The sequence below is a fragment of the Molothrus ater genome, chromosome 1 (genome assembly GCF_012460135.2).
Source record: "Molothrus ater isolate BHLD 08-10-18 breed brown headed cowbird chromosome 1, BPBGC_Mater_1.1, whole genome shotgun sequence".
Taxonomy (NCBI): domain Eukaryota; kingdom Metazoa; phylum Chordata; class Aves; order Passeriformes; family Icteridae; genus Molothrus; species Molothrus ater.
This window is the reverse complement of record NC_050478.2, coordinates 113,506,509-113,628,404: the sequence shown is the minus strand read 5'-3', so window position 1 is coordinate 113,628,404 and position 121,896 is coordinate 113,506,509. Positions and strand designations below refer to the sequence as shown.

Sequence of the window (121,896 nt, the reverse complement as noted above, 5' to 3'; positions counted from 1 at the left end):
TAATTATATTCCTATTTTTATAACCATTTTATTACTATTAAACTTTTAAAATTCTAAAAACCAGTGATTGGCGTTTTTCACACTCTGGAAAAGCAGAGCCATTTCTGCAAACAGCATAGGTGGGCACCTGTGGGCACATGCTTCATCCCAGTCAGGGATTAGATGCCCTGTATAAAACCGTACCCATATACACATGTGGGTCAGGGTGAAATAGAGATTTTTGGAGTTCACTTGAATTAGCAATATCAATTAAGCATTTAAAGTTTAGCTTGTAGAACTATGTGTTAAATTTTTACCTTTTTACTTAAGAAACCTCTGCCATGGTACAAAGGGCATAGGAAAATGCAAATTTCTGAAGCTTCTTGCATAGAGAATAATACCAGGGAAGACCAAGGGATGCAAAGAGCCCAAATAAAGGGACTCCTCCATCTCCAAGCTAATCAAGGCTGATTAGTACTCAGATAAGCACCAAGAGACCAAAGCGCATGCGCAAAGGAGAGAAGTTCAAAAGTTCAGTCATGAGGAAGACCAGAATCTTCAGCCTCAGAGACCACCAGAGACCCCCGTGCGACCACCACAGCAAACAACGCATGCCCAGAAGGGCGTGGATCTGACTACCATGCGAGGCGAGGACAGTTGGGGCCAGGGGTTGAATATGCATGGAAAAGTTGTAGTTGTAGTTTTTGTGTTTCTAATGTCTAAATGTATTGCGTACGGAATACTTTTGTGAATAAAGGTGTGGGTCACACTGAGGCTCGGGGCACAAGCTATCTCGCTTGTGCCGGGCGCTGACATACATACCCACTTCATAACTATATCCGGTTGTGGAGTTTATTTATTCTGCGTATCGCTTCAAGGCAATCCCAGACACAAATACAGACTGGGCAGAGAAAGGATTGAGAGCAGATTCTCTGAAGAGAAGGACTTGGGGGTGCTGGTTTGCATGAAGTTTAACATGACCCGGCAATGTGCCCTCACAGCCCAGAATGCCAGCCCTGTCCCGGGCTGCATCCATGGCAGGGGCGTTGGATTCAGATGATCTAGAAGGTCCCTTCTAAACCAGCCCATCCTATGGCTCCATGACATGTATAGGTACGTACAAACCTACATGTATATTTTTATGTGCTTTAAATACGCGTATATAGCCACAACACTGACTGCGCGCAGCCGCGGGCGGGGCGGTATGTCCCTCGCAGGCCGCCGTCGCGCTCACGTGAGTGGCGTCACATGACGGCGGCAGCGGCGGGGCCGGCGGGTGCGCGCTCTGCCCGGGCTGCCCAGGGCCGCCCGCGGCCTCTGCTCTTCTTCCTCCCTTCATTCCCTCCCCGCTTCCTTCCCTCCGGCCCCGCACGGCCTCTGCCGCCGGCACCCCCCTGCGGTGAGTGGGAGCTGCCCCGGGCCCTGGCGCGGTGGGTGCCGGCGGTTTCGGGCCGTGCCGCCTCACGGGCTCTGGCGGGCCCGGGGGCTGCGGAGGGCTCAGCAGGGCTCCGCGGCTGCCGCCAGGGTTCGGGTTCTGCCGGGCCCCTCGGTGAGCCGTGCCGGGAACGGCAGGACCGTGCCTGCTCTGTCGCAGGCGCTGCTTCTGCTGCTAAACTGCAGCTCCGAAGCCGCTGGTACCGACCCTGCCCGCGGGTAGTGTTTGAGTGGCTCTGGGTGGGTCAGAGGGCCTGGAAACCTTCCATGGTCACTGAAGGACAGAGCGGTGCCGCCTGTGTGCGTGTCTGCTCACTGAAGTGGTTTCAAAGGGAGGGCATTTGTTCTTTTCTGTTTGCCCAGGATAGTTCCTAATTTTTTTTGGTTTCTTTTGTTAGAACTGTATTCTCATTCAGTCATAAAGGCAGGCTGTGCTTGCGAGGGTTAGGCCTGAATGTGCCAGTTTGCTCTTGCTTGTTCTGTAAGGGAGGCCAGAACAGTCCAGAAACGGGCTGTGTGGAGAGGCTGGGTACAGTTCAGGCTGTAAGGAATTCCAGCTCCAGCTGAATCTGGAGTCTCTGCCAACACACTTCTTGTTTTGGCATCAAAGTCAGGTGGAGATTTAAACCATAAAGGAAGGGGGAAGAAGTGGTGAAGGTCACTATCTGTGGTAATGTACTATATCCTGATAAAGAGCTTCTGTTCACATTTATTTTTCAGTTTGCTTTCTGTACACTATTGATCTTGATTTTCTTGTTAAGTCTGTGTAGCATGGTTTTAATTTATATACTTGTGGGTTTTTTTCCTCCCTGAACTTGTAGTTTGTATGTTTCTAATGTCTAAATGCTTTTAGACCTGAAGTTAATCAGTCCTAAACTGTAGGGGTGGGAGGATATGCAATGAATTTTTACCCTGGAAAGAAGATTTGGAAAGAAGACAGGCTCTCTTTTCTGTAGAGCTACTTGGATGATGCAGAAGAGCCACCTTAATTCAAGTAACTTAATTTCATTGTTCAAGGATTCACAAGACTGGGAGTTATTTAGTAATGGTCTGTGTCTTTTATTTTAGTGAACTTATGATTGAGTGTGTAGGTTTGGCTTATTTTTGTTTCCAATAAGCCATGTTTTAAGTACTTTATAAAACTTGGATTTTTTCAGAAGCTAACTAGTACAGTGTTAAGGAATGGGGCACCTGGAAACAGATTTTTCTTTTCATTTCTTTAAAATATTGGACAAATACTCTGCTGTTTAATGAGAGGTCTCGAATCTGGTTTGCATTTCTAGGTACATTTTAATTATCAGTCAAGATGGATATCCGAGGTGCTGTAGATGCTGCTGTCCCAACAAACATCATTGCTGCCAAAGCTGCTGAAGTTCGGGCAAACAAAGTAAACTGGCAGTCATATCTCCAGTAAGTAAAACATTTCCACATTCTTTTCTCCTTTTAAGTGTTAGACTTTTGAGATTTTAGGCTCCAGTGGAGCATTATGTTGCAGTGAAGAATGTTCTGTCTGCATGGAAGTAGTTGGAAAAAGTCTACATTAAATGGAAGTGGCTGTGGAAAATTTTCTTATGATTTATTACCAGAAGGGGAACTCTACTTGTATCAGCTGATTGTTGTAATAGCAAATGGTATAGGTTTGCACAAATGTTTGGTAAAACGGTTTCTTTTCCTGATAATTCAAACACCAGTCTCAATTTCAGCCTTATTGGGTGACTGCTGAATTAAGAAGTGTTTACAGTAATAATTGTCTTAAGTGTAACTATGGTATGTCTATTGCTCAAGTGCTTTTTGTGGGAATACAAATTGTACTAGCAAAACTGGAGTGGTAGTCCAGGAAAATAAGCTGTATCTTAAGTAAAGGAACATTAATTCTGGAGGACAACTTAAGCAGGTAAATCGGGGAGTAGGCTGAAACAAATGCTTCAGTCTGGGGAGAGCTGTGCTGCTGTTCCAGGCAAGCTCAGTGTGTCCTTTTGCATGGATGTGATGGCACCAGGAGAAGCAAGAAGAGTATTTTCCTGAGAGGATGTAGAGACAAGCTGAGGAAAAGTTTTATGGGTGAAGTAGGAAATAGGGAGAAGAAACACACTTTCACTAGTCCTCTGTACTCTGAAGTGAAATGAAACGTTCTTGCAGCCTGTTCCTTGTGACAGGAGAATGAGAAATATTGACAAAGTGTAAATTACTGTTTATAATAGCAAATTACTTTATAATTAATTGCTTTGTAACTAAAGTGGAAGAAATCTTCATAATTGTAGAGCTACATACCATACTGATGATGCTTTCTGATTATCAACATTATACCACTTTAAAAAATAGGTTTTTTTTCAGATTGCTGTGGTACATATAAGCATGTCATATTTGCAATAACCTTGCAAAACTGTACTCATGTAAGCTGAGAAATGCTAACCCAGTGGAATCTTATTAATGACTATCTGCTTTGCCCTGTCCTGTGTATTTCAGACTTGCTTATTCCATTCATTTAATTGTATTATTCTTTTCTATGTGATTGTATATCTGCATGATAAATCTGCATAAAGGAACTGATCTTCTGAGAACTTTTTTTTTTGCTAGGCTATTCTTAAGATGGATCAGTTCCTGGTTGAGTTTGGTACTCTGTGGCTTTGCAGGCAAAAGAGAAAGGTTGGGGTGGTAACCTGGCAGTGGCAGCTCCCAAGCACTTCTCAAACAATTTAAGTGGCTTTTGCTGTTACTGTGTGCCCTTTTGTCTGTCTGATAGGAAGTGTGTCCCAAGGACATCTGGACAGCTGTTCCTGTGCTGTCCTAGTGGCAGTGAACAGCTGGTTTGCAGTTGCTTAGGATGAAAGTGGGAGTACAGTTGTTCACTGTTCATGGAAATGAATGAGATTCTTTCACTGCTTCTCTGGTGTTTCTATAGGGCTGGTGAGAAAAATTGGTTACTTTTGTGGGTATAGGAGATGGTTCTATTTGACAAGGAGTTGAATTTGTGTAGTATTATTTGTTTGGCTATGTGATCTGCTGTTAGTAATTTTAATTTATTCTTGGAATTCTCTTTCTCTGGTGCAGTGTGTGAAACAGGGAGTTTAGTTTGTTAATCTGGCAGCAAATTTTTATATAACTTCTTTTGACCAGAGGGCAGGGTTCCTTTTTGGATTTTACCTGTAGAATTTGACTTGGTTTTGTTCTGGAATCTATGAAGGAAGAATAAACTAGTTATTTCCTCTCTTGGAATTAGCTAGGTTTTGGAGGCTATTGTAGTGCATCTGGCTATGGTTTGTGATCCTGTGAGAGGATGAGTGAGACTTTTTGATGCTTGGTGTCCTTTATGTGTCAATAACAGTGTGTCCTCTTTATTATTGCTCTGAAATAAATGTAATTTTTGTGTCTTGTATCTACTGAGAAACAAAGCCTGGCTGTCTGAATAAGTTGGCTTCAAGGATTGACTTAAATGGTGCCAGAGGGATTGTGGAGCTTCTTGAAGATAACTTCTTCTTTGGCTGAGGAGTTTCCTTATAATGAGTTATTGAAAAACATCTGCAGAACTTTTGGTGCTTCCAAAGGAAATAAACTCATACCTTGATTTGGACATGTCCTGTTTTACAACGGACAAGTTTGGATGTGATAGTGTCTTTGAGGCTGAGCTTTAAGGGATTTCTTGGAAAGTCAGTCAGTGCAGTTATATTGATTCATTTCTGGAATGAAGTACATTATTAAATGAGTAGAAAGTACTTTCTTTGATACAGCTGTTAGAGGCAGGTCAGAGTGGTTTGTTTTAGTCTGGTTCATGGAGAAGGAAAATGGGGTGCTTGAGAACTGACAGTTCTCTTTCTTTTGGGCTCCTTGTTCTGATTGTCTGTGCATTTACTGTGGTAAACTTGCATATAAATAAATATGAAGGAATTACTTCAACTCATCAGATGTTTTTAAATTAAAGGAAATATTTTTGTTTTCCCTAAGTTAACACATCAACTCAGATGTGACATGATTTTTGCTTCTTAAACATGATCTATGCTTCTTAAACTAGAGGCAGTAGTTATGTAGTTGTAGAAACTGTAGTTAGTACTTAGATAGTTGAAGTCAAAGAATTTCACAAGAAATTCTGATGAAGTGTCTTTTTCTCCTCTGCCTGTGGCAGTTGTATGTGTATAAAGGTGCTTTGAAGATTGCATCACTTGCAACAGCATTGGGCTCAGGGTCACACAGAAGGGCATTCTGAAGTTCTTTTTTCCTCTCTCTGTTCTTCAGTGCAAAAGTAAAATGGCTTACTTGTAGCTGGTCAGACTTCAGGAGCCTGACTTTTCTTGTAGAGTCAGTTCAAGCTAAAGATTAACTCACACAGTGTTTATTCCATCTCTGAAGGTTGTAACAGTAAACTAAATATCAAACTACACTAACACACAACTGCTGACTTCTGATGTTTTTTCTGTATACTGTTAGATATGATAATTGTCTGTATTGCCAGCTTGCATGTGTGTTCACGGCTCCTTACAAAATGAGGCTGTGGAAAAAGAAATTTATTTTCTGGTGCTAAAATATATCCTTTCTTTATGTTGGATTCCAGCTGGGGTCTGTGTCTGAGGGAGAAGAAAGTAACAAAACTTGTAGCAGTGGAAGGTGATGTGTAGGTCTGCCTGTGGAAGCTTTAGTTCAGTGGGGACTTTGCTGCCTTTGGATCTTGAGGCTGGTTGCAGTTCAGAGGTGTGGGTGCCCTCCTCGAGTTAAAAAGACATTTGCTGTTTTGCTCTGTGTGGTTGCTTTCAGCATTTGCCTCAGGGTGTCAGAATGCCAGGGGAGGGTGTGTTGGCTTGCTTGAAGCAGGTTTGGGTTTGCTTTCTTAAGGTAGTAAATGAGTTCTGTGGAAAATTGAACATGTTTCAGAGTTCAGCTTTCACCTTACTGCACTGTAGGTTTTCTAGATACACTGCATTTGACAATACTTTATATTGAATCAGATGAGATACTTGATGGCTAATTTGTACATGGTTTCCTGTGTGTTTTCAAATATTTCACGCGCATGTTTGTGAATTCTGATGCTAAAATATCTGTTCTATTTTCCTGGGGGTGGAAGAACCTTCTAAAGCAGGTTGAATATATCAGATTTTAAAAGTCAGTCTTGTCTTAGAGGAAATATAGAAGTTTCCTAATTTGTAGTATATGGAGGATTTTCTTCTGTTTTGTTTTGTGGTTTGTTTTTTTTTTTTTTTCCCTCAAATCTGGTTGAGTCTTGTAGAGTACATTCAGTCTGTTTTACTGTTTTAATTTTGTAGTGCTAAAACTGTTGAGCAATTGGATACATTTAGTGTCTCTAGGTACATGCAAAGTACTGTAGATACCTGGATAAAAGAAATTATGCCTTGATATGGTAGGTTCATATGAGCTTCATATTTGCTGCATATGTAGTCAATTTTTTTTAATATAAAAAACCCAAAAGAAAGTAAAAACCAAACAAAAATACCGTAACCTTCAGGGTGTCTTTTGCTAAATCATCCAAGCAAAAAAAAAAAAAAAAAAAAAAAAGGAACAAGAGTTGATGGAGGAAATGCACAATGAAGAAGGAATCACAAGATTCTGAGTCATATTGAGTGACCAGGTGGATTTAAAAATGGTGGTTTTGCAAATACATGCTTTCTGAATCCTTGAGTTTCAGTTTTGTCTCCTCTAGCAAGTGCTCTCAAAGGCAGCTCTTGGTATCCCAGGAACAGAGCCTTGAAAGGTGCTTACAGGGCTCCTGTCCTAAACCTGATATTCTCAGATAGGAGGAAAAAAAAAGGGGAAATTGACATGTTGAGATAAAGAGACTTTAATGGAACAGAAAAAGAAGAGGAAAAAAATAAGAAAAAAATAATAAAGGGTTCATACCAGATCTGCAACACAGAACTGTACCAGCTACTGGGAAGAATATTAACTATTCCAGCTGAAACCAGGACACAGCTGAAGCTCAAAGTGACTACCATCTTGGCAAAAGACTATAGACACATCCTGGAAAATAACAAGTTAAATGGCTGCTAGGAAGAGGGATGGAGGGAGGCTTTGGTTGCTTGTTTGTTAAAAGGTGCTGTGAAATTTCTGTTGCTTTGAAGAGGGGGTGAGGAAAATGTGTAATAGCATCATGGGACTCAGTATCAGCTGTCTGAGTCTGAAGCTGTTCTGCACTTTCTCATGATTTATGGTTGGTTTTTCTTAAACATCCCCCCCCACCGCCACACTGTTTAAGGTTTACTGTCTAATCAGTCATTTCAGTTTTTAAATGAGATGAATGGGAAGAGATGCATTTGAAATTACTAAAGCTATTAATCAGATGTATGAGTTCGTTGATAAAATATTAACAGCTTGTTTAAAAAGCTGTCAGATCCCTTGTAATGTTTGTATGGGTTGGAAGATGTATTTTTGAATGGTGCTAACAAAGCGATAAAGAATAAACTTTAATGTCTTTTTTTTCCTTTAACAGCAATATCAATCCCCACATCTTTTTTCTTTTTTTTCCTGTAGCCTAATGTAGGATAAAAGCAAAAGCTTGAAAGCTTTTTTCCTTTGCAGCTGGCAGACCTCTTCTAATAGTTTGACTGTAAAGAAGTATCTCTCTTCATGGGCTGAGGCTTTCTCCAACATTAAAGCTGAAAATTAAGGGTTCGTCTTAGGTCATCTTTGAAGTGTTTTGTAAATGGCAATATTCTTATAAACAAGCAGCTTATCTGGTTACTTTTGTATCAGTATGATCCATGACTCCCTGGCTCGGTCAGCATTATTTGGAACAAAAGAGGCTTCTAGTTATGGGTCTTTAAATTCAGTATTTGTGGCAGATGAATTGTCCACCTCTTTCCATAACTATTTAAATCCACCCTTAATAGGCAAGAAAGAACATAGGTCAGTCTAAAAGGCATGGTAGCAGCATGGTCATCATTGGCCAATCACATATGATTCATCTATAATTATTCAAGTTTTTGCAGAAGTTGGGTGAGGGCTACCCTACCACTGTCTTTAGGAATCTTCCTTTTAGTAAATCTTGGTTGTCTTTCCTCAGTGCATATGAGGATATCTGTAACAAAGCAGCTGGAACATAGGAGTAGCACACATGGCACTGGACTACTTATGTTCTTTGCTGGATAGTAAATAAATAAAAGATGGCTCTGTGATGAGGCCATACTCAAGACAGACTCATTTAAGTAAGAGGAAAGAAAAAAACTCATTATAGGTCTTACTTTTCTATTTCAAAAATCCAGGTGAGCCACTTGGGTAAAAAAAAAAGTGAACACTTCCTGCAAAGTTTGCAATGTAATCTCTAGTCATGGAACATCTGAAAACTAACCTTGAATATGGAAAAGATGGGTGAAGAGTCCATGCTACGTAGCTTTGCCAAGTGGAAGAGGTGTTTCATTCAGTGGAAATATTAAAAGGAGATGAGTCTTGGAAATAACTGAAGCAGGAGTGTCTAATGCTTTCATCCCCTGTGACTGTGCATGATTTTCTTCTTTCCTGAAGCCCTCTTGGTATTGCCTAGTAAAGGTAGTCACCTATTAAAATCTTGGATATTTTTAGGACTACTTGATTTAAAATTACTTTTCTTACCTGAAGAGTACCTGATTGTACTGTTTTGACAAGTTTTTTTATTTCTTGTGATGTGAAGTTTTGTATTGTAAAAAACCCCAGTAGTGTTCTGCAAGTCTGTCTGACTCTTCAGCTGAGTCTACAGCTTTCTGAAATAGCACTGATGATGGCAGTAACCACTTGAATATTAAGTTGAAGAGAAGATAAGTAGACATCTGTTATCTTAGAGGTGTCCACAACAGTTCACTATATCAAGCCCCCTTGCTATGTGTTTAGATGAACTTGCATGCATATCAGTTTTTAAACTCAAGATGGGATTAATGAAAGCTAAAAATAAATTAGGAACCATGATCTCTGTTCTCCTTACAGTTTTCTTCAGTGCTTACAGCAAACTTAAAGTGACAATTAATTTTGTTTTTCAGCACTTATTTCTTGGTTGGATTAGTCTGTTACTCATGTTATGTATTATCATTTTGGCATAATGTGCTAGCTGTGTGTAATTCAGTTCTTATAACTGACATTGCATTCAGCCCCTGGAAGTTTAAAAATTATTTGGAGAATGCTGTTCAGAGGCGATGCATGGGGAAGACTTTTGAGAGATTATTCCACCATAAGTTTTAAATTTTTTTACATGAGACCCTTTGCAGGAAGGAGCCTGTTACATTGTTGTGGGATATAGCATTGGTAAAGTGATATGGTTGATACTGTATCTCCTCTACCCTGCCCTCACAAGACCCTGCCCGAAATGCTGCATCCAGCTCTGGGGTCCTCAGCACAGCTAAGACTTGGACCTGTTGGAGCAGCGCCACCAAGATGGTCAGAGGGCTGGAGCACATCTCCTGCAGAAGCAGGCTGAGAGTTGGAGTAGTTTAGCCTGGAGAAGAGAAGGCTTTGGGGAGACCTTCCAGTACCTCAACAGTGCTTATGAAAAGGAGGGAGAGAGACTTTTTGTACAGGCATACAGTGGGCAAACAATGGGCAATGGTTTTAAACTGAAACAGGGAAGGGTTAGATTAGATGTTAAGAAGGAATTCTTAACTGTCAGGTTGGTGAGGCAGTGGAACAGGTTGCCCAGAGAGTTGTGGCTGCTTTATCCTTGGAAGTGTTCAAGGCCAGGTTGGACTGGACTCTTCGAGGTTGCTTCCAAACCAAACCATTTTATGATTCTGAGGTAGCTCAAGATGAAGGAAACAAAGTTTGTGTGGTGGGTTGACATTGACAGGTTACTAGGTGTCCATCAGGACAGGACACACTCCATCAAAAGAACAGGGGGAAAAAACCTAGCAAAAAGCTCGGGTTGAGGTGTGAGGACAGGGAGATCACTGACCACTTACTGTCGTGGGCAAAACAGGCTCTACTTGGTGAAATTAAATTCATTTATTGCTGATTAAATGGAGTAGGTTAATGAAAAATAGGAAAAAATCTAAGAACCACCTCCTACCCTCTCCCTTCTTCTCAGGCTCAACTTGGCTTCAGCTTCTCTGCCTCCTTGCTTTGAGTAGTGTAGGGGAGTGGGGTATGGAGGCTGTGGCCATTTTATAACACTCAATTCCTGCTGCTCCTTCCTTCTTACACTCTTCCCCTGCTGCATCCTGAGGTGTCCTATTCATGGGTTATGGTCATTCACAAACTCATCCAGCATGGATCCTTTCTGCAGATTCCAGTCTTCCAGGCATGTACTGCTCCAGGCCCTTGAGGTCACAGGTCCTGCAAGAAACCTGCATGAACTGCAGTTTCCTGTAAGGCACCTCTGCCTGCTCCAGCATGGAGCTGGAGGTGGGTCTCTGTTCCCCCTAGGACCTCCATGGGCTGCAGGTGGATCTCTGTTCCCCCTAGGACCTCCATGGGCTGCAGGTGGATCTCTGCTCCCCTAGGACCTCCATGGGCTGCAGATGGATCTCTGCTCCCCTAGGACCTCCATGGGCTGCAAGGGCACAGCTGCTTCACCATGGTCTTCACCACAGGCTGCAGGGGAATCTGTGCTCTGGCATGTGCATCACCTCCTCTCCCTCCTTTGTGCACTGATCTGGCAGTCAGCAGAGTTGTTTCTTTCACATGTCCTCAGTCCTGTCTCAGCTGCTGTTGCACAGCAGTTTTTACTCCTTAAATATGTTATCACAGAGGTGCTACTGTCATTACTGAGTGGCTCAGGTTGGGTCAGTGGTGGGTCTGTCCTGGAGCTGGCTGGAACTGGCTCTGTCTGACACTGGGTCCACTTCTGGTATCTTCTCATAGGAGCCATCCAAGCAGTCCCCTACTAACACAGTCTTGCCATGTGAACCCAGTACAGTTATTTTCAACTTACTGTTCGTGTTACTTACAGTTTAATGTTTTGTTTTTCAGAGGTCAGATGATTTCAGGTGAAGACTGTGAATTTATTCAGCGATTTGAACAGAAAAGAAATCCAGAAGAAAAACAGGAGTTGTTGCAATCAGAAGGCAATCAAGTAACTTTATTTTAATGAAGTCTCTTTTGGGGAGGAAGGAAATATTCAAATCTACTCTTATTTTATTGTTGTTAACTGTATGCATACAGTTAAGATGTTCCAGAATAAATATAAAGCTTGCTATTGTGATTCTTTAAGTTTTCCTTAGATATGGGTTGGATGTTATTTCGTTATTTTTAAAACCTACTAAATAATTGTTAAATATCATCTGCCTTTGACTCTGTTGTGGACTAACTAGCTCAAGTCTTCCCTCATCCTGGTTTACTTAATCATGCACACTTGTACTTGAGTCACTTCTTTTTTTTGAGATTTTTTTCTTTATAGTTTATTGATGACAGCTGCTACCAGTAAGATTGCTGCTTAGTTAGTTAAGCAATTATAATTAGTTAGAGCATGAAGTCCATTGACTGCTAAGGTGGATTCACTTGGATATGGGTGTCTCATGTCGTTTTAGGCATCATAAGATATGAGACCTTTGCATTGGACAGAGCTGATTCAGGACTGAATTGGCCCTTTGCCCATATGGAGACCAGGCAGGATGCCCAAAGACACTTAATTAATATTTGAATCAGTAGTATCTCAGCCTGAGGTTCTAGCACAGAATGTCAGACATCAAGAGGATTGGGAGAGGCAGAGAGGAAGGTGAAGTGTAGATGCTTTCAAAACACAAACATTTATGGCCATTTTTTCTACTTTAATTTTAGGCCATTTGTTTTGGTTTTGTATTTCTCTTCTCTCCAAATTGTGGTGTGTTACTGTTATCTAGTGGATCATAGTTTGCATAGTAACAAAAACATGTGGTGTACTTTATATGTTACTACATAATTACAATGTAGCAGTTTATTCAATTTTCTTTGTGGTTTAGCTGAATTTGGTGAAGGGGAGGAGGAAGTGTAAGAAGTAATGTTGTAACTATTTCAGCCTATTGCTGAAATTGTAACATTCTTCAAAGATGAACAAAGATTTTTCTACATACTTACTTTTCTTACTATATAGTAAGCGAATAGGGGAGTTACGTGTCTTCCTCCCTCCATTCAAACTGCTGAAACTTTTTTTGTGCTCTTAGTTGCTGTTCTGTCAGTTTACTTGATCTCACTACCATTAAAAGAAGGGTGCTGGGGGAGGCTTTTCTAATCTGACTTGCAACCAAGTATGTTGGTGACTTTCACTAGCAAGTACTTATTTAATTTGGAAGCCATAAAACAATTTGTAAAGGGTAGCAACCAATGTGACAGGGAATTTTCTTTGTGAGATAATGTCAAATGTATTAATCTCTTACTGCAATTGAATAAGATGTTGGGATGCTCAATGCTTATGTAAGACTTAACTGTGAATTAATAAGATCCTGTTTTATATTATCAAAAGGAACAAAGACAATTGCTAATAATAATTTTAATGTCTCTTTTATTTTTCTAGTGTGCTAAAACATTTATAAACTTGATGACTCATATCTCCAAGGAACAGACTGTTCAGTACATTCTGACTATGGTTGATGATATGCTGCAAGTAGGTCAATAATCTGTATTATTTTTAAGTCTTTAAATGCATGCTTGAATGTTTCCTTAGTGTAATTAATGTATTTTCAGGTGTTTGTCATACTGTGTTAAAAATACTCTGCTAAATTTTCAGATCCTCTCTTCAGAGATTAAATGTTAGACCTAAAGTTATAAGGCTAACTTAGCTTGTAATATGTTCAAATTCTAGAAATAAAACAAACTTTTATGCTTGTCTGTTGGTTCCCAACTATGTTTAATTCAAAACTTGGTTGTTAAGGCTAGTGTTGCATAGTGGTTTCATTTCATGTGATCTTAATTTGTGGAATTTTTTCTAAATACTTTTTACATTCGATATATCAGCTTATGTTGTGTTAGAATTGTCAGTGTTAGATTAATGGTAGATTTGGTGATCTTAAGGGTCTTTCCCAACCTAAACAATGCCGAAGTTCTGTGACTTGTGACCTCAGCCCTTTCCTGTGGTACAGGGAGGATATGAAGTTGTTAAAGCTTTTCCTTTGAAGGTGTTAATTTGGCTACCCTCAGCAAGAAGGTTTAGTTTCTGCAGCATAAGATTTCCAACATAATTTAGGTTGCTTGGGACGTGTTCTGAAATTCTGGGTGGTTTACTTACAAATGAGGAACTTTTAATTCAGTGTGACATACAGCTCTTTGTAGCTGTGGACAACAGTGCCTTATATGAGCACGCTATTAAACTTGGTCTGAGACTGTTGAGCTGATTGGGATAACTCAAGAAGAGGCTTTACCCAATCAGATAATCCTGCTTTTATGTTTCCTTGCTCTGAAGTTGGCTAAGAGAAGGCATTTGGAGTGATGTAACAAGATGAGTTGAGTTATGTGAGGTTTTTTTCCTAGTATTCACATATACCATCTGTGTTTGATAGTTTCTCTTCTCCTGTTTTATGATATATTTGATCCCAGGTTTCAGTGACATGTGTTTAGTGCTGTTGGTTTAGAGTATTGCCCTAGGAGGTGAACTACATGAGTTCTAGTTCCTGCTGTGACTATTCCGTGTTACAACAGACAAGTTGAAAAGTGTGAACCTCTCCACAGTTTGTATAACACAGGGACCATGATGTTCTTTCATGTGCCTGTCTGCACAATAGAGCCCTAAGTGAGTGCCCTGACATCTGGGCTAATAGGATAATAGCTAGTGGTGGTGGTAGCAATTTACTTATCTGTAGCTTGGTCACTTTTTCTCATGAAGTTTTACATTTTTTCAAGTGTGACACAAACGTTGAGAAGAAGAGAAGACCTCTGCGTCTCAGAGAGAAGCACAGAGATTCTGTGTCCTCAGTATCATTCTTTGATTAGGACACTGGGTTGGGAATACCTTGTTTTGGTTTACCTATTGGATGACAAACTTTGGCTCAGGGTGTGAGAACTCTGCTTATTATGGCTACTTTTGTGAGGAATGGGTCTTGCTTTCTGTGCATCAGTGGCCAGAGAAGTCATCATTTCACTTGCCCTTTTCCAGAACTTGTGAGTGTTCGTAGATCTTGTTTTGCTAATGTGCTTTGGCATTAACAGATGGCCTGCAGCTACAGTAGATGATAGCTGATGCTATCTCCTCTGCTGTGGAATTAATACCCCACAGGTAATGCTTTCACTGGCCCACTTTTGAACAGATGAAATAGTTCTAGGTAGTCACAGAAAGCAGTTTTGAGTAATCTCTCTTTTGCTGTATTGTTTCTGTCATAGGTGGTTAGATGTATGTGTTTTCTTGACTTTATGATATGGCTGCATTTTGGGCCTTACCCTGTCCCAGAAGCAGCATGGATGGAATTCTTAATGTTAAATGTAATGGCTTTAAATTATTCAGCCCTTATAGTGATAAAGCAGAATAGAGATACTGGTGCACACTATGTATTTGCTTTTGTTTGGAATTGAATGCCTTTTTCACCTCAGAAATTCTGCTTCAGTATCTGAAAGGCTGTACTGACTTTTGCGATGCTGTGTGTGATTGCATTATTCAGGGATGCTGGCATAGAAGGCTTGTGTGAAGGCATCCACATGGCATTATCTCAGAGTTTCCTAACTTGTGACAACTCCACTCTGCAAGGCTGAAACAGGACTTCTGTTTTGTTTTGATCATGTTCAGGGGTTGGAACATACAGCCAGTGGTGCCTTATGGCACATTTTCAAGGTGTAGGATTCTTGTCAGAAAGCAGCATATTGGCCAATAATGGTGTGACTGTGAGTTTAGGGCAGGGTCTCTGCAGACTGCTTGGACACAGGAACCCACAGTATCATAGAATCATAGAATGGTTTGGGTTAGAAGGGTACCTTGAAGATATCTGATTCCAGCCCCATTGCTGTGGTTATGGACACCTTCAGCTAGACCAGATTGCTCAAAACCCCATCCAACCTGTTCTTGAAGACCTCCACGGATGCTCACTTGCCAGTTGAACAACTGGCAACCTGTTCCAGTGCCTCACAATCTTTCCCTAATACCTAAACCTACTCCCAGTTTGAAGCATTCCCCCTTGTCCTGTCAGTACATGCTCATGTAAATACTCTTGCCCCATTTTTCTTGTGGTGGATATGAAGTCTCTAGTCTTTGCCTGACTCAACTTAATTCAGTATATTCAAAGATTTTAAGCAAGAAATTGTTCAAGGACATGGCCTTGACTCCCAGTAAAATTTGCCTTGAGAAAGTATGTTTGCTGCAGTTTCATGAGGTGAGCAAATAATATTTGAAGCTGCTTTTGACAGCTGAACTTTTAAAAACTATCGCAGGTAGCAGAATTCAGCTTTTGTCCGATAATAACTGACTGTGGTGCTTCTATTATCTTTCTGTGCTTTGCTTGTGAAGTGGTAAAAATTACGTTAACTGTGTTTTGAGCTCACCAAAAGCTTACTTGGATGTCTAGGATTGTTCCAGCAGTTCTACTTACTGATTTGATGACCTTTCTAAGAAAGATTTATTTTGAACACTGGCAAACATGAAATTAGTGTTGTGTTTACCATATAAGATTATCACCCTTCTGCTTACTTCAGAAGGTGGAAAGTGTTAGCATATTGCCATCCTTGAGGAAACATTTCTTACTCTCTTTATCTGATAAATTCTTGAAACAATTTCTTTGGATTAGTGACCTAATCACACTACACAGTCTGTTACTTATGAAATCTTTAAGAACCTACACTCTAGTTGGTGCAGGTAGCAGTATCACCCGAACTTCATTATGCTTCTTCAGAAATGACAGCTGCTAAATTATTCAATTGTTGATGTGAGAGCTTCAGAATTCTCTTTTCATCAGTGTAGTCAGTAGCTTCCTTGGAAGGTGCAACACTACATATTTCAGGGCTGCGGGGAGTTTTCCACTCCTTCCCTTCTGTCTTGATCCTGCACCTTAATAGCAAACCAGACAAGTCTTCTGACTGACAACATATTGAAATTATTTCAGCATTTCTGCTTCCAGACTTGTCTGTCTCCTCCTTAGTTATGTTGTAAACTGAACTCATTGATCTGGTAAGTTTTGATCTTTCTTAGCTAGACTGTTTAACACATTCAGATGCTAACAGTGATTTATTTGATCGAGCTGCCATTTCTCATTAAGCGAGCCCTCACAGAGTAAAAACTCTTCACCAAAGGCTCTGTGTCCCTGAGATCTTATTTTTGTTTATTTCATGGTTTGTACAACAAATTTTGAGAACATTTCTGGGTGCATTTTTATGTGTAGAGAGTGGATTATAACTGGCAGATAACTGGTGCCATCTGAGCTTCCCCAGCCAGTGATCAGGGCAGCAATTTGCAGCCTGTGTGGTGCAATACTGCTGTGGTTCAACCCCAGCTGGCAGCTGAGCACCACACAGCCACTCACTCACTCCTGCAGCAGGGCGATGGGGAAGAGAATCAGAAGAGTAAAAGTGAGAAAACTTGTGTTTTCAGGTAAGGAGTGTTACTTTTAAGGAAGGGTTGGTTGCAGCTCTAAGGCTTAGTAAGATGCCACTGTTTGAATCATGGATACATTCAAGTCGTCTTGTGCTTAATGGATCATATCCCAACAAGGAGGCTTGCCTAGCTGGTTCTTCATCCCTAGATTTTATAACAGGGTGCAGAATTGATGGAGAAAAGCTTTTCTAGCTAAGGGAGTTTGAAAATTAAAATGTCTGCACAGTGGAGACTGAGATACTGTCCTTTTGTGAGTTTCTCATTTGCCTTCCTTCATGGTAGTTGTGTTCTTAGTGGAAGTAGTTTGACTTCAGTGAGGAAACATCTCTTCAGAAGGAAAGCTTCCAATCCACCAGGACACCTGGCTGGAATGCATATGGAAATGCTGGAGGAAAAGCAAGAATTCAAATGTGAGATTTTTTTTTGGGACTGTCTGTCTTTATTCTAGGCTATTAAAAAACAGCAGAGCTTTTCTTTCTCCTTCATGATTGTATGGCCTGTTCTCTGGCCTGCTGTAAAGAGAACTGTAATAGCTGCTTTGCATAGTGATTATTAGGGGAAATACTTAAAGAGGCTGTGCCCAGGCTCAGGTAGTTGTGGTCTCTGTGGCTCAGGGTAGGAGCCCTGGAGAACAGAATTCTGGTGGCAGTGTCCTCTTATAGATATGCAGGTTGCCTGAGATAAGTGCTGAATCAGCTGCAGCCTGATCTAGGAGAGAAGAGCTCATTTCCCAGTGAGAGGAATGGAAAGGCTCATTTTTACCCCTAAGGTTCCACTTGTAGAAGTTGAACAAAAGGCTCTTGTGTGGAAGTAGCAGTACATTGAAAACTTTGTTTGGACTTTAATCAAGCATAATTGGTTAGATGAAGAGTAGTGTCATTCTTAAAAAATGACAGGATTTATCTTGTTTCTCATTTGCCTTACTCCACTTGCATGTTCAGAAGAATATGTGGTTTGCTCAAGCAGGTGTTGCAGTACTGGGATACAACTAAGGCTTCAAGGTTTGTTTCTTCCACCCCAAATCTCCAATCTGACTATTAAAATGCTGAAATGAGCGGTATCCACAAGAAATTTTTCAGTCTAACTGAAAAATTTCTGTGGGGTCTTACAAGCCAGGATACACTCTGATAATCTATGCTAACATACCAAGGAGCAAATAGCTGTTTTATGTCAAATGCTTTTACAAATCTGTCATCTTTTCCTTTCTCAATTTTTACAGGAAAATCATCAGCGTGTTTGCATCTTCTTTGATTATGCAAAACGTGGTAAAAACACTGCATGGTCCTATTTTCTGCCAATGTTGAATCGACAAGATCTCTTCACTGTGCATATGGTAAGTTTTAAATGAACCTGTCTCTGAAGATGGTAGAGAAAAATGCTGGTTCTCTTTTTCTTCAGGAGATTTTGGAATTTGAAACTAAGCTTCTGCCTGGACTGCAAAGTTTTCTTCTTGCAGTCTAGATGAGTCATTCTTAATATAACTTCACCTAACCACATTTTAAAAAGCAAAGTTACATTGTTAATTTGAATTGTTTTATTTCTGGGAGATTAGGGCAGGTTTTAAAAATTCAGAAAAGCAGGGACTTTAGAACAATAAGTACAGTAAAACATGCCTGAAATTCTTTTATCACAGCTGCCATACAATGCTGTACAAATATTAGAATTTAAATTCTCATCTTGTGCAAAGGAAATATCTTTACCTCAATGAACCTTATTTTGTCATATGCTCAGTTTATCAACTGCCTCACTGGAAGTGTAGAGTGAGAAACAGAGAAGTGCTTGATGTTGTTCAAGTGCTGCTCAGCAGCAGCTAAAACATTGACACATTACCAGCACTGTTTTGGACACCAGTCTAAACTACAGCATCATATGGACTACTATGAAGAGAATTAAGTCCATCCCAACCAAACCCACAGCCATGTGCAGTGTATTGTTTCTGCTATGCTTTGACTACTACTACTGTTTGCTGCTTCTGTATATGGAGTAGCTTTTCTGGAATTTAAATATTCTTCTGTTGTCAGTGGTGAGAACTGGATATTTCATCTCAGCAGATTTTTTTTTTTCTTGTAGGCCAAAAATACATTTTTATTACTGTAAATTCCTAGTGGAGACCAGTTTCCAACAGTTAAACTTACATTATGGCTTGAGGAAGAGAAGACTGCAACAACTATGAATTTTTATACACTGCATATGTTTGTGCTGGAATGATATGGTAGAGTCAAATCAGAGACAAACTAGAAACTCACTAACTGGTCTGCATTAGGCTGTGGGGGCAGAACTGGTGCAAGGATTCTAGGACACTGAGCAAGCCATGCTGTTTGCCTTGGGGTGTGGCCAGTGCAACTGTGTTTGGGGCTGTACTGCCACTTGAACAGTGAGCTGGCTTGTTCTCAAGAAAAATGTCAGGCTTGATTTGTTTATTTATTTAATCAGGTTGACTGCATGGATGTGAATCCGTTTTCTTGATGTAGCTGAGGGAGGAGGTGGCTGGGGTTCTTTATTGGCCAATGCAGTTTTTTGTGATTTTTTTGGTGTTAGTGCTACTGAAGACCCATCCTGCAAAACTGCAGTTTGAGCTGTCAGACAATGCTGACTGCCCAAATAGGCAGGTAAAGCATAATTTTTAGACCCTTGCAGTGCAAACTATTTAGTCTCCCTGGAATGGTGTTTTTTAACATATGGTATAGAAATTTTGATGGTCAGCATTTCTCTACTCAGATTTGTGTTATTCAGATATTGTATTCTTTAGGTACTGCAAAAATGTACAAATAACTTGACAAGACACAGAGAATCTTATGTGAAGAGAATCCACTGAAAGTGGACACGATTTAAGTTTCCTGCCTTATTATACCTTTTAGTACAGTGCATTTTTTTTTAAAGCATGTGAATGTTTTTAAACACAAATTTTAGGATTGTGTGATTTTTGTTGGGTTTATTTTATTTTTCTCCTTACTATGCACTCTGGAAGATTTTTGATGGCACATCATTACATCTGATGAGACAGATAAAAATACTCATCCTCTGTGTAGGCTCAGATTCTGCTAAACATAAATGGTCTCTCATTCAGGGGCCAGGTAGCAGTTTTAACTCAGAAAAAATGTTGACTAGAGAGCTAATATCTTGTGTTTTAAAGCTGGAGGGATTTTTAGGGTGACTTACTTGCATTAAGAAGGGGATCTGACACATTTTAATGTAGCAATTATTGTTCCAGACTCGCACTTGTAATCCCTCTACAATCAGTGGAGGTGGTGCTGCACATGTGAATGCAGTACGGTGGAAAGGTGGCTGGAATAGTGTCCTCACTGCATCATGGAACTGTCTGCATGCAAATGAGCCCCTGCTTCAGTAATTTCTTGGTTACACTGTCTCTTTAGATGTAAGCTGGCTTAAATGCTTTTGCAAATTAGCTGCAGGCTGCGGTGTAGATTTACTTCAAATATAATTTGTAAAGTCTGATGTAGAAATATACTCTTAAGTATTCTTAAAGCCATAGGCATAATGAAAATTCTTAACCTGACCACATTTTTACTCCCCAACTTCTTTCTTAAATTGTACCTTCCATTTTACTTTTCTGCTCTTTTTTTTCTGGGCATGAAACGTCTCCCTTCTTGAAGATGACTTCCTTCAGTTTAAGTACAAAAAAACTTCAATACCATGTTACCATTTGTACTGGCATATGCCATAGTTGCTTAAATCAAACCTGCATGTGTTAGGCCACCCAGTGTCTTGCTTTTGATTGATTTCTGACTCTAGTAGTGTCCTACAGCAGTAGCCCATTGACAGCTTCCCTCCATCTCCTTCTGAGTTCTTTACTGGTGCCTTGTGAACTTCAACAGCTGCAGGTAAATGATAACAGGCACAAAGAGTCCCCTACATAGAAAACAGGTAGATTTCTGTAAGGGGCTAACTTGTATCTAAAACTGGTTTCTGAAGTTTACATAACTTCTCACTGAATTCTGAAATTGCTGTCTTTGAATAATTGGTTTATTGCATTATTTTTCAGGCAGCAAGAATTATTGCCAAACTGGCTGCTTGGGGGAGGGAGCTTATGGAAGGCAGTGACTTGAATTACTATTTCAACTGGATTAAAACTCAGCTTAGTTCACAGGTAAAAAGCTGCTTTTGTTTAAACTTTATAGTAACTTTGGAAACTTTCTAAATAATATGAATGTATAAATGTGCAAACAAGAGGTATATTTTTGGTTTTGTTTTTTTTAAATGATATTTTACTTTGTCATTTTTAAAACTAAGTGTTCTTTATTCAAGCACTTACTTTTTAACTTAGTATTTTAAGTGTTTTACTCCAGTCCTTGAAATGTAAACTAATAATAAATATTTTGGCCTTTTCTGTTGGTTACCACTGTCTTTTTTCTTCTGTACACTGAGAAAATATGAGATGAGAGTTTGTTGTCTTGCCTCTACTATTTTGGTTATCAGAGTTTTTTGCTGGGAAGAAAAGTAACATGGCAGCAGAAATTGAATATCAAAACCAGTTTACTGTAGTACAAAGCCTTTACTTCTAGTCCTGTATCTTGAAACTGAATAAATTCCAAGTTACTTGGACAGTATTTTTATAGTATTGGCTCCATTTGAACCATAAACTTCAGGCTTTCCTTCAAAGATGAATCATTCTCCTTTGCATTAATTTCTGTACATTTTTCCTTCAAGACACAGTGATTTGTCACTCATTCCTCTTAGTGCTGTAGTAGAAGGGGATTCTGGAGAGCCAAGAAATATTCAGTAGATTTATTAATGGTATATTTTTCATAAATATTAATTCCTTTTTAATAAGCCCAGTTTAGAAACCTGGGCTTATTAAAAAGGAATTTTATTTATTCCCTCTGGAGGGAGAATCTTAAAGTTGGAATTTCCTTCAGAAAGATGCAAGAGTACAATTAGCAAATTCTAAGATAAATAAATGTCTTGAATACATCCACACTTAAATAATTAAAAATGTTGATGTACCAGATCAGTTCCAAGCACATTCTTCTAGACATGAGGTGTGTGAGGGAAATAAATACAATATATTACAGTAATATATTGAGCAGGAAAAGTATCTAATAGATTCTAAATTTTTTTTAATGCCTAGAAAGATTGGAGAACTGAAAGAAACTTGGTAACAGCTGTTCCTTAAGGGTGAAGAGTGTCTGATTTTAAACTTTGATTTTAAACTCTGATTTTAAACTTTTTTTTTTCCTAGAAACTACGTGGTACAGGGGGTTCTGTGGATTCAGGAGCAGTCTCCACAAGTGATGTGAGTATATCTTTGAAATCTGTCAATCTACTATTTTGGGCAGATGATGTTCACTCCTCGGATTAAGGTGCAGATCTCTTCTGGTGCCAGTGATAAGAAGTACTTGGAATCAGAACTGTACAGCAGAGTGCCAGGTGATGGCGCCAAAAAACAAAAGTATTTTTAAGCACTTCATTTCACATAGAATATTGGCATGGAAGTGTATATTTTACAAGTTAGTCTGTCTTGTTAAATCTGTTGATGTATCTAGGATTTTCTTTATTAAAACTTGAAAAAAATATGTAAAATTAATTTAATATTCAAACAGTTTTAAGTCCCTGACTTGGTAATCTTAGAGGTCTTTTCCAGCCCAAATGATTCTGTGATTCAGTACTGTCTGTTTACCACTGTTGGACTTGTAGAAGAAACCTGAAACTGAGAAGCTTTTGGCTGTTGTGCTGTGCAGAACTCAGAAAAGGGCACATCAGATATTAAAGCTGATATTGCCCATAAACCACTGTAGCATGAAATTGCAGGAGTGCTTTCAAAGCTGTAAGCTTTTCATATCTGAATAGCTTGAATTCAGAGGAAAACAGATTGTCCTTTTTGCATCAACATTTTTTAAATACTGAATTTCATGTAGCTGTAAAAGCTGCTGAGCTTTTACAGAGATGAACTGTGGCAGTATAACAAATGCAAGTGATCATCCTGACTGGATTTTCTGTGGTGCTGTGGCATGATGAGGCAGTTTATCGTACTTCTCAAATGTGGAGTAGAATTCAGTTTGGTCTTTGTTTTGCAGCCTGAAAGTGGTCACAGTTTCTCAGAAGATTTAACTTGGGATTTGTTGTTCTTCAAAGTATAGTCATGGCTTTAAAGTGTTAGCTTCCTGTAGAGGAGAAACCTCCTCTACACGTGGAGGTCTTTAAAGGAGGTTTTTTTCTACTTTAAGCCCATCTGGGGTTTGAAGTAGAAAATATGCCAGACTGTTGTTCATGACTATGGGTAGGGCATAAAACAATGGCCTGAGCATATAAGTTGAAGTATTTCAGTATTTCATGTGCAGATCTGTGTTCCATAGTGTTAGGTTTCGTTAGACTGACAGCCCTCTGTCACACAGCCATAAAAGAATATATAGTTCTGCAGCACACAGCAGCACTTACTGTGAAGCCATGAGCTCTTCTGATGTGCTCAGAAATCATTATTCATTGCACTGTGGCACTGCATGGATGTACTGTGCTATGGCAGGGACCCAGAGCAGCAGAGTGCAAATATGTTTTAGATAATTAAAGTGGGTAAGTATTGTCTTAACTTCGTTAGTGTTCGGATTTCAGATCTAGCTTATGCAGGATTTTCAAGCAGATCCTGGCTAATTTCAGAGTAAATTAGAGATGCAGTTGTAGCATTTTATACAGGAAATGAGAACTGGAATCTTATTACGAAATTTCAATTATAATGGTGTTGGAAGACAATGCTTTTATGACAGACTCTTTTTAAAGAAAACTCCAAATTCAATGGGTTGGTGATCCAGATAAATTAATGCATTATTTGGAGTGGGAGAGCTGTCTGTGTGTTTGTAGCTGTTTTATTTTCATGGAGTGTGAAAATGAACACTTTCACAGGGAAATTGATCTTCTAGATGATTTGAGCCCAGATGCACTGACTTAGCTTTTACATAAAGCACTTAAATCTCTCATGAGAGACGCAGAATGAGTTACTCTTTATTTTCAATTCTGTTTATTGCCTCCTTTCTTTTCATATGGGATTGCCTAACTTCTTTACTTCATTAAATGTTTGAAAGGTTTGAATTTGTATTATGTGAGTGAGCTAGTGTGAGAATTTCAAGGAAAAGGCTTATAGGGAGGAAAAAAGCAAACAAGATTTTATCAGCGGCATATCTGATTAATGTATGATTAGAATTAGTGAAGGTAATGCTGACAATTGAGTAAGAAGAGAGAAAAACATGCTCTGGCAACTTTATTCAAACAGAAGACAGCTTTCATTCATAGATACTGAAGTAAGGCATGTTCAAATATTCTGATAATGTAAAGTGGTATTGCTTGCATAACACTTCTTTAATATTCAGAACTCTCTCCTTTTATGCCAGTAAAGCCTAATTAAGGAAACTGTACTTCAACTCTTACTACCTGACTCTTCTGATAAGAAGTGCTGTTCTTTTCACCCAGAGTTCCCAGTATGTACAATGTGTTGCTGGATGTCTGCAGCTGATGCTCAGGGTCAATGAATACCGCTTTGCATGGGTAGAAGCAGATGGAGTAAATTGGTGAGCACCTATTTCAATTTATATGGATATACATGCACTTAGTAGTGTTTTCCCCAGTGATCTTTCAGTGGAATAGAACTCTCTTGTAATAGGCAGCTGTTCTGTTTGCCTACAAAAGAGATTTGTTTTCAGACATTAATAGACTCAAATAAACAAATAGAACTTGCACTGTTGAGGCATTGGTGCAACTTCCCTGTTCAAGAAGAACTGCTTAAGTATGTATCTGAACAGGAATATAACCATTTGTCTTCAGCTGAAGATGTTCTGTTTATTTTTTTGTAGAACAAGGACTAACAAAATGAGTTTCTGCTGATCATCCTAGTCTTAGAGTTTGGAATTGTTCTGTCTGAAAATATTAGTGAAAGGAGAAACATTTTCTAGAGCTAAGAGTATTTTTTTCCACATATGGCTTCAAGTAGGTCACTCTTTTATCCAATTCTCCTAATAAATAGCTTTGCATTAGGCTAGGATTTCAGCACTAATCTTATTTAAAAATTGCTTGCCTATAAATAATTTTTCTGCCATCTGTGCCTCTACTGGGGATGGTTGATACATAATTTCCACTTAATGAAAAATATCCCTTTACACTGAAATGGAGAAAAGTCAAAATTCTTAGTGAAGTAAAATTTCAGGTGATGTTCCTGTGTGTCAAGGTGACACTGCTGAAATCAAGGAAGCTTTTTAATCAAGTATTAAAGCATTACAATAAGCCTGTGTTTCACCATGTTTGAACTGGTCTTAAACTTGATAAGAATGATTTTGAATGTCGATTCTTTTTTAAATTTTAAATTGAGTTATCTATTTCAAAATTGACCTGTAAATTGCTTATTAAATTTTCAAAACTCCAGCTGAGCAAACCTGCTGCATGATGTCTTCCTGAAGATCTTGTGGTGCTATTATTTTTCTAACAGTACTTTGTATATTTGTATCTATGAGACACTTTCTGAGAACTTGCTGTTAAATAATGAATACTTCAGCTCATTTCAGACACTCCTGTGGACAAGTGCAATTAAGGAACGAGGTTCAATTTGTGTAGATTTTGTTCAATTTATTTCTTCTTAAGTCTGAAGGAGTAGTTGAGATTTCTCTGTTTCTTCCAGAATGTCAAATAATGCTTTAAACATACCAGTAGAAAACCTGTCTTCATTAACCAGAAGATGGATACAGTACCACATCAGTTCAAATGTAAAAAGCTGCTTTATGGCTTTAAGGCTAATGTGAAAAAAAACATCTCTTTAAAAGATGGCTTTCTGAACAAGCTGCTTATACAATGATAAATAGTGATGCAGGTTACTGTGAAATGTGTGTTGTATGCTCATCCTCAGCAGCTCTTTCCAATAAGTTTGTGTTACCATTTCTTTTAACATTTCAGAGTGGAGCAATGCAAGCTATGTAGTCATTATTTAAAAACTAAATGTGCACTATGTCAATTTTTTAGCATCATGGGTGTCTTGAGCAACAAATGCGGTTTTCAGCTGCAGTATCAGATGATTTTCTGTGTGTGGCTGCTGGCATTTAGCCCTCAAATGTGTGAATATCTTCGTCGGTACAATATTGTCCCCGTGCTTTCGGACATTCTTCAGGAATCTGTCAAAGAGAAAGTAACCAGGATCATCCTCGCAGCATTTCGGGTGAGTACCTGTTGACTGCAGTCATGCTGTGCTTCTCCTGCAGATTCCTAGGTCTCAAATGTTGCTGATGAACAGTTATTTCTGCTGGACCATATCAATAAGCTGATTGAAAGCTTAACTCTCTGGTTATTTTTTTTTTTCCTCTTTTTTTTTTCTTTTTGTTAACTTGAACATTTGCTACAGGTAATACATAGGTTATTACTAGTAATAGATATCTGCTTGTCAATGCCTTCTTATAATAAGCTTGACAAAAAAGACCAATGTTAACACAGGCACTAGTGATTTCTCCTTTTTACTTCAAGGTTTTTTCCTATTGGAACTACTATAAAACCCTGGAGTTATTAATAGCTGATAAATTTTATCTTATGAAGCTTTAATTAACAAAGTATTATTTTGAATGCATATGTTTGTTCTCCCACTGAGAACTTATTTTTATTTACTAGTCCAAAAATCTTTTCTTGGTGGCTCTGTAAAGGCAGATGAGAATACCCATGTAAGAGTGATTAGTTGAATTACTGTGTCTTCATTACCTGAAAATTCCTGTTCCTATATGAGATAATTAGGAAGAATTGAGTTCCTAGGCTTGATGTTTTTACTATGAGAGTACCATTTTAGGTTCATGGTTGCTACTAGTTTTATGTGCATGTTTGCTAAGTGTCTTGTGAGTAATACAGGAAAGCTTTTTTTTAACAACTTTGTAATGCTGTTTTCAAGCAGCACTTGGTATTCCTGAGTAGGAAATGCAGGTCTTGGAAGCTGTTTGTTTTGCTGGATGTTCCAATAGTAAGTGTTGCAAGCACATTAGTATGGGGAGAGGGAAATTGTTGATTACTGATTTGCTGATTAGCAATGATAAGCTGTGTGAAGGTGCTTACTCTGTCTCTCTATCTGGAAACATCTGCCACTGAAATATTTCTGGATAAAGCAGAGCATAAGAATTTGCTGTTTGTCTTGTTGAAGGAGAACAGTGGTATGAAATTTTCAGTTGGAGCTATTCTTACTATATATTCTTACTATTCTTAATCTCTAGATCTTGTAGTGTTCTTAAAGATCTTAATGTTAGGATTAAGCAGGGACATATAGCAAGACAAATTGGAAAAAAAATTTAAAAGAGAAAAAGAAGCTGAGAAGCTCAGCAGTTAATATCCAGTTTCTTCCTATTCTAAGGTCATAAAAAATAGGAGAAATAATTGCTAGTTCTTAGATCTACTGTGTTTTGCAAGAGGAGACAAAAATGAAGCTAAAGTTTTTTTTAAATTAAGGCTAAGAAAGAATAAGCTGTTTCTGTTACAGGCTTGGGGGAGTGTAACTTAGCTGTTTCCTTTCTCCAACATTAAGGACTTGTGTTGGCGTGAAGATGAGTTGTTAACTGGCAGCCAGGAACATAATAGATTAGAAATTAGACATCAGAGTTGTGAGTTCTGAAACAAAATTAATATAGGTAGCAGAGGAAAAGTAGTCCTTGTCCTGTATGAGATGCCACAGTTTCTGGGGGGGGGAATTGAATAAATGACTAGGCTTGATGATTCCCTAATCTATCTATGCATTATGGAAAGTGCTCCATGAGTCTTGGCAACTTGGATGTACTCTCTACTTCTTCTCCTAAGTTGACATATTTCACCTTTTTATCAAGTTTAGTGCCTGAAGTATATAACTGCAAATGTAGTATTTTTTTCTATAAAGCAACAAGTATTGGGCACTACTCTCTCTTTGAATGTACTGTTTTCTCTACCTATTATTTTATCCCCTCATTTTTCATACTTTTATCCCCTTTTACATCTGTTTCGTAGAGCTAGTCTTATTCCTAAGATTTTGGATTTTATTACTGAATGGTTTACTGATCCATTCTATATAGTCATATATTTGTGTTTTTACTTTGTTAACATATCCTTTCAAATTCACTATGAAAAGCTTGAGCATCTCACTATGGTATAGATAGGTAATAATATTTGGAATAGCTTCCACATCTGTTTGCCATTATCTTAACTAGGAGTTCTTTGGAACCTTTATCCACCTGCTCCTTGAACCTGTTGAATTGTCTTATTTAAGGTTCATTATTTTTTCATTTGCTCTCATTAGCAGTTTTAACTCTAGCATTACTTTCTGTGAATTACCTTTTATTTCACTCACTGAAGTAGAAACTGGGGCGCCTTTTTTTTGCACATTAAAGCTAATTATATATGGCCATTAAAAGCAGTAATATGACTTATATTTAGTTTTCAAGTTTTAAAATTGATTTGCAGTATTCTGCTTCAGTAACTAATAGGATGTCTGATATAAAATAACCTTAAGTGTAATAGTTCTGTCACAAGAGTGATGCAGTCAAATTCCTTCTATATAGTTTCACTGTTTATTTCTGGCAAATGTTAAATCCTATTTATATGAACATGTGTTCTGTTTATTAAGGACTTTGTCTTTTGTATGAAATTCATGTTTTTAGCTTTATCAAAAAGTGCAGGTGGCCAGCTGCAATTGAAAAATATAATTGAAAGCTGATAAAATTGAGTAGAAATGTAATGACTAAATGATATTGGAACTTGACTACTGCATTCTGTGCTTATACTTCCAATCTTACCAACAAGCTGCTGTTTAAATAAAAATGTCTAGTTGGAGTATTCCCAAACTTGAAAAGAGCTGATCTAATCCAGATGGTAACTTTGATTTGGAAAGAAGACTTCAGGTTATTTTTTTAAAGGCTCTCTGCCTTATGCTATTGCTGCACAGAAAGCTAAAATGGTAATCCAAGATAAAAGTGGCTGTTTATGGTGTTCTGGTATTTGAGATATAAGCCTGCCCTTTTTCTTTGAATAGTATTTGTAGTCACCTCAGTTTCATGTGGAAAATATTCAAAACAGGTGAACTAGTACTTTCTATTGTTGAAAAAAGAGATGCTTTCAGGAAGTGGTCAATTTTGCCACTTAGTAACGAAAAAAGTTCCAGTAAGAGTATTTCTTTAAAATACTTTGTTTCAAAGTAGTCTTTTCTTAAACAAAATAAATACATCTTTACTTCCCTAGAATTTGTTAGAGAAATCTACGGAGAGAGAAACTCGCCAAGAATATGCTCTTGCCATGATTCAATGTAAGGTTTTAAAGCAGCTAGAGAATTTGGATCAGCAGAAATATGATGATGAAGACATCAGTGAAGATATCAAATTTCTACTGGACAAGCTTGGTGAGAGCGTGCAGGACCTTAGGTATGCTTTGCAGTGTGCACTTCAAAAAAAGCAGTTATGTGAATGTTGGTAGAACCTTTTTCTTTTGTAAGGCTAAAATATCTACAGAATTATAATATGTAAATGCTATTTAGTAAGATAGAGCATACAGAGATGTGCTGGTTGCTAGTTTCCTATTGTATGTCAGCATTTAGAGGTTGAATAGAAAATAAATAGAAAGGTCTTCACTTATAAATGTGATCTTTGCAACTGAGAAATTGCTAAAGGACTCAAAAGTGATCTTAAAGGATTTCCAGTCAAAACTGAAGTCTACCTGATTAGAATAATTTCTACTGTCCAGATTAACTCGAGTTTTTGCTAGTGTTTACCTAGTTCTTGGTCTTGTGCCTAAATTGAAGTGCATGTTGTAGGTAGTGTCCAAGGTTTAAGTGGATGGAAGGTAGACTGAAATCTTTGACTGGGGAAGTTAAAACATAAAAACCCAGAAAAACAGAGAATTAAATTCCAAAATGTTACATTTGCGTGGTTGGGTTTTTAATTTTTTTTTTTTTAATTTGTTTTCTGGGAATAGTTTTGGGGTGGATAGAGGGTTGTGTTTGAAAACAATTTTTTCTTATTGCCTCTCATGCATTTTCTTATTTACCAAAAAAAAAAAACTTGCAGGGAGCAATTCTCATACTCTGCAGAGCACTGACTTCCAAATGTGTCATAGCAATTTGAGCTCCAGCTTCGTTAGGGATAGGCTTGGGCATATGGTTCAAAGTGTTTGTAGAAGTTTGGCCAATATCTCATTTAGGTCTTGTGTTACAGCTCCTTTGATGAATACAGCTCTGAGCTCAAGTCAGGAAGACTGGAGTGGAGTCCTGTGCACAAATCTGAGAAGTTTTGGCGGGAGAATGCTGTAAGACTAAATGAGAAGAATTATGAACTACTCAAGTAAGTTTTCAAGTCTTGAATAATGTGATCCTTTAGTATTTTCTGTGTTTAAATGAACCAGAATCTAATAAAGGTTTACATTTTAGCACAAAGTCAAGAATGAAAGCAAGCCAAAACATTCTGCTTATTTTAGAATGTATAGTTTACTGTGTTCAAAACCAGAACTGTTTATTTGCTTTACTGGTAAAAATGTATTTATGATAGAGGGAATATCTTTAGTTAACTTGCATGTAGGTTTGATTTGATTAAAAAAGTGTTTTTGCTGTATCTTAATCTTAGATTTGTGTTGTGTGGTGATGTTGATCTGAGTAATGAACTTCTGTCTTGGATATTTTGGAATTGAAAGTTGTGCTACTGTTCCATGAGAAATTTGACTCAGTGCATTATGTTGCAATGTGTCTGTTTTGTGTTGGGACTGTGTTTGGAGTATATAGATTGTTAGATGAAGTGAACCTGAACCATATTTATTTGCAGTTGAGGAATGGCTGTCTGGCATATGAAACTGTGTCCTGAAATGATGCCTGGCTCTTGTCATTAACTGATAATGCATGGTGTTCTTCCAGTTCAGGGCTTGCTAATAAGTGCCAGATCTAACAGAAATCAGGAGGTCAAATGGAGCATGTGAGATATTAAAAGACATGGCAAGAGCAAGGTGATCCTGAGCTTTACGTGCATTTCAGCTGGCCTGACACCTTAGAAAAATTCCGATAAATTCTTCCCTGTGTGCATATTGTTGAATATGTAGGATTATAGACTTAAAAATTTTAGATGCTGACAACTGTGGCATGAAGTTGATGTTGAGGCTTAGTATTTCCTGTAGTGATTACAATGTTTTGCTGTATTTATTTCTCCTGATTCTGGGACTTCCTTGCACTTTTGCTGCTGCAAAGACAGTGATCTTCAGTAGTTCCTGACACACCTCCAACTGTCAGAAAATCCCCCAAAAACTCAACACCAAGCCAGACAAACCAATCCTCAAAAAAACACCCTCCGCCACAACATAATGGGGAGATTCTTGCACCTCAGAACTTCATTTTTTGCCTTGGAAGGCATTTGACAAACAAGCCTTATTTGCTTTGAGCCATATAATTTTATTTTTCCATATCTGCCTGCTTATTAGTTTTCTAAATCTAATACTCTCACACTACTGTTAAACATAATTGTTTTCGTACCTTCTGCATTATTACCTGCCTTGATGTTGGGCTTATATTTTGTTCAACATCATTATATGGCTCTTTGGTGTCTTCTGCTTAGTCTCATGGTTCAAGTTTCTGCTTCCTCTTCTTGTCAAAAGTAGTTCTTTTCATTTGAGAAGTGGTTTTCCTGTCACTTTCTGGCCTCTAGGGAGGCAGTGGCTGTGGTAATTTAATTTTACCTGCATGTTCCTTTTTTAAATTCCAGTTGAATTTTTAACCTACCGATTTCAGCTTGTTTCTAACTTTGTCTGATTAGAACACATTTGTCATCTCACTAAGCATAGAATACTCTAATTTTCCAGTGATCTCTATGTTTAACCTTTTCAGCTGTGTCTAACCTTCATAATCTGTGTTATTTTCCTCCCTTCTCATTGCTGTCTAGAGAGCGGTGTTACTTGTAGCTGTTTTTCACTAAAGGTGGTTTAACTACTTAATTAAAAAACTCAGACAGTGTTAAGAGTCCAGAAGCTGTTTTATGCTTCTTACAGCTTGGTGTTTCTATGCATGCTATGAAAATAATGTGGCACTGGAGTAATTTGCAAGGAGCATAGCTCTCATCTCAGTCTTTGAGTTAGGAAAGAACTGCTTTCTAATGGAGCTTATTTAGAATTCAGAACTGTTGGTCTTGGAGCCAAAGTAAAAAAAAAAAGGAGAGATTTTGTAATCCTTGGTTATAGGTATTTGTGTATGTAGTTCACTAAACTGATTCTAGTGAATACTTAAAATAATTTTGTTAATTAGGGCAGGTTCCCTGTTTTGTTAAGTACAACTGCATTGTTTGGAAAAAGTTCTAGCTTTACTGTTTGGGTGACTTGTAAAACATTTTTATGCTTATGGGCTTTTTTTTTAAGTTATCACTGATTAAAAACCCATCAACAAATAAGAAAACCAAAACAAAAAAATAAAAACCAACTGAAAATGTGGGACTTCATTGTTTCACATTCTTTCCTAGGATCCTGACAAAACTTCTGGAAGTTTCTGATGATCCACAGGTGCTGGCTGTAGCTGCTCATGACGTGGGAGAATATGTACGCCACTATCCCCGTGGGAAACGGTAGGAAAATGCCAGTATGTTGTTGTCTTAGAAGGTAGCTGGAGTGTGTACTGTGCCTGTGGCCTTTTCTGCTTATTTATATTAAAATATGCTGCAAAGGGATTGCAGGTTATGCTTAAGTTTTATTTATTGGGAAGATAAGGAAACACAAACTAGATCAGATGAGAAACTGCAGACTGGATCTCTGACTTAACAGATTTCAATGTCTCTTAACTGTAAAGGGAACCAATGATTAAAGTATTGAATACAATGTTTAGACTAAAGGAGAAGCCAGGTACCAGAAGAAATTGGAGGAACTATCAAGAGTTTAATGAACATATAATTTTTCCTCTCTATGACTAATTGGACTGTAATTACTGGACTTGGGGTAGACATGGACTATTCCAGCTAAAGACTGTTTTGTGACTTAAGACTACAAAGAAATTTTTTTCCACGAATAATTGCTGGTGTAATTTCAGTGATGCACAGATTCAGTTTTCACTCTTACATTTAAGCATGTTTTAGCTAGACAAATATTCATTTTTGTGAAAGCTTTCATGTTCATTATAAACTCAAATTCCTGTTGAAATACACATGGACATTGCCATATTTTCCTGCTTTAAAAACCTATGAGGAAAGATGTTTACTGAGTAATTGCACTTCTAAGGTAGAGACCATTGAAGCAGAAAGAAGCCTTTGGTTTTTGCAGGAAACTGGCTCATCACTTACACAGAGGCACATGTGACTTAAGTTTTGTAGCAAAGAAGCAGTCTGTTCCTGGTTTTTGCACAGGATTTAATGGATGTCGTGGTTTAACCCCAGCTGGCAACTCAGGGTCCATATAGGCAGTTGTTCTCTCTACAGCAGGATGGGGGAAGAGAAACAAAAGTAAAAGTGAGAAAAATAGTGGGTTGAGATATAGACAATTTAATAGGTAAAGCAAAATAGAGAATTAATTCACTGCTTCCCATGAGCAGGCAGGTGTTCAGCCATCTCAGGGAAGGCAGGTCTTCATTATGAATAATGGGTACTTGGAAAGACAAACACCATCACTTTGAATGGTTCCCCTCTTCCTCCTCCTCCTCCCAGTTTTGTGTGCTAACATGTTGCCATATGGTATGGAATAACCCTTTAGGCAGCTGGGGTCAGCTTCCATGGCTTTGTCCTGTCCCAAGTCCTTTTGCAGCTCCAGCCCCTCTGCTGGTGGGGTGAAGAGCAGAGAAGGCCTGGGTGCAGTGCAAATGCTGCTCGGCAATAATGAAATCAGCACTGCTTTTAGTACAAAGAGGAAAATCAACTACTGCAGCTAAAACCAGGTCAATAGATAAGATGAGAACAGCCTTCTAGCCTTGTTGGGAATTTCATGAACTCTTCTTGTGCAGACTGCTGTCTTGACAGTAGTAGAATCATGGACAGCAGACTGAAACTTCAGGCCATATGTATGCTAGGAAGATGTACTGATTCCAGCCCCTGTAGTCTTGTAAGAACTGACATGGTATTTGAAGGAGAGGCAAGATATCTTCAGTAAGGTGGAAACTAATAGTGCTGCAAGTGGCAAAGCTGGAGGACTGGCTAATGCTGGTTGTTCCTGCTTTGACCTGCTCTTTGTATGACATTATTTTATTACATATTTGCCATAATCTTGAAATAGTTAGCATGCATTTACCTGAATGTGTGGGCTAGTATGGCCATGTGGTTGCTGGTGCAAAGCTATGAAATCAGAGTGGATAAACAGGACCTGTATCCTTCTGTCTGTGGTTGGGAAAATATAGCTGTTAGGACTGCAGCTCCACTTAGCTCCCAGGCTGTTAAGCCTATTCAGCAATGTGCCAGCCTTCAAAAGAAGTGGTCATCAGCAAATAAAAAGTGTCCTAGATACTGTTCTAACCCACATTCTTATCTCAAATTCTAATACTTTAGCTGCTTTCTGTCTACAGACTTGGCTTATTTAACTTTCTGTTCCATTGAACAAACTTTTAAAGAATTTCATTTGTAATCCAGTGTATTCTTACCAAATACGACTTCAGCAATTTTGGAACTAACTAAAAGCTTAAAATGTCTATGGACTGTGTGTCCATTCCAGCATAATAATCTATTTCTTATGTTTTTTTGGTACACAGTTGTGTACTGCTCCCACATGTGATTGGTATTTTAATCTGTCATTGCATGACTCACTCCAAGAACAGATACAGTTCCTTGGTTTAGAAGAGTAGAAGAATTCAGGTGTCCTAAATACTTCTGTTTCTGTTAAGTGTTTATTGTGAACCCTAACTGGATCATCCTTTAGCCTTTGAAGATTGCAGAGATGAATTGGATACTAAAACTACTTAACTTCACCTGCTAGGCACAGTGGAGACCTAGAGCTACAGTTCTGGCTAATCTTTCCCTTTGTCTGACAAAAGAAATGTTTGTTAACAAGATCCTGTGTTTTTTTTTTATGGCTGTTCTCCAATGCCTAAATAATTTTAAGTTGCTTTTAAAATTACACTTTGTGGACGAAATTGTTGAGACAGTATCACTGTGGGCTTCTCCTGAGGCTCACAAAGATGCATTTTCTGAGAGTGTAACATCAGAAATAAAGTTTAGCACTCTTGGTTCCTGACATTAAAAATGCAGACTGCCAGCACAGCTTCCATGTGGCCTACAGGTTATTGTTATGTACAATCAACACTTAGAATTTCTTAAATGCTATGAATGTGGGCTTTGTGTTTTACATGTTTAAGAGATGGACACCTAGAGCCATTCTCTTTCTTAGCTCAGGATTCAGAAAAAAACTTGCATTCCCTTTTTCACCCTGGCTTAAAGATAAGTAGTGTGGATTTTATATTTGTTTTCTGCTATAACAGTCTAAATTGCATTCATTTGTCTTTATCTGCTATGTCTTCTTTCTCCCTCTAAATGGGTCATGTTAAAACCTGAATCTTCAGCATCCAGAGACTTTTTTTGAAATGACACTGTTTTGGCTTAGTGCAGTGATGTTATGGGGAGCAGTCACTGCAGAAGATGTGCACATATAACTGTAACACTGGGCTCTATTACTTCTGTAAAATAAGCAGCAGTTGAGGAGAGGGGAAACTAAATGTAGTGTTTTGGACACGTTTGGAACTTGAACGAACATGATTCACTGTGAACCTTCTTCACTGTTTAGACCTTTGGGTTAAACTCATGGCTGGGAAGTGATCTGTACCTGTAGGCAGCATTATGCAAGAATGATAATGCTGTTCTTCAACTCCTCATGTTCTCAGCCATAATTTCAGTGATGTATTGTCATCTGAAAGAGCCTATTACCATTTGTGATTATAGGCTTTTAACCTTTCATTTTGGTTCTTGCATTCTTCTATCATAAGGAAGCTTTTGAGTTTAATGCCTTTTTCACATCCTTTGACTTCCTGAACATCCAGTGGCTTAAGTCAGTCCTTTAATAAAGAAAAAAATTATTATTTATGTTTCGTACTCTTGCCTTTGTGTGCAGTGGTTTTATATTTAACATATTAAAAAGGTGAGGCTGCATAAGGCAGGCATAAAGGTTTTTTTTAATCTGTTACATTACTAATAACTTCTTGAATTCTTGGCAAGGATTTTCCAGCTTGAAACAATTGCACTTGTCTGAATCCATTCCTGCTTTATGGAAAAGATGTTTGAATATTATTGGGAAATAATATTCCCTGTGGTCTTAAGGATAGTTTTGACTGAATTAGAAAATGAAACTGAAAATTCTCTTTTTCATCTCCAGGCTATGTCTTCATACCTGTTCTTTAGTTTGCAAAAACGCATTTTGTTGTGCAGCTGTATTATCTGGCCATGAAAAGAGCAGTATTACATGCAGATAGTAGTATGTATTAATCTGGCCATGAAAAGAGCAGTAGTACATGCAGATAGCTAATGTAAGTTTTAAATGGCAGGACAAAATCAGGTTAAGCCTCTAAAGCAAATGATAGTGTCTTCACAGGATAGCATGTTTAACTACTAAGTGAGAGAACCACTGTAAAAAACCATATGAAAGTCAGTGAGTAAATCAGCTTATATATTCCTTGCAAATTCTCTCCAAATTTACTGTTATGACAGACTGAAATGCTGCATGTAAAGTTATCTGGATGGTGATACCTTTTCAGGTTTTAAGTGTGTTGCCTTCCACCAGTTTTATTTAGTAATAATATATTCATGGCATGCAATACAAGGTTTCATCAGTATTTCATAGGGGATTTGGTATAACTGTTAAAAGGCTGACTGTGGTGGTGAAGTTTGTAGTGAAAGATGCAGCTGAAGCATATCCTTTTTTCTGGGTACGGTACCTTAAGAGCCAGTTCTGCATCTTGTGCAGGAGTAGCTGTGGCTCTAGTACAGTTTGAATCTCAAAAAGCTCTATATGTATGAGGTGGGTGATTTAATAGGTCTTGGTGTGATTACAAGCATTCTTCTGTATTAGTGCCAGAAGAGATTGAGGTTTTATTCTTGCAAAAAATTGAGTGACCTGGTTGCCATCCATTTATGGGGTGGAGGGGACTACCTCTCCTACCTAATAATTCATAATGCTGTACCCTGCAAACCCTTTTCCAGAGCTGTGTAAAGTAAATAACCCTTTCTGAAAAGGGTTCTTTTCTTGATTATTTATTTCAAAGTAGCAACCAGGAGTCCAGTATAAACATTCTCTGTTGTGAATTCTTAAAAAATCTTAAAAAAAAAAAAAATCAGTAGTATTACAGAAGGTAATATGTACTTGTAACACATCAGGTGAGATGTGTATCTTGGCAAATAAATAATTTTAATGAAATAAATATTATATAATTTAAACTTAACCTCTTAATGCCTTGGATGAGAAGTGGTTGGATAGGATAGCTACCCAGAATTGAAAGTAATGTCAAAAAACTTGCTCCTCTCCTGTTTTTCAGCGTGATTGAACAGCTTGGTGGTAAGCAGCTGGTCATGAACCACATGCATCATGAAGACCAGCAAGTTCGTTATAATGCACTGCTGGCTGTGCAGAAGCTGATGGTTCACAACTGGTATGTGAAGATTATTTAACATACTAATAACCATGAGAAATCTTTGTTGTGGAGACAGGATTCAGAACAGTAGATTTCTTTTAGGGGAAAAATAACATTTTTATGTGTTAATAATACAGCAGTTTTTAAACAGCAGATTAATATGATGCTTATAGTAAGAACTTCGTTTATCTGTGTATTTTGGAGGTAGTTCATTTGAGTAGCTTCCTTACATGGTTGAATGTCACACAAGTAATTCACTTGAGCAATGTGTTTTAGCCTAGGTTGGGTATTAGGAAAAGGTTCTTCATCCAGAGGGTGATTGGGCAGTGGGACAGGCTCCCAAGGGAAGTGGTCACAGCACCAGAGTGTTTGGACAATGCTCTCAGACACGTGGTGTGAGTCTTGGGCTGGCCCTGTGCAGGGCCAGGAGCTGGATTTGATGGTTCTTGCGGTTCCTTTACAAGTCAGGATATTCTGTAATGATTCTATGAATTTATTTGAGCTGTGTGTGGAGTAGCATAAGTTTATGGACTGATTGAGTGTCCTCTAATAACCCTGAAGTCTCGGCAAGTTCTGCTGCAGAGCTTGCTGGTGTGTGATGCTGCCTTTCCAACAGCACACAGGGCCTTTATAGGGAAGCATTGAAGGGCTGAAGCTCTGAAAAACAGTGTTCATGAAGCAGCTTTGTATAAGTTGCCAAACTAATTAGGTATGCTAAGCATAAAGCATGGAGAGTTAAAAATACTAATTAGGAGTTTTTAATCTGGTTATTAACTATGAGTGCACCAGAGCTCATGTTTTCAGTCTGGCATTGCCTTAAAGCTAGATAAAATACAGGAATACATCTGAATATATTGGAACATAAGTGTTGAGATACAAAAAACTAATTTAATTTTGGACTTAAACAACCTTTTAGTTCTGAAAAGCTTAGTGCTTGTACATGTCTATAACATCTGTCAATTTTCTCACCTATTACAGAATTTGAACTTTTTGAAAGGCTGAGTAGGGATGATGCTAGCAGTGTGAAAGTGGTAGGGGAACATGGACTCCTCAGCACCTTCTGATAGGCTAAGTCACCTCCTCCTTGCTGTGACAGGCTGGCTAAGTTGACAAAAAACTCCCGTTGTCTCTCTCTGCAGTGTATCATAGGTGAAACAAAGCTAATTTTCTCCCTTTCCTTCTGAAGAATATAGGTTTTAAAGTTTTGACTCTCGTGCATGTTATATTCATTTTATCCTACTCCCTCTCTTAGATGCTGTGGGAACCCTCTATAAAAGAGAAACATGTGTTTAAATACCCTACTATGAAAATTACTGCTATACTCTCCACCTGTAATGAGTACTTTGATAAATCACATGAAATTTTTGAGTGCAGAGATAGAGTCTAAACACATGGTCATGTTCAATTTAATTTTTGGTTATTATTGTCTATTATACTCTACCCTGCTTCTCAGTTTAATACATTTCTTTTCTCACTATGCTGTTCTGATACATTTGAAACATTCTGAGTATTACAAACCAGCTACTTCTAAATAGAAATTACAGTGTGGAAAGTTTAGTTACTGATACTCTCTTCTGCAGTAGGGATGGGCTTTATTTCATGTGTGTTCTGATGTCTTGAAAATCTGGTAGGAAGACCTTTGGTCTTTCTCCAGCACAAACCTCACTGGTAGGAAAAGTTTTCCTGAATGCCAAGCCTGGCTTTTTCTCACTTTCAGTGAGAGACGACTACTTGTAAAAACATCTCATCTGGTCTTCTAGATTTGTTTTGGTTTTTTCATGGTATGAACATTTCTGTGCCTGCTTTTCACAGTTTGTGAACCTTTAGACTTGAAACTGAGGGGGAGATGGCAAAAGTACCTAGTTTCAGATCTTCAGAGGTGTCAGTAAAAAGAATCTGTGTAAGTTAGTGCCACTTCCAGATTTACATTGTCATCTCTGTAGGGAATGTTTTCTTGTTTAATTCATAGTGGAACAAGCTTCTGGGGCCCACTGTCCTTGGCTCTTATTTGCCAAATTAGTGTTCCCCCTGGCATGGACTTACAGCTTAAGTGAAGGAAATGACACACTGTATGTGGGAAGCTGGATCTGTCTTTGTGTAGATCTGGCTTTTGATGAGTGTTGGGAGCTCTTCTGTTTCATTGCTGTCTCGTCTCACCACACAAGCTGAGTCCCCTGACTGCCACACACTGAGATTTAAGTGCCTGCTTACTAAGCTTTGCATTGTCATAAGATACGTTATTCAGCAACTTCAAGGTTTTATTTCCCTTGCTCTTCAGACCTGGGGAAACAATAAACATTTTTCCTCTTGCTTCCACTTATTCTGGAATTACAGTTATTTCACTCAAAGCAATTGTGTTTTTTTCCTTGAGTTTAACTGGTACAGAACAATTTGGCATTACTATCTGTGACACTTGTGACAGAGGTAGTCAGGCTTTTCCCGAAGGTTAAGTGAGAGAAAGATTAGAAAATAAAGCTTTGCTCTGCCACAATAAGGCTTGATGCAAGTGCTGTGCCTGGAGCTAAGAAAGGAAAACTTGTGGTACTTGAATTGAGGGAATGCCATGGGGCAGCTGAAGTAGCATTCTGCCTAAAACACAGCTGTATCATTTGACTGTTAGCTTAACTTAGAGACAGTTAACTCCTAAGTAATTTGAGTAGTTCATTACAGGCTTTCCCTTAGGGGTTTTTAAGTCAGGGATTAATGGGGGGAAATCAGACTGTCAAGCATTCTCTTAAATGGTGAAGCTAGATTGGAAAAAGCAGTAACTGCTGTCAGCTTTTCACATGAGATAAGTTCAAGTGAAATATTCCAGTTACATTTGCATGTTAAATGGTCATGCACTTGATGAAGCAAGGAGCAAAATTATCTTTATCATCACTTACTGCCTGTACATGGGAATTAATCCTGAGTTTCAATCTGACTTGAATTGTGTTAGTCATGGCACCCCATGCTGATATAGGAACCTGTGTAGTGGGTTGATCCTGGGTGCATGCACCCACCAAAGCTGCTGTTATTGCTCTCCTCCATGGCTGAACAGAGGATAGAAAATACAACAAAGGATTCCCAGCTGAGATAAGGACTGGGAGATATCACTCACCAAATACTGTCACATGCAAAACAGGCTCAAATTAGAGATAATTAGTTGAATTTGTTACTAACAATACCAGAGCAAGATAGTGAGAAGTAAATATGACCTGAAAAGCACCTTCTCTCCACCCCTCCCTCCTTCCAAGCTCTACCTCCTCCCCTAGGGCTACAGGTAGATAGAATGGGGATAATGGCCAGTTTGTCACACGTTGTTTTCTCCCACTGGCTAGGGAGAGGGATACTTTCCCTGCTCCATAATGGGGTCCCTGCCATGGGAGATAGTTCTCCATGAATTTCCCCAACACGAGTCCATCCCATGGGCAACAGCCCTCCCCAAACTATTGCAGCATGGGTCACTCTTCTGCAGGGTGCAGTCCTTCAAGGACACACTGCTCCAGCGTGTGTCCCTCCACAGGGTCACAAGTCCTGCCAGGAAACCTGCTCCAGTATGGGCTTCTCTCTCCAAGGATCTGCAGATCCCTGTCAGGACCCTGCTCCAGCACAGCCTTCCCTCAGACATTCACCTGCTTGGCCGTGGGGCTCCTGACCTCCTCCTTGATACTGACATGAAGAGATGAGTATGTTGGCAGGTGCTAAACAGTGGGAGTTAGGATGTGTCACTTGAGCATGATCAATTATGGTATGGAAGTGGAATTTGTAAAGGGCATACTGAATGAAGCAACAAATTGGGCAAGCTTTGGATACACAACAAGTTCATACATGGTTTTCTAAATGCATAGCCCAGACAAAATTACTTGCTCTCCATCTTTTAAAATGAGGAATTCTGCAGGGAGATAGTAAAAAATCTAAACTGCCTAGGATTTGCAATATGCTATATTTAGAAACTGTTACTCTACAGATAGTTTCTGTACAATGCCTGCATTTGGGAGTGAGAAGCGCAGGGTGTAGTGATTGTTAACTGGCAGCCACAAAGTTTGCACCCACCCTCACCCCTTATTTTTTCCCCATCCCAACACTGAGGTGTAGAATGCTTAATAGAGTAGTAGGCTTAAATCTAGGAAACAATACCTACAGGATAATGACTTCCACTATATTTATTTCTCCTGGTTCTTAGCCTTCATTATCGCTACAATTCCCTTTCAGTAGTTAACAGAAGTTAACTAAATGAAAAGCTTGAGAAGATAGTGTCTCTGATAAAAATAAATCTTTTTAAGAGAGCAGTTCCTAGCTAGAATGAGACAAGTTAAACAAAAATCCAGTTAATTGCAGGCGCACTTGATATTTAGTGGAGTGTTCCATCTTTTTATTTGCACATAAATGTGTATTCTTATAAAACTTCATTCCATGTAGGTGTAGAGGCTGTGTTTATTTATTGGGCATATGCTCTCTGGGATTCACGCTGTGCTCATGTTTTCTGTCATGAGATCTCTACTCTTGGCAGAAACACTTTTTAATATTTATAGACCTCATGTTAGCGTGGAAGATATCAGACATTCTGCTCAGTTTGCATTTTCTCTTTTCAAAGAAATTGCTTGTTTTCATGAACTATGCTGAAAAACATGTCACCAAAGAAGTAACTTTTTGATAATTTACTTCTGATTAGTGTTCTTTAAAAATTTGATTTCCTGATAGAAAAATCCAGTGAAAAACTACGGATGTTGGTCATTCTTACATAAAAAGCTCTTAAGTGTTGTAAGCAAAAAAATTCTTTGTGGTAACTAAACCTTCTGTTTAAATATAAAACTGTTTCCAAACCACATTGCAAGGTTTAGTCAAATGGGTTTTGTAAATTCACAGAATGGCTCTTTGTTTTAGCTCATAGCATATCTTATAAGTGAAAAACGGCTGGCACTTTTTCCCTAATAGAAAGATACATATTGAATTGGATTTCACAGTTTATTTTCTTTTAAAATCAAATACTTAAGTAATAGCTTTGTTATAAGACCTCATTGGTCTGCTGTCTCTTCATAGTTTGTATGTGAAGTTGTGAACTGGAAGTCTATAATAACACGTTCTAAGATTGGACAAAACCAGGGAAACTGCTGAGAGGAAAGGAGGTTCTTGTAGTGTCTCAGTTTGAAGATTCACATTAATGCTGCATTTCATGTTGGAAGGAGGGCTTTAAACCATGCTATGAGTAGTATTTTCAGTAATCATGATAATCTGTAGATTGTCTATTAATATTACTGCATTCAACTGAAGAAAGGGCTCCATTTGGAAACACAAAGCCCCTTTCATGTAATGTTCATAATCCTTCTGTACAACCATTCAAGCTGTTTAGTTTTTATGTGCACATCAGAATGTTAAGCATCTCTTTACTGTGAATAATTAAACAGAAACAATGTCCTAGATTTTGTTTATCTCAACAGTTGGCTTTTGTTCTATTTGTTTGTATGAAGTGGAATCTGTTAAACTAAGTATTGAGAATTGCAGAGATGTTTGCAGTATCTTTTCTTTCTTGAGATCCACAGCCACATTTATAGGTCAAGGAGATACAGGGTGAAAATGACCATGGTTCCACTGAAAAAGATAATTTATAAAAATCTTCAGTTTGGTTTGTTGGAGGACCAAGCTGTTTGGTCAAAGTGGCTTTGATTCTGTTGTGTAGATTTGGTTTTTTTGTTTTTGTTGTTGGTTTGTGATGACTTAGCTTCAAAACCACTCATAGTAGGCATTGGTATAATAAACACATAAATTAGATCCTTTAATACCATTTTTAAATTGGACTATTTCATATTGCATAAATCCACTGAGTCAAAGAAAAAAATTGTGTTCAGTAAACAAATGACAGAAGACAACAGCAGTTCTCCAGTGGTAGCACTCTAACTTTGGCAGTCTTCCCAGCCCAGCTCTCTAGGAAGATGTCTCTGTTTGTTACTTTACTACTTTTATAATTGTTCTCTTCCTGTTTACTTTTGTGAAGAAAATGATACTGAGGAACATGTAAAGTGTATATATATATCTTTTCTGTATATAGTATAGAAGAAAAAAAAAAACATATAAAAATGTGCAGCATTATAACTTTGGATCCAGCAGTAAGACAGGTTAATATTACATATCAGGAACCAAATATTAACATCACTTCAGGTTTGATTTGAGCCTAGCTTCTTTATTTTATTTCCTGGCTTCTGTAACTGTGGCTCTGTGGGGAGACAAATGCAGCTGGTGGTGGCCCCTGTGGGTCTCCACTCGCCTTTTTCCCAGCCACCACCAGTGTTAATGTGACACTGCAGTAACCATGTTCAAGGGAGCTTATTTGTGGAAAGCAATTCACTGCAACTCACCTGGGAGTTAAATGAACAAAAGGTGCTGTCTCACTAGAATACCCTGAGTGCCTCGTGAGAAACAGGCCTACACAGCTGGAATGGGTTACAGGGTCGGTGTTCCAGCTCTGTCTCACATTGGATTAGGTGGAGACTAGACAGTTGCAACCTTGTGGTGGTGTTGCCACTTTATGTGTACTGCTCAGAGGTTCCAGGGGTGGTTACTCTGTGGAGTGTAACACTAACAAGACAATGTTTCCATGAGTTAGTTTAGCCTGCTTAGAATTGGGAATATATCAATTATGTGATTCAAATACCTACTTGTAAAGCCACAATAAATTAGTAAAACTGGTCCATCTCTTTCTAGTCTAATAACTTCTTTCCAGGTTACTAGACCTCTAGCAGAAATGCAACATAGGGCTGGCAAAACTGATCAATTTGTTCAAACTATTCTATCTGCTGCCTCTCCTGTGAACTTGTTTGTTTAACTATTTGTCATATTTTTATGATTTGTCTGTAAGCAGTGTATGTTGGCAATGTCTTTCGAGTGTATTGAGTCAAGTGGCAGACTTTTTGAAGGATTTCTTTAGAACTAGCTTTTCAATTTCATTTTCGAAAGTATGGGACTCTAGGTTTATGTTTAGATAGAGAAAAATAAAATCAATATTTTTATAATTTGGTTTTTGTCAAAGAAAGGCATTCTGTCTCTTGGGAATCTCAGTCTGCTAAGCCAAGCTAGAGATTGCAGATATTCAAGGCTATCAAATATTTTTAATAATCAGGATGCAAGAGTTAAATGTAAGACAAGAGAAAATATGAAAATTGGATCCTTCCTTTACTCTGTGCTTCATCCACTTTTATTCCTTTGCCCATTAATTTTCAGTGTCCTTTAAAGGACAGGTAAATCTGACTGCACTGGAATTTGGAGAATAACACTGAAAGTAGTACTACTTAAACTTCAAGGCTTGTTTCTTTTAACACATGGCTCCTAGGGATCTGTTGTGTGTGTCTTATCGTACCCTTCTATCACAGATTGTTTGTTGTTTGACAATGATCTTTTAGTATATGGTATATTTAGTATAAAATTTGTAGGTGGTGTCTTGTGCTAGTTTGCAATCTCCTTATTCCATATTCACTGAGTTTACATGTTGGATCAGTTCTGTGTGCCTTTTCCTAAATAAACTTGAAGTGTTTGTTTCAATTATGACATTTAAGTATGTCTCTGCTTCAAGGTGTCTCATGAGCAACAAAAACTGATTAAATTAAAGGAAGAAACAAATTAGAATAAGAATTTGAGATAAAATGAATTCTTGTATTCACCTGTAAGCTTCCTTTTCTTCATGGAAAAAGCACTTTGGGAACAGCAGAAAATGTGTGTCTAAAAAGAGGCCTCAAAAAGGGGGAATTACTACTGTGGAAGGAATCTCACTTGGTTGTTCTAGTAAGAATAAAAAGATTAATTTGCAAATAGAAATTACTTTTGCTTCACTGTCAGACTTTTGGATGACCAGGGAAGTGAAAGTGTGTGGTGTTTCAAGTCTTGTTGGTCTGAGCTTTAATTGAGAAATGGAAGATTTTATAGCTAGTCTCAAAAGTGTACTGTAGTCTTGAGTACTACAGTTGCATGTTTGAAGCTTTTCTGCAGTGCAGAGGTAATATTTTTTGTTCTTTTAAATTTATACTGAATCAGTTGTTTCATGTTTGAATGCTGTTTTGTGCAAATGCAAACTTGTTTGCACTAGCTTCATCTGCTTTTAATAAGGATGGTTTTATGGTGAAGGAAATAAGAAGATGGCTAAACCTGACCTTTTTATAAAGGCCTTTCTGTGAGGAAAATGGTTTAAAATATCTTGTAGTGGTCCAATTCTTGGGCTTATAGCTTGCAATTAAAAAAAAAAAGTAAGTCTAATACCTACCTCATTACTTCCTGTTGTAGCATGCATCGCAAATCTCAGACGCTATTTTGGTAACTTTATTAACTGATTTGTTATCTTATGACAAGATCCATCCTTCCATCATACCTGCTCTTATAGTGCAATGTGTTGAATACTTGCATTCTTACAGGTGACTTTAATTTTGAGAGGTAAATAGTAAAGAGAAAAACTGGGATTTTAAAATAAAGTTTAACTAAGCATCAGTGCAGAATAAAGTCTTAGAGCCTTAATTCGTAATAGCATGGGGATGGACATTTATGTCCAACTTATGAGTGAAGTTTGGAGCTTACAGTGCTTCTTAACCTCCTAACAGGATGAAACACCAGTATTTATAAAATATATTTGAATCTTCTTATTCTTTTAATATGTGTTTTAGCAGAGGGAGAACAGGGTCCTACTTAACATTTTGGAGCAGGTCCAGAGGAGACCTATGAAGATGATTTAGAGGCATGGAAAACCTGTGCTGTGAGCAGAAGATCTGTGTTGGGGTTGTTAAGCCTGGACAAGAGGAATCTCTGGGAGATGTTAGAGCACCTGTACCGTACCTAAAGGAGGCCTACAGGAAGGCTGGAGAGGGCCTTCCCACAAGGCTAAGGGATGATAGCTGTGAAATAAAACAGGGCTGAGTTAGATTAGATATCAGAAAGAATTATTTCCTGTGAGGGTGGTGAGACACTGGAAGAGGTTTCCCAGAGAATCTGTGGATGCCCCATCCTGTGGAGTATTCAAGGCCAGGTTGGAGGGGGCTTTCAGCAGCGTGGTGTAGTGGAAGGTGTCCCTGCCCATGGCAGAGGGCTTGGAATCAGATGATCTTTAAGGTCCCTTCCAACCCAAATCATTCTATGATTCCATGTTCATCTAATCTAGGCCATGCAATAGCTTGTCCTGGGTTAACCAGTGACCCTCAAATGGGAGTGATAATTTTCTGTTTGGTTAAGTGATCCTTCTAACAGCTTGTAATGCAAGGTTTTTGCATTCAGGCCTTGGTGGTGGCTAAAGAGGTGATGGTGTAGGAACACTATGGGATTTTCACTTGGGTATGCAGCATGACAATGTAGAGATGTAACTGCAGGTACTCATTCTGTATGGGGAAATGGGTCAATTTTCCTTGACCCTGCACTTAGAACTTACACCTGCAAAAGGTTTTGTAGGGAACATACTGTTCTACTTACTGTAGAAGTTGAATATGTCTGTGAAGGCACTAAGTACCTACAAAATATGCTACTGCTCTGCTGCCTTGGAGATTTTTGCTGACTGCACTGCACTCTAGTGGGGTTTTTAGAAAGCCTTGGCCATGCATCTGAAGCAGTGTAAACTTTGCAATAGTTGTAGTGTTATGGATTATTAGCTTGATTGATTTTCCTACTTGGAAGTAATAGTGTGGGATTTTCACATTCAATATGGTTCATCTGTGCTTTAAGAACAAATAATGTTGTGGGCTTGTAATATGATGAGCAGAGCCATGTATGCAACAAGTGTCAGTTAGTTTCAAGGCTGGATGTCAGAGAAGAAATACTAGAATCAGTACATGCATATAGGCATGAAACAAATGAAAACAAAACAAAAAAAAAGACAACCAGAAACATAGAGGGAGCATAAAGAGGGATGGTGAGTGTGGAAGCTCTTCCATAGTTGTTCTCTGTGTTTTTGGATGACTGTCAAATTTTGTTTTGCTGGTACAGTCCTGCAAAACCACAAGAGAGCAGCTTATTTCCTTTGCCAGCAGGAGCCTCTACTTTGAGGGTGATAACCTGCCTGTTATGAGCAGGAGTTGTATCTATTAAGTGGAGCCCAAGCATTAAAATACTGTGATTTTACAGCAACACTGATGGAGCTGTAAATGAAGGCACTAAACCCTAACATGGTTCAGCATACAAATTATGTGTTATTTTCTTTGCTAGAGGTGTTTGAAGTTAATGTTTTATAGGAGCTTTTGCTTTTCTGGATGCTTAATGTTAAAACTGAGAAAAGTGGTGTTGGGTGGTGCAGTTGGAGTGCTGAACTTCATTGTGCAATAGGAATTGCAATGCATAAGGGATAACTGTTCAACAGGACACTAAGCTGAAAACTAGTTTTTGAAATGTGCAAAAACCCTGATCTTTGAAATTTATTTTTTTAATTAAGCAAAAGCACATACTCTTGAGTTATGTAGGGATTTTTTGAGACTTCTTTCTGAACACCATCCTTCTGAGATGCTTCTAGTGCTTAACCTGTGTAGGTTGAAATATCTGTGTAGTGAGAAAGCACAGTACTAAGTGTATGATCAGCAGTAGAAAAAGAACGCCTACATTTCATGAGTCCTGAAGCCTCTCTTTCACTTGATACAGTGGTACAATTATTGTGTTTTCTGTGACAAGCAGCAGCCCAGGTACTATTATTAAAGACCGCTTACAGCTTTTTTGTGGTTCTTTTTTGCAAAGTGTTGATCTGCTTTCACAAGAGAGAAAGTGAAGGACTGTAACATTCAGAAGAACTGTGCAGTATTTTTCCATGGGATTTAGACACTGTTGCTCAGGGCAAGTGCCAGTAATCTGAGAGATGTTCCAGTGTTGAGAGGAGAGATAGAAAGTAAGTGGCTTAGTGCACTTCAAAGTGCAGGTGAGGAAAGCACTTTAAAGAAGATGTTGCTGCACAGTGGGCCTGGATTGATTATCTTTTATTTTTCTCAACTTGAATATGTAGTTATTGAGACAGTGTCTATTTGCTTGCCTGTTGTATTGCCAGTATGTCCTTTGTGTTACACGTGCTCCTGCAGCTGGGTTGTGGAAAGGGATACTTTCAAATGTTTTCCCATAGCTTCTAAAATATGTATTTAACAAGCAGAATTTATCTGCTTCATGAGTGTTCTGTGTCAGTTGTCAGGGCTTCTAAATATTCCCTTTGGGCTCTTTCTTTTTCTAGACAGCTTTGTTATGTTTGATTTGTACTTTATTTTCATAGGGCAGATGATGGATACTTGGGTGTGCTCATTGTTGCTCCAGTTGACATCATTTAAGGGATTAATTCTGAACTTAAAGCTCTTTCTTCTTTATACACTTAGTAATTCCCACGACTGTTGCACTCCCCACTCTCCAGAACATTTCTCAATCTAATTTTTTGTTGTATTTCAGGGAATACCTTGGGAAGCAGTTGCAGTCAGAACAACCTCAGACGGCCACCGCACGGAGCTAAACACTTCCATCAGTTCATGCAGTTTGTGCTTACAACTTCAGTGTGTTTCTCTTTAAATGAATACAAAGGAAATCCTGAAATCACATGCTCTTTGTCTGCTACGGGTGCATAAACATTCCAACTTCCCTCTAGTGTTGTTGGCTTACTAAAAATTTGTTTGTTCAACTAGTTCTGCTGATTATGCCTATTAGCTTCTTGTTCTATTCTGAATGTATATGAAGAAATGTGGCTAATATATTGCATTTGTTTTATGTATTTATTCTCATAATAAAGACTATTATTAAAGGATATCCATTCCATAATGGATATTATAATTAGCCTAGAAAAATTGTTCTCTTCTTTTAGTGGCTTATCAGTGTTGTCACTTTCCAAGAAAAGTAAGTTGTCCCCTTATGTCTCAGACAAATTAGTAAGTCTTTGACTTAGTGTTTCATAGAAAGTGCAATAGCCTAAGAAATATTGATTATTAATACTAAAATATATTCCAAGTCTCAAAATAGTGTTGAAATTGTATATAAAAGCAAAGGTATGGGTGGGGCTTTTTTGGGGGGGTGGGGTAGTTCTCTTGTTAGAAACTACATTAAAAAATCTGGAAATGAGAAGAGGAAAAGAAATGAGCACTCCTCCATCAGTGAAAACACATCCTCAAGATTGTTAGTCCAGCTGTATAACACCAGTGGTTAAGGCTGTAGATCATAGATCAAGTTGAGGGTGTGGGTTTTTTTTTTTTTTTTTTTTTTTTTTTTTTAATGTGCACTACTAGCTGCTGAAATTGTAATTTCATGGAGTTTTTGGTTATTGAAAATACTTGTAAATGTTAGGGTTCTGCTTTCATTCCAAAATCCATTGTATTTCTTTTATATTAAGCCAGATAATTTGGCTATCAATATTTTCTGTGTTCTGTGTTCAGTATAAAATATGTAATCAATAAATTTAAGCTGATCTTGGCTTGGCATATGAGAACAGTTTTGTTGCATAGATAGAAGCCTGGCTCCAGGCACTTGTAATACCAAACAGTTAATATTCTTGTGATTCATTATTAGAATTAAAAAAAAAAAAGGTGAACATAATTCTTAACCTTGTCAGTAGTCATTTGAAGTGCAAGTCTCTGAGGAAGCTTAGAGTACTTTGTCATCAAGTGAAAAGACTAATTGGGAAAACTTTTCCTTATCCAGCCTGGATTTTCATCATATGTAATTAAATTTGACCACTGTTGCAATGGAGAGAGAAGAGAGTTAGGGACTACAGGTTGATGATTTCTTTGTCTGCTTTAATTAAAATTGGATTGTGTAGCTAAATGACTGTTGCTTACTTTTGCATATAGAAGGCAAAGGCCTGGATATTGTAGTCAGTATCACAAGAGTAGAAAGAACTAACCCTCACTCCAACTAAAGTCAGTTTATGTGAGTAGATCTTAACTCAGCACTGCACATTCCCACAGTGCTGGGGGATACAGGTGGTGTGGGAAGCAGCTGGGAGAACAGGGGTGCACCTACACTGCCATTCTTACCTTGGGTAAGTTGAACACTCTTGAAATGAATCTCTGAGTCCTCCCTGCATTTCACACTTCAATTTACACTGTGTGGTGGTGTCAGCCCATGAAAGGGCTTCTCCAATCAAGCTGTCTCAGGATGCACATCTTGCATGATGTATGTCATGCTCTACATCCTGTGTGTCTTGGCTACGTGGTAAGTGTTCAGTCCACTGCGCCATGTAAGATTTTGTTTGAAGTATGGCCTTTAGAAATGCATTCAGAATGCTGAATTACCGCCAGCTGTCTTGCTCTACAAATCAGCTTCTCATGTCACATTTGACAATGAAAGCAGGGCCTAAGACTGCTCTAAAAGATTGGTTTTATGGTTACAGCTGTAATGTTGGGCCCAAGAACTGTGATGTGGCATTAATGAGAAAGCAATGTCTCCCCACCTTCAAAACCAAGTGTATTTCCTTTTCCAAAGGGAACACTAAAGCACTGCTGGGTAAGGAGATCTGGGATTGAATTGTAGAAGTAAACATGATGAATACTACCACTGGAAACCTCTTCAATTCTGGAGGAGCTAGAAATAACCAAGTTACTCATAATGTGAAACAAAATTGCTTACAAGAGTTGACCTAAAACATCTGAGTATTATTTTCATCTATTATACAAATAAATTCTCCTCTCCTGCTTTGCTAGTATTATCCTGTGCATAATTTAATTCTTCATCATGTGGCGTGTTTATAAGCTGTGTGATACCTGGCATTCTCTGACATTTAGTTACCACCTTGTGTCCAACAGCTCTCTAATTAAAGCAATGGTTCTGAAGTTTCACTTATATCCCTGTATGTTATTGATGTCCTGGTGCCTGTGAAACCTGAACGCCTGCAAGCTCTGAGATTTCCAGCTGCCAATGGTAACATTCAGGTGGCTCAAAGCTTGGATCTGAGTGAGTTCCTGCCAACAATTGTACTTTAAGATGCCTGGAAACCTGCAGGGGAGGGTGCTATGGAGGACTTTGTTGTGCAGCCAGTAATTTGGACTAAAGTTGCCAGAGCTGAGATTTCTGCAGGAGTCAGGCTGCTCATGGTGTCCTACAGGTCCTGGGGAATCTTGCCATAGCAGAGGGCTGCAGAGCAATTTCCAAATGTGGATTCTTCATCTCCCATCCCACTTGTTGGCAGTGAAAGACCTTCATCCGCGGTCCCAAGAGAGAAAGGAGGACAGAGCTGTTGAGATTTAAACCTTTGGAATCAGGAAAATCAACCAAAAAGTTTTTGTTGGATTTTAATTATTAATAAAACTTTCTACTGAATCTGTTTTTTTGTCTCACAAGCTTAGTGCTAGCTTTTGCTACTGAGTGGTTTTTTTTACTATTCACCTCTTTGTATTACTCACTCTCCTTGCTCAGCCTCTTTCTCCCAAAATCTGGCCTGGTGCAGGCAGATGCCGTGGTGCATGTTGGGTGCTTCAAGGCTGTGTGATGACAGTGTGGGGAGGAGAGCACAGTGTCTGGAAGAGAAATGTGTGCCAGCAGCTTCCTTTGTTCCCTCTGGTGATGTGAAGATTTAGAGACACGGCTGGAGATGAGCTGCCATGGACCAGATGACTAACTTGCTCCTAAAGCGAGGAGACACAGTCACCATCCTCCAAATTAGGGTAATCAGTCTTCTCTGGGAGAAATTCACTGTTTTCCTAACTTTTGATTTCATTTTTATGTTTCATCCAATAATAAATGGAGTTTAATTTCCCTTTAATTTTCCTGGAGTTTAATTAAAGTAACAGAGCCTTTGAAATCTTTAGATAAACTGACTTTCAAGTCTTGCATTTGAGATTTCTTTTACTTTTCTGGTTAAATGACTTTCTTTGAACTTTGGTCTTGGTCTGAAATCTGAAGGGGAAATAAATTTGAGTAAGTTTTAAGTTTTCAAGACACAGCAACTGTGAAAAAAATTTAAACCTGTAACAATGCTATGTAGGAGAGATGCATGATGACGTACTGACACCTAGAACTAAAGCAGGAAAATGCCTTTAATCATGTGCTTACTGAATGTTTATTTTTCCCACAAGCTGGTTGAGATCTTAAGGCCAGATTTTGCTCTTGGCCAGTGAAATACTCTGCTGGAAACAAACCAGGGCTGAGTAGGAGATGGGTTGCCCAGGCCCTGGGTGTACCATGCTACCTCACACCTCTTTTCAGTATCTCATCTGAGCTTCAAAAGTACCTTTGTGCACTTGTGTGAACAAATGGAGATGGTCACTCATTTCTAACACTCTGAGCTGCTGGGTCTTTACCTTTTCAGGAATAGAACATGCAGGTTTTATGCAGTAAGTGCATGCAGTAAGTGACAAGGACTCAGGGGGAAATTGGTTGACTCATCTCTATACAAAAGCTTTTGCTTTTTCCTTTGGCAGCTTCTGCAGAATAGTTGGGAGTTGTCTTCTTAGAGCCACATGTTGTCAGAACTGAGAAGAGAGCTTGTGCTCTTGTGATGACCAGGTATGTTATTAATTTTATTTGCTTCCTCTTAGACTCCAAAATTATTATTAAAAATGTCTGAACTGCTGTTAAGATTTACAAATGGCTGAGGGGATCATCATTTGAATACCACAGAAAGCAACAAACTGTCTTGCAAATGTTAGGTGCTGCATTTAGGGAGTAACCTCAGAACTCTTTTTACCTTGTAATGTGCGTATTTCATTGGCACAGCTGGTTCTGAGATGCACAAGGCATTGCTAAACATAAGCTGTGCTAAAAACTGCCAGTATCCTTTGCTTAAGAATATTTTTCATGGCCTGTCTCTTGGCCTTATGGATGCTTTTAACCTAAATTACTGTATAGTAAGGAGCCTAGTCAATAAAAAAAAAAAAAAAAGGAATAATCACTGATGTTTTGCAGTGTTTTTTTCTCTTTCTTGGTTATGTCCAAGATAATCCCTCTACTATAGAAAAGTAATTTTAATTTGAGGCAAAACAGAGAAAAAGAAAAAAACAATCCCTCTTCATATAAAAGTGGACAGAAACTATATATATATATATATATATATATATATATAAACTTCATAATCTCACAGATTTTCCCAGAAGTGCACAATTTTTTCCCTCTGTGCGAAAACTAAATGTGCAAAAGGGAAAAATTAAAATTTTCAAGAGCCATCTTAGGTGCTATTCTGAGCATATTCCTAATATAATTTTTCCAAGGCTCTTCAGTTTGCTGTGTCTGGACTCTGTGCAGAGACAAACTGTCAAGGTGAAAATAACTTTTTCAGTGTCATCTTAAGTATTTTAAAAAGGCTGCATTTATCCAGCTCTGCCAAGAATGGGCAAAGAAACTGGACAGCTGATGGCAGCAATGACAGTTAAAACCTATTGATTTGGAAATCACAGAACTGCTACAATATCAGACTATTTTATAGGAAGAAAGCATGATAAATTGTGGACTTAAAGGTCATCATTCTCTAGGCAATTTTCATGTGGTAAGGAAGGGTGCAAAACAAGTCTGTTCTGTCAGGTGTAGGTGGCTAAAATGCAGCTTCGGATTATGAGTCTGTCAGTGTGGGGATCATGGCAACAGCTTTTTTTTTCTTTTTTTTTTCTGCTAGAAGATCATAGGCTATCTCCATCTTTGGAGATTTGCAAAGATTACAATGCATTTACAAAGAATCACTTTATCTGGCTTCCCCAGCTGGTGCAGTTAAAAAGGAGCTGGTCCTCTCCTATCCAAGTGTCTGGGAAAGAGAGCACTGATGAAATACTAAAATCCATCTGGGATGTCTTTGGTGAGGTCCTTTTACAGGAAGTGCATAAATTGTACCTTCTGTTGTGTGTCTGAATGTCACGCCTCAAAATTTCACTTCTCAGGTGTCATCTAGTTCTTTCTGTATTATATTCTAATTTCTCTTAGAATTGGTAGATTTTCACAATTTAAATATATTTTGTTGCTATGTCAAGCAGATGATGGATGAGACCTAGAATAAGGGTAATGTTTTAGAAAAAAATAGTTACTTTCCTTGGGTAAGAAAAGACTATTTATGCTTCTTCTCTCTTGTGGTATTTTACCTGTTTTTCTTATATATTCTAGTTCGAACTCTATCAAATACTATTTCTAAAGAAATAGTCAAGATTTTTATCATATTGCTCTTAACCTGGCAAGTCTATTTTCTTTTTCTTTATTTTTTTCCCACTTAGGAGTATTGAATGTCCTGAATTTTATCACCTCTGACTTCACATGCACAGTGCTGATTTTTTTTCTTCAAGAAATCTGGAATGGGATGAACTCTTTCCTTAAAGAGAATACATTAAGCTTCCTAGACTTTATGTCTATGGAAGTTCCAACTTTCTTATCTAAATAACCTTTAACCTGGGCTGAACTTCATGACTCTGACTGCCCTGCAGGGACTGGGCACTGTAACTTCTTTTAGTCTGTTTGTCCTGTCATGCCTCTGTTCCCTTTCTGGAGATAAAAGGAATTTTGTTGATTTCTGGAATCTTCCTTTTATGGTCTTTGTTTCCTAATCCCAACTTCCATGAACTCTTGTGATGTTGTAAGTCAGTATGGAGGACAAATGGTGGTGTCCATCTTTCCATCAAAACACTGGCATATCTTTTCATTTTCTGTTCTCCATCCTGTGTCCCTGCTTTCAGTCTGAATTTCCCCTTAGCTGGTTCATTGCATGCAAAAGAACCATACACAAGTGAGGACTTTCATCTCTTCTACTGGGATGACCTCTGATCTACTCTGGCCTTCCTTTCTGCTACATAATCTCTGGCATGTTTTATGAAAATTTTGCATTCTAAGTTTGTATTTTGAGGAGACAGAGATGTTTTATTCTGGAACAATGGGGATGCAAACACATATCTTGCTGGCAGTGAGACTACTGTTTAAACTTTTGTTGTAGGAAGATATGGCAAATCACAATTTTAAAAAACATTTTAAAAGCCAGTTCATAAAGGCCATTTTCATGCAGTGCTTGTAATAGATGTATTTTGCTTTCACTCTGGTCATACCTTACAAGATTCAGGCTCTGCAATATCAGCAGCATGATACTTGAAATTTAATCTGTATGCCCTGAACTCAGCAGCCTGACAGAATTAGGTAATGTATTATCAATATAAAATAAAATTCTGAAGTAAATTAATAGTGAAAAAAAGGGTGACTTTTTTCCTAATTAGTTTCCTAATTACCATAAATTATTAGCAGGGAAATGTAAACCACATTTTGAGAAACACTGAAAGGAACTCCATTGCGGTTTGTGTAGATTATACTAATGATTTACACAAAAGGAAGTAAAATCTTAGTCTTTGTCAGGGTAGACTGCACTGTGCCATCTAATTCTCCCACTGCTAAGTGTCTCAAATTGTATTTAATTTGAAATATCTGTGATGCAACATCTCTAGCTGTTTGCTTTTCCCTTGTCCCCACCTGAGGATGTTTGTCAGGTAAAGGGATGTCAAAAGAGCTCAGCAAGTGGCGGATCTCAAGCTGCCCTTCAGCTGTCAAAAGCTGGTATGGCCTTTCAAGAGGTGTACAACAATTAATGCCATTGACTTTTCTCCCCTCTCTCTGCAGACAGACAGCTACCACCTGGCTTGCCTTAGGAAAACAATCCAACAAACCCAACCCCTTGAGGACAGTGTGCTGATGCCTCAGCTCAGTGCGCACGTGGCTGTTTCACTGTCCCCTGAAGGTGGCTGGTGCAGTGCTGTGTCTGCAGACAAGCGCCAGCTCCAAGGGCAGGGGAGAGCTGTTGTGCATTCCCACTTGACCTGCTGGCTCTCTGGGAGCCTGGCAAAGCAGCAGGAGAAGTCTCATGGCTTGTGCTGAATGTATTTCATTGCTGCCAATCCGTTCCCTTCTCTAAGCAGACCTGCAGCTTCATTTTTCTCTCTTCCACCATGTCTGCAGGAAAACGTGGTCCCCCTGAGGCACAAACACCAAGCAAGCCAGGAGAGGTGGTATTTCCTCCTGGTGCAATTATGGCTAAAAAGCTCCATGCAGCTTTTCCAGGGGTGAGAATTGTTAGTGCCTCCTTTAAAGCTATTATTTTTTGGTCTTGATTATATTCTTTTTCTATTATGTGACACTGTTAGAAATTGCAGATAAAACTTGTCATTTTGTGAAGTGGCAGGTAAACTATTACCTACTGAAGTGCCTGTGAGGTGAGGGAAATAGAGTCAGACCTCATCAAATGATGCTCCTGAGACTTACTCAAAGGGCCAGTAATAGTCTTGTGGCTTTCTATCTTTAGGCTGATGTGTGTGCCATGCCTGAGAGGTCATCATACACCAAATGGGAGGAGCTGGGTGGGTTGTGCAGCTGAAAATACTTGGCAGCAAAGAGTCTGTGCAGCTGAAGGATTCTGCTGTGCCCCTGTAGCCTGGCTGGGGAGTTGGGACAGGGAGATGGCCTGGAGGATCCTTGGTAATCACCCAGGTCCAGGTGATGGGGAGGTTTGGGCTCTGTGAGGGGGTACTAGGGGGAAATGGACAGCTTCCTCTAGGTTCTACCTGGATTCTTGTTTTGGTAAGTTCACTTTTCCCAAGATCCAACATCCTGGTTTTGTTCCTGATACTGGTCTTGGGCAAATTAAATTGATGCCTTATATACCTGCAGTGTGTAATAATTTCTGTTTTGCTTTCAAAGAATCTCCTCAGTGATGACCAAAGGCAAAAACCCTTAATGGTTTTGTGACTTTTCTGAGCTTTAAGAACCTCTGCTGCCAGATCAGGTAGTAACTCATCTGTCCATTTAAAATACCTTTTGGCTATTTTCTCCTGAATACAATAATTGCCATGAAAGGCTATCACAATGAGTTCTGCATAGAGCTTCTCTAAATGTTTGGGACTTTGCTTCTAATAAACATTACTTGAGTTGAAATGTGTGCCTTTTTCCTAGCATTTTTGAAAATGAGTATCTGGTGAGTCACTGAAGTGGTGACCAAAGTAGAGGAAAGTGCTTTTTCTCAGCACAACTTTGAATTAAAGGAATTAAAACTAAAGGTTGCAACATTATCAGGAGCTCCTGTGTAGCATAAATAACTTAGTGATGCTGCTTAATTAAAGCAGTGCTTGGGAATACTGTTTAATCATCACTGTTTTAGCCTGGGATGTGTAACAAGCCAAAGAGGTTAAACCAAAGCAATCTGTGTTCTGATGCAATTTGTTGTGAAAACATCTGGGTTTATGCCAGGGGAAATGAGCAGGCTCCACAGCTAACTTGCTGTGTAGCCTCCCTCCTGAGGCATGGCATGTGGTTTGTGCTAAACAATAAGGTTTTCATGAGAAAAAGTCTTTTGGCAGACACCATGAGCAGTGCAGGGTGTTGCTTGGTCACCCAGCTCTCCCCAGACCACTGGGGCAGCTTGAGCAGGGCACCAGTCAGGGATCTGCTGTGCTTAGCTGCTCTGGTGCACTGCCCTACTGTGAAAGGGATTCCTGATTTCATCCTTTTTAAAGGCTAATTCAGTGATCTAGTTTCCCTGGACAGATCCTTGCAGAGACCTCTCTCTCCTGAACTGGAGGATTCAGGTACGTGCAAGTGTCTGTGCAGGAAGTGATGGTGCAACAGGGAATGGAGGAGGTTTGCACTGGGACATGGGAGGGCTCTGAAGCAAAGGCACTCCCCTGCTTCCCTGTCAGTATTTCCTAGGGCTTAAGCACTGTTCCTGAAGGACTGTGGATCCTGCAATATGTGGAAGAAGAGCATTGTCTTGTGATTGTAAGAGAGGCTCATGAAGATCAGCAAAAGCCTGGCTTGTTGGTTCTGGGTGCCCACTCAGAGAATGCAATGTCAGCTGCCTTTGGTTTAAGTGTTGATCCTTTCTCCTGCTCTTCCTGTTGAGACACTGGACCAGAAACCCATTCCTCTGGTGGCTTTAAGCCTTCCTGCTTCCAGATCTACTGAAGCTGTGGTAAGGATCACAGAATCAGAGGATAGCAGGTGTTGGAAGGGACCTCTGAAAACCATCAAGCCCAAGTCCTCTGCTAAAGCAGGTTCTTCTCCAGCAGGTTACACAGGAACACATCCAAGTGGGTTTTGAATATCACCAGAGGAGTCTCCACAACTTCTCTGGGCAGCTCTGTTCCACTCCAAATAAGGAAGCTTCTCCTCATATTCAAATGAAACTTCCTGCTTTTCAGTTTGTGCCCTCATCCTGGGTATTTTTATTTACTCACTCTTGTGCTGGTATTTTCCTACAGCTGCTGAAACTTTGGTGACAGCAGCTCTAACCCAGACACCTCCTCTAGTAAATTAGAGAGAAATCACTTAGTAACACTGTTACTTCTGTTTCTAATGGGTCCTGATAATATTGCAAACTCTGCTTTCCTCTTCGAGCCAGAATGCAAAAATGAAGAGCACCACTGACTTGATGTGTCAGAAAGTCCTGACATGAACCTCACATCCATGTTAGAAAGAACTGGTTTATGAGACATGACTGTGTGTCTTATATATAATGGAGATGATGCCTCCTCCCAAAAAGAAAAATCTTAAGCATGGGGGCACAGGCAGAACACATAAGGTGGTGTGAAGCCCCAGTTAACACACGGGTATGCTGTGTTTTTATTGTCTTTGCCAGGTCAGATTCATGACTGTCTGGAAAGGTTGCAGTGTTAGATCTACATTTAAAAATGCTTTAATAAGTTGTTTACTCACACAACTAGTTTTTGTTTGCTTTTGTTAATGTGGTACTTCATCATTATCTTGTGACTGAGGCTGCTGGCTTGTCTTTATTTCACATAAAAAGAACCATCTTGTGATGTGACAATACATTTGAGTACCATTACCTGAATTTGCTTTTTCTCTTGCATCTAAGGAACTCAGTGGTCAAATCTGTCAATCTTCACTTCCCTCTTAATCATCCTGAATCATTTGGGTATTATATACTATTGCTACAGTCCATTCCCATGGCAATGTTCTTTTGAAGATAATAGGGAAATAATTTCTGTTGTCTCAAACTCCATTCACCCAAAGCTGTTTTCTCTCTTTGAGCAGTTTCTTCTTGATCTAAGTGCAAGGATGTCCTGTTCACATCACACAGGGGTTCTTGTTTCATCAGTGCCATCACAGTGACCTCATAATTTATTTCATATGTAGCAAGATGAAGATCTGAGCGGAAGATATGTAGCATTAAGTAGATGTTCAATCAGAGATAACTCTGTGCTACCTTATTAATCTGATGGTTCTTGAGGAAAGAGTTGCTGCCTTTTCGGTGCCAACCCATTTCACATCAGTATTTTGGGTCTACCTGTCCTCCCCCATTTGTGTCATTCATTCTCTTCATGCTTCACTGGCAGACAACCCAAAATATCACCACCATAACCTAAATGTTGGCTGCTTTGAATGAGCCCATCTGCATTCCTGAGGAATATAACTAGTATGATTCTACAAAAGCTTTTAAAGCTTTGGAAAATCATTGTATCTAAGGATAACTTTTATATATATATATATTTTAATATGTGTGTATGTCTGTTTTCCTGATTTTGTTCGCAGAGAGGAAGAAGCTTTCCTGCTTTCTCTAGTTGTGGAGCTGAGGAGAAGTTAACTCCTTGTTTTGCTTGCAAGACTTAGAAGTCTTCTAACATGTTTTCCTGAAATGCAGGACTGCTTTTACATGCATGTAGCTATATAACAAATTCTAATTAAGGAGATTTGCAGTCTTCTTCCTGAGCTGATTTGCCTGGAGATATTTCTGAAGTTTAACAGGGTGATTGTTAAGGCAGCAGGATCTTTTTCTTATTTTTGTAGTCTTAAAATTTTTGTTTAGGTAATGAGCTGTTAGTGATTTGTTCACCCCAGAGAAATTGTTTGATAATGGTGTTAGTAACTGCTCTGACCATGTTGCCATCCATCCTGTACATTTACCTCAAAAAGAGATAATTATCAGCTGTTGAATTAATGTTGCAAACATAAGGCTCTCCAAGAGAATGAACTGGGGGTTGGAGGGTCACCTGTTTGAAATCAGGATCTTTGGATGGTTGTAGTTTGTATCCAGCTCCATGTGGATGGTGGAGCTGATGCTGGAAGCAGGCTGTCTCTTGATGCATGATGCTGTCTCACATTGGAAATTAAATATTGGGGCATGTCATAGCAGCAGTCCCTGCTGGGGAATAATGAGCATGGACTCCATGATTGCAGAAGGCTGATCAATTGCTTTATTGTGCTATACCATGCTATATTATTGAGAAAAACCCATTGCCCTTGCCAGACAGTCATGACACAGCTTTGACCTAATTGGCCAATCAATCCAAACACCATCACCAGAGTCCAACTAAGAAATCACCCTTTGGTAAACAAATCTCCGTAACACATTCCACATGTGCACAATAAAAGGTGCAGCAAGTGGAGGTAAGAATTGTTTCTCATTCTGTTTTCTGAGCTTTCTCACAGCTTCCCAGGAAAATCCTGGGAGAGAGCTATATCTCTCTCTGTTCAGAGGATATGTGATTACCACAGGGGCAGACAAAATAGTCTGAGCACTTGCTTTAGACACAGAAAACAGGTCAAATCCGAGTCAGTGAATCAGCTACACAGAATGGATCTGCTCCAGCAAAGCAAATGGAGACACTTCCCAAAGAGCTCCATGTTGGTGGTCACAAACACCCAGCTGGAGAGAGTTACCTGGTTTAAAACAGATAGTTCAAATTAGGCAGATGAGGTATTTGCAGCCTGAATGAGTAGTCAAACCATTGTCTTGAGGCTTGGAGATTTTTTCATTTAGACTTGAGCTCATAAATAGCTTAAATTCTTTTCTGACTTAATGGGAAGTCTTTCTAAATAGAATGGAAATTAAATCCAGCCAGATAAACTTGATTTCTTCTTATATGGCAATACAAGTTAATCCACTTAACACCTGGATTGGAAATGGCTTTCATAGACACAGAGGAGCTGATATAAGATTATCTTGATTTTTAATTTTAGCAGTTTATTGTTTCTCTCTTAATTTCAATGTAAAATATCATCCACTTGGATAAAAGCAGTATTGAGTGGATAACTACAGAATTTATTGGATTTATTTAGATGAAGTTTTCTCATAAAATGCCTTATAAGCTGGTTGTGATTCCATCAGGGTGATTTGTTCTTTAATTTATTTGACTCAATTTTCTGTTTAGGACTGGATTTTGTTATTATTGCCAGCAGTTATGTGATTAACTGATGCAATCGGTTTGATCTAAACGAGCTGCTGTAATTACATAACTCAAAATCTATCACTTTATATATATCTTGACTGGAGGAAAACAGCTTTGTTATTAAGAGAAAAAGTAGAGACCATGGGATAAGAAGAAGGATTTGATGCTTGGGAAGCAACAGTAAATGAATAGGATCAGGAAACTTTTCTTGACCTAAGTGGTATCTAAAATGCCAATCCCAGACACAATAACCTGTTTTTATATCTGTTGTGAGTTCAGGTGTGAAATGAAATCTCCTTTTGCAAATTAGTTTTATTGCAGCAGTTTCTCCCTGCCCTGATGGGGCTGTTGCCCTTTTTGCTTGGCCTTGGTCTCATTGACAGCATCTCCTGGGTTTGCCTGGGACAGGGCCCTCATCCCTCACCTGCTGCAGAGCCTGGGTGTTTAGAAGTTGAGCACTATTATTTATAATTATAACTTGAGCCTGTGCAGTGGGCTGTTTAGCCATAAAAACAATTGTGATCACATTTAAGACAGTAGTTTGCTACTCAGCCTCTTTCTTTAGGTGTGTAGAATACAGCAGAGGATGAATTACCAGCAGTCATGGACAGTGACAAATGCCAATTTGTTGAACTAGTTTGGTGGGGGACAGATCTTAGTTTTAGGAGGTAAAAAGATGCATTCAGATAATTTTTGGTTACTGCACACTTTCCCTTTGTGGAAAAGGCATTAGCTCTGCATTTGTGGCCACAAGGTTACAATAATTCATGAGCAGAAATCCTTACTGTGCTTTCTTGCAAATTTGCAACCTTTTAGACTGCAAAGCAGCAGTTCCTCCTTTATTCTGTGGTACTTCACTGTGGTTTGAGTCCTAACAGATGGACTTGGATGCTCAGTTCCCGAGTTTTATTGTGAGTCTTCATGAACTGAGCAGAGCCAACAGAGTGAATCACAGAATGGTTTGGGTTGGAAGGACTTCTAGAGATCAGGGCCACTTTCCACTAGACCAGGTTACTCAAAACTCTGTGAAAACTTCCAGATATGGAGCATCCACAACTTTTCTGGCTAATACATCCTCATTAACCACCACCACCCCTTCCTGTGCTTGCTACAGCACACAGATATTATTCCCTTAGTATATGGAAAACCCCTTTAAAATGTCTGTAAAATGTCCACAAATACTTACAAAATGTCAGTAAGTTCTCCCTGGAGCCTTTGGCATTTTTGATTTCAGAATTTCTGTGATATTTAGTGACCTGAATTGTGCAAAATAGGGGAATAAGGGTTTTGCCAGGGTTCTGCAGTGGTTTTGCCATGTCTGGCTTATCCCATCCTTCTGGGGGTATATCTGCATGATATTTGATACATGATTTAGGAAGGGAGTAAGCTCTGGCTGCCCAAGAAAATGGGTGGCTGCAGCATTCTAAATCCTTGTGTTCTCTGAAAGGGCAGTTGAGGCAGAGAGATTAACATCTATGGAAACAGCAGGTGTTTTTCACTGGCTGGGGAATAACTATTTAAAACAAGGCAGGTAATTGCATGTAAGAGCTGAGGTCAAAAGGAGAATTGAATCCTCCACACAGCTCTTTAGTGGTGGCTTAATTTGCATTTCTACAATGGGCTGGATAATCTGCTTTTTACTGGGGGATGGTTTAAATTTTGGTTTGGGTTTGTTTTTTTTTTTGTTTGTTTGGTTTTTTTTTTTTTGTTTTTCTTTTTTTTTTTTTTTAAGGCTGAAGTCATATTTGCCCTTTATCTCTCGACATATAGAAAATCACTAATAGTAAAGGTGAAATGAATGGCTTTCCATGGAGTGTGAGCAATATAGTTCTTATGTAGTATCCAAAATTCGTCACTGGTTTTCTGTTCTAGAAAAGAAAGTTCTGGTTCTTCAGTTTATTCATCCACCTATTCAATTGAGATGTTTGTTATGAAAAAAATTTCAAAGTTCCCTACAGCTCTTCACAGAATTTCATTTCCCTATGCTCTGTATGATGGGGAGTCCAGTGTTACCAATAATTATTTTACTGAGTTTCCAGTGCTTTTGAAACCAGTGATTTATGTTTTGGGGCTTTTTTGATCACTTACTATTACAAATGAACACTCTAAAGCTTCAACTTTGTTCTCTGAAAGTTGGAAGTGCTCTGGAAATGCTAGTTGGCAGAGGTTTACTGAAACACTACCACTTCGTTACTCATTTTGAAATATGGAGGAAAAACATGCTGGCACAGGTATTGTACCTGGTCAGGTCGCAAATACTCTGTTTAGCTGAATGAGAGAATCAGAATAAAAAGTAATTTATTTTTTCTTAATTTAATTCTGCTGAAAATGAAGAACAGTGATTAATGAACCACCTGAAAATTTAGAATAATAATTATATGCAAAGGAGTTAGTTTGGGTTTTTTTCCCCTGTTAAATAGTAGGAAAAAAGAAGAGAAAAAAACTAAAAGAACTGGTTAATGGAATATTTAAACATATGCTCACCATACACATTTTGAAAGATAATTTATAATCTAAATTTCAGAGGGAAGTAAGCAAACATGGACCATGGACTTCAAGCTAAAGAATCTTTTTATGTTTAATCATTATTTGGAAAATAAAAATACTATTTTCTCTAGTTTATGCCATACTTTTCCAGTGGGATTTACAGCCCATTTAAAGCTAGAGCAAGGGTTATCACTTCTTTGTTAGGTCTTCATTTCTGTCTTCAGACTCCTCTTCAAAATGCAGTTTCCCAAAACAGATCTCCAATGTTCTCCTAACAGTTTATCTGCTCCAAATACCTGAGAGAAAATATTCTCCACTTTCTAGCTATGACTGCTCTGTATGAAAGGCTCATGTGTTCTTGACATATACATGTATATATGGGTGCATATAAAAATATATATATTTTCAGATGTAATTTGGCACTGCACAAATGACCACGGAGACTGAAGCAGACTCAAGTAAACAAAATAATTTTGCTTGTATAAAACCAAATAAATGAGACATGAGCATAAAGACTGTAACAACAAAGGCATGGCAAAAATCCAGGAATACAGAAGAACTCCAAAAGGGTAGAGACAAGGTGCTGTAGGAAGATGTAACCATTTGATAATGCCTGGGAGATGCTCTGTTTACAACCTGAGCTCTTCCTGTGCAGGCCTGGGAAGTGTTGGCTGGTACCAGGGCAGCCTTTAGACCTTGGGCCTGCTGGGGACGTGTGGCCTTTGTGGCTGAACTGATAACTGAGGGTGTGTCCTGGGTTGACTATATCATTCTTTTATCCCAAATCATCTTCTTATGCTGAATAATAAGTTTTGCACCTTTAAGACTCGTTCCAGAGAATGAAGGGGGGAGAGAAGAAGCATGCAGTTTGTTTCAGACACTGCACTCACTCCTTCACATTCCTGCTCCTGACTGTGCTGTCTGCAGATGGACAGACAGTGGGACAGAGCTCTCCTTTATTTTAGTTAGTTTTAGCTAGCTGAGGCAAAGAAGTTCCCTGGACTGTGGGGTTTTTTGCTTTTTCTTTGGACCTGCTCAAACCTGCTCTGGACTGAACACCCAGCAGAGCACCTGGAGCTCACGCCTGCGGCCCACCAGGCCGGGCCTGGGCCGCAGCATTTCCAGCACCGGAGGGATTGATCAGAGACTGAGCTGAACTGCAGCCCAGGGAGGGGACTTTCTCAGTTTGTCATCTCTTTTGGAGCAGCAAGGGGTTTTATTGTTTAATATTGTTTAGGTTTTATTGTTTAATAAACAGGTTTTTTCCGTTTTTCTCCAAGGAGGTGTTTTCTAATCGCCACCATCAGCCTCCAATGACTTACGCCACCACACTACCCAAACAATGGCCTAACCCCCCGAACGTCCATTGACCAAATCTCCTCCCCTCTGCTAATCCTCTCATGCTGACTCCTGCCCCTCATGATCATAGCAAGCCAAAATCTCCTAGAACAAGACCCATTACCTGCAAATGAATCTTTGCCACAACAGTAATCCTAGCTCAACTAGGCCTGTCAATTTTCAATGCAACGTTTTGTGTCACATCAACTATTTGGGTCTCTTTTTGCCTCTGTCCCTAAGCCAGTGGGTGCTGGAAGCTGTGCCTGTTGCCTGTGTGTTTGGAGGGAGGCTGTGGCAAAGGAGTGCTTTGGCAAAGGAAGGTGAGTGTTTTCTCCCAGCTGCAGCAGATGCAGGTGCCAGGCAGCAGCACACGTGTTACAGCTCTGTGCTGCCTGTGCCTGCCTCTGCTCGGGGTCAGTGTCCTTGAGGGGATAAATCCACCTTTCCTGGGCTCTTCTCTGCCTGGAGGCTGAACTCCATGGTTCCCAAAGCACTGTGAGGAGCAGGAGCAGAAGAAACTTGTCTCACAGATGGGATCATAATCCAGATCTGTGGGTTTTTTTTTTCAAATTTACAGAGGCATAATTTCTCATCTCCTTGCCTTATGTGGTCTCTAAATTGTGTGGAAACGAGAGAGTGGAAAGCATATTGTCTCTTTCATAAGCTCAGGTTGGAAGAAACATCCATGACATCCAAACAATAGTACTTCAAAGGAGAGGTTTAACAAATGCCTACTGGGCTGCTCTCCATGGATGCAGGAGGAGAGGGCATAATGAGATTTGTGGGCTTTTTAAATGATGAAAGGTGTGTTTGCAATTGGGCAAATGCCAATTATTTAAAAGATGAAAAGTAGGCATATTAATAAAACTGAAATTTGAAAAAAAGACAACAGGGGAATTGAGATTGAAAGAGATTTTGGCTTTTTCTGTTCAATAATGTATTGCTGGTTGGTCAGGCTTTGTAAGCTGATATAGGTGCAGCAACAACAGGATCTCGGTTCTTTTGCTTCATAAGTGGATGCAAGCAAAGCATCTTCAGATCTTTTTTGTGGCTAACAGCACTAAAATTTTGGGTATGATGAATTGAACATAAAAGCATAGCAATTTTTTGGGCCAATTGAGTTACAGGTGGCTGGGAATAATTTAAAACCCCTATCCCTATGGCACTTACAGCTGATCAGCATTGTGTTAAACTTACATGGACAAATCCTCAGGGACTGTAAACCATCAGATTTAGATAATAGCTTTATAAGCGTGCACTGTGCACAGTGCCTGCCAGGGTACAATGAACAGTGATCTTGTGAAACTGAATCAGTGAAAACGCAATTGTTTCAAAGGAAGCTTTTTGATTATCTGTTCATCTTAGATTGTTTCTAAAATAAGGAAAAAATACCATTGAGATTTTTTTTTTGAGTCTGGTTTTGTCAAGTACAGCAGGCATTTAGAAACCAGCTATCAAAGTCTCATGTCTGGCACAGAACAAAGCTGGAGTTAATAAAATGAATTGTATGGGAAATCATCTGGTGGCATTGCTGGATTGTACCTCTCCCTGTAGTGGTTCTTCTGTTACATAAAATGTGTATGTATGCAGTTTTCAGGAAGGATATTGGTTATAAATATTTAGTTGGGTTATGGCAGGCTCCTTTCTTAGTGCTACTCTGAGGAATAAGTAGGTCCATTAGGAAGGCACCAGCCAACCTCAGCTTGTTGTAGCAGGCCAGAGGGTAAAATTAATCCTTGTGCAGAAGGTTGGCATAACAGTTTTGGTGGTATTAACACCCATGGGAAAAAGGGAATAGCAATAAACTAGTTTGGCAGAAATCCTCTGCTTTCCTGGCAGGACTCAAGAGGGAAGTATATACCTTCATCCTAGATAACAGGCTGAATACTTGAGTCTGTTGGAAAGCTAAATCAATAAATATTTTTAACTCACTGCCCAAGCACTGAACAGCTCCGTGGATATTTTAAGCCTGTTCTTCAGATAAATTGCTCTGGGAAGATGACTGTGCTACAACTGACTTGGGACATTATTTATCTAGGGGCTCCTGGCAGGACTTGGAAACTTATGTTTTGAGAGTTGTTATCTGGTTTTTTTTCTGAGAAGCAAATCTCTTTGTCAGTGAACTTTAATCTCTTGTAGGATCAGCCTGCTTGGAGAAGTTATGGTGTCATCAGTAAAATGTGACTTTATGGATCGTTTAGTGACTTGCTTTATTCCCATCAGGCTGGGATGCCTTTCCAGCACATTCCTGGCTGGCTGCAGGAGTAGTGCAGAGAGGAAGAGCATGGAACTGTGAGGAAAGCTGTTCTTGATGAGCCTTAAGGTCTGTTTGGAAAACCAGGCAATCTCAGAATGCCAGGGAAGAAGGGAAGGGCAGGGTAAACTTGGTAATATCCTGGAGGGCTTTGCCAGTATCCAGTAAATTTCAGGAGCTTCTGGAGGGGGTTTATTTCTGTTTGCACCAAAATTTGTCTTTAATAATCCTCAGGTTTAATTGGTTTTGCATTAATTTGCCCAGAGCCATTTTGAACCACAAGTCCTCATAATCACAAAGTTCTATGATGAAGTCCTGCAGTATAATCACCTCTTAGGTGAAGAAACTCTGTTTTGTTTCCTCCCAATCCCTGTTCAGACTTCCTGGAGCCATCTCTATGTCAGTGTGTGGGAGGCACACTGGCAGGTAGCCTCCACACAGCCAAGTAAAGCATGTCAAGGAGACAAAATAATTCCTGGGAGCAAGAAGCTCTATAGTCATTCAAACTCATTTGCTAGAGGTCTGTTTTCCCTCCTTTACCTTCAGCCTGTTAGGATTTAGTCAGAAAGCAATTGCACACTTACTCTTGCTGTCCTTTTTTGAGAATAAGTGCAGCAACTCAAAGATATTTTTGATGTCTCTTTTCAGCTGTGGAAGGTCTTGAGGTAAAGCAGTAACCTAAATTCATCCTCAATAAAGGCAGAGTTTTATTTATTGAAGTCAAGGAAAGCTTTCCTAGACTCTTCAACAAAACTCTTGAACTCTCTGTCCCCTTAGAGAACAGGATAAGGAAGCATCAGTCCAAGGATGAGTTGGATTCTTTGTGTCATTTTCTTTATGCACTGTGTTGTTACTCCTGGATTTTACAAAATATATATTCAGAAGGGTTGCGAGCTGAATAATGTGATGAATAATTTAATGCATAATTTTCAGTATACTTGGCAATATTTCATTAATATTTTTTCTGAAGCTCATTTTTAGCTGCAAATATCTACAAACATAAACAGAGTAACACTGACCCCTATAAAAGTGAGATCCAACACAGTCATGCTAAAATTTACCTCCACACAAGTAATACTTTGAAGGGGTTTTTTAAAATTGATTTTGAAAATATTTAGCCTGAGTCCCACTGTCTGTGAAAGAATACTTAAATAATGCAATAGATAAAAAAGAAAAGCAATGGCCATAAAAAGAGCAGTTGCCCTGTTGGAGGGATTAAAGTTGTATTATGCCACTAAAACTAGGGAAAGGAAACAAAAAAAACAGTTTGGCTGAAGTGAGAGGGATCTGTCTTGGGTATCTTGCTGTGCTAAACAAGTGCACTGGTGTGTGATCCATAACCAGGACAGGAGCCAGGGGGTGGTGATGGTGTAACCTCACTGTATTCTGGTGTCTTCAGATACTCTCCTCATACTCTGTCATACAGCAGAATCAGAATTTATGTAGAAATTATGTCCCATCTGCATAACTTCTGATTCTGCTCTGTGACATTGTTGTAGGAAAATGCCTAATAGAAGCAAGAAGGATTTAATCCAGAGAAATAATCCATTGATATAGTGGAAGTTTTCCTGGTCAACTTTGAACCAAGCTGTTTATGAAATTCTCCTCTGAAGCTGGGAATGATTAGAAGTCTGTGATGTCAGCCTGTGTATAAGCAAGCTTGTTAGTTTCAGATTACTCTACACTTGGAGGAAACCTATTTTTTTCTGTTATTTTTTTCTGTTACAATCTTTTAGTCCTTTTCTCATCTATGCAAACAGTTTTGTGAACTTTGAGAATAATCCTCTGTGCGTTAAAATGTATTTGCTGATGAAATGTTAAATCAAACAGCAGCTTGAATATTTCTAAAGGTCAGAGTTACTGAGGCAAAATACACACTGCATAACTGCATACACCTCTTTTAACTGTCTTTTTTTCTGTTTCTTTTTCTTTCTTTTTTTTTTTTTGTAAATTTAAATGGAATCTTGCTGTGTATACACAATGCTGCCTGCAAAATTTGTAAGGAAAATATAATTTTGTCCTACTGGAATTAACAAGCATGATGATGTTTGCATCTTCCATTTACAACTCATAGATGTTCAAGAAGAAAACTTGAAAAATGATAACAATATTTCCTTAGGAAAAGCCCAAGACAATTAGTAATTCACATTTTCAGTATTTTCTTCATCACTCTGAGGTTCCAGGAGCATGTCTGGGTGAAGTGTTTCAGTGGCTTAAATGAAAGATGAGGTTTGGGAACTGCAATTCTGCAACCGGGGCTGAATGATGCAGCAGCTGCTGCAGCTGAGGGATTGCTGCTCGTGAGGCTCAAATGAAATACTCTGGTTGCTACAGCAATAAAGCTTATTAAACATACCAGGTTAGACAAGGAGAAATGTTCTGCAGACATGCTTTATTATCTTGGAGTTGGACTGTGATTGACCTTCTGAGTCCTTTCCAACTCAGAATATTCTATGATATTCTTGATATTAGGATGATTCTGGTTTTAGTTACACCTGGATGCCTGTCTGTAGTTAATATCTTGAATCCAGCCTTAATGATTCTCTTCTGGTTGTAGGTGTAAATGTTTGGAATATTTACAAAAGTTCTAAGTAACAGCAAGCCAGTAGAATTGCATGGGATTTGGCACTGGTGCTTTTGGATATACTGTGTTCTTGTGCATTCAGGATAGAGAATTGCACACTCAAAAGTAAAAACTGACTCAGTAGTAACATCAGAGGTGTAGGTGTCTTAAGTATTGCTGCTCCAGGTGACAGACACAAAGCCCAAGAGAGGACCAGAGAATTTAAAGTCTTCATCTTGGCTGCTTATTCAGGCATTCAGCCTTTCAACATGGAGGCACTGAAGCTGCTTCTCCCTGCTGGAGTCCAGATGTCCTTAGAGTTTTGGTTCATAGGTTCACCACGGTCACATAAGAAACAGGAATGGTTATTTATTCTATTCAATCTCTGTTATCTCCTCCCTCATTAATTTTAAGACTGACTTCCTCCATTCATCCATTCTGTGCGCATTATATCACATGGAATTTTTTCTTCTTCTTCTTTTGCCTTATTTGCTAATATAAGGGAAAGATGATGGTGTAATTATTTCTGTCAAGGTAATTATTTTAAAACTTAATTTCATAAGAAGCACTTATTAAATTTTTCAACTGCAGCGGATGAAATTAAAGATCTAATCTTTCCTGTACTCAGGAGGGAGAGGATTACTCTAATTTGCATAAGTTTACATTACAATAACAACAACAAAAAAAGACAAAAATTGCAATTCAATGCAGATTAATATTTGAAAAGCATTATTTTTTTTTCTTAGGAGGATGAATTCGGCCTACTGTGATATCCTCTCTTTCTTCTTCACTCCCATTGCAAGAAGAGCTCAGCACCTGATGGACCTCGATCAAATTGTTTGTAATTAAGGGCTTGGATCTCCATCTCACAAGTCATTTAGTCATTTGCCTCCTTTTACATTGGTTATCTCTACTTGAAGCAGACACTAGGTTTATGCAATATAGAAGAACAAATGCTTGAGCCATACCTAAAAGAAGACACATGTTTTTATAGTAGTCCCTGACTAGGCCGTCCCATAAGTCTTTTTCTGAACCAATATTACTTTTTGTGTCTATGTCAATAACACTCTTATGCTCTTGACCAAAATAACAAAAAAAGCCCCATGTGAAAGCCACACACAGGTGGTACCATAAATGACAGGGTTATAGTTTATTAATTTGACAGACTATCATCTAGACAGGGCCCAAGTCTGTAATTAGAAGTTCTGCAGTGCAAGCCTCTGTTAACAGCAGAGCATCAACATGCACATGGCTGTACATGCAGTGTTTCAGTAACTGAGGAAAAAAGATGAAAAAGTCATCTGTGAGGATGCTGGTGGAGGCAGTCAGAAGGAAAAATACCATTTGTTGCTGCAGCTGTGAGGTTGCTCAGTCATCAGCACATTTTCATTTTCTGAAAACACAGAAATGATTGCTTTCAAATCTGAGTGCCTCTCTGACTCTTAAACAGAGTGTTCTGCACAATCTGATGCTATGGATGATGCATGGATGCAGAAATCCACTGATGTGATTTGCATGTCTTTGATGTAACTGTGAATGGTGCGACCAGTTAACAGAAATTAACTGCATGTGTTTTTAAATAGAGAGCTGAAACTTTGGGAAAGCTTTTGCAAAATACTTGTACGCTTTACATGCAAAATTCTTTCTGAAATTTATTGACATTTTAATGATTTAAAATCATTTAACTTAAAGGAGAATATTGTACAGCAGACATAGAAAAAACCCCATTTGTCACCATGCTAAAATTCATTAACTTGATGGAGTGCTACAATCTGGACAACATCAAATTATTGTAATTAGCATTCGATGTGATGTAATCAGGCAGGAAAAACTGAGCCTCTGGTTTGCCAATTTTTCTGCATTTTTATTCATTTCTCCCAGTGGGTGAGACCCTTCAGCTCCTGTGAATGGCCACTGTGACTGAACCTCCCCCCAAATATGATTATACAATAACTTAAAGTTACATAAAGTCAAGAGGATTGCCCAAACTGCTACAATTATGCACCAAAATATATGAGTGGAGATCCACAGTCTCTTGCTGCTGACCCCCTTGTGTTTGATGGGGCAGCAAAATGAGCCATGTGAAATACCTTTCCTCCTGCCCTGGTTTCTGCACAATTGCTCTGCTGTAAGCAGTAAAAGGGGGAGGTCATCTGAAAACCAGACCTTGTGGTGTGTGACTATGGATTAGCAGCTTTCCTTGGGGTGTTATAAAGGAACTGAACCCTGCAGTGCTGGGCAGTGTGGGCATCTGGACTCTCCTCATGCCCAGTGACTGTAACAGAACCTCTGGGTAATGAATAGACATTTCAAACCCCTTCACTGTGAAAACATATGGGGTGAGGTGTAGTATTTTGCACAAAGCAAAATATTTCAGTTCCAGTTAGCTCCAGACTAAAATTTGTGTGTACTATTAGAGTGCTGCTGGGAGCACATGGATTTTCTTGTTGACAGGGGGACATCTTGCCTTTTGCCATGAACATGTATTAGTTAAATGAGGAAGTTATTTCTTGCTTTTTTTTTCAGGGTAGGTTTTGCTGAGCCAAACCATCCTGAAAAGCTGAATAGTGCAACAGCTTCAGCCACAGCTGCTGTGGCTGAAGCCAAAGCAGCTCATTTGGGAAGGAAGTATAGGAGGTTTTAAAAAAATTAGGGCTTTGTGTAGCATTTTGTTCATGAGTATAGCTTGGAGAGAAGAGTAAATGGGGTGGTGTTCATGGGGAAAGGGGAGTAATGCAATTGCAGAATGTTAGCAGACAATTTGGAGACCTTTATTAAGGCTGTGGTATACCCTCCTTCTCAGGAGATTATGTGCACACACACCCACAGTCTTGATTAGCCTTGATGATATTTTGCCTCCTTAGCATCATGCCTGAAGAGGAGCACCAGTGAGAGGAGTTGGAATTGTCTTTATCCCTCAGGAGCCATTTCTGGTTGGGCAAGGTGCACATCCTGCCCCTCAGCACAGCTCAGCTGGGTGTGCTGTGCCCATGTACACCTGCATGTTTCTGAGCTGAGCAAGCTGCCAGGGTGATGGCATGGGCTGGGCACTCAGCCTGGTGCCTGCCTCCCCAGAGAGCCCAGGGCAGAGGCAGGAGAAGCAGAGGTTAACCCTTCACAGGAGAGTGTGCTGTTCACCTTTTCAACACCCACTCTCCAATATCAAAATTGTAACAGGGAGAAGTCTTCACCTGACATGAAGGTGAAGGCTTCACCAGAACCCACAGACCACATCCCTCATGGAGGAGGATAAGTAGATAAACACAGGGATAAATTACAGGAAAGGGATTTTACTGATCCTTGAAAACATCTCAGTGCTCTTGGAGCTGCATGTTTTGTCAGACTTGCTAAGATCCTTAGCAGAGGAATGGGTAGGCAGTAAGATTAGGGTATTCACAAGGCAGCAGCTTCTGTCAAAATAAACATTATTTTGTCAACAGAGCAAGTTATAATGCTTATGTATTGTATAGAAGCATCACTATATTTTCCTGGCATATTGCAACAGCTTTGGGAGTAGAGAAGAACGCAATCATTTAATCACATGTGTGTGAGTTACGATGAATAGGTTTTGTGTTCAAAAAAAGCCTCAGGGATTTTTGGATCTAAATTTACTTCTCTAGTGGCTTAGGCACTAGAATCATAGAATCATTAGGGTTGGAAAGTACCTCCAAAATCATCAAGCCTAACCTTTGACCAAACACCACCTTGTGAACAAAACCATGGCACTCAGTGCCACATCCAATTATTTCTTCAACACTTCTGGGGACTCCACCACCTCCCTGGGCAGTCCATTCCAATCCTTAACAACCCTTTCTGTGAGTAAATTCCTCCTGAATTCCAACCTGAACCTCCCCTGGTGCAGCTTGAAGTTGTGTCCTCTCACCCTGTTGCTGGTTGCCTGGGAGAAGAAGCCAACCCTCACCTTGCTAAAACATCCTTTTAGCTGGTTGTAAAGAGTGATAAGATCTCCCTTGAGCCTCCTCTTCTCCAGGCTAAACAACCTCAGTTCCCTCAGCTGCTCCTCATATGAATTACTCTCTAGATCCTAAAAAGAAATGTGAGGTTTCACTGGGAGTCAGTGGTACTTAGGCTCTAAGGCAATTCACATGCATTTAAAGCTATATTCAATGATTTGACAATAAGCAATCTATGGATAAACTATTTCTAAGTTAAACAGAATTTCAGGTTAATTTTATGATTATTCTAAAGTGTCCATAAATCTAATAAGATAGATAAGTTTATCATTGCACCTATAATTATCTTAATATATTTACATGCCTTTTAAACACCTGTTTTAGGCTGTTTCCCATGTTCTTAATAAAAAGTTAGATATGATCTGTGTACTGTCAGAATGACTCCACACCATGCACACCTAAAACATACACATACACAATACATACACACCATTCCATTTCACTAGCTGCTTTTACTGTTATGTAAAAAACCTTCTTTACTTTCTAGAAATGGAATCTGTTCTCATTCTTCACAGGAATGATGGCTTCTCCCTCCTAGAAAAATGGTGGAGCTGATAACCCAGAGCTTTCTTAGGATGTGGCTATCTGTTAAAGGCCTTTCTTTAAATCAGGTATATAAAACTATTTCTCACAGCCCTGGCTAATGCTTTAATTATTGGGACCTTCTCAGGATTTTGTTCAAGCAACAGGAGCACAATTTTGGTCAGCTCCCTGATAATCAGCTCAGATTTCTAGTTTCCCAGGCTTGGACCCTACTTGTTGTTTTACTGCCTGCAGAAATTACTTGGGAAAACTTAGAGTTTAAGGTTTTAGAATATAATAATATATATAAAGCAAGATGGAGGTTTTAGGGTTCTTCTTCACCTTCCTCTTCGTGGGTTTGAGTTGTATTGTGTAATTGGATAAAAAAGTCCGCATTGCAGACGTGGGTGGTTGGTTATTGGGTTAAAAGTAAAAATAATTTAGGTGTCATTTCTCAATTGACAGTTTATCCTTTAAAGACCTTTCAGAGAGAGAGAGACACATCTCCATTTTTGCCTTGTTAAAGTACTGTAGAACTCAAGCTTGTGAGACTGTAACATAGATAAGAACTAATAAAAATCTGAGTCCGAACAAGAAATACCATCTTGCGATTTAATCCCGGACTTGGCAGAAAAGAAGCAAAGAATCCATTACTTTTCCACTTACAAAAAGTCATTCCAGAATGTACTTCTGGGACTGCAAGACTGCATGCACTGTTTGGATCCCCAAACCAGTGGAAAAGCTGCTTCTTAGACTGAAGGAAAACCTGTAGGGGAATAGAATATAAGAAAATAAAGATAGTGCAGAAAGTAATCTCATCCTAAGGAGTTGCAGCTGGGCCAATTCTCAAAGATTAGGAACAGGCCTGACTTTAACAGGCCACAGCTGTAACCAATGAGAATAAGAGTGCTATGAAAGAGTGGGGTGGCTGGTTGAGAAGGGAGCTAGAGTCAGTTGGCTACTTTGTGAAGAATGAAGAGTCAGTGCTCTGAGGAGATGCCTACAAGAAACACCAAGGCAGGTATGAATCTTTTGGATTAAGGAGACAGCTGTATGGAACCCCTGCAATAAGATGATAATGAAAACATTTCTCTCTTTGGCTTGATTTTGAGCAAGGACCTGATTTCAGATCTGCCTCCTATGGAAAAGTGCCAACCACAAAACTCCTGAATATAGTGCCGTGAGCCTCTCAGTCTCTTCTGTAACAGCCCTACACACTGTGACAGGTACATGACCACAAATCTGTCTCTTCCAAGGTGAGTGGTTCAGGCTTTTGAGCGGTTCGTTTTCATCCTTAAAATATTTCACGGCAATATGGGAAGAGGTGCTCTAATTTAGAAAAGACAAGGTGCTATTTATATGAAGTATGTTTGTCTTTAATAACTTTAAGAATAAAATGAGAAGAATTAATATTATGGCAATACAGTATTTGAAAATTCTAATAATAGCTCTGTATGTTCTGAACTATTAACCACTTCCATGAAATGTTGCAAAGATAATACTTTTATAGACAATGAAGTGGAATTAAAAATGTAATTCTAAATTACATTAGGGTGGTTCTAAGTTAAAGGAAGTCAAACCAAATGGCTTTTCGGACCTTTATTTTGTTAATAAGCACAAAAAGCTTCTAAATGTTTTTTGTGCTAACTGAAGCATTCAGAGTTGAGCAAGTCCAATGACCATAGGGAGTTATGCTTGTGAGCATCTCTTGCATATAAAGGAATGGCTGCTCAGGAAATCTGACAGTAGTTAATATTTCAGTGGTGTTTATAATTTTTTTTGTTAGCATTCTGAGAGGAATTAGAAATACAATTAATTTTGCTGTTCTGCTCAAGAGTTAGTTCATCAAAATTAAGTTATATGAGAGCTGCCCAGCTCTCTGAAGCCATGCAGCCATTCCCATTAGGGCTTGTTTCTCCCCTGGATCAAGGTGGTTCTGGCTGTTATTTTGGATGTCTATCTGGAAAGCTGGTTTGCAAACACTTTATTTTGCCAGCTTGTCAGCCATTCTTAGGAAGACTTTTCAAAAAACTTTCTTCCACAGAGTTTTAAATAGGTGTAAACTGCTGGATAGAAATTCAAGGGTGGGGAAGAGTGGGAAGGTATAGCTTTAAAAGGGATGACAACTGGCAGTACGGTAGTGATCGAGTCTGGCTTTGCTGTACAACAGCTGAGATCTTTCTTTTGTACTAATAAATAATTTTTAAGGTATTTATGATGTAAATGAAAGTAAGTTCAAGAGATAAAGTCTTGCCATAAAGTGTGTGTGCTTTTATTGTGGTAGAATTCAGGAGCTAGAAACTCTGATAGTAACAGACACAGAAGCTTTTGAATCCCTTACTGCAATTATTAGCTTCAATACAAATTACTTAGATGATAATGCAGATATCTTTATATGAGGGAACACAGGAAACCAAACATATGGATTCTGAACTATATTGCTAGAGAAGAATCATTGAGGGAAATGTAAGCTTGAGTTTGAGATTACTGAATCACTGTACTTCAGTCCCTGAACAAAACCCAAGGTAACAGGAAATGAGTAAATAGCCCTCTCAGGTAGGAAGAGATTGTGATCTCAGCAAATATCTTGTCAAAAGTGGGGACACTGACCCATTGAAATCAAGGCTTGCAAATAACATCTTGTTGGAACTTGAAGAGGAGAACAAAGGGGAAAAAACTGAAGAGCATGAACCTGGAGATGAACAAATATAACCAGATGTGTGTTTTGTTGTGAATGGCCTGCAAAAAACTGTGCCACCATTGGAGGAAGTGCCATCAGTCATATGAGATGATTCCTTCACATCAGCTTTTTTTTACCAAAGAGATTGACGACCTCCGTTCTGCCAGGTGCAGGCACAGACTAAGGTCTGCTTAGACCCCAGAGGCCATGAGGCCAAAAAAAAAAAAATATATATACATATTTTTATTTTCCTTTTCATCAAGCCTAGCTGCTGGATTTTCTACAGTGATAGCACCTTTTCCTCATGGGAGTGACAGCTTTATCTTCTAGTATAAAGTGAAAGTGTTTTGATTTTTGAATTATGCTGGATATGAATTAGCCAATTTTGTGTTTCAGGAAAACCTTGCTTGATGTTCACTGCAAATGTTTTAGTACCCAAGTTTTGTAAAGTTCTGCTTCCTAAGCTTGGAAAAATCCTATATGCCTGTGTTGCCTTGGCATCTCGAAAGCACATAAACTTTCCTCACGAGTTTGTTTCTTACTCATGCCAGCAGGTTCGTGATACAGTGGAATGAGATCTGTAAGGAGGTTATTGAATTTTGCCCTGGCTATTGCAAACTACATTCATATGAGACAAAAGAGTTGAGAGAAAATGTAGGTTTGACAATTTCCTTTGTTTTGTAGCTGTAAGATTTTGCCAAAGGTTGTGCCTGTTGTGTGTGCTTCCCATCCTGTCACTTACCCACAATGTTCAACTCCACTCTGAGCTCCAGGACCTCCTTTGGATGTTCTTATACAAGAGCTACAGCTTCTGTGTGTGAAGAACATCTTGGATATCTAAAAGCATAACCCTAAGGCATCCAAAAGGCCAGAGAAATGGGACTTCTAATGCAAGAGGTAGAATGAGGAATACTCAGTACCTCTCTGCACTTGTTTCATACCATAAACAAGGTGATGCCGTATGATAGTTTCACTACACTGAACCTCCTTTTTGCCTGAAAAAATGATTTTGTTAGAAATTTAACTGCAAAGTGGATTTATGACTTTTCTTTGGTATCTTAATTTCCTTGCATTAATTGGAAGCTGCTACATGGGATTATTTGTGTTGATGTATTTGGGGTCTTTATTGCAGATGCTCTCTGCTTATCTTGCATGAGGAGTGGGCAATTTCTCTTGCACTTTTTCTGAATTCCTATAGAGAAAACACCAGAAATTTTGATAGTACTTGATAGGCCTGGAATAAATGCCATAAAAATCAACTCTGTAGTTTTATATTATCGCTGAGTCTTTAGATTCTATAGTTCTTTCAGAAAACTTGGAAAGACCCACTCCCCAAAACACCTCAACTCCCCTTCTATTAATTTATTATCCATGAGTAAATGGGTTCTGATTTCAATGTCATGAGGGAACAAACTCTCTAGCAGGCTCAAGAGAAGTGTCACAGTGAACTTGCATCTAGATGTCATCAGCGATTTTCTCTTGTAGCTGATGACCCTTTCTTTTTCCTTCTATGAAAAGACCAAATCAGAAGAGGGTTACTGGGAGTGCAGAGGCTATTTGCAATACTTCTTTCCTCTTTCTTCTTGTTCATGACTTCTACATACTAAATAATTTTTTAAAGGTGCCCTCAGCTGTTTGTCCTCTGAATCACGCAGGCACCAGTGGAAAAATGCAAGAATCTGTTACATAGTTTGAGGTGTGATGAGGGAAAATGTTGCAACTTTTTAAATGGTTGCTGTTTCAGAGCAGTAAGGGAAATATAATTTAAAATTTCTCAGGTAATTATAGATTCATAAAACTTCTTGAAAGCTGTGCCTAAAATTTAGTTATTCACAATATGATTTTTGTCACACCTGAGTACTGCCTCAGAGCAGCTGCCTTGTGGTTGCACTTGACACCATGCTGACATCAGGTGTTTTTCTTTTTGAACATTCTCTAACATTTCCAGCCTGAGAAGTAAGCAGTCTGCCAATCAGGCTTTGATGGTATCAAAGAGGGCATTGTGGAAACTTGATTGCTTGCTCTCTATTGTTCACCCTCATCCTTTTTCCCAGAATTTTCTATTTTTGGTGGAATAACACCTTTTATTTGACCTTATGTGAAGTGATTTGTTTTGCTGGCCTTGCTCTGTGTGCTGGTTCTTGCGTTCCACTTCTGTAGTACTGAATTCTTCAGCAAGCAGACATTCCAAAGAGTCAGAATATTTGTCTCAGAGTATGCAATTGCATTCTGAGGTGTCTGAAACTTGGTGAAATGTTCAACACTGTGTGTGAGCTGCTATTCTGCACTGTTAAAACCTTTCCTGAAGGGATTGTGCTTAAAACGTGTGTCATGGCCAAAGAAAACTCAGAAATGTGGGTGATCCAGGTGGTGGGAGCCAAGCACCAGAATATAAGTGAACTAAGAAGCTCTCAGGGTATTCTTGTTTCTGAAAAACAAATATAATATTGGTACTAACATGACTCGATCCCACTCCTAGCACTGATACCTCAGTTGCTTGAAATCTCTAAGTTTTCTTTATTATGAAGTGAAAATGCTTTCTTAGAGCATCATGAATTAACATTCTCCTGCATTTATCAGTTTAATCTTCCTTCAGAAAGCTGATCAAACATTAATTTGACTACATATGTAAAGCAGTCACTATGGTATTGAAAATAAACTTTTCAGCTGCCTTTAAGTTTGAAACTGGAAAATAAATGAGCCTAGAACAAGTTTATCTTTTGCAAAGCTAAAACACTGATAAATTTCCAAAGGAATAATAAACTATAAAGATTTTTTGACAGAAGAGGAAATCTAATTTCTTCATTTCAATGAGTAACTCTTTCATGCATCTTTGGTTTGTTCAGTTTCATTTTTCATGTGTTTCTGCCATGCTGTTTCTTGCTTAAAGCATTCTATTGTCTGAGAAATCACCCTTAAGCAGCTTGTGGACCTACTAGTGAGCATTAAAAGCATGGTGGGAGAATTCTCATTTTTCAAGAGTGTTCAAGGTGTTTTTCTACAGCAGGTAGTCTGTTAAGATTTTCAGGTTTAAGAACAAGGGTCAGCAATCTTCTGCCAAAATACTTCCAATCTATTTTAGTCTCAATTGCATCAGGGGTTGTCAGTTAAGCATGGTTTTTTGCTCAGGCCCTTGTAGCCAGAGTGAATTTTAGAATAGTGATATTCTTATAGCCTGAGGTTATTTCCAGTCAAGACAACTTCAAAAATTCCTCTGAAAGGACTGCAAAACTTTAAAAACACCAACCCCAACCTAAAAAGCTGAGACATCCTGATAGTCTCATGTATGGATGCCTGAATAGGGTAAGCAGAGAAAATAATTATTTAAGGTTAATCCTACTGAAGGTTCAAAATTCATCCTTGTTTTCTTTTTCTTTCTTACGGTATCAGAACATGGGACAGCATCTGGATTATCTCAGAGAAATCAGATGGCTCTTCAGCTTTCAGGAAACTGAGAAACAGTGGTTTTGGGCACTCCTTTTCCATGTCCTTCTTGATGACAGCTGGAAAGCAGAAACTTTGCCAGATGTGCTAGGCCATGCAAGACTGCAGGATTTCCTTCTGCAAATCATTGTCTGGCTGCTATGGAAGGACGTGACTGCATGGCGATGGCCTGCAATAGTTCTTGTCAATAACCTTTGGTAAGGTTTGACTTTCTTCAATGAAATCCAACAAAGAAGCTATCAGTGTTTGAAAGAGCTGAAGGAGCATGGGCAGGGGGATTCGCTACTGATTACTTAAGGCACTTTCTTTTCCTGCCTGAGGGGTGTCAGACATTTTTCCATTAAAAATCCTTCTTTAGGATTTTTCTTTCTGAGAAGCTGAGAGGCCTCAGAAACACAATGTAAACAATGCTTATCTCTGCTCTGGAATGCAACAGGGTGGATCTGTGATTGGTCTCATGTGGATGTTTGGAATTAATGGCCAATCACAGCATGGCTGGCTCTCGCTCTGTCCAAGCCACAAACCTTTGTTGATTCATTCTTTTCTCTTCTTAGCTTAGCTAGCCTTCTGAGAACTTCTTCTTCTTCTATTTAGTGTAGTTTTAATGTAATATATATCTTAAAATAATAAATCAAACCTCCTGAAATATGGAGTCTGATCTATGTCTCTGCCCTCATCCCAAGACCCCTGTGACCACCATCACAGAGGGGTTTGTCTTACCCTGTGACAATGGCTTTCCTGGGTAGGCAAGCCCTCATTCCCTGCCATAGATATGGCTGGGCTGAGCATCTTTAGGAGGTCTGGACTCATCTCACTGATGACAGCTGGGAGCGGAAATAAAAAGGAGCTGCTTCTGCATGGGTGTTAAATTTTTTAAGTATTTCAGCTGTCTCTGAAAAGTGTTTTCTGTACTGGGTCCTTCAGTCTGTGCTTGCAAATTTTACCTCATCCCACTCTTCCCTTCTTCCCAAGACTCTGCCATAACACTGAAAATACCCAGAAATTCCTCTCTCCTGGGCCTGCTGTCAGAACTCTTCCATCCTTTCAACTTATCAGAATTTTTTTATTATTTTTTGAGGGTGAAAATGCTTGTGTTTAATTTCAAGTAGGTAAGACTTCGTACTTTGTTGTTCATTGTCAGAAGTAGTTCTGCCTTACCTTGTGACTGCTGTATCTTATCCTAATGGATATCATGGTGCTGTGTATTGCCTGAAGCTCTTCTATCTTGTCCATCATTAGCATCATTACAGTCCTTTCTTTTGCAGCTATTTTATTGCTGCTGAAAAACAGAGATGTGGCACAGTGGCTGAAAAGGCAGTTGAACTCAGATCTCCTGATGAGCATCGGACTTCAATTCTGTGTCTTCAAAAGAAAGTCATTGCAATCTTGTAGCAAACTGCGCTTCCCTGAACTGCACTGTGATCATCTTAACATAAAAGCATAGTCTGGGTTTTTAGTACAGTCACAAACTCCTTTACAAGGGCCAAAAAGCAGAAGGCAGCTTCTTTTTAAAGTTGGAGCCATGCAGGACAACAAGGCAACTGATTGATAAAGTTCTGTTTTTTCCCTCTCACATCCTCTGTCCTTACAACAACAACAAAACCTCCAACTCATTCCTCTAAAATGAATCTGGAATAAAAGATGGAAATGATCTTTCATCTCAAAATTGTGAAGGGGCTTTGAAAGCTTGCATTAAAATCCCTGTTGTGTCTCTGTCTTGATAGGCTGTAAAGGCAGCTCTCCAGCCTTGTATAACAAAGTCTAAAAAAAGTAAATCATAAAGCATTCCTTCCTTGCTCCAAAAAAGTGTTCAAACACACTGAGGGTGTCAGTCCTAAAGTTTCATCAGTACACCATTGATCCTGACATGACTGGCTGTTTAATGTTAACAAAAGGTTACTAAGGTTTTAATTTTTAGAGGAAACTACTTCTCAAGATCTTTTGAACCTTTTTTTTTTTCTCAGTTTTGTTAGAAAACGTCTTTCAAAGGGCTTGTGTCCGTGTCTCTGTAGAACAGAAAAGTATTTATTACACTTACCTCTAAAGGCCTCTAAAGTTCAACCTTGAAATCACAATCAGATTCAGAAGAAAATTTACTTACCCCAAAATAGCAAATAAGACAGTGAGTTGGAGCATTTGCTGTACTGGCAGCCAGTGCCTTGGGCTTTTGGGGCAGACGAGAGGGCTGGGTGTGGGTATTATTTTGACCCGGATATTTTGTTCTCAACTCACTATGCTGATGGAGGCCATGCTGGTTAGATCCTGTTTCAGGACTGTGCACTTGGGCTGACGATGTCTGTTTGCTCTGAAAAGCAGTACATGGCCCCAACCTGCTCTGATCTGGGGTGATGTTTTAGCACTTCCTAATACAGGTAAGTGACTGTGAGTCACTTTTGATTTCTTGTCTGGATGTCTGCTGTGGGTCTGTTCTCATACAGCAGTGTGGTGCTTCCCCTTCTCACCCATTCCTTTAGTCACACTCTAAACAAAATCTCATTTTAACAATATTCTCCTAAATCATATTGAGTTTCAGTTGAGAGTTTTTGTAGGCTTTAGCTATATTAATATCCTGGTTTCAGCTGGGATAGAATTAGTTTTCTTCCTAGCAGCTGATACAGTGCTGTGTTTTGGATTTTATAAGAGAATATGCTGATAACACTCTGGTGGTTTAATTGTTGCTAAGCAGGGCTTACCCCAAGTCAAGGACTTTCCAGTTTCCCACACTCTGCTGGTGAGAAGGTGCACAGGAATCCAGGAGGAAGAATGGCTTGGACAGATAACCTGAACTGGCCAGATGGATATTCCATACCAGAGTGTCATGCTCAGTGTATAAACTGGGGGGAGTTGACCAGGAGAGGACAATCCCTGCTCAGGATGCTGAGTGATTGTATTGGGGATCACTTGTCTGTCTTAGGCTTTATCCTTCTCTCTCTCTCCTTGTAGCCCCCCTTTTCATTATTGTCCTCTTCCTCCTCCTCCATCTCTGTCTCTGTCTTCTCCTCACTAAACTACTCCTATATTGGCCCATGGTTTCTATCTCTTTCCAGTTCTCCTCCCCATCCTACCAGGGCTGGGGTGGAGAGTGAATGAGCGGCTGTACAGTATTTAGCTGCCAGCTGGGGATAAACCATGACAATTACATTCAGAGAGATAATTCTGGCTCCATGACAACACCAGCTTTTTCAGTCTCAGAGGAACTGAATGCATCAACCTGAGAAGCCAGCTGCGGCACTGCAGGAGGAGAATACCCCCAGGCAGGTGGCCTGTCCATTCCTGCAGCTCAAAGTGACACGTGCCAGCAGCCTGCGCACCTTGCAGGGGTCAGAGCTTGCTGCAGGTGGATTTATGCTGGTTTTGTGCCAGTTGCAAGCTCAGAAATAAGACTCCTAGATACCATAGAGCTGCCCTAAATCATTCAGTTTCTTGGTTCCTTGGAATGAAGCTGTCTCCATTTTGGCAAAATTCTCTCTGCTTATTTCCTCGGTCAACAGTTACGCATTCAAGTGTCTCGGGTGTTTCACTACCTAATCTATTTTCTTTTCTCTCCAGCAGTAAACAATTGTCAGGCTGGTACTGGGGTGGTGCAGGTTACTTGCACACACTGAGGGGTGGTGGCAGGGGAGAAGCCTTTCCCATTGGGAGTGAATCATGCCTGTGTCTGCACTCACATGGAAGAAAGGCTGGAGTGGAGTGCAGCAGGAATGCAGCTCAGAAATGAAGCGTTGAAGCTTCCCCTAATACTGACCAGTCACTCTCTGTTCTGTGGCGTTGTTTGCTCTGCTGAACTGAGAGCAGACAATGTATAGCTCAAAGTGTTGAAACACCTTTCTTGATTAGTGCAAAAGTCATCTTTTATTTCTGTTTCCTTTTTCCTTTCAGTTTGTCTTGAATGCCATGGGTGTAAAGACCTGAGGTTAGGACTGTCATGTGCAATTTTTAAAAACTGGTTTATTGTTTTTCCTTCTTTGAAGGAAGATGACAGAAAACCCATGTAAAGAATGAGATTTTCATAAATCCAGAACTGAACACCATTACACTTTTGGAAGCTTGGAATACACAGAATGCCATACTTAAAATACAAGGGACAATGGCTACTTACTGAAAGAGGGTGGGTTTAGATAAGATATGAAGCACTATGAGTGTGGTAAGACACTGAAACAGGTTGCCCAGTGAAACTGGGCATTTCCTCATTCCTGGAAATGTTCAAGGCCAGGTTGGATGGGGCTTTCTAATGGAAGATGTCCCAGCCCATGGCAGGAGGGGTGGAACTAGAGGATCATTAAGTTTCCTTCCAACCCAGACCATTCTATGTTTCTTTGACAAGCTGCAAGCCCATCTAAAATTTAGTGTTGATACTCTACTTCTCTCTTATGACATACAGGCAAAACTTCATAGGACACATAACACTAAAACTGTGTCCTTAGAAAACTTTGCTGTTTACATAAACACATTTTAAAAGACATGCCTCAGACAGTAATGAGAGGTTGTAGCAAGTCTCAGAACACAGAATAATTTTGTTTTAATTATCCAAGGCTGTTCTTATTTACTGAGTGCTCAAAGAGAAGGGTAAAAGAAATATCATGCAGTTATAATTAAAGGGAATATAAAATTAAAAAAACACCTACATAATCAGAACTTTGGTTTAATAGCAAGGGAAATATTTTGTTTATTAAAAAATTGTCTCATTTTTGATACTTCAGTTTTTCAATGGCATTCTGTAAAGAATCTTCATGTAAGGAGGCAATATGAATGGATATCCCTGTTTTTGGTGTTCCTGTTAATCATGCTTTTCTCTTTTTGCTTTTCATTTCACTGTATTACCTGCACTTTGTGGTCAAAAGGATCTGGGGTTGAATTAATGTAACAGCCAAGTCATAAGTTACACTTAAGTTCCTGTGCAGCAGGGGACAACTCACAGAAATTCTGTGAAATTTCTGTTCATTGTCTTTAGAATGTGACAGGAACAGTTTATGCAAATAGTGCTTTTAGCCAGTTGAAATATTGCTTTTACTAATATGTTTTCCTGTTTCTGCAGATAAAGCATTGGCTGTTGATGTGCAAAGTGCACCACTCTGTCTGAATGTCCAACTTTTATAAAAAAGAATATTAGTCCTTCAGTTTGCAAAGTACAAATTGCTCTTAAAAATATTTCTTAAACTGGATTGTTTTTTACTGTTTTGATTAGGTTTTATTCTTCATATTCTAGTAAAAGTTTTCCCATCACTTTTAAGAATAACACTGACCTAGATACGGTTCTGAACTTTGATTGGTATCATTGCATGCACGTGTACAGGGATATTGAAGGACCAAATAATTTTCTTTAAACTTAAAGCAAGTGAGCAGAACTTCTGGCAAGAAAAATGATAGTGCTCTGTCTTCCAAGTTGTTATTCCTATTCCTTTTTCTAGAAACATTTATAGGAACTTACAAACAACTACAGAGTTGGGGGTTTGGTTTGTCTGGTCTTCAATAGATTGTTTCAGAAGAAATTTATCTCTCTGTCTGGAAGTTAAATTAGACTGTTTATTTAGAGCACTTGTCTGACTTTACTTATTTAAAGATAAATAAAACCTCTCCTACACAAACTTTGCACAACAGGCATTGTGGTAAAAATATTGCCTATGTGAAAATATATCTGCAGCTGAGTTTCAGTCAGCCAAACTCCTGTAGCACATTTCCTACCCTCAAGATTATTTTTGTCATCCTGTTCACCAAATAAAGCAGGCATCCTCAGGGGAACTCTATCATTTTACTCAAACACATAATTATGGTACCCAGAAGACCTGCCTGGAGACTATGTAAGATCATCTCAGTTTGGGCATTTTTGATGTTGAATTATTGGATCTGCAAACCAGAATATTTTTGTCTGAATTACTTTGTGTGGAGTTATTGTTACTGTTGCTTTTATTATCTTTAATTTTCATTCAAATTCCCCCAAGGTTAGCTTGTTCCTCTCTTCTATCAAATAACTCTACCACTCAGGTAAGTGTCAAAATGTGATGGGGACGACACAGGGACTACTCTGACATTTTCCAGGGCTTTCAAGTAGGGGCAGGCTGACAAAATTTCATCTCCATCTGATATCCTCAGCTGAGGAAACTGGATACTGAAGTGTATCCACTGAAGGATTTGGTTTCCATCCCTCTTCCCCATCAGGCTGAGAATCACATGCACAGAAAATTACTCCTGACTTGGGTATATCACAGCTGTAGCTCTGCAGGTGCTTGGCATTCTGGAAAACCTTGTTTATAGTTCAAGTTGCTTGAAAACAAGAAAGATGTGCTTTTTCTCCTACTGTTCCTTACATGACAATGGAAATAAAGTAGACGAAAATCCTCTTTTCCTAGCACTTATTTTGTGGGGAAAAGATTTTTTTCAAAACTCTAGGGAAACCTGGGACACTTGAATTAAAGACAAATCAAACCAAAGCAAAAGCAAATGTTAATTTAATTTTGTGCTCTCCATACAACTGATGGAGAACACACATCCCTGTTGAGGAATTCAGACTGGCTCAATTATACTTTCTTACCAAATTGGCCTTTTTCTTGCTAGTAGAAAAAACAAGGAATGTGAATAAATCCAGGCCAAAATCAGTATTTAAATTCTTCCAGGATAACTGTTTTAATTCAAAAGGTTGAAACAAGTTTTGAAAAAAGGTATCAGGCTTGATATGTTTGTGTGACAAATGTAGCCTAGTTGAACAAAATTCCCTATTAGAATCACAGAATAATTTGAGTTGGCAGGGACCTAAAGATAATGATAATTTGTTCCCAAACACTCTGACATGGGCAAGGGCACCTCTCACCACACCAGTCCTGTTGCTCAGAGGTCCATCCAGCCTGGCCTTGAACACCTCCAGGATGGGAGGCAGAATAATCTTTGACCTTCTTCCAGAAAGATTTTGGAAGGTGGGATGATGTGAGAGTTTTCCCCTTCCTCCAATTACAAGTAGCAGAGAAAAATCAATCTGTTGGCAGCACACTGTCAAGTTCATCTATTTTGTTACATTAACCTAAAAGGCTACTTTAAGTGAGCTGCCTGATGTTGCAGGCAGGTATCCAAAAAGACCTGGGTACTTTTTGAGCACCAAAGGAGGAGACCTGCAGGCTGTGAAGGACTCCAGGCTCTGTCCCTGGCCCCTGTGGTGAGTGGATGTTGTTGCTTTCAGTACCTCTAGAGCATCCAAGGTAAAGCTAGCTTGAGAGCAGAGCTGTTTGTACCAGGAAACCATCAACGTGGTCCAAGGGTAAGTAGTTTGTCATTGGTAAGTGGTTTTATAATGGAATAAATCTCTGCTCTTTGGGCGATACGAAGCTTTTTCCAAGGAAATGTTCTTGAATTTAAACAAACAGCAAAGCATTCACCTGCATATGCCTTCCCTCCCTCTGACACTGCTATAGTGTGGTACAGGGCCACATTCTCTGGTGGCTTGGGCCCTCTTCAAACAAAATGCGTGTAAAGTCATCAAGCTAGATTAGAGCATCTTGAATTTTGTGAATTTGTCCTATCAGCTGAACTTAGCTTGATTTTTACACCAAAAAATCTGGAATTAAAAATGGGTTGTTGATTTCCTCTTGTTTTATCAGCCAGGTTAATTATGTTATGCACCAGAATTCTCTCCCAGTGCTGATTTTCAATTGGGTCAGAATACCTACAACTGCAGGATAACATTGTGGTGTATGTGCAATAGGTGGGGATAACGTCTCAGTACACCCCAAGCTGCTGGCTTGGTACAGAAGTGGGGTACAAAATTAGATTTGTACCATACAGGGAATTTTTCTAGGACTTAGTCTTCCTGAATTATAATGTTGGTTTAATGTAAAAAAACTAATGTAAACGAATGTAGCACAGAGCTGGATCTGACAAACCATGTCTTGAACAACGCAACAAGCAATGAAGAATCAGAGCAGGGTTTTCATCTCCACTCTCTATTGTCCCTATCCCATCTTTTATATCTGGTTTTCCATAAATAATGGCATTGATATATGTTGGTCTGGGTTTTAGGTACTGAACTCCCTTTGAACACCCTGAAGGTTGTTGATAGGATTTTATCTAGACTTGTTTTTTGGATCCCAAACTTTGGCATGGCCTTGAATCTCAACAGTAGAATCTGTCCTCCTTTACATATAATTCTATAGCAAGAGATTGCATTCATTGCACTGGTTTTTATTTTTTTCTTGATAATTTTACTGGCTTATGAGTTACTGGAATTTGGCAATGATTTGCAGTGATGAGATGGACAGCAGTCAGAAGATGGCTCTGACGTGCAATAATTTTGACTAGTAGGCAGGGTAGGGCTCTGATTGAAGGCTTAAGATAAATGGATGAGATTTACCAAGAATCTAATGAAGCTTATTCTAAATATGGTGTTATTAACACTTTTCATTTTTATTTGAAAGACATGGAAATAATTGCATCTTGATGAAGAGTTAACATACTCATGCTTTCTCCTATCTTTCTGTCAAATTTTCTGTATTGTCTTTGTACAAACACAGGGTGATTTTTCCTGTACAAATAATGCCCTTGTAAATTTTAATAAGGATCAAATGAATAAAGGAATTACTTTACCGTTAGTTTGAAGAAGAAATGATGTAGCCCTCATCTTAAGATTACAAGAGAGTTAAGTGAAGTTAATGAAGGAAAATTACATAATAGCACACTAATAAAGGAAGTTTTTAAAAGCCCAGAACTGTCTGGTACTGAACAGGAATCCAGTTGAGAGAAGGAATTGTACATGGACAGGAACTGCAAAGCTTGTAACCAGCAACTAACTAGTGGTTTTTGGGTGGAGAGAGGTATTTAAAATCCTGCTCCTCTCTACAACCTCAATCTGGAAGACATCTGTCATGGTTTGACACTGGCACAATGCCAATGCCCCCATGAAGATACCCTCTCCCTGGTAGCTGCTGTGAGATGTGACCAGGAATAAGCAAAGCAGGCTCCTACTTAGGGAAGAAAGAAAACAAAACTTTATTAACTACACTACAACTACAAATAAAAAGGAACACACACAGGGAAAATGAAAACCTTACAAATACATTTCCTCCTCCCCCCATCAAATTCCCAACACAATACACCTGTTCCTCAAATCACCAACTCTTGGTCCAGCACCACCTTTTAGACCATCAATCCTCAGTTCATCAAGAGGAGAGGAGTCCTTCTTGTACCATGGGCTTCCCCTGGAAACACAGCTGAAGCCTCGTGTGTTTCTGTGTCACTCGTGGCACTGCCTGGAGAGCATCTGCCATCGTGACTTCTTCCTTTCCATGTCAGTGCTCTCACTACTGAACACGGACCAGAGCTGCTTCTAGGGTTGTCTTTTAAGGATGCTCTGTCCCGATCCAAAAAAGGCACAGTCTCTCCTTTGGGACACCTGTCCCCACAATCTCTCTTTGGGACACCTGTCCCCCCCATATTTTTTCACCCCCTGGGGCCGAGGGGCACCTACACTGAACCCTCTTGGTTCTGAGGCCATTGCCTCCCCCTAGAATGCAGTCTCTGTGTCACAAGGAACATGGTTCTGTCCATGGCTGTACAAAAAGAGTCCAGCAAAAGCCACTCCATCATCTCTTCCCACTAGGATTCTTCTCTACTCTTCTACTATCTCTTGCTCACCCAGACCTCTCTCACACTTGCACATTTCCTTCCTCATCTTCCACTCTATCTTCCCGGAGAGGTCAATGATCTGTAAAGTTCTCATTCTCCAAAAAGGGGTTAAAAGCTCCTACAAGCGGCCGGCTGAACCCCCCCTCTTCTCCGTCCCAGCCGTGCTGCCGGCACAGGCCCATGTTTATCAAGCTTCAAGGTTACAGTCTCAGGCAGCGGCTCTCTCTCTCTCTCTCTCTCTGTGTCTCTCAGGGGGGGCTGTCCGGTGGCTCCCGGTCTCTCTCTCTTCTCTCTTCCACCCTTCCACCCCCGGGCTCAGGCCTACCTCTCTCAGGCCACATGGCTTTCCCCTCCCCCTGCCCAGCCAGCAGCTGGGCCGGGGGAGAGACCCGAACTCTTTCCCGCCGGAAACCCAAGAGGACCCTCCCAGGGGAGAGCTCTGCTTTTAACCCCATGTTCTCAGAGGCGTGTCCATGTCCAAATGGCCAGGTTAAATGCCAATATTAAAGCCTGAATATCCATTGGCCCAAAACACAGCATCCCAAAAAACACATTTCCTGTCAAACCACCACAACATCCTGCTTTATGTTTTCCAGTGGAAAAGTAACCACCAGCAGACTATTCCCACCATCTCTCTGCTTAGCATTCAAGCAGGAGGAACTCGGCCTGGGAAGTGTTGGCAGCTTATCATAGTGCTTTGAAGGCTGTAGTAGAGTGTCTCACATTTTGGTGCTGCCATGCTCAAAATCCTGACTGCTGGCAAAGAAGAATGACATCTACGTAACAGTAACCCAAGAATTTATTTATTTTGCACACACAGACTCTTGGTTTTTATCCCTTTTCTTGGGATTATGTTCAGCCTTCAGGGACAAAAGGCTAGTGGCTTCACCCAGGGGTTCGGTGTGTGAAGGGCTCTTACAGCAGATTGTGTTTTCTGGAGGAATTTGGAGCTTGTGTTGCTGGATACCTCTCTCACAGCCAAAATCCACCCTGGGGAATGGCCTCCTTGTCCTCCTGGAAGCAATCAAAGCAAATAGAAATTTCACTTACTCAAACTTATTGCTTATTTTGCATATTTGTTTCAAACTCCTAATCTCACAGCAAGGTTGCTACCCCAGTTTGTCAGCTCTGTGAGAGACTATTGTGCCTTCCAGACCCATAAATATGTGTGGGAGAGGGGTGGGTCTTGTACCAGTCAGGCATTTGCCATGTTCCACACCTGGCTTATTAACACCAGCTTGAATTTGACAGACAGGGAACCATCCTGCAGCTGTGCACTGTCTGCAGAGCCACTCTGCTCCCTGTACTGCAGCTCCACAGGACTGAAGAGGATCTAATTAAGGAGTTGAGCTCCCAGATTGCTGGGGCTTATCAGGCCATATCCCCATTCCAAATCCCTCTCATCTTGAACAAAGGAGGGCTGAGAGAACTGTCTTGGAGTTCCAGTTTTTTATTTAGATGTTATCTTCCTTATTGCCAGAGTGACCCCCAATTATAGATATATAAATTTGAGTGTACACATACACAAACACACACACACACATATATATATGTATCTACAAAATCTCTCTTTTCTTTATATTAAAATGTTTGTTTATGTTTGAGCCATCAAGCTGGAGAAGAGACTTTCCCCAAAAATTATACTGGAGATGACTAAATTCTCAAAGACATTCAAAGTGCCTAAAACTAATACTGGAAAGTATCCAAACATGGTTACTGCTTTCATCCTACAGACATTGGTAGGGGTTGAGTATCTTTTCTATGAATGTACCTGTTATGGAATATGACCAATCAATGTGAGTTGCTGAATCTGCACTGTAGTTGGATCATTCCCACTGGCCACTATGGGTCATGCAAGATTTGGCTATGCTTTCCTGCTTGTTGTCTTTATGGACAGTGGTTGCATCCTGAGGGATTTTGTCATTGACATGATTCAAATTAATTTTCTCTTGTATATGATAAGGATAACTGCCGCATTGGGAGATCTTGGTGTGATCTAAAATCCCAGGCAAGTTATTTCTAAGGGTTGCAGCACACACTATGAGCAAACTGCTTGGTAGAGGCTCTAAAAGTGCTATTAGAAACAGTTAAAATGCAAAATTCTTCATAGAGTTTTTATTGAGCGATATTTCAAGGGGTTTATAATTGCAGTTCTGACAGCTGTTTCTAAGATTAGCAGTAATCTTTCCTCCCTCCTTTGTGCATGACATACCAGTACAATCCTCATAAAGTCTATAATGCATCTTTTAAGTTTCTGGGTGAGGGGCACAGTATAAATAATTAATCCAGGGAGAAACAAATGTTTAACAATATTTCCTTCCCTATTTAGAAAACCACATTTTCTCTGTATAATAAACCTTCATTGGCAAGAGGCACACCAGATACTGAATCCACTTGTGAATACACTTCCTGTCCTCCAGGTTCAACTGAGGTGATGTTGAAGCAGGAGTAATTAATTTTGACTAGCTACTGAAGTCTTTGTATTCAGAATCTTTAGCTTGCTCCTATCATCTATGTATCAAGAGCTGTTTCAAAAATTCTTTTGCCATCAATATGTCTTTGTTGTCATATATTTAAAAACATTTCTGCGAGGCCTTAAATTTCAGGATAAATTTCTCAAATCTATCTGCAGTCGTAGGAAAAAAATAATTGAAGTATATTTTTAAAATCTATGATGATACCCCTCCAACAGTGTTATGTCAAGAAGCAACTCTCCACAACTAGGTATGTTTTTTTCTCACAGCTCTTGTTTACTGGAGAAAGATATTTTGCAGTTAGCAAGAGTGCAATAATTTATAGTGAGTTGGTTGCTTTAATCTAATTTCTCTGATGATCACTGATGGTGCACAAGGCAGTTTTCCCCATTTTCAAAAGAGAGCAAAGTCCCTCAAAGTGTGGATTCTCTCAGAGTTCAGGTGCACACTCAGATAATTTATTGTAACATAATTTTTCATCATTGAAACTGAGGCCTAATGAAAGCTACATGCTCAGCCTCTCTTGGTATCTAAGTGAAAATTCTGTTGTTTTAGGGGGGCATAATTATAGAACACTTACAACTTAGATACTATTTTGACATTGTAAAGTACTCAAGACACTTTTGTCCATTATTTTAGGGGGGGTCATAATTGCTGAATCATTAAAGCTTAAGGAAATAATGTGATATTTTTAGGCAAAAGTTATAGTTGTCCTCTTGAAAAAATGCAAAGAAATGAAGTATGTCCGTGCATGTGTGAATATGAGAGCAATATCTAATTTAATTTCAGACATCAATACCACAAGCATTTTGCTCCTAATAACAGCTTTTCTGTATTAAGACCTTAGGGTAGCATTTGCTACTTATACACTTTTTAATTCAGAGTAGTCTGTTGGGAAAGCCTCTATCTTTGGGATTTGTAATGTGTTCCAGCCATACAAGAACACACAGTCCTTGCAATGACCAGATGAAATTGTTATTATTATAATAATCATTATTATGATAATTATAATCATTTTCATAATCATCACTATCACACAGTGATTGTACCAGGGACTCCTGTTCCAAACAAGTGTAAGGGAAGTGAATTCTGGGAGGCCACTAGGACAGTAATTAGAATGAGAATTCCTAGCAACAATTGCTGCATCATGTGCTGCTTTGAGTCCTGTTCTGGTGCCCAGAGCTGTTCAGGGTGGTGCTGAATGGCTGTGAAGAGGAGCTGCCAGCCCGAATCTGGGTAGTGCTGTGGCACGCCCTATTGTCTCCACTTCCAAGGACCTCATCTAACTGGCAGGTGTGGAATTGCAGAAATAGGTTTGAAAAGATACATTTTCTGATGTTTATCAGAAAATTAGAAAGGATCAGCAAAAGGTATCTAAATAAGAGAGTAGTGCAAAGATGAACCTGAGAGAGATGTTTGCTGGTTGTACTTCCTCTGGTCTGTCTTTACTTATCTGTCTGCTCAGGCTCTCCTTACACAGATAGGACCCTATTAGTTCAAGAGTTACTCACCACAGAAATGAGGTCTATGAGAGCATGACAATGTATTTTCCTTTCATCACAAAAAACCCCCAAATCCTTCTGACGAGATTCAAGGTTCTGCAGTATGGAGTCTGTCTTTCCAGTTTTTCTTTGCTTTGTTGTCATTGTTTTTACAAAATATATAAAGTTTATGTTTTCTTATGGCATAGAAAGAAGACTAGATGATCAATTTCTTTAAATTAAAATGTAAAATTTCTACTGTAATGCAGGATTTGTAGCAGACTTCCATGAACATCATGCTTACACAGATTTAAACTGTTACCCCAGTAAAGGTGGTACAGCTTGGTGGAAATAGATGATATTCAGCACTGGAGGGGATGGTTTCCTCTTCAGTTCCTCCTTTCACACCAGTAGCCTAGAGTCTTTTAAATGGTACCAAAGAGTCCATACTTTTTAACCGATGAAATGTGTGACATAGAGGGTATAGCTGTGAAACTGTTGGACTAAAACAGTCAGTTCATCTGTTTGTAGCATCAGAGAAGCAGCTGTAAAGAATAGTGTTGGAGTCCTGGAGAGTGCGAATTAAAACTTTTGTGTTTAAAGGCACAGACCCACAAGAGAAAATGGTATTTGACCTGAGGTTGTGAAGAAGGCTTCCAAAATTGATTGATAGTACTGGGATTATGAGTGTGTAGTTAGAAGTGTGTAATATCACAGAGTAGAAAACTTAGAGTTTGGGATTTTAGAATATAGAAGTAAATATGAAGCAAGATGGAGGTTTTAGGGGGGAAGCAGGTTGTTCTTCTTTACCTTCTTCTTCATGGGTTTGGGTGATGTTTTGTAATTGGGCAGAAAAGATCTGTGGGCTTCCAGGAATCAGTTATTGGGTTAAAAGGGAAAATTATCTAGGTGTCAGTTCTTAATTGGATAGTTTAGTCTTAAAAGACCTTGTAACAAGAGATTGTGAGCCATTTTGTGCCTTCTAATGAAAAGCTGCCGAACTCACTGTAGTGAGACTATTTTACTGATAAGAAGTAATAAATGCCTGAGTCCAAACATGAACTACTGTCTCAAAGGCCTTCAATCCAGACCCAGAGAGACCAATAACTGGTTTCACATTCTGTCTTTTTATCTATTTATTGGAAAGAAATATTCCATATACTGGAAAAAGAAATAAGATGCATTTAAAAAAATATTTTATTGATTGTGTTTAATATGTCATTAATATGCTCTCTGGGCCAAGGTTTTAGCTAAGTCTTCTGTATGTCTCTATTTCAGTCATTAAAAGCTGCATCCATCAATAATAACTTCTCGCAGCATTTGCATTCGAAGCACAGTCTGGACAAAACTGATGCATGCAACCAGAAGAGTTCACAGGAGGTCACTTGTCTGCCATTAGTATTCAAATATTAGCATTTTCAAGATGAGAAACTTTGACTGCACAGTGGTAACAGACACGTAATCTAGTCTTCATACTTCATCTTGTATATTATGACTGCTTTTATTATTGACCCAAGTTTACAAGCAAAAGCTGTACAAAGGGAAAATGTCTTAGTGCTCAGTGCAGTGCTTTTTCTGTGCAAAGCAGTGACCAGGTGACAGGAAGGGAACATGCTATTTTTGAAACAAAGAATCAGCAGAATTGTCTATTACCTTTTTTTTAATATTGAATAGGTAGGTCATCAAATCCTTCTTAATAGTCATAGAATCCTTCCTGGTAAGAGGAGGCTTCAGGAAGATCTAAGTGCAAACAGTCTCACTGAAGCTTAATCTTTCAACAGGTCAAAGGAGAGTAAAGCAGATGCTGAATATAAAAAGGAAAATAATCTCCCTTCCTCAGTGCAACATCTGCTCCTTTTTATTTGCCAGAGGCTGCCACACTGCTGCTTCCCACAGTTAATAAAATGAACTAAACAGATTGGAAAAAGTTCACTGCTATTTTTTCAAATATATGTATTTTATACCATTAAAACTGTATGTGAATGACATGCTGAGAATAAATTTCAGAGGGCTTATTTACATAGAGGCTGAAATTATAAAATTCCTGTGTAAAAAACCTTGTTTGCAAAGATGAATGTGAGTGGTCAGCAAAGAGCAGGTGGATAAGGGGGAAAAGAACAGATAACACACAACAGTTTAAAAGAAAACTTCTTGATGAACTAAGCTCTTTGAATTAACTGTTTGTAGTAAGGAGTCCATAAAATGGCAGTTTCTAAGGAATTTGTTCTTCCTCTGGCCAGGAAATCTTCACCAGTTCCATATAACAAAACCTGGAGGGGACTTGTATACTCATAATATTAAAGAGTGAGCACTTGTACTGTGTTACTATTCTGGAGACCTCTAGAAAAAAATTTGTGGGAAGTTGCTATAGTTTTACTTACTCATAGCATTTGCAATGAAAGGACATGAAAAAGTGAGGAGAACTAGGAAAACAGGGAATTCAGTAAAAAGCTACTGGATTACAGTGAAACTGTGAGATATGCAACAACTTTAAATGCTGATTCCATGCATCTTTCTACAGAAAAAAAGTTTGTAGATGTACATATATACTTATCTATAAACCTCCTAAATATATAATAAACTATTAGCTATTAATATATTGTTTACACATATTACTTGTATCAAAATTATTGCACACTCTGTGTATCTCTGTATACCTATGTTTTTCTATTTAAATGCATGAAAGTGTTATTGAGGAATAACTTCCCCCCAGTTCCTTCAGCTTGAATAAATTTGGAAGGTAAAGCAGGAAAACTAATGATATTCCTTCTGGCAAAGAAACATGAGACTCGATAAAAGCAAGAACACAAGCTAATAACAAACATACTTTTGTTTATTGCTCACTAACCTCCTGGGTTTATTGTACCCACAGATACAATATTTCTAGGGAAGAAGCAGCATTTTCCAGTCCCACCTGGTCTGTGCTCTAGTGTGTCAGAACAGAAAGCATTCCCTTCCCCTTCCTCTTCTCCTTCTTCTTCCCCTTCCCCATCTTCCAAACCAAATGATAACAAAATTAAAATGAAATTAAACAGAGCTATAGTTCTCTTTAGCTATAGTATCTTGAAATGCCAGTTGTATTTATAGGAAATATGTACCTTCTTCCTCCCGAAAGGTTTCTCTGGAAACCACGAACCCCATCTGGGCTAAAGTATTGATTCACTATATTTGATCCTATTAGATAAAAACTCTGTTTGGGGAAAATGACAGTCCCTGTTCATGAAATCATGCTACACAATTCCTTCTTTTATGGCTTGCAATTTCTCTCCCAGAAGTTTCCAGTTCTTACTGAGATAGAATAATAGAATGGCCAGACACTGGGCACTGATTCTTTACACCATTTTTCCCCCCCAGCTGCATCTGATCACGGAATATCTTATTGTTTTCTGTTATTAATCTGAAGTCAGAAAGGTGCATGTGCAGCTGGTCAGACTGGGAATTAATCCATTGTTATGATGCTGGTTTGGGTTTTGCTATTTTTTTTCTTTTATAAGTTCTCTGTATTCTTTGGACATATATTTGTACCTTTGTAGCCTATTGTATTAGTGACTCCTTTTCCCAGTACTTTTCCATGGCCTTTCCCTAGGCAGAAGGACAAAACAAATTCCAGAGCTCCAAGCCCTGGGGGGGTACAAGGGTCTGTGCTGTCTTGGCTCCTCCTGGGAACCAAGGCTGAGAACAACTCTTGGAGATAGATTCTCATGGACAAAGCACAGCTAGTGCTGAATGGGGGGCTTCAGAAAAGGGACTTGACCTGAGGGGGAATTGCATCACCACTTGTCCTCCTAATTTGTGCTTTTTATCAATTATATTCATTTCCTAAAATCTATAAATTACTCATCCCTGGGTGGGGGGGCAGGGGAAGCCCTTCAAATAAAGATTCTCTTCAATCTCAGTGCCACTTTCAGTTTTATGTGGCTTTTGTGTAGTCTTGTCCAAGATGGGGAGGAACAGATTTATGCTAAAATATGGAAGAAAATGCAAATACTGAGCTTCTTCCAGAAGAAGATTGCTGTTTAAGAAGCTGGCCTGTGTGGAGAAGACCACTCAGCCTTCCCTTGAAACCCAGGGCCTGCCAGACAGCTACAAGACTAACTGGTGAGCTGTAAGGAACCAGTACAACTCAAAAGGGAGCTGTTAACCTTAAATGACCATTTCTCAAACTAACACTAGATGGATATGAGGTCTGCTGGAGAACAGTGATGACTAGATAAAATCATGACAAGAGGGTTGAGGAAACATCCAACCAAATGCCAGACCAGGGATCATCCAGAGAAGCCCAAGTCATGGTGGATTAAGTCTGGGAAGGTTCCTTCACGCCCAAGGGACAGAGGCAGCAGACACTGAAGCAAAGTTGTCCTGAGTCAGTCATCCACCATCACTGGCATGGGTGCATTCTGCAGGAACCACCAGGGTGGTTGGCCCAAGCAGGACTTCCCAGGTGCTGCCCCATGGAGCTGATGGTGGCAGAAAAGGTGGTGGCTGTGTGCCAACAGGCAGGTTAGTGACTGCACTTGGTGTTTGGATGGCTGTATGTGCCATTTTCACATTAGGTCACAGAATTGTTTGTGTGGCAAAAGACCTCCCCTTTTGTCCACTCTGAACCCTTCTGTGCAGTCTCTCCCTTCATAAGCAGGAGACTGAAAAACATGCATGTGGGATGAATAATGCAATTATGGAAGGAAATTTGGGTGGCATTTTGTGCTTTCCCACAGCTTAAAAGGGAGTATTCTTTATTAGCAGTAAAACGGGACAAGCTCACTGATATCTCTAGTGGCACACCAGACTTTTTTTTGACCAGGGCAGCTGATACCCAGCAGGGCCAAGAGCTGGGCCCCACCACGTGGCAAATATGATCCTTGTACTTCTTCAGTGCTGCCCCAGTGCTCCTTAGAGAAAGCCACTGCAGTGCAGAATGGCTTGGAGCTGGGCAAGGACAGGAGAACACTTCCACTCCAAGTGGAGGCTGAGCAAGAAGTCCATTGTATGGGGAGAAGATTGCAGTAAACTCTGTGGATCATCTGATATTGAGAATTTGATGTTTTTCTCAGTGCAGAAGAGGTATTTCTTTTTTATGTAAAAAAGCACTGGGAAAACTGTTTGTCCTAAAGCAAAGGCATTTTATTTATTGAGCAGCTTCTATACAAGCTGATGTTTTTACAGTAACATTGATTTGCCCAGATTTCAGCTTAGATTCTCAGATAGAATAAATCACTGTCACTTCTAAGGAGCTACCTATGCTAAAGCTTCACTTTCCTTCAAATGAGCAACTTCAATTCACAACGGCTCTCAAACTGTCCTAAAAAGTTACAAGTTAATATCTCAGTGATATTAATATAAATTTAGTTGAATGTTGTGCATGGTCTTACGAGTGAGGAGAATAATCTTAATTGCATTATTTCCTCCCTTTCAGCACTCTTCTGACTAGAAACAAGCAGAAATAGTTCTGCAGAAGTGATAGACCTATGTCTCAAATTGAATGTGGTGTTCACTAATAATAAAGGTGAAAGCAATGGATTATAATTAAATCTGTTCTGTGTGAGTGGATGTGGAATTTTAGAAGGAAACCCTTAGAAGCAGATAAAACCCATTTTAGCAAGAGGAACCTTTCTCCTGGGAATTTACAGACCAATATATTTAATGTTTGGAAGGTTATCAATTTTCACTCCTGCTTTATTCACTCAAGTGCTGGATTAAAAAAGAAAAGTGCTTCAGCTATGTGATAAGGGAAACTTCACTTGGTATTTATGTTTGTAGCCCTACTCCAGTTTATGGATATCGAGATCTCTCAAGGACTATTAAAGTCAGAACATAGTTTTTGGCTTTTCAGACAGAATCATTTTTTGTTGAACCTTTTTACTGCACTTTTGGCTCAGAGGCTCTTCACCTATTAGTTAAAGGCACCTCTGAACTTCTCCAGAAATGCAGGTTTTACAAAAAAGGTGGGTGAAAAATTTTGAAACATTTTGTTTTCAAGAACCCCTTCTATGTATCCTCCTTATTACTCAAGGAACTTTGCTGTTACCTAAATTTGGCTCTGTGGCCTAAGAACATGGACTGAACATAACTGTGTATTTATATACCGGTATGTGTGAGTATATCTTGGTTACGTAACTGCTTGAAGTTGTATCTGTGGGTGAGAAATAAACAATCCACTTGCCATAAATAAACAACACCTTATCAAATATTCATAATGAATTCTAAGTGACACACTGTGCCTATCAGAATGGGAACATTTAATTTACATTGACAGAGCTACAATAATGGAGACAAGAATAAATGAATTAACCCAACTTTCTTTCTCTTCCAGGAGCACATTTGAATAGTCACAGCCCAAAAAGGTACCCCAACACCCTGTGATCAGCCTGTTCAGGGGAACAGTGCTGTCTGAGAACTGGAGGGTCTCAGAAGGTCCTGAAGGTGTCAAGGGCAGATGCTGCACAAAGCTCTGCTTGGCCCAGAGCAGATGGACTCAGTATGGATGGATTCAGGAGCCTGGATTGGCGCTGTCATTGCCTGCAGCCTGTCTTACCTGCTGTGAACCTGTTGGACCCTGCTACAAGCTCCTGTGCGGGACATGTGGAAAATCTGGTTTTCGTGGTCAATTAAAAGCATTAACTGTATCTAGTTTCTGAACAGAAGGCAGAAAGATGCAGCAGAAATTAAAAATAAATTCACATTGACACAAGGTCTAAGCACCTGCTTTATGTAACTGTGAGCTGAGGTGACACAGCTGCAGTGGAACCTGTAGTTTATATGACACTTCCATAGGCTCTAAGCACAGCTGGTTAATTTAAAACCCCTTTGCTATCTGAACTGATGCATTAGATGTGTTATGGGAGTACTTTACATTCAAGGTTTGTGGAAGATGACAGAATGACAGTCCTAGACTGTGGAGACTGCTAACTTAAAAAAGGTTCAGGAAGAAGCCAGCCAAGCTTCCTTTTTTAATTTTTATCTATATCTATATATCTATATGAACTTAAGTCAGAGCTGGAACATACAGATCTTTGGGAAATATTTTGCTACTCTGGTAGCAAAATAATGTTCACAGGAATGACAATATGCAAAAAACATTTAAATCATAAGAATAACTCAGTGCTACCTAGATAGATTAGAGTTGGAGACAAAACACTCTGAAATGGCATTTAAATTGAAAAAATGCAAATGGGAGTGGAAAGGAGGTTGGAAAGTTCCACATGAAGCACAAATCTTGAAAAACATAATGTCAAAAAAATCTCAGTGTGACATTGAGTTTAACTATGGATGGTGATATTATTAACCCTTTGTAATCATGTGATATCTGATTATGACAAATCATACAAATGCAGAGGAAAACCAGAGAAATTTCTGCTGGTCTAAAGGAACAGTAAAATACTATCAGACGATGTAGATGTTTTTTTCTACTTAACAGATCTGCAAATGCAATACACTTGACAGTTTTAAAAGAATGCTTTTAGGAAGCAGGAAGGAAGAAAGGACTAATTTGCAAGTACAAACCATCTGCATTATTACATGTTCAGCTAGACCAGAAGGTGGGCTCAATGATCCTGAGGGGTCCTTTCCAATTCTGCAGATTCTATAATTCCATGATTCTATAACTTTATGATATTAGCTTTATTTCAGTTAAAATTGGATTGATTCTTCTGAAGGTAAAAATGCAAATGCCATCTGCAGTTTGGCTGCTTGTGCACTGCATTATCTGGAATAGTGTTTGATGATTATTTTAATTTAGGCTACAGCATGGTTTTAGCTTTCCCTGAGTCTCTGATGCTTGTAATGGCAGCACAGATGTACAACTGGAGATATGAAATGCCTGCTTCAGAAAGAATGTCTCCTCTCTTTACAGACATTTTCTCCTGAGTCTTAGCAACATGGGGTGCCTCGGCAAAGAGCAGTTGATTGATATTTTGGCTCCAGGGAAGCAACATTTCCAGTGAACAGGAATTGGGCCAGAGATGCTGTGCTCATCAATTTGGCCCTTGGGATGTTTCAAGTCTGTGGAAGGAAATTTCTCTGGGCACCAAGGAAAGCCACAGACCAGCTCCAGACTCAAAGCCATTGGTTTCACTATTATATGTGGGTGTAAATAAGAGTGGTAGACTGTTTACCACTAAAAGAAAAAAAGTATGTTTAATTTCGAAAGAGCTGCATATGGTGGAAATTGTGTTGTTCAGGCTTCTAAAATCAGAGTGGTGAAATATTAGAGAGAATTATCCTGCCTGAAGAACTTTGTTGGGTGCATGGATTACTGCTTGATCAATTTTGCAACTAAAAGGGCATTTGTTCAGATTAAATCCAGGTTCTACACTAAAAAGGATAAAACTTGAGGGGTACTGAAATAAACCAAATCCAGTCCAAATCAGGAACTGCAGAGTTTTATTATAAGAGGATGTTATTTGAGATGTTTGGATATATAAACTACATAGAGTTTTGCTGAGTGAGCGATGCCACTCTATTCCCAGGAAGTCATCATGCTTATAGCTTCATGATACCAATTTGCTCTTTCAACTGAGAGAAGAAAAGCAACTGAGCATTTGGAATGAGAACTCTGCTTGACATGAAATTTTGACATGTACAGCCAGAGCTACTGATTTACAAAGCCCTGAATGTGGCACACATATTTTAAGAGGAATTGAAGCTATGTGTGGGCATAGATGTCCCTTTCTCTGCTTTAGTCCAGGATTGATATCCAGCTACCAATTTTGTCAGGTTTCTTCTCCCCAGGCTGACAGGGACATTTAAAGAGGGTGTTGGTGTGGTGCACTCTCTTCTGCAGCTTGGGAACTGATAAGGTCATGGAGCTAAAGGCATTTTTTGAAGGAAAGGTCTGGACACGAGCAGCAGTATTCTCTAGAGCTGTGGTAGGTGTTAACTTGGAGGACCGGAATATCTAATGATGCCTAATCACCAGTGACACAGAGAAACTTACATTACCCAAGTTATGTTTACAGAGTTTGCACAAATTACAGAATATATAAACTACATGTATGCACTGCTGTGGGAGCAGGCCTATCGTCACTGTATAGTCCTTTCAAAACTTATTAGGAGCAGAAAGTAGGTGCTGCTCTGCTGTGAAATCAGGAGGTAGCCATGTGTTTTCAACAGCAATTGACTGAAACAGTCACTGACCTCTTTAACCAGTGATCTGATGTTTCCTGTGATGAATTCCTTTTGGCCAAACATATCTGATACTCTTGTAGTGCTGTTGTTTATTCTGCTGTCATACTTCGCAGACAGCTGCAGATGCAACAAAAGCTATTTTCTTTTTCCTTTCATTTACTGTGGAAAAACTGTAATTTAAAGACTAAAACACCAGCAGTAGAAGCAGCCCAACTACTCCATAGGGTTCAGACTGATATTTCTTTCTATTCTGTTTCTCAGTAGTCTTTCATGATTGCTGATTCCTAATACTGGTTTCCCATGGATTATTGGTCACTTGTCTCTCTTTTTTCTCTGAATGTGTATTTTATTGTTTTAGAGCCATGAACACTTATGTGGCCTGGCACAATCTAAATAGTCTCATGTGAAAAAGAAGCCTGTTTAGTCTGATTTTTCTCTTTTCGTGACATCTGGAAGGTGCAGCTACTCGGACAAGCAAACTCAGTTAGGAAAAAATCTCTCCACCAGGAAAGGCCTAGCATGGACAACAGCCCTGTGCTGATTTGCTGTTTATCAAACATTTTCTCTGGCACTGCCAAACCCTAGAGACTGGTGGGATGGTTGGGTTCAGAGGGTGGTTAATGGGATGTATTCCACCTGGAGGCTGGTGAGAAGCAGAGCATCTGAGAGGTCTGTCCTGGGACCTTTACATCTTTATCAATCACCTGGAGGATGCAATATTGCACTCATCAGATGAGCAGATGGCACCTCTTATCTGAAAGGTGTCAGTGAGAATAACAATCACACTTATTTTCTTGGGAGCTTGTTGCTTTCAGAGACCAAGAGAAAAACCCAACATAGAATATTTGTATATATTTCAGTTCACATTTTCCTTATTTTATTTTATTTTATTTTATTTATTTATTTTATTTATTTATTTTATTTTATTTTATTTCAGATCAAACTAGATTCCTTAGCATAATTATTAGAAATTTGCATTACTCTCTGCATCTGGATATTTTTTCCAATGTCTGGGTTTTCTGGTCTAATGGACTCTGATTTGTGTGCTATGTTCAGAATTATGCTCCCTAGATTAGCAAAGACTGCATACAGCCTACAGAGTGAATCTGACTTCTGCAAACTGTTTATAGGATGGTTTAAAAATAATAATAATAAAAAAATGTATATATGCTATTCACAGATGTAAAAGTTTGACCATCTCTTTAGTCAAAAATTATTTTTCTTTTATTTAGGAGGATTAACATTTATGCTCTTTTTATTGCAACTCTCAGTCAACATTTCCCTTTAAAATGATGGGAAAAAATTTGCATTCTTATTGCCTCAGTGCTTGTCATCTGCCTCTCTCCAAACATATTTTGCACTTCCTCAAGCAGCAAGTGCAAAAAATGTGCCCAAATTTGTTAACAGGATTTGTATGAGTCTCTTGTGCCTGTGTGAAATGCATTTGATGTCATAAAGATCAACTGATATGTTTAATTCATACTGCAAGGTTTTAATCTGCTCATTTGACCTTTTTGATATACTGTCAATAGCACTGGTGCTTGAATAATGAATTTCATGTGTTCTAAGCACTAAACTGATTTACAGACTTCACAGTGGGTTTAAAAAAAGTGTCTTGTCATTCAAGTGGTACTGAAAGAGAATGACAAAGTGTTATGGAGGAAAATGATAAATATTGCCTTTAGTAAATGTCAAAGATACTGAGGCAAATACTTTTCAAGAAGATTGATGAAATGTTTCCCTCTTTTCTATAAAATATAAAAAGAATTCTTCAGTATCTTTTTATGAATCTTCATCTTTTTTCTTGTATTTCTTATGTACACACTGGAGTCTGATGTGTCCCAAAGTTGGGGCCTAATGTGAAATGATATTCAAATAGAGTGGGAAAGATGCAATAAAGTCCATGGGACTGTGTCTATGTGGCAGGATTTTAGTGTTGGGGGGAGCAGCAGGGATAGTCTCTCTGAGAAGAGCTTAGGAGCTGCTCCTGTGTCAGTAAAAGCCAGTTCCAGTGAGATCCACCATGGATCCATCGCTGCCTAGAGCTGCACCCATCAGCTGCTGCTGTTTCTGGAAAAGATATTGAAATAAAGGTAAAAAATGTTATGCAGCAGCTCTGAGAGAGAAGTGAAAATACGTGAGAGCTACAGCTCTGCAGACACTGAGGTCAGCGTAGGGGGGAATAGGAGGTGCTGCAGGTGCTGGAGCAGAGATGCCCCTGCAGCCCGTGGTGAAGACCATGGTGAGGCAGGATGTCCCCCTGCAGCCCATGGAGAGGCACAGCAGAGCAGATGTCCTCACTGCAGTCTGTGGAGGATCCTGAGCTGCAGCAGGTGGATGCGTCCCCTGCAGACCATGGAGAGCCCATGCAGGAGCAGGCTCCTTGTAGGAACTGCAGTCTGTGCAGAGGAGCCCCCACAGGAGCAGGTTTTGTGGCAGTAACTGCGGTTTGGACCACTTCACAAGTGATCTCCTTGTTCTTACCTCAAGCCACAAGCTTTTCCATGCTATTTTCTCCCCCTGTGCTCTTGAGGCTGGGGAATGAGAGAGCAGCTGGGTGAGGACCTGGCATTCAGCAAAGATCAACCCACCACAGAGATACATGACATAAAAATGCTGCTTAAGAATCAGATGGGGTAAAGAATAGGCAAAAGGTTTAGAAAATAAACCTAATTTCAACAGGGTTCTGAAATGAGGAACTCCTGATCTGAGCAAGGTTAGAAGTGAGTGGATGTTGAATAGATGATGAACCCAATTATGATTTGTACACTTTTCTTCCTAACTGTGGAGATAGGTAGTTGTGATAGTTGGTGAATTAAAGAGCCTGCACTGAGAGGCCACAGGCTTTGTAGGTTTATAAGTACCTCAAGATCAGAGTAAAGAGAGGTGTTGAAACATGGCCCGTGCAACTTCTTTTCACTCAGCATTGAATCAAGACCTGAATTTATTTTACAATTGTCCAGTTGTGAGCAAATGCATGTTTCTAGCAATATGCTATTTAATTCAACCTTACCCTGTCATTGTGAGGTTGAAGAATATTGCTGCCTTTCCCTTAGCAAATGTGATGCCCAGCAGGACTTGTTTAACATTACAAAGAAATTTGTCTCCAAGATTAAACTGGAGCAGGATTAAACTCCTGCAGGATCCCACAGCTGCAATGATGATGTTGGGCTACTCTTGGCACCAGCTCACATCAATCATAATGAATAAAGCTATACTGATATTTTCACTACATCTCTCCTGAATGTGTTCCCTGCATGAAGCAGAAATTCTGAAGGTAATAACAAAACAGTTATTCTCCTTCAAAATCTCCATGGTAATGCCCATGCACAAGAGGGAGACCTGCACAGATAAAGCTAAGTCAAAACCTTCCCTCTGTCTTTTTTGGTTCTTCTGTGCCCAGCCTGGGGATCTTCCCAGATTGAAAATGTTGCATTTAAATAAGTAAATTTCAACCATGGTAATTAAAGATAAATAATAGCTCCTCGGTAATTTGAAAAACACTGCTGGAATTGAACACAGAACAAAATAGCTTTTCAGAATTGCTTTAAAAAATGTTAATCAACTGTTATAGGTTTACATTTGCCTATTTCTGTTAATGTTTACATATACATAGACACAGACATGCATGTGTACATACACTTACTATATTATGTGTTTTTAGAAGTTATGTGAGACTATTCCAGATCAAAAATACTTTATCAAATGTTTGGTTTTCAATAAATATGTTCTAAAAGTAGTGTCTGTTTACTGATAACATTTAAAATAGCATTTTGATACCAGAATCAAGATTAAAAATGCTATAAAAAATTCATAATAATTCAATGAGAATTAAAGATCTCTGAGATGAACCTTTTTTTTTTTTTTTTGGTTTTCACTGCAAATATGGATGGACTTTACAAATTGTATGATGTCCTTCATGATCTATGATTTTTTTTCTGCTGTTTGGATTGAGTGAGTCCTGTGACAAGGTTCTGTGACAAATGTGACATCAGGCATTTGTTCAAACTGAAATTGATTTGTATAGTATACAAATACTATACAAACTGGAAATTTTTTTACATTTTAAAGTGCAAGTTAATCTTCAATCTGGGCTTGATTTTTGAAATTTCAAGAATAAACAAAATATTTGAAAACACTTGGCTAGCTTTGGAAACATCCATATAGTGATAATAGCACTGACATCAACTGGACCAGCACTGGACCAATGTCTTACCTGTTTTATGTGAAGAAATTATGGTTGATAGAGTTCTGGTTTTTAATGTAAACCAGAAGATCATAACTGGCATCATTGGTGGTAAGGTGTAAAAGCATTGAAAAAGTATCTAAGCCCTCTTAAAAGCCTTGTTCTCATCTATGGATTTTCTTTTTTGATATCTGTCAAGCTTTGAAACACTGGTGGTTTCTGTAGCTTGGTTTTCGTGGCATATGAAAGTAAAAGTCACACTTGTGCTCCCTGAAGTAGCACAGGGCTGAGGTAGTGCCTAATCCTGGCCAGGGGTCTTGCTAAGGGAAAATATGCTCCAGCACATGAATGTTTCAGCACAATAACTGCATGGGAATGAAAGCTCCTGCTGGCATTACACAGTAAAGTGGTCCAGATTTTATAGCCCTTGTGTGTCTGAATGCATCTATCCATAATTTTTTCAATGCAAGGAGAAAAAAAAAAAGGAAAAAATGTGACCTTCACCACAACACACTCACCGCTCCAGTGGGTCAGGATAAAACCTCTTGTGGGGAGCTGCACTGATGCAACTGGTCCTCAACATCCTGGACAATCCAGAGGGTTGTTGGTCACTGCCCTCTGGTGTTTCCCCACAAAACTTGGGTTTTCCCACCAAACTGGGGTTTCCCCTCAGGGTAATGGAACTCCTGAATGTGACTTAAATCCTGTGGCCAGCAGCCAGTGGAAATGCTTTCAAAGGAGCCAACAAAGGGCCCCAATGTTCAGGTGCCATTTGTAGCAGTGTGGCAGGATGGTAGAAATGCTGCAACCTTCTCTGAAATGTCTCCAGAAGCTGCTCAGAGTAAGGCCACAAGAGCAGCCTTTTCAAGTCCATGCACATGCCACAGATAGCTCAGTGGAGGAAAAACAAGAAGGCTCTTTGCATGATTTATTCCAGTGAGGGATTATTGCATTCACCACACCAAAGGGACCAGGGACAAAAGACAGAACCATGTGGTCAGCACGACTTCAGTGTGGGGTCAGTGACCAATGACCTGAGGGCACAGGGCAAAGGGCAGCAAACTGTAGGGGGGATGAGGGATGAATAATTGGAGTGGGCAGTGTCAGCTGGCCAGTGGGGGAGGCAATCTAATGTGGATTGGCAGTAGTGCTGCAGAGCATGTGGGGTTAAGTCTTCTTTATCAGCCTAGGTGAAGAAGACTCTATGATGTAGTCTTTCCTGAGTGGGAGGAGTCAGAGGATTCTGCAACAGCAAACTAAGAGTGTTTCCAATCATGCACTTCAGCTTGAGGATAGCCTTCAGAGATTAGTTCAGTCCAAGCTCTAAGCTCCAAGTTGAAGCTCCAAGTCCAGTCTCTCTCTTTGAAGAAAAGCACCAATCACACTCATGGCTATAAACAGGGTAAGTGATGTTAACTTGTGTAAAAGAATGTATTATTGCTAAATCCAAATGTCCAGTAAAGTGTTCTCTGAAGAATGTTTGACTTACTCACACTTCAGTAGCTTGGAGGTCAATAAAACTCTTCATAACTTTTGGGATTGTTATTAGGTTTTGATAAATAAATTAGTCTATAGTCATGTAAGAAGGCTTTATTCCTTGTTTCCTTTAAAATATTAATAGCCAATTTTAACAACCCCATGGTTCAAGTGGTTTGTGCCATTAAATTAGACAAGTACCTCATGCCTGCAGACTCTCCTAATGCCATTCTTGTGAATGATATCCAAGTTATTCTTAAATGCAAAGGGAAAAATTATTGAAACCTGAAATCTGAAATCTTCCCCCCTGAGAAATCCATCATTGATTCTGTATATGTTAGACTCCAGTATTACCTACAAAAAGTTCAGAAGATTTTCACTGCTCTAAGGAGATTATAGTCCTACAGGGATATAAAAAATTTATTGGAGTTTCACATACGGCTATTTTTTATCCCGTTCTGGTTGGGTTATATTCTCTCTGGAGAGAATTAAGAAAGGTCTCCTGACCTTCTGAAGATGACTGGGATTACTGGGTTAAATTCCACTCTTATGCTTATTCAACAGCATTAAGTTTTCCTTCTTGTTTTGTTTATTTTCCCTAAAATTTCATCTTTATATCTAAAATTCACTTTGAAAGTGTTGTAACATTTAACTCGTCCATTGTGTCAGTACATAGCTACACTTCAGTGTAAAAAAATAGAATTTTAAATGAAAATTATTTTTGTCCCAAGGAGATAAAAACTATTAAATATCTCCATAGTTTATTTTCATTGTGTTTGGAATATTCCTGTAATTCACAGGGTACTGCAAGGATAGCATCATTAATTTTCATGTTTACTGTGAATACAGTAAATACATTGATTTCAAAATAAAAAGGCAGTTTTCTAACCACCTGCACCTTTAACACTCATCACCACCTATAAGAATAAGAGGATTTCATGCTTTTTTAAAATTGTTATTCCATTCTCATCAAAAATAAACATTTTTTTAAGCCAAATCTTAGCCCTAAGCATTTTTAGGCCAAATCTTAGCCTGTATTTCAGTAATTCTTAAGTCTTTACCATCTGCTTTTGGAGACAGCTGTAGCATCATCATACTTTGTACAGTGAGATTCATCAGCCTGTGATTTCCTCCAGCAGTGAGTACATATAATTTCTTCAGTTTAGCCAGTATTTCTTTGATGTGACACTAAGTGTAGCTTTGCTGAATCAGAACAGTCATGCTTTCGAACATCATCAAAAGGTTATTTCATCAATCAAGGTTTACCCTATGAGCTGCTGGGTTTTCTAGCACAGTGAATTTCTGAGGAAAATAAAAGGGATAATTATAAACAGTTAATTTGTTTCCACACCACTGCCATTATCTTGGGCAAAGGCAAGGCACCTTTTGATATGCTTTAATAAAATGTTTTATCTGACATTTTTTTCTTTGTAAGGTCTCAGGTTGAGATCCTGGCCTCACTAAATGCAGTCTGATTGTGTCCAAAATTGTCAGTTGTAGCCTGCCACTTCTGCCTCTCCCTCAGCATATTAAGAATGAAAGGGTGTGAAGAAGCCAGGCTGTGGTTTCTCAAGCAGCCACAAGAGCCTCAGGGAAGTGTTCTTTGGAGAGACTTCATAAATGTTTTCCCTTTGATATTCCCCATCTATGCTTTTTAACCTTGTAAACAACATCTGCAGCACCAAAAACCCTCATGTTGTTCTTCAGCACTGAGCTGGTTGTACCCCCAGTCTGGAAATAAAAAGGTTTTGCACTTGCATTGAAAAAATTATGGATAGATGCATTCAGATACACAAGGGCTGTAAAATCTTGACCAGTTTACTGTGTAATGCCAGCAGGAGCTCTCATTCCCCTGCAGTTAGTGTGCTGAAACATTCATGTGCTGGAGCATGTTTTCCCTTCCTGTGGTCAGCAGGACCCCTGCCAGCAGAGGCCAGGATTAGGCACTGCCTCAGCCCTGTGGTCAAGCACTCAGTGCAGTGGCTGTGGGTACTGAAAACGAGAATGACCATGAGCTGCTCCCAGTCCTGAGACTCCTATGGCACTCCTGCCTTTTAAGAGACAGCATTTATAACACATGCGGAGCTAAAATTTAGGAATTATTTAATTCCCCTCTGTTGGGGAAGCACTGTCTCAGTGACTTAGTGATTCTGTGCTGTACAAAAACAGAGTATGGTAAGACAACATAATGAGTTTCCTTGCTGTTTGTGTCAGGACAACAATATGGACTGTGAATATTAAATGCTTCTCATTGCATTTCTCTTTTAATTGAAAATTTACAATATGGAAGACAGGTTAGCAAAAAGTAATTTTGGTGTTTCTGTCACATAAATGTCAGACAAAAGATCTCAAACATCTGAGAGGCCTCGACCAAAAAAATAAAAAAAACAGTAGTATGAATTCACTCTAGCTGGACATGATATAGTGGAAAGGTGGGTTAGGCAGAATGAATGCTCCTGTAATTTATCTGGTTGGCTCTAATGTGTCTCTTACCACTAAGTGCAGCAAAAGGAACTTGTGGGTAGAGATGGGTATTCTTCATCTTCCTGTTTCTGACCCAGTAATTAGGGCCATGATGTATCAGATGCCAAAAGGTCACATCTGCACATCTCACCATCAGTTTTGTTCTACCCACTTTAATAAGCATTATTCCCCACACTGGAGCTATCTTTAGGCTGCTAAACTGGGCTGGACTTTCCAGCTGCCCAGCTCATGGGCTTCTCATGGGAATCCCTGTTTGGAATCTCCTGAACTGTACTCCTGCTCCACGTGTGGGCAAGTGGGCAGGATCCTGACCTGTGCTGGTCACAGCAAAGGGTTCTCTCTGGGGTCCCCAGCATCCTGGGAGCCTCAGGTGACCACATATAGAACAGCTATGAGAAATTTATAGGCTCTCCAATCCACCAGCTTGGATATTTCAATCCTCCTGCTTGGAATCAAGCAGATTTTTTGCCTCAGGATTGGATATATCTGATAATTTACTTTTCAGAATACTGTATAAGTTTTATTTACTGTTTTCTTTTGCATGCATTACCCTTTACAAAGAAAAATTTCAGTGCAAGTCAGTTGTCATTCTTGAGATTATTCCCTTTCCCCTGTGATTCAAGAATACCAGAAGATTTCTGCCGCCTTTTAAAATTAGTTTTATAAAAACCCTCCAATCTATGCTCATTTCCATAATTAGGAAAATTCTCAAGCTAATCTATTATGTTACTTATTACATTTTTATCAGTGCTGGACAAAGAAAAAACAGTAATCTACTTTTGCCAAAATTACTTCTCTGCCTCAAATCCTCACTTCCAGTTTCCTACTCATCTTGAAAAACACATTAATTTTACAAACAAAGTAAGTATTTATTATTTTTTATAAAGAATCTTTTGGAAGACTTTCAGAGATCTAGTAAATATAATGTATGATAAATATACGTAAAGTAAAAAGTAATATGTGAGCTTAGTCCAAGTATTGCCAATCCTATCAATTGTACAAACACAAAGATGCAAAACTAATTTAGTAGGAAGGAAAGATCTTCAACTTACATTTTAGAAAACAAACCCATGGTGTTGATTACCTAGAGTTTAAAAGAGGAGGCAAATATAAAATAATTGTTGATTTGAAAGCCATCAGCTTCATCCTGGTTTATGAAAATTTGACAAAGGCATGACCTCTCCTTAGGGTAGGTAATGTTTCCAATAGTTTGCACCCCTTTTTAGATTTTAGCTTCAAATCCAGGTGAAGCCAATGGTCTGATAATTGCATGGTTTTTAACATAGTCAGAATGGGCATTTTGAATGGGCTGTGACTGGATAAGATGGGCGCCAATGCAAATGGTCGCTGTATGCTCAGTGGGTGCCAAAGACACATCATACTTTGCTTTGATGTTGAGCTGCTTTCATGACAGCAGAATGGCCACCAGCTTTAGCCCTTCCTTGTCAGCCTTTCCTTAGGATGAAACAGCTTTGCACCCTCTGGGGCTCCAGTGCAGCAGCACAGTCCTCCAATACTGGTGGCAAAAAGCTCCACGAAAATATGAATTCACACTTCTCTCATTCATGTCTTCTCATCCCCATCCCAAGGCACTATCATGCCAGCAGATTCAGAGAGGGAGCAAGCAATAAGGTAAGGAAGGTGCAGGAGCCTCTTGGTATTTTTGGTCTGGGTAGGTGTATGACCAAATTGCAGAAAATTTGCTCTTCCCAGAGCAGTAAGTCCAGGTGAAGAACAGGAGATCGATACCTCCTGACTCTCCCCAAAACTGGGCCTTGTTAGCTTGTTAGTCAAAACCCACATTTTCTGCTCCATCAATAAATGGAGCAGCATTTCACACGTTTGGTTCTCTGTGAACTGTTGAGTGTTACAAATGGACGCTATCACTATCCTTGTGTGTGTGCAGTGACACCTTTGACTCATTTCTTCAGGCTTGGTCCATGTGAGTCATTTTAATCTATAGCTAAAATAAACATTTTTTACCTACCTCCTTGGTTTCCACTTGCAGCTTTTAAGCAAACCACCAACTTTGTAAGTGTTAATCCAGCTAGTAGACAACTAGCAATGCAACACACTTTTCAAAGTATGGTAGGCTCTGCAAATTCAACTTCTTTTATTGGTATCTTAAACACTAGTCCAAATAAGAAAATGACAGGGAAATGAGTTGATAGATGTTCAAGCAGATATGTACCACAGTAGCTTGTTTTTACTTAAATGATATTTTTGTTCCTAGAAATGTCTGTGTGGTCTTCTTCTGTCTTTAAAATGGAAGAAAGGCTCCTGATTCTGCTTTCTCATCTATTTCAAATCACTCAGCTATGTGTCATAGGCCATCATTTATTCCTGTACCACAGAGACCAAAAGTATTCTCATCACTGTGTTTCCTGCTGCTGTTAAGCAATCTTCTTCCGGAAGAAAATAAAGCATTTATTTCTAAACCCCTGGTGTTTAATGTACTTAATGCTTATTTCCTGCCTAATTTTGACCTTTTCAACCAGAGTCAAAACCTCTGTTTCTTCACGAAATCTGCATTGGTTGTTCTTCAATGTCCTTGCCTTATTTCAGTGTAGCTGCAATAGCTGAGGAGTTCTTTCTTTAGTAACCACAAATGAGGCTTGGATACAGAAACTCCTCTCTTCCTGATTAATACTTCAACTTTTATGAATAATACTTGTGGGTTTCTTCCTTTCTTATGGAAACTGATTTTTCTAAACAAGTTGTTGTTTACACAGATCTTTCCTGATTACAAGTTTTAATCTTATAAACCTTGGATAATATATTTGATTTTTATTGAATAAGTAGGTTTAATTATTAAACTAGGCTTAGAAAGGATAAAAATTACAGGATTGTAAAATTATAGAATGGTTGGGTTGGAAGGCATCTCTAAAGATCACCTAGTCCAAACCTCTTACTGTGTGTGGCAGGGACAACTTTTGCTAGACTAGGTTGCTCAAAGCTCTGTCCAACCTGGCCTTGAACACTTCCAGCAATGGGGCATCCACAGCTTCTCTGGGCAACTTGTTCCAGTGTCTTACCATTCCTACAATAAGAAAATCCTTTCAGTTTAAATCTACTCTCAGTTTAAAACTGTTTGCCTTTATATTGTCTTTATAGGCTCTGCTGTGAAGTCTTTCTCTGTCTTTCTTATAAGCCCCCTTCAAGCATGGAAATGTCACAGTGAAATCTCCTTGGAGCCTTTTCTTCTCCAGACTGAAAAACCCCAACCCCCTCAGACTTTCTTCATAAGATCAATGTTCCAGTCCGCTGATAATTTTCTTGATCCTCCTTTGAACCTGCCCTAAAAGGTACATGTCTTGTGAAAAAATTCTTTATGGACTTGTTGTCACATAGAGTTATTTTTTGTTAACGTTTTTCCTTGTAAGGAGTTCATCTTCAAGGTTTTTATTCTGTTTGTTGTTTTTTTTGTTCCTTTTCTTTATATAAGAAAAATAGATTAGACAGTAATTAATGGAAGATCGTTCCTTCCTTCTGCTGTTGTTACAACCCAGATCTCCAACACATTCCTCTATAGGGACTCATTTTTATGGGCAAAATTTAACCTGAAAGAAGAGAAATTTCTGTGCATCTTCTGTGCAACTTCTCTGAGGCTGGTTTCTGCTTATAAAAACCTCAGCTTCATGGGACTGGAGGGTGAGATACCAGTGTTTTCAGAATCCTATCTTCTTTTTATCTCCAACCTTAGGAACCTGGTCAGTTTTGGATGTATGCCATGGTGATCTTGTGCTGCATACAGGGTGCCTACAGTTCAGTAGGTATCAAATTGCATCACTTGTTTTTAGGCAAAATTAATAAAACTAAATGCCACCTGTATCTTTCTTTCTGTTTCTTTTAATGGCTTTTAAAGTTATTGGCCAATTTTAACACAGTTTGTCAAAGGATTCATCAAAAGTACTTAATTCATGAGATGCATTTAGTGAAGTTGAGTGGTTGGATGGCAAAGAGAGGGCACAGGAGGAGCCCCATACGAGGCAGAGACTAAAGAAGAAATTTTAAAAGAGCACAGGAATTATTCTAATACTTCTAGGACAGCTGATTTTATTTTTTAAGCATTTATGAGTTCTTAAAGGTCTCCATGGTGATCAATGACCTTGCTTGCTTTAGGTTAGCTTTCTGGGGCACAGTGCACTATTTTATTATTTATATCAGGAAAGTAGAAACCAACAGAACTAATGTACAGAAAATTCCTTCCAAACCAAGTACACTCAAAAATGTACTATATGATGAAGTGTTTCATAAATTTGTGTTTTCCAAATGCCAGTTTGAGCACCACTTGTCCACTAAGAACAGTGCATTTTTGACAATCTCTTAGTGTCTCTAAGTCTGGATTGAGTAGTTCTCTGGGAATAGTGTGCTGATTAACTTCAGAAACAACATGTTCTTCTACATTTTTTCTCTAGACTGGAAGGATATAATCTCTGCAAAACATACATAAACTAGATAGAATGTATATATAAACTTGATAGACTGCATGTAAACTAGGTAGACAATTATGTTGGATTATAATTAATATAATATAATATAATATAATATAATATAATATAATATAATATAATATAATCCAACAATTATGTTGGATTATATTTTTGCATTCTAGAGTAGCCATGAAGATTGTGTTGGTGTCATAGCAAAACCAGTATTTGTTATTTGTATATTTTTTCTAAAATTAAAAATGCCAGTTTATATCTGTCCTTGGTCCCCCTTTCAAATATTAAATACTTTATTTAATTATATTCATAATCAAAAAAAGCTTGAAAAACTGCTTTCATACTAAATTATTGTTATTTTTCTTAGACACTTATTCATGGTAGTTTTATGTAGGTTTAATTAGAAGCACTCACATGACAACATTACTGTCCTCTCAAGTATTTTTTTTATTTTTTTTTTTATTATCTAACAGCAAAGAGGCAGTTCAACAAATTCTTCTTACAAAAGCCTGTGCAAAATTTTCCACATAAGAACTAGATAGAAATCTGTTTAAAGATTTTTAAAGAAGGTAGGATATGCAGTTAGGAAGAATTCAGTGTAGAAAAATTCTTTCATGCACCCAAAATTTCCTTTACTATGTTTTCTAAAACCCATAAACACTGTAAATGTCAGATACAGTCATAATGGTGAAGAAATCAAGGGTTTTTATTCTGTAACTATTCTGGAAAATGCTCAGGATTTTCCCTCTATTTTTAGTTTTGCTTTTATTACCTCAGATTTACAGCTAGTCCTATTGGAAGTACCAAATTGGTTTGTGAAATGGTATCTCTCTCTTTTTTTTTTTTCTGTAAATACATTCTTGAATCAAATACTTCAGTGTTTTGAAAGGAGAAGACTAGAAAGCAAAGGCAGAAAAATGGGGAATAAGCCTTTAACCCAGAGTAGATTTTCTGCTGTTTTAACACATCTTTTGTTTTTCTGATTCTAAAAAAGAATTTCACTGTGGTGGTGGTGAAGGCAACAAATGTTCATCAGCTGATGGGCCTGCCTGAGTCTGCTTCTGTGGCTCTAGAAGGTTCTCCATATCAGACTACAGAACAGCAGATAATAAAAGAGTCTAACAAAAGGGGCACAAGAATGACCTCACCACCTGCAGTGCTGAGTACCTGCAGACATCAAGCAGTGAAATCACAGAACTCCAGAGGATCTGTTTTTTTTTCCAAGTCTAAATTCAATTTATTTGGGTGATTTACTTCAAAGCATTTTTAAAAATAAACTTAATGAATGTGATTTTAAAGGAGGTTAATTTTCACATCCACCTTTCAATGATGTGGAAAATAAGTAATTTTATGGTATTTCCTAGGGACTTCTGAAGCAAAAAGGCAACATGGAGGAACACATGAACATAGTGATTGAATGTTGGAGGCTTGGAAGATGCCCTGCTGAACATGGCTTGTAGAAGAAAAGGATGAGCAGTAAAATAAACTGTAAAATGATAGTAGTAGTGATTTCCTGCACTAGTAATTCCTCTTAGTCTGACTTGGAGAGCCTTGAGTCTTGTGCTTGCTGCAGGCCAGAAAAATCAAAGCTTCTGGATGTTACTGTTCTGTGGCTCTGTTTTGGAAAAATATGCAGAGATATCACTCTAATCCTTGTATTTTCAGCTGCTTTTATTATATGTCATTCAAAGATTTGTGTGCTGATAGGAAATGCTATGAAAAAAAGTTAATGTGGAACAGGTAGAAAAAACTATTCAAGTGCTCAGAATTACATTTACTGTCTCTGTTCAGAAACTAAAAAATAATCACAGACTATTTTCTTAGACTGGACTCTCTCTACAGACCTTATAAAAAATATTTTTTTCCATGTAGTTTCTACAGTTATTATGTTTTAGTCTAAAGGCAGAAGGCAAACAGCCCTCTGCTTTTGTTTGTCTCTGCCTCTTTCTTTGTCCTGTCTCCCCAGCCTTATACTATTCCTCTTTGTCCTTTCCCTCTGTGTATCCTTTTCTTTTCTTCTTTACCAATTTGTCTCAAAATCAATAAAGTAAAGGCTGAAAATTAGCATGAAGAAAAAAATTCAAGCAGATCCAGTATTAAAAGTTTGCCTAAAAACTGAAAAACAGTGTCTCAGAGAGGGCAACATTTGAGCATCCTCCTGCTGCAGCAGTAACTCAAAGGGAACCTTTGGGAACCCTCTGGGAAAAGCCCTCCACTGGGGAATATGAGAAGGGGCAGGGGGAGACTTTCTTTGCTTATTGTAGATGGAGATCACTCATTTTTCTCCAGGGACTGCTGATGGTGCTTTTCTCTTGGCTGCTGTGGGGCCACAATCTTGTGCTTGTGTTGCTGAACTTGGTGATTTGACAAAGTGGCTTAATCCCAACTACTTGTAGCCATCCATTAGGAACATTTTTCAAAGAAAGCATATTTTCTTAATGTTTATTCTGGTTTTCCAGTTTTCAGTGGAAATGTATTTAGGACAGGGTAGGTTAAGCAAGCTTTTAAAATATTATTCATTCTGGAAGTGTTTTCCTTGTTAGTCAGGCATAACCTGTCTTTTTAGAGTTTGATGATTTTTGACTACTGACAATTTGACTTTACATGAAGAGGGGAATGATAGTATTGGTAAAACTACACAACTCTCAGATGTTCAATACCATCTACCATTTTCTTTCTTTTCATATAACTGTCTTTATGCTGTTTAAATGAAATTCTTGATGGGTGTAGAACAATTTTTTTTTTTTAATTGAGGAAGAGTCACTAAGCTCATCAGGATAGAACAAATTTGGAACTTCAGAAGATAAAAAAATCTAAATTTGAACCAGGGAGGCTGTTCTATTTTATCTCACATTGCATCTTCTAAACATGTATATGTCTGTCTCTCAAAATGCAAATACGTTTGTAGTGGAAATTAAGTTTGGATCTCACAGTGAAGAGACCAGTAGTTATATATTCAGAATGTAGTTGCAGCAGATTTGATTGTAAACAAAATATGTCTTTCCTTTTGAGGGAAAACTTCTGAAAGACAAAAGAAAAAATATGGTTAAAAATAATAATGGGAAACGTTTAATACCTTAATTGTTTTTTTAGGGGGATGTCCATGTATAGTATTTTAGAAGCAAAAATACATGCATCTTCTATGGTAGAAGAATAGTATGGAATCAAGTATTTAGTGGAATAAACTACTTTGGAGCCATTTCTGAAATCTGTTTTAATATTTAGTAGAATTTTAAAGCCTCCAAAATTGAGTGCTCCCCAAGAGGAGAAAATTATAACTTGGCAGATATATTTCATATTTATGGTGGTTGCACCTATAGATAAATTCATATCAGAATTAAATGAGTCATTGGAACAGGCTGCCAAGGAAGTGGTAGAATCACCAGCCTGGGAAGTGTTTTAAAAATGAGCAGATGTGGTTCTTAGGGATATGGTTTAATGATTGATCTTGTAGTGTTAGGTTAATGGTTGGATTTAAAGATCTCAGAGGTCTTTTGCAACCTTAATGATACTACATTCTATGACTTTCCACCCTTTCTTATTTTTTCTTTTTCTTATTTCTTGGTTGTATTGAAAAGATCACAATGCTACACCACTTTGAAGATCCATGTATAAATTCTTACTTCATAACAGATACTTTTCAAATCTCAGAGATGTACAAAGCTTACCAAAATTATAATATCATGTGCAATTCATTTACCTTCTGGATACATAATTGTAATGCAAACTCAAGTGGAGTGTACCCCATTTGTACATTACTCTAAAGCAGTCTGGGGCAATCACAGAGAGAAAAAGCAGTAGCTGTGAATATATATGGTACATAGGTTAAAAAATGTTGAACCTGGATCCTTTCTCAGAAGCACCTTCTCTCCAGGAGGAATTATTAATCTGGAAATGGTGAAGTCTAACTTAGCCTTTCAAGTGACAGAATCTGTAAAAGAATAATATTCATGGATATAGTCTGCAAAATAATAAATAAAACTGGTGTTCAATTTGTTGAAATAAGCTGCTGCAGAAATGATGTCTGTAGAAAGCTCATATGGTTTAGACAAGATTACTATTTCACATGAATCACACCATCTTAAGAATAATTGGGTTGCAAATAATGAAATACTTACTCTATTTCTTTATGATTTTTTCCTAATACATTTTGGTAAAATATACTAATCCATGGAGTAAACAAGCAGCTATGGAGTAGGAATTGCAGGGACAATGGGTGGCCAGGAAAACCAGTGGTTTGAAAGGAGGGCTAACAAGTCAAGGCAAACCCCAGGTTCATAATTCCAGTGTCAGCTCAAGCACACCACGCGTCTCAGATTAATCACAGTGCCAAGGGAGTGGAGGTTCTCTGAGCCAAGCCACCAGCTGGTAATTGCACAGCAAAGGCTTATCAGAGCTGAGTTACTAAGAAGGTTCCATGGCAACACCCCTGAAAGAGGACCTTCACATAAAAACCTGGTGTGCCTGCATGAAGCACTTCCAGGAGCAGTGGGACTGATTTTTTTCATGGGGTTTGGCTCAGCAGCAGGGATGCCCGTGAACTCTGACGAGACCTCATTACTTTATTGCCACGGACATTCAAAGTAAGAGAAAATCTAATTATAGGGAGATATTATCTGCTTTCCCCCCTATGGCACCTATAGAAAGCCAGGAATGTAACTCTTTGCAACAGCCTTAGGATCATTCATTTATTTTTTTTTCAGAGGCAACAAAGGTACAAGAGCAGGGGACTCTAATGGTTCATTCTTCTGTTGTCCAGGCTACATATAAAATTCAGCGTGTCGCTTCTCCTGTAGAATAGCTCTTGTCTCTTTTATTCTCTTCAGTACCTAGAAGCTGGTCCTATTTTTCAGTATTCTTGATTATGGAGGGAAAGTTAATTGCCAGAGGTATCCTTGATTGTTATGAAAAGTATAAAGAAGAACACCTCATCATGATCCTTTGCACTCAGTGAACCTGTCTATATGAGCCAGAACCTCATTTTCTTGGAATGAGGATTCATCCCTGAAAATGTCTAAGGTGATCTCTGAAACTCTGAGATGACATGTGCTCTGTGGTTTGTGAAACAGTACTGTGTGGGTCATTGATAGGCAGCATGAGAAGGATTCAGCATTCGTTTGAATTTATTGCTGACTAGCTGAAAAAATAAATCTTGTCTGAAAAGTTTTTGACACTTTCCTAACTCTTCATTAATTTAAGAGGTGTATCAAGCATTCTACGGGTACCATGTGACTTTAAAGTATACAATGCCCTTTAAACACTTGGTAAATCAAGGTAAAAATAAAGAAAAATCAACAGTACAAAGTTCAGATTTGAATTACCTCGACACTCAGATTCACACTTAAAATATAGTGAGATGATTTTATCATTTACATTGAAATATGTAAGTTTTATTACTAGAATTTACAGGTTAAATTGCTATTGGGAATTTAAATATTAATATTCTGGATGAAATGAAATCCATTACTGGTGGAGCAGTCTCATTTGGTCAGCATATGGGAGATTAAGGCAGTTATAGTATCTGGTTTGGTGCAAGGAGGTGAGTCTGGGCTTTCCACATGTCTAGCAAGAGTTTTGGTTGATAGACAAGAGCAGCAATCTGTCTTTCTCTGAACACTTGTTTATCTACCATGGGCTGTCTCCAAGAGAAAAGGCTCAAGCCTAAAAATGCCATTTTCCAGCCTCAGCAGCTGGAGCTCCCTCTCTGTCAATCTCCCTGTAAACGTGAATGCATCCATTTTCCATCCTTGGTAGCAAAAATGTGCTGTTGCAATAAATGGCTATTTTGTTCAGGAATGAGTTATTTGCAGATCTTAGAACCACAGAATACTTTGATTTCAAGAGACTTTTAAAGGCCATCTAGTCCAACCCCCTGCAATGAGCAAGGACATTCTGAACTAGATCAAAGTACTTGGAGCCTTGTCCAGCCTGACCTTGAATGTTTTCAGGGATGGAGAATTCATCATCTCTCTGGGCAACCTGTTTTTTTCTGGCTTGATGAAAACCTGCTGTACAACACAGAGTTTCGCCAGCTGATCACAGAACAGTCTCAGGGAATTTGTCTG

General features: G+C 38.9%; 1 protein-coding gene across 1 annotated transcript; it reads left to right on the top strand.

Moving 5' to 3' along the window:
- The first annotated feature begins 1,229 nt into the window (after nt 1-1,229).
- On the top strand, nt 1,230-48,978 carry ATP6V1H (ATPase H+ transporting V1 subunit H). The gene is made up of 14 exons (XM_036406470.2): nt 1,230-1,378; nt 2,697-2,823; nt 11,287-11,389; nt 12,806-12,895; nt 18,018-18,131; nt 20,802-20,906; nt 21,999-22,052; nt 24,218-24,315; nt 25,754-25,946; nt 28,964-29,142; nt 29,932-30,057; nt 32,206-32,307; nt 37,176-37,289; nt 48,630-48,978. The coding sequence occupies exons 2-14, from the start codon at nt 2,720-2,722 to the stop codon at nt 48,688-48,690; spliced, it is 1,443 nt and encodes a 480-aa protein (XP_036262363.1). The 5' UTR covers nt 1,230-1,378; nt 2,697-2,719; the 3' UTR covers nt 48,691-48,978.
- Nucleotides 48,979-121,896: the final 72,918 nt, after the last annotated feature.

Coding starts and splice junctions, on each gene's coding strand:
- ATP6V1H (XM_036406470.2), top strand. CDS start 2,720: ATGGATATCCGAGGTGCTGTAGATGCTGCTGTCCCAACAAACATCATT. Junction 18,132..20,801: donor ATCTCTTCACTGTGCATATG/GTAAGTTTTAAA, acceptor ATTATTTTTCAG/GCAGCAAGAATTATTGCCAA. Junction 22,053..24,217: donor GAGCAGTCTCCACAAGTGAT/GTGAGTATATCT, acceptor CTTTTCACCCAG/AGTTCCCAGTATGTACAATG.